Source organism: Rhipicephalus microplus, chromosome X (assembly GCF_043290135.1).
Source record: "Rhipicephalus microplus isolate Deutch F79 chromosome X, USDA_Rmic, whole genome shotgun sequence".
NCBI classification, from domain to species: domain Eukaryota; kingdom Metazoa; phylum Arthropoda; class Arachnida; order Ixodida; family Ixodidae; genus Rhipicephalus; species Rhipicephalus microplus.
Genome location: NC_134710.1, coordinates 312,033,668 through 312,177,846, shown reverse-complemented (window position 1 = coordinate 312,177,846; position 144,179 = coordinate 312,033,668). Strand labels below are relative to the sequence as shown.

Below are 144,179 nucleotides of genomic sequence, written 5' to 3'. Positions count from 1 at the left end.
ATTTTCTTGCGCAGAACATCAAATGAATGTATTGTTCACTCTCTCCACACGCCAGACTATCGTCTTTCGACGACATTTGCAGAGTACATGCAGACACGGGGACATTTTTTTCTGTCATTTTCCGAAAGTCGTATTTTTCAGGCTTTATTGCCGTCACCCTTAGTACTTGATGTAATTGAACATATCAGTGAAAAGAATAAAAAAATCAACATCAAATCTTGAAGATGTAGACTCTAAAAACTAAGTGAGTGCTGGACACTCTCTTTGGGAGAGCACTTTCTGGTCAAATATTTCACTCTCTTTTCCAGAGTGAATTACCTCTTGCTGAGGCAGAGTTAAGTGATTCTCCCAGAACGGGTCAAATCACTACCTCTCAACAGAGAAACATAAAGCTGCCCGAAGCAGAGTCGCATGACCCCACCAAAAAGGGTTGCAGTACACCTAACGCCAAAAGAAAAGCAGAACTTGGGCCGAAATTGGGCTTTTTAGTTGTTCTTGACCAATTTTCTAGTCTGCAATTCCCAAAGAATGGCATGGATAAGTATTTGAGCTCTTCAAAGAAACAACAAATAAAATATGACCGATGAGGGCTCGAACCTTTGACCTGTAGCCGCACTGCCCATTGCGAGCTCACCACGCTAGCCACAACACCACCACGGAAGAACGGTGTGATAGTGTATAATATTTCTTGTCATTAGAAAAGTTTGTGGTCTGCCTTTTTTTGTTTAGAAGTGCAGATTTCAGTGTCTCCGCGCTTAAAACCAGGTGGACTGTAGCTAACGTGTTTAACGAGTTTAATGTGTTTGCTTTGTGCTTCGTGACATCAGAACTACTATCCAAAACGTTTGTTTACAGTAGAAAAATACAATTAGCGCAACTGATTATATGAACAGCATGTGCAATGACTCGCTAAGTGGTTGGATATTTCTGCGTTAGAAACATCGCGCTTTTGAAGTGTACGCTAAATAAATTACTTTTTTTCGCCCCTTCAGACGTGTATTTGGTCGTTCTTGTTGACGTTTTTGTTCACGTTCTACGACTAAAGCCACAAGATTTCACCGTCACCGTACCGTACGTTAGGTTTTCGGCAGCCATGCCCCGTGTGCGATTGTTGTGGCGAAAACATGAAAATATATTAAGAAAATTATGTCATAGCTGTTTGTTTCAACTTTCAACCCTGACTGATTGAATAAGACAATATTCGCTTAATTCACTCCACAGGTCCGAAGCTAAAAAAGCGGATATTTCAAGTGCCTACCAGTGCGCTGAAATTCACATGCGTGCGCTGGAAGCGCTGTTCTTTTTGTTATTCGTCTCTAACACCTACACAAAATAATGCAGTGCGTTTTACTGCATATATGTGTAGTTATTAGGTAGTGCTAATCACTCCCAATGTGCCGACGCATTTAATTGTAATGAAAAGCAGGAGTATAGGCGCGTTTTACTCTCTCATGTCTGGAGAGTATATGTGCATTTTACTCTCTGAAAGGGACGACGAGTATAAAGCTGTTTCACTCTCTTTTCATACAGAGTGAAAACGAAGCTCACTCTATTTGATACTTCGCGAGAGTCGAACACTCTGAAGAGTAACTTGGGCTTTTGGCTCCTGCGATACTTCCCGCAGTTTTCAGTGTGTACATAGGTTGCAGTGCTTGACATTTCTAACAATAAAATTGCTACAATGGCCACTTCAGGTAGTCCACGGCTGCAGAGTGTACATATACTGAAATGTGTTCAAAACAGTGTGAAAAATTTCGTGTGGCTATAAAAAAGTAGTGCATCAGCGTCATTTTTAGGCTGTTTTTACAGGTTGACAGAGCACGTAAAACGAAGCAAACGACCCCTGGTCTTGGGACTATACTTGCAGTCCAAATGCACATGCATCAACGAATTCTACAGGCTGAACTGACCATGTATAGGATGATGCAGGCATCGAGTCACGCAATGGTGGTCGTGCAAGACCGCCTGAGGCTTGTTACGCCTGGAAGTCCACACAAAACGTCAATGGCTCTGCAAAGGCAATCTCTGTCAAGGCCAGCGATCAAACCAACCTGAGACGATCAACTCAACGAAGTCATCAAGCGGCGGCGCCGGTTTGTCACGCAACGCACAGCGAGCTCCCTCAGCCCCCGAGCCCGTTGAAGTAATCGGTGCCTTCCTGTCTGGCGAGTCTTACGCAATGCTTGGTAACGTCACTCGTCCTTGGGTGCAACCACGTGCAGCGGCTCCGAATTTTATGAGCATAACGCGGCCCAGCGGCGGGCCCCATCGCAGGATTCTGACATCACGGCCAGCGGCACTTCTGGTTGGACGTTTCTTACTCAATATATCCACCCGGTGCCTATAAAAAAACCTCTGTGGCGCTTCGCCAGCAGTAGGCCTATGTGTCAGAGAAGCCTCTGGTTGCTTGGAGCCATATCGCAGTCGGCGCGGCCGGTGTCCTTGGAAGCCGCGAGTTTCGCGGCGCCCTTTCTAACCTCGCCAGCGGTGCGCCTTCGTAACAGTAGAGATGACGGCAGCGGGATCGGCCGGTGTCAGCGAAATGACGCGATGAGTGCCTGATGTTTTCCCCCCAGTTCAGACTACTCAAGCACAAGTTATATAGTTTAAAAAAGGGCTGTCTGAAGCATTAGAGTGAGCTTTGATCGTTTGAAGCCAAGTCTAATTGCTTTGAAACCAAAGTTATTTTTGATGGTGTAAACACGGCAGTGTTAAAATTTGCTTTCGCGTCTTGCTTGTAGACTTATAGTGGGTACGTCAAGTATATTATAAACAGGCGCAAACAGCAAGAGGATAGTGTGAAGGCTGGAGAATCCTAAAGTGAATGAAACTCATCCAAGTTTCCAGGGAACTTGGCATTACTTTAAGCCGTACGAAAGAAAAGCAAGTGATTCTTGAGATCCTGAAGTATGAAGGAGTGTCGGCTGAGGGAGTTGATAAGGCCTGGGTGGCTATCAAAGCACGCTGCGAGGCTGAAAGGCGAGAACGTCACTAGCGTGAGGAAGCTGAAAAACTGGAGCGCCTCGAGTTGAAACGGATGTAATTGACAATCCCACAGTGTTCGCGGGTGCCTAGCCTAGCTTCTGGGACAGTTCAAGTCAGTGGTTATCACATTCGGGACAAACTGCCAACGTTCGTAGTAGGCGAGGACATGTCGAAGTATCTCGTCAAGTTTGAACACGTCTGTGAGTGAAATGCTTTATAGCGGTCTGTTTGGGTGCAGAACCTGTTAGCTCTTCTTCCCGGCGAAGTGTCCGACGTGATAACGTGCTTGTCGAGTGAACCGTTTGAGAGCTATGACGAGGTTAAGGAAGTGCTCTAGACGTTAAAAATTGCCACCCGAGGCTTTCAGGCAAAGTTTTCGGCATGCTAAAAAGGAGAATGAGTCACACGTTGACTTCGCGTTTCGTCTTAAAGCCGATTTAATTGAATGGCTCAAGGGCGAAGGTGTTTATGACGATAACGATAAAGTGGCATAATTCATTGCATTGGAGCTGCATCGAGGAGGATACCAAGCTTTGGCAGCAGGACAAACTTGGTGAAGTACAGCTAAACAAGGCGGCAGAGTTAGCTGAGGAGTAATATACTTGGCAAAAGTTTCATAGCAGGGCAGTGCGCATTGAAAAGGATGAAAAGAAAGAGGGCTTTTCGAAGAAACCTGATCAACGGCAACCCGTTCTGCGCCGTAATTTCAGGAAGGACTCTTCTTTTACGAAGGACACTGTAGGGGAAAGGCAAACGGAAGCGGAGAAATCGAGTGAGGTTCCTAAACAACCCACTGATACCACACGGGCGTTTAAATCACGGAAGCCGCTAGTCTGCTACAACTGCAAAAAAGAAGGGCACATCGCGATAAACTGTAAGCAAAAGTTTGCTTTCGCAACAATCCGAGAATCAGAAAAGAACATTCGGTTGATAAAACCATCTCTCCAAGAAATTGGTGTGAATGGGAAAACGTGTCGAGCACTTCGAGACTTAGCGGCAACCATGGACGTTGTCCATCCTTCGTTGGTGTCTCCGGAAGACTTTACAGGGGAATGTGCGTGGATCAGAGAAGTCGCCGGGGAGCGGAGTGCTTGCTTACCAATCGCTACGGTTGTTATTGAAGGCCCGTTCAGTAAGCTTCGCACCGAAGCGGCTGTGCCTGCCGCGCTTCCCGATCGTTTCCTTATATTTTTTCTAATAACTCAGAGCAGCTACTCAAAGAGCAGGGTAAATCGTCCTTCTCCAACTTGGCGTTCATGGCCCTCATGCAATCGCAAGCGCGGAAGCTTTCGCAGGCACTTGATCTTGTTCAGTGTGGTCTAACACCACCTGCAAAGCCTGCTGATCTGCGTGACCTTGGCGGCGAGTCGACGGAACCTCAGACAGGAAATTCTAGGTGTGAGTCATTTGAGCATGCACTCGAGCGGCCCGTCGCCGAAGTGACTGGCGCAATCTCTGTCTGCGGAGGAGACGACATGGCGCCATTGACTGAGAGCGAGAGGGGTGCAGCGCTCTCGCCTGTAGCGGAAATTCGGAGTGAGCTGTCGAGGGTTGATCGAGAAACGCTCATTTGAGAGCAACGTGAGGAGCTCTCAATAAAAGCGCTAATGAAAGGCGTAAACTTGGGAAAAAAGAAAAAGAATGTTTCCTTTTTTTGAGAAAGCAGGGCTCCTGTATCGGAGGTACACAAATGCGCCAGGTCGCAAGTATGAGCAGCTCTTGGTGCCACAAAAGTAACGTCACCAAGTATTCGAACTGGCGCATGAAAATGCGTGGGCAGGTCATGTCGGCATAAGACCAAGGGTAGAGGTTCCTTTGAATATTGTTGGTGAAAATGCTGGAAGGATATCGAAGACTTTGAACACTAATGCGACACTTGTCAGAGAGCGGGGAAATTCACGGACAAGTGGAAGGAACCCATGAAGCTTTCGCCAAATATCACAGAACCTTTTCGGCGCCCAGTTGTTGATATCATTGGGCCATTGCTAGCAAGGCAAGGTTGTCGATACATCGAGACGGCCCTCTGTGTAGCCACAAAATTTCTCGAAGTGATACCACTTAAGGAGCTCAATTCCCTTCATGTCGGGAATGCACTGCTATCTGTAACTGCACGCGTCAGATTTCCATCTGAAACTCAATGCGACAATGATAGTGTCTTCACCAGCTGCCTTACTTCTACCTTTTTGGATAAATGTGAAATAAGAGTAGTGAACAGCTCGATCCATCACCCGCAATATAATCAGTCTCTCAGTATCCGTTTTGAAACGAATACTGAGAGCTCTTTGCGACGAGCACAAATGCGACTGGGAAGCGGGTATTCCTCCCGCTATGCTCGCTTTGAGATCAGGTCCTCGTGAGTGCACTGGTTTTAGCCCTACATAGCTTGTGTATGGCCGGAGTTTGAGAACACAATTGCGAATACTACATGAGTCCTGGGAGGGATTAGGTGAGGACCCTAATGCAGTTGCGTATGTTCTCGACCTCCTTCAGAGGCTTGGAAAAACGAAAGATCTTGTGGAAAGCCACATGAAGGCTGCACAAGTGTTGTCGAAGGAGTACTATGACAAATCGGCGAAGAAGCCCACCTTTAAAGTAGGTAGTCAGGTAAGGCTGCAGCGGCCGTCCAAAAAGAACAAGCTTGAGGTTCATTGGGAAGGGCCCGCCAAAGTTATATTGAAGCTTTCTGACACCAATTATGAAGTGAAATTAGGAAGTTGGCCGAACGAAGTTTACCACAGTAATCTGATTAAACCATACGTTTAACGTCAAGTGGTCGTAAATCTGCCTTTGAATGCTTCAGAGGAAGAGGGAGCAAAAATTTTGACCTCTAGTGGTGTAATCGAAAGCGCGCCGGAGGTACTCTTTGATCAGTTCAACCTAGAGCCTAGGTTAAGTGAAGTCCAGAAGGAGGACCTCAGAAGGATTGTTTCCGAGTTTAAAGACGTGTTTTCAGACCGTCGCGGAAGCGATGCGGTGATTGAGCACGATATTGAGCTAACTTGTGAGGAGCCAATCCGTAGCACACCATATCGATGTTCCCCTGTGGAAAAGCAGATCATGAAAGAGGAGATCAATAAAATGCTGGAGTTGGGGTTCTTACTACCAGTCTAGAGTGTCTATACATCCCCTCTAATATTGGTTTAAGTGCTAGGAAAAGATACGAGGCCATGCATCGATTATTGGCGTCTTAACGCCATAACTTCACACCAAACTTACCCGACACGAAACCTAGAGGAGAGGGTAGAAACTGTGTTCACAGTCCAGCTATATTTCCACGTTAGACCTCGTGCGAGAGTATTGGCAAGTCCCCCTTGTCTGAATGATCAAGCTGCTATGCCTATTCGTTTTCCATTTGGAACCTATCGTCCTTTTAAGCTGAGCTTTGGTTCGAAAAATGCGCCCTTTTGTTTTTCAGGCCTGATGGACCATGCTCTCAATGGCCTCTCTGAGTTCTCTCTGTCGTATCTTGATGATGTCGCCATTTTCTCAGACAACTGAGAAGAACATGTCGAGCATTTAGGAGTCGTATGAACAGGTTGAAAGAATGTGGTCTTACTCTTGAGACCTAATAAAGTCACTTAAAAGTGTGGCAGCTTGGGCTAGTTGGTATGGCATGACGGTAGTTATAGCGTGAGAACAAACCGATGACACAAAGACAAGAAGGACACGAAAGACACGAGCACTCGTGTTTTCGTGTCCTTCTTTTCTCTGTGCTGTCGTTTTGTTCTCGCGCTATAACTATCAATATCTACTAAAGGTCACTTAGAGTGCGGCTAGGTGTCTTACCTGGGGCACGTCGTCGGGCGAGGCCGACGTAGACCTTCAGAAATTAGGGTAGCCGCCGTCGTGAACTATCCACGACCAACCACAAAATCTGAGATAAGGGCATTCTTGGGCCTAGCTGGATACTATTAGCATTACCATGATCCCTCAATACTTTTACTGGTCAGGAAACTGCCGCGTAACTCAATGGCAGAGCTTCATATACCGCCGGCACTTTCCGCGCCGCGGCGCTGGCGTAGCTACAAGGGGGCCTGATTCAGTTCAGGCTGTCAAGGTGGATGGACGTGTTTTTTCAGCGCTCCGGATCGACTGCGCAGATAAGTGTTGTTGCATGTTTTGAGCTTGTCTCTATAATTATAAGGCAGCGGTTGAAATCTTCGTAGCACTTATTTTATGGTACGGCTTTTTCGGGACCAGTCACCAGGTATTTAATAGTTAGTGCGGGTGTGTGTGTTTGAATTTTTTCGTTGTTGTTTTTTTTTCTTTTGCCACCCCGTTGGGGAGGTGCGCGTACATTGAACACGCAAATTTTTGTAGTAGAGCTTGGACTTTCTTTTTTTTCGTAGTGCAGGGCTCGAGTTTAGTAATTATCGAGTATAGGGACAATTGGTGTCAGAAAGGCATGGTTAAAAAGACTGTAAAGTTTTCAGGATGTGGAGTGGGTTTGAAAGTGGACCCAAGCGTAGAAGCGGATGGAGAAGAGGCTGAAGCGAAGTGTAGGCAATGTGAGGTCGAGGAAAAAATGGAGAAAATGATGGTTGCCCAGAGTGAACTGCTGATGAGAATCGCCAAACTCGAGACTGCGTTGGCGACAGAGCAAGAAAAAACGAGGGCAATGGGAGAAAGACTGAAGTCCGCCGAGGAAGTGCTAGCGAAGCTGAACAAAGAAGCGACCTACCGAGAGAACAGTAGGGAACCGACAACCAGAACGGTGGAGAAGGAAAAGCAAGCAAGCTTGGAAAAAACAGGTTTAGCCGGTTCAACTGTCGCAAGGCCCAGCTTCAGCGAGGTAGTGGTGGGGCAGGAAGGGAACAAAAGAGCCGGCGTCACAGGTGCAAGTAGCCCCCAGGTGCAGAACGCTCCAGCGGAAAAGTCACAGCATGTGATAATCGCCGGGGACTCAAATTTAAATCGATGCACAGAAGCCATCAAAGGGAGGGTAAGAGGTGACAAGAGGGTTGCAGTAGGGGCGTTCCCAGGACGCAAGCTGGAAGCAGTCATGAAGCAAGCGAGCGCAAAGCTCAAAACGACAGCTGATAGACGCAACCTCGTGATAATTTCAGGCGGTTTAAACGATGTCCTAAATGAAGATGCAGCAGGACTAGCAGCCACACTGGCGAAAGGCGTCGATGACATGCGCGCCACTTCTCCTAAGGTGCAGGTAGTGATATGCACGATACCGGAGGTACCGGTGCGTGATAGCAACCTGCAAAGAGCGGTGGTCAACGCAAACCAAGAGATATGGCGGATAAGTCGAGAGAAAGGCTTTGAGGTGGTGGAAATAAACAGAGAGGTGCATAGGGGGGGGGGGGTTTCAACGAGACAGAATTCACTTCGATAGGCGCCTAGGTCATGAGGTGGGTTGGCGACTTGCAGGACGCGCAGTAGCTTTTTTGGGGGGCAAGTGAGCCCTTCGAGGTACAGGATAGCTAGTAACGAGGAAAACAACCAGGGAGACTCTTCGACAGGTAGTATGGACAGATACGATTCCAAAGTGGCACCAATATCTAAGATACGTAGAGTCCGGGGCATAAATAGACGTAGCCACGAGCGCCGAGCCAATTCAGACATAGGGTATATTAACATGCAGGGTGGTAGGAACAGGCTGAAGTGGGAAGAGATAGAAGAACAGCTAAGGGAAGAGAGGCCGATGGTATACGGTTTTGTAGAAACACATCTCAGGGACATGGAACAACCTCCGAACAATCCGGACTACGCGTGGGAGTATTGTAATAGAACAGAAGGCAGCAGAAAGGGGGGTGGTATTGGGGCATTCATTCATAAAAGTACAGACTGGCAAAGGGTCAAGCAGGAGTGCAAGGAACATTTATGGCTAAAAGGGAAAGTGGCAGGTCAAATGACACTCCTTGGTTTCGTGTACTTGTGGACGGGAGCAAAGGCCAGAGAGGAAAACCAGGCAATGGTAGAGTGTATATCAAAGGACATTCAGGAGTTAGGAAGGGAGTGCGAGATAATTATACTAGGAGACATGAATGCGCACATAGAAGATATAGATGGGTATACCGACCCGACAGGCAAAATGATCATGGATATGTGTGAAAGGCTTGATTTGATCATTTGCAACAGTACCGAGAAGTGTGAAGGGCAAATAACATGGGAGGTAGGAAGGCTTCAGTCGACGATAGATTATGCACTGATGTCACATAGGATGTATGATAAGCTCAGGGAAATGCACATAGATGAAGGTGGCTACAGAAGTCTGGGTAGCGATCACAAACGTATCAAGCTAAGTTTTGGAAGAGCAGTGAAAGTGGGAAGGAGACAAGATGAGCAACTACAGGAAAATTTTTATCCAGAAAGGCAAATTGAAATAGCCACTAAACAAATTGAGAAAGTAATCACGGAGGATAATAAGACGGTGGGGACATACACGAATCTAATTAGACTCTTTGAGATAGAGCTTGCTAAGACGCGTGACAAGTCACCCCGGAAAAGAAGACACAAACCCAAAAGTTGGTGGGATGAGGAAGTTAAGAGAGCCATAGCAAAACGTCAGGAAGCCTCTAGGGAACACAGACATGCTAAGCAGCGGGGTGAACCGACAGATGATGTGGAAAGAAAATGGGCAACCTTTCTAAGCTGTAGAAGGGATGCATCCCTTCTGATCAATGAAAAGATTAGAAGGAAGGGAGCTCAGTGGCTGGCAGAAGTACATAAAAAAGATAGAAAGGCAGCTGCGAAATTTTGGAACCATCTAAACTCCTTAAGAAATGAGACGAGCCTAGAGCAGAACTTTATAACTACAGCCCAAGGTGCTAGGCTAGAAGGGGACGAAGCTATTGAATATATAAGAACAAGGGTGACAGAAAAATTTCAACAAAAAGGTACTTTATGCACCACAATAGACAAAGACGAATCAAGTGGTGCAATGGCTCCATTTTCACAACAAGAGTGGGAAAGGGCTGAGAAAAGGGTTCCTAGTAGTACATCAACAGGCCCAGATGGCATTCCAATTAGGCTGATAAAAACATTAGGTCCGAAGTCTAACCAGGCTTTGAGAGAGGCAGTGAGTACAATAATAATCGATGGTGAAGTTCCCGATGGATGGAAACTTAGCAGGATGAGCATGATCTATAAAGGAAAGGGGGACAAAGCTGACATAAACAACTACCGTCCTATAACAGTGACATCAGTGGTCTACAGGCTGGCGATGCAGATTATAAAGGAAAGACTGCAGGCGTGAATAGAGGATGAGGGGGTGCTGGGGGAACTGCAGAATGGGTTTCGGAAACACATGAGGTTGGAAGACAATCTGTTCTCACTGACGCAGTGCATCGAAATAGCAGAAAAAGAACACAGGCCCCTGTGGCTAGCATTTTTGGATATCAAGGGAGCGTACGATAGCGTGGTTCAAGAGGAATTGTGGGGAATACTGGACACACTAGGCGTGGAACATGTAGTCACTAATCTTTTAAAGGGTGTCTATAAAGGTAACAAGGTAGTTATAAAGTGGAAAAAACAGGTATCCAAGCCGGCAGAGGTAAAACGGGGGCTTAGGCAGGGGTGCCCCCTGTCACCCTTATTATTCATGATGTACCTACAAGGATTAGAGGCAAAATTAGAGGGAAGTGGACTGGGCTTCAACCTCTCTTTAGTCAAACAAGGAAAACTTATTGATCAGGCACTACCAGCATTAATGTACGCAGATGATATAGTGCTAATGGCCAACCACAAGGAAGATTTGCAGAGATTGATGGACATCTGCGGTAATGAGGGAGATAGGTTAGATTTTAGATTCAGTAGGGAAAAATCAGCAGTCATGATTTTCAACGACAACGAAGGTTGTGAGCTTAGAATACAGGAGGTCACGCTAGAGATAACAGATAAATACAAATATCTGGGCGTATGGATAAGCAATGGGGCCGAGTATCTGAGGGAACACGAAATATACGTGACGACTAAAGGTAACAGGAATGCAGCAGTCATGAAAAATAGGGCACTGTGGAATTACAATAGGTATGATGTTGTGAGAGGAATATGGAAAGGGGTCATGGTTCCTGGGCTGACGTTCAGCAATGCGGTCTTGTGCATGAGATCAGAAGTTCAAGCAAGATTAGAAATTAAGCAACGTGGAATAGGTAGGCTTGCTTTAGGAGCTCACTGGAATACACCAAATCAGGGAGTACAAAGTGATATGGGATGGACATCATTTGAGGGCAGGGAAGCTAGCAGCAAGATAAAATTTGAGAAGCGATTGAGAGAAGTGGGGGAAGAGCCTTGGGCTAGGAAGGTTTTCAGGTACTTGTACATGAAGAATGTCGATACAAAATGGAGGAAGCGAACCAGGAAGTTGACTGGTAAATACTTAGAAAACAGCAGGTGGCCAAACCAAAAAGAACTATCGGTTAAGAAAAAAGTGAAGGAAACGGAGACTGACATGTGGAGAATGGGCATGATTAAGAAGTCCGCACTAGAAATCTATCGAACTTTTAAGCAGGAAATTGCCAAGGAAAGGATCTATGATAATACTCGGGGTAGTTCTCTACTGTTTGAGGCCAGGACGGGAGTACTGTGAACCAAGACATATCGGGCCAAATACGAAGGGGTCGACACAGTATGCAGTGCGTGTGGAGAGGAAGAAGAAACTGCCGAACACTTGATAATGTTCTGTAAAGGGCTTCACCCTATAGTTCAGGATGATGGCGCAGAGATTTTCAAAGCACTGGGATTTAGGGACAGCGAGGGCAAAATAGACTTTAAGCGGGTAGACTTAACTACAAGGAGGTTATCTGATTGGTGGCTAAAGTCAAGGCACGAGTGAAAATTAAACCCTTCACTGCGAAGTACGAATCCTCAACTTCATTATTTAAAGGAAAAAAAAAGATAAATGTAATGGTTAGTTCACTAAATATTACGGCTAGGTGGCGTTAGCTGCCGCCCGATCTAAAGGGTACAGCCACATCCATCCATCCATCCATCCATCCAGGGGACGAGGAAGCCGAATGCTGCTGGCCGCCATTAGCCGACTGTGAGCACGGAGTGGTGCTGTTTGTGCTGCTTGCACCTTTTTTTTCTCTTTTTGTGGTCACCTCGTCGTGACCGCGATGCCCAACACCTGCTGTGTGCCGGGCTGTCGCTCGGGATACAAGGGCAACGTCGAAAAAGTCTCCCTGTTCTGTTTACCAGCCGACGCAGAACAACGCGACAGGTGGAAACGTGCACTCCCGCGACAGGAGACTGTCGGATTTTCGTTCGACTCGAAGTATGTTCACGTGTGCGAAAAACATTTCGATGCAAGTGACATCGTACGTGCGGACGTGTGTACAGTGAATGGGAACATCGTTTCACTGCCTCGAGATCGGCCAAGACTGGTGGAAGGCGCCGCGCCAAGAATTTTCCAAGGTTTGCCTGCTTACCTCTCCAAACCAAAACAGCGTTCGCGTGGACTAACAAAGCGCCCACCTGTAAAAAGGCCGCGAGAGCTTTCTCCAGACTGTGATGCGACAGTTGCGAATGCGGACGTCTCCACTGCAGCTGACGAAGAAATCGACGGTAAGTCTGGCACAAAGCTTGCAAGTATCCTAACCGCTCACTACGCTAACAAATTTCGCTCACTATACCCTAACAAAATTGGCTCCTTCCCTTATGAAATTTGCTCTTTGTCAGTCTTTGCAGATGTTGTAATAACTGAGAATCGCCCAGGCTTTGCTGATGCAGAGTGTCAAACAGAGGTCCCAGTTTGTTCAGCATCGGAGCTGCAGAGAGTGAACCAACAGCTTCAATCATGCCAGCGGAAACTCGCAAAAGTGGAGGCGCACGTGAATAAAAAAGGTGGAATGTACGGAGATATTCACAAGCTGTCAGACCGCGAGAAGCTCATTATAGGCCAGTGCATCATGAAGGCAAATATGAAGTCTACGAATGCAGCACGATAAGATCCCGTTTGTGAAGTGTGTTTGGAGTTTTGTGTGAAGTGCGGTTTTTGGAGTGTGCGCGTTTTCTTTCTGGATAATGATAGAAACTGAAAAGTCATGCCATTGACCAAAATGTAATATTTTGTTTTACTTTGATAGTGCTGTTTGCTTGTGCTGTCGCTTAATCGTGAACAGAAAAATCTGCATTTTATTTATTGCAGGTATAAAAAAGAATGGCTTTACGACTCTTTACTGCTGACAATCAAATCGACAGTAGTTTATAAATTTCTTCACGAGAATAATTTTCTGCCTCAACCACATCCTCGCACACTCTACTCCTATCTAAAAAATCTTAAGGCCGGCTTTGGATTTGATGAAAATTTATTTGCCATCCTCAAAGACAAAGTGGGAAATATTCCAGAGAGAGAACGCCGAGGTATCAATTTTTATTTTTTGCATTTGATTGTTCTGGACTTTAGGTAAACAGCCGAAATAATATTTCTTTTTTCTTTAGAGTCCTGATGTTTGACGAGATGAGCGTGAGAAGGAGCCTTCATGTAAGGGAATTGGATATGACACTGCTTGGAAAGGTCGACTTAGCAGAGCACACAAAGCCTACTGACCAAGTGAAAGATGGTGACCATGTGTTAGTGTTCCTTTTCCGACCATTCCTCGGTGGCTGGTCGCTGACTGTCGGAGCGTTTTGCACCTCAGGGGCTGCACCAGGCTCCGCTATTGCTAAACTGCTCCTGCATTGCATTGTACTCCTTTACAATGCCGGTGTCGTTGTGGATGCAGTCACTTGCGATAACTGTACTTCGAACCGATCAGCATTGAACTCTTTGGGTAAATATTTATAGACAGTATTTATCCTCATGGTATCTAGTACGTGATCGTAATAATAGAAATGTCTTCCTTTTAGGTATCAGCGGCGATATTGCCAGAGTATCAACGTCAATTGAGCATCCATGTGACTCCTCCGAAGTCATTCAGGTCATAATTGACCCACCTGACATCTTCAAGTGCGTCAGGAATAACCTTCTGAAGGCTGGAAAATTCCTGGTGGGTAAAACACAGTTTAAGATAAGTCATCACAGTGCTCTGGCTGTTTTGTCTCACAGGCTTTTTCTTAATGTAACAGTTGCCTGGTGACAAAGAAGTACAGCATTTCCACTTTGAAGCTCTGTTAGACTACGATGAGCAGCAAGCTGGACTTCGAGGTGTGCCAAAGCTTACGAAAGCACACATCAGGCCCAACGCTTTCCAAAAACTGAGTGTGAAACTTGCTGTCCAGGAAAGTCTGCTCTAGCATGTGTCAATAATTATTAGTAGGTATCAAAAAGTGCTGTTCCTTCATGAAAATACAGCGCTCTGCCATATAACTTCTCTAAAATCTTTCAGCTCTTCAGTGAAAGCACCGCTTCAGCAATGGACTTCTATCGCAGTAGAGAAGAATGTGTGAAACTTCGTGGCTCCAAAGCAACCTCGGATTTTCCGAGACGAACGAATATTCTATTCGACTGCTTAAATTCCAAGAGGCCACAAGATGTGCAGTATAATGAAACTGAACACATTGCTGTAAGCCCTAATATTTCAAAGCTATGGTCGCTTCCTCTGAAGTTCCAATTAAATTAGATTGTTTTTCAGACACTGAAGAAGAACATCGAGTGGATTGACAGGTGGCATACTTACAACCAGAGTTTACCAAAGCAAAAGCAACTCTTCTTTCTGAGCAAGCGAACATGCAATGCTCTGAGAATGACTTTGCACAGCACAGCGACGCTTGTCGAAAAGCTGCTGAAATGTGGCTTTCGCTATGTTTTAGTTGGAAACTTTGGACAAGACCACCTCGAGGTAAATTTAAACGTTTTCGCTAGTTGAAGACATTTTCTTTGCACTTTTCACTCTTTCAGAAGTTTTTTGGCATAGCAAGGCATGTTGCTGGAGCAGGGGGACAGCCAATGATTCTTGCTGGACATCTTGCTGGACGACCGCACTTCCTTGGCCAGTGTTGGCTGTGGAACACATTTTGTGAGCACCACGGCAGAAGTTGTGCACTTTTTTATTAAGTGCCGTCTGCACGTTTTTACGCGCGAACAAAACGAACTGTTTCGTGCTGGTGGTCGCCCATCCTGTCCGGCTAGAGGAGAGAGAAAACCAGGGGCATAACTTTTTTTTCAGTGATCTTTTTTGTGTAATTCACTCTGTCTCCCAACTTTTTATCAACAGTTTCATCCACGCAGATTTAAATAAACTCTATATACCTGTGCTCACGGCAGTTTGGAATTCTTGACAATTGCCAGTAATTGCAGCAAAAAAATATGCCGAGAATTTCACCCACATTTCCTTGCAAGGCGCAGCGTTGTTCCAAAATTCAAAATGCTACCCACTGCTAGGTAAATGGAACACAAATTTATCTTCGTTAGGCAGAAATATTTCGCACATAAAAAGCTGAAAAAATTAAAAGAGATATCTAAGTGGACAAAGAAAAGAAAGTGTTCGGTTTAAGCCCGAAAGCGACTGTACAGAAATTGAGAAATGTAAAAAATGTCACGAACACATCCATCACTTGACACATACTCTCAGTCAAAACATTGACAGCAATCAATCACTTGGAAAATTTGACCTCGCGCATCATGTACAATATTGACAATACACTGCTATGATTTGTTAGCGAGAACACGGAGAAGGAAAACATGTGAAGAAGTGAAACATGTGAAGAAGGAAACATGTGAAGAAGTGTATTTGACGGCAAACGCCTCTGCGTACGCGCACCTGCCCTACCAAGCGCGGCAGATCAATGCCCTCTTGTATTCGGTGGCACCTCTGGTGGCCACTTTTGTCCCTATATGAAACTTTCGCGGGAGTTTCATGACCAGTAAAATATATTGAGGAACCATGGCATTACGTTCAAAACTACTCTAGCATTGCCAGCCCTCTAACTAACGCACTTTGAAAGTCCGAGTTGGTTAAAGTAGTATTTGACTCAGAAAACGAGATTGCGTTTTGCCAGCTGAAACAAGCCCTAAGCAAAATGCCCGTTCACACAGCACCCAATTTCTCTAAGAGAGTTGTGATTCAATGCGACGCGAGTGATCGCGGCATGGGAGCTATATTGTGCCAGAAAGACAATGCTGGTAACGTATGGCCAGTTTTGTATTTAGGTCTAAAACTCAGCTGCAGGGAAGAGACATATAGTACCTCTGAAAAGTAATGCGCTTGCCTCGTGTGGGCCGTTCAAAAGCTAGCCTTTTATGTCTCCGGTTCAAGGTTTGTGGTCAAAACGGGCCACTGTCCTCTAACCTGTTTAAATAACATGTCGCCTAAATGTGGCCGGTCACTGAGGTTGAGCATAACACTCAAACAGCACAGCGTTGACGTTCGCTACCAAAACAGAAAGCTAAACGCTAATGTAGACGCATTGAGCCATTAGTTTTAGTAAATACCTTCTCCACATTTCGGTTTCTCGCTGGCGATTGGAGGAAACATTTTCTCCTTATCATGGCCTTAGCTGAGCGCTCTCATCAAGAATGATCTCAAGGGGCAACTTGTATTCTATTTCATTAGGTTGTTGTACGTGTAAAAATCTGAGTTCTGATTTTAAGAGTGTTGTGTCCCACATGTGCCTCTTGATGTAAAGAGAACGAAATTCTGATAGACACGTAGCTAGGTATATGTTGTACTATATTTTGTCTGGTGTTCTGCCAGGTGACTGAGGGCACTTTCTTGTGTCGTGTGTTGTCTGTTGTCGAACCGTTCTTGACAAGTTGCAGAACCATCGACAAGTGCTGAAACCAAAAATCGGCAGGAGACGAGTGAAGCTGGCCGAGAAGTTGTAGCGACAAGCCAGTGGAGCTGGGATCCGTCCTCAAGTAATGGGTGTGTTCACGGAACTGAGCCTAGAGCTACATTCTTCCCATGGCCGTGGAGGCAAACCTGGAGGGACCTGGCGAAGAGCGTGCCCGATATCCGAGCCACGTGGAAGCAGCTCGTCTTACCGGCACATTGTCAGGCGGCGGGGGTGCAGTTATGCCTTGCAGGCCACACCAAACGTCATTTTCTCTGAAATGGTAATCTGTGTCAATGCCAGCAATCGAACCCGCCTGACGCGATCAACTCAACGACGTCATCAAGCGGCAGCGCCGATCTGTCACGCAACGCTCAGCCCACGAGCCCGTTGAAGCAATCAGCGCCTTCCAGTCTGGCGAGTCTTACGCAATGCGTGGCAACGTCCCTCGTCCTTGGGTGCAACCACGCGCAGCGGCTCCGGATTTGATGAGCATGACGCGGCTAAGCGGCGGGCCCCGTTGGAGGATTCTCACATCAGGGCCAGCGGCGCTTCTGGTTCGACGTCGGTGACTCAAACGATCCACCCGGTGCCTACAAAAAAATGACCGCAGTTTTCCGAGTGGAAACACTGGTGAGCATGCGGAGCATATATGTTGAACTGCGATAAATGTGGTTTGCAATATGCGACATGCGTGTGTGTTATGAGTGAACACGAGTGAACAGGAGTGAACACGCACGCACGTATGCTGCGAAAGACGACACGGGAGTCGAAGAGCGATGAGCCGTTCTTCGATGGCGTTTCACTCGGGTAGAGGTTCTGGTCGGGGCGGGTTGCGGTAGCCGTAACTCACGCTGAGCGATGGAATTCTACAGGCAATTAATGACTGCTTGCACGTGGCACCCACGACGTAGTCGCAAATTCGTCGGCGTCGCTTGCAAACGCACCGCAAAGAACCGACAACGCCTTGGAACGATGCAGTTCATTCTGAATGTTGCCGATCAGCGTCAAGTTGTTGTCGAACCAAAGTCGATCACACACCTTGCAGCTGTGACCGAAGCTCCGGTCGAGCAAGTTGCGCTTGAAGCAAGCGGCAGGCGTGGCGTACTGCTTATTTCGCCACGCCGCTATCGCGGCGCGCTCGCACTCGCAAGCAGCATCGAGATCGGCCTCGCGGCGTCGACGCTTGCACGCGGCTTCACCATCCGGATTCTCTTGCCGATGCTTACGCCTCGCAGCAGCTTCGCGTTCTCGAAGCTGGGTATCGAAGCTGGGAAGATGGGACTTATCGCAGCTGCTTCGCGTTGAGGATCCTCCGCTCGACGCTGACGTCTCGCAGCTGCTTCCCGTTCTCGGAGCTGGTGATCTTCTGCTTGACGCCGGCGTTTGCGTTCCCCATCGCGAGCTCTTCTCAGCGCGGCCTTGTCCACGAAGAAGTGTCTTCGGAATTGCTTGCGGTTTCGCCAACACGTTGGCTGACGCTTTTGGAAGGGACGCCAGTAATTGTGTTTGCGGATTCATTAGCATACATTTTCACCATCGGACGTGGAGCGACTGCACAAACTAACCGACGAAGGGCAGCGCGCCCCAACACTTGGTTATTTATAGCGAGCGCAGGCCCCGGCCTGCGCATGCGCGCTTTAGCATACAGCTGGCTCACGTAAAAGGCCGCGCGGCGGAAGCGAGTGCAGCGCGCGCTGTGTCGAGAGGACGAATGGATGCACAGACGGCTGGAGGAGGAGGGGGGCAGGCTTCGGATGGCGACGGCGCATGACCAGCCCCTAGTATAACATGCTCCGCATGTAAAAAACCCTGTTGTGTGCCGCCAGCAGTAGACCTATGTGTTAGAGAAGCCTCTCGTTGCTTGGAGCCCTTTCGCAGTCGGCGCTACCGGTGTCCTTGAAAGCGGCGAGTTTCGTGGCGCCCTTCGTAACCTCGTCGGCGGTGCGCCTTCGTAACAGGCTACAGCTGGAGCACCTACAAGAAGACTTTCAGCTTCACCTTAGCAGAGGCTCCCAGCGCTGATCTGCCAGCTGGCAGGATATGCGCTTCAGGCAGTAGCTGCCAGAGCCAAAAAGCTATCTCAATGGAATACGGTACTCACTTGAATGCCGTCCAAGAGGACCGCGAGCAAAAGAGAAAGGGCATTTATTGAGACCAAATTTCATGCGGGTACACCACAAGCAAAACAACAGGTGACACGGTGAAAAAATGGAGCTTTGTCGCCTAAAGATAGCTCACCAGAAGGCCAAGGCAGAAATGCTCAAGCACCAAGAACACATTATGAAAAAACAGTATGAATAAAGTCAAATCTCTATGATCTGCTTTGTTATTTTGTTTGAAGGAAATACTGTGTGACTATGCGCTACCTCGTCATGAAGCCGTTTGCTGTGTCTGGCACAGGTGGCATGGCTGATCGTGGTGGGGGAGTGGGTGAGGTAGGAGTCGGCGAGCTGCTGCCATAAATATTCTTTCTTTGTAGTGGAGGTGGAACTGGCTCCATTAGGAGGTGGCCAAAGTTGTGAAGCGCGGAATAAGTTGTTATGATGATAGGAACTAGCGTTGTTTTTATCTCAAGCGCCATGTCAAGGCATGTAAACCTTCACTACCACACTCCAAACGTCTTGTCTATGCTGCAGCGAGAACGTGACAAGGGCTTGTTTTACCTAAAGAGAGCAATCATTTGTCACTTTAGGCATTTGCTCGCATACAAAAGAATATTGCTGTTACTTCACCTGTGCTTAGGGCTGTCGTTCGGCCCTCTGTCTCTTTATAGAGTCAAGAGGTAGAATATGCAAGGATATGCCTTGTCATCAAGTAGGATACCAGGCACAGTACCACTCTTATATTGTACTCTCGCTGAACTATTGTTCAATATGAGCTGAGCCCGGCCAGCTAGCCACTAAATAAAAAAATTGAAGCTGAGGCCCTGTGAGAGCCTGCAAAAATTTTTTTTCACCACAAAGCAGTCCAGAATGCTTAGCAAACTTGGTACAAATTGTGTTGCGCAAAGTAGCACTGCTAGATATGGTAACATGATAGTCAATCGAATATTTATATACCTGGACACTGATTGAGAAGTAGCACTTTCGATTCCGAAAGACCTCCACGTCTTTTCCGCCGTGACTTTTCATGGGCCCATGGGAGCAGTCTATGCAGCCACTTACACCAAGGAAGCGCGTCGTGGCCCGAAATTCCTCCATTGTCACGGCCACTTTGGTGGCGTTGGGCCACTTCACAAGCGGCGGGAACAATGCGTCAGCTACCATTCTTGATATGCGCGCGTTGATGCGTGACACGCTTGCTTGAGACATATTAACAGGGTCTTCTGTAACAACGTCAGAGGTTCCGGCACCGTAGAATCGCAGAGCGATGAGGACCTGAAGCAGTGGCGGAATGGGGTGACCCCGCTCGATGTCCTTTAGGCACAGCAGCAGCGCTTCTAGAAGTAGCATCACTACTTGCGTGGAAAAGCGGTAGCGTGCAGGACTTCCACATCGTTGTACGCCTCTATGAAATTGTGTAGATTCCTCAGAAGAGCATAACTATGACGCGTAACGATACGCTTCATCGTGTAAAATTGCCCCGCCGTTGTGGTCTGGTGGATAAGATACTCGGCTGCTGAACTTCAGGTCACGGGATCGAATCCCAGCGGTGGTGACTGCTATTTCGATGAAAGTGAAAATGCTGTAGGCCCGTGTGCTCTGATTAGGGCGCACATTAAAGAACCACGGGTGGTCAAAATTTCAGGGGTCGTCCACTACGGCGTCTCTCAAAATCATATGATGGTGTTGGGACGTTAAACCCTGCGTATTATGATCCTGTGCAATTTATCGCACCCGGCAAGCAAAGTCCTCGAAGTCTTCGAGGATGCTGCTGTAGTCGGACATTTTAACAACTGCGAAAGTAGCACCTAAGGCAGCCAATAGCTGTACTTCGCTTTCCGGTACTTAAGTGCCGACTAACCTTAGCTCAAGATTGCTTTGTGAAACGCGTTTAGTGCTGATAGGTTACTCAGGTTGTAAGCTAAGGATAATTTTTGTTTGTGAATACGGGCCCTAGTATTCTCTCTTTTTACGTACGTGGTGTCTTTTGCACGCTGTTATGAAAGACGGAACGCCAACACGGGCCCAAAAACGCCACTCCTCCGATCTCCGCCGATATGGTCACCAGCCGTTTGGTAGCGCAGGGATTTCAGCTCGCGAATACTTCTGCGCAGAGCTGATAAACGAGCGGGCGAGACGACGGTGAGTTAAAGCAAGGTTTATGCCATCGTCATCATCATCATCATCATCAGCCTGACTACGTCCACTGCAGGACAAAGGCCTCTTCCATGTTCTGCCAGTTAAACCGGTCCTGTGCTTCCTGCTGCCAATTTATACCCGCAAACTTCTTAATCTCATCTGACCACCTAACCTTCTGTCTCCCCCTAACCCGCTTGACTTCTCTGAGAATCCAGTTAGTTACCCTTAACGACCAGCGGTTATCCTGTCTAGGCGCTACATGCGTGGCCCATGTCCATTTCTTCTTCTTGATTTCAGCTATGATATCCTTAGCCCCCATTTGTTTTCTAATTCACTCTGCTCTCTTCTTGTCTCTTAAGGTTACACCTACCAATTTTCTTTCCATTTCTCGCTGCGTCGTCCTCAATTTAAGCTGAACCCTCTTGGGAAGTCTCGAGGTTTCTGCTCCATAGCTAAGTACCGGCAAGGTAAAGCTGTTATATACCTTCTTCTTGATGGATAGTGGCAATCTACCTGTGATATTTTGAGAGTGCTTGCCAAACGTCCTTCAGCCCATTCTTATTCTTCTAGTTAATTCAATCTCGTAGTTCGGCACCGTGGTTATTACCTGCCCTAAGTAGACATAATCTTTTACAACTTTAAGTGCACTATTACCTATCTCGAAGCGCTGCTCTTTTCCGAGGTTGTTGTACATTTCTTTCGTTTTCTGAAGATTCATTTTAGACCCACCTTTATGCCCTCCTTGTCTAACTCCGTAATCATAAGTTGTAACTCGTCCCCTGAGTTACTCAGCAATGCAATGTCATCGGCGAAGCGCAGGTTACTAAGGTACTCTCCATTAACTCTGATCCCTTACTGTTCTCATTCTAGGCTTCTGAAAGCCTCCTGTAATCACGCGGTAAATAGTATTGGGGAGATTGTGTCCCCCTGCCTTTCACCCTTCTTTATTGGTATTCTATTGCTTTCTTTATGAAGCACTATGGTAGCAGTTGATCCCCTGTAGATTTCTTCCAGGATGTTTATATATACTTCATCGACGCCCTGCTTCCGCAGTGTCTGCATGACGGCCGATATTTCTACTGAATCAAATGCCTTCTCGTGATCTATGAAGGCTAGGTATAGTGGTTGGTTATATTCTGAGCATTTCCCTATTACCTGATTTATAGTATGAATGTGGTCGATTGTTGAGTAGCCTGTTTGAAATCCTGCTTGTTCGTTTGGTTGATGAAATTCTAATGTTTTCTTTACTCTGTTAGCAATTATCTTTGTAAATAGCTTGTATACTACAGAGAGCAAGCTGATCGGCCTGGAATTCTTCAAGTCTTTGTGATCTCTTTTTTTATGTATTAGGGTAGTGTTAGCGTTCTTCCAAGACTCTGGTACTCTTCCCGTCAGAAGACACCTCGTAAACAGGGTGGCTAGTGTTTCTAACACAATCTGTCCTCCATCTTTCAGCATATCTGATGTTACCTGATCCTCACCAGCAGCTTTGCCTTTTTGCGTGCTCTTTAAAGCTTTTCTGACTTCATCTATCATTACTGGTGGGGAGTCGTCTGGGTTACTGCTCGTTCTTATAGTATTAAAGTCGTGGTTATCCCGGCTACTGTACAGATCTCTGTAAATCTCCTCTGCTATTTTAACTATCATATCTATATTGGTAGTTATTTTGTCTTCTTTGTCCCTTAGGGCATACATACGATTTTCGCCTATCCCAATTTTCCTCTTCACTGCTTCAACGGTTGCTCTGTTTTTGAGAGCGTGTTCAATTCTCTCCATGTTATACCTTCTTACATCGGATACCTCACGCCTAATAATCAACTTCGAAAGCTCTGCCAGTTCTATTTTGTCTGTTGTACTTGATAATTTCATGATCTGAAGATTCTTAATGGGATTCTTCGTTTCCTGCGAAAGCTTGCCAGTGTCCTGTCTAACTACCCTACCTCCAACTTCGACTGCATACTCCGTAATGATACTCGTCAGATTATCATTCATTGTATCTATGCTAAGGTTGGTTTCCTCACTAAGAGCCGAGTACCTGTTCTGAAGCGAGACTCTGAATTCCTGTACTTTCCCTCTCAGTGCTAGCTCATTGATTGGCTTCTTACGTATCAGTTTCTGTCGTTCCTTTCTCACGTCTAGGCGAATTCGAGACCGTACCATTCTATGGTCACTGCATCGTACCTTGCCAACCACTTCCACATCCAGCACAATGACTAGGTGGGCACTCATTATAAAGTCCATTTAGTTCTTTTAAATGCCCTCGGTTACCCCACAGAACACCAGACTAAGTATATTACATCATATACCTAGCTACGTGTCTATGAGAATTTCGTTCCTTCTACATCAAGAGGCACATGTGAGACACAAAACTTTTAAAATGAGAACTCACATTTTAACACGTACAACAGCGTAACGAAATAGAATATAACATAAAGTTGGCTCCTTGAGCTCACTCTGGACCAGAGCGCTCAGGTAAGGCCGTGATGTGGACAAAATTTTGCCCCGACTTGCCAGCGAGAAACCGAAAGGTGGAGAAGGTACTAACTAAATGCACGATTCAATGCGTCTGCATTAACGTTGGGCTTTCCTTTTTTGTAGCGAACGTCAAAGTTGTGCTGTTGGAGTATCATACTCCACCTCAGTAACCGGTCACTGTTAGGCAACATGTTATTTAACCAGGTAAGAGGACAGTGGTTCGTTTCGACCACAAACCTCGAACCGGAGACATAACAAGCTAGCTTTCGAACGGCCCACACGAGGCAAGCGCATTCCTTTTCAGAGGTACTGTGTGCCTCTTCCCTGCCGCTGAGCTTTTGACTTAAATTAAAAACTGGCCTAATGTTGCCAAGCACTGTCTTCCTGGCACAATATAGTTCCCATGCCACGATCACTCGCCTCACATCGAATCACCGTCGTGTTTCTGGCACTATCCGAAAACACGTCTTCAAACTCGCAAGCAATGCTTCTCAGGTCCTCCTTTGGACTTCACTTAACCCAGGCTCTAGGTTCAACTGCTCCAAGATTATCTGCGATCCCCTTTCGATTACGTCACTAGTGATCAATATTTCTGCTCCCTCTTCCTCTGAAGCATTCAAAACCAGATGTACGACCGCTTGACGTTGAACGTATGGTTTCATCAAGTTACTGTGGTGAATTCTCTTCGGCCGCCTTCCTAATTTCACTTCATATTTGGTATCAGAAAGCTTCGATACTACTTTGGCGGGCCCTTCCTAATGAACCTAAAGCTTGTTCTTTTTGGTGGTCTGCAGCAGCATTACCTGACTTCCTACTTCAAAAGCGCGCTTCTTCGCCGATTTGTCGTAGTACTCCTTCGACAACACTTGTGCAGCCTTCATGTGGCTTTCCACTAGATCTTTCCTTTTTCCAAGCCGCTGAAGGAGGTCTAGAACATACACAACTACATTAGGGTCCTCATCGAATCTCTCCCAGGACTCGCGTAGCATTCGCAATGGTGTTCTCGAAATTCTGCCATACACAAGCTCTTCAGGGCTAAAACCAGTGCTCTCATGAGCAGCTGATCTCAAAGCGACCATAGCGGGAGGAATACACGCTTCCCAGTCGCATTTGTGCTCGTAGCAAAGCGCTCTCAGTATCAGTTTCAGAACGGAATACATACGCTCTACCGGATAAGATTACGGGTGATGGATCAAGCTGTGCACTACTTATATTCCACATTTATCCATAAAGGTAGAGGTAAGGCAGCTGGTCAAGACACTACCATTGTCGCAATAGATTTCAGAAGGAAATCCGACGCGTGCAAATATAGATAGCAGGGCATTCACTACATGAGGGGAATTGAGCTCCTTAAGTGGTATCACTTCCGGAAATTTGGTGGCTACACAGAGAGCCGTCAGGATGTACCGACAACCTTGCCTTGACTCGGGCAATGACCCGACGATACCAATTACTAGGCGCCGAAAGGTTTTGTGATAATTGCCACAAGCTTCATGAGTGCCTTTCACTTGTCCGTGGATTTCTCCGCTCTCTGACAAGGGTCGCATGAGCGTATGAAATCTTCGATATTCTTCCAGCTTTTCGGCCAATAAATCGCAAGGAAAACTCTAGCCTTGGTCTTTTTTATGCCGAGATGCCCGGCCCACGCGTTTTCATGCGCCAGTGTCAATAATCGGCGACGATACTTTTGTGGCACCAAGAGCTGCTCATACTTGCGACCTTGCACATTCATGTAGCTCCGATACAAGAGCCCTGCTCTCTCAAAAAAAGAAAGATTCTTTATCTTTTTTCCCAAGTTTACGCTTTCCATTAGCGCTTTAATCGAGAGGTCCTCACGCTGCTCTCGACTGAGCATTTCTCCATCAACCCGCGACAGCTCACTGCACCTTTCCTCTACAGGCGAGAGCGTTGCACCCCTCTCGCTCTGACTCATAGCGCCATGTCGTCTCCTTCTGCTATGGAAACCACGCCAGTCGTTTCGGCGACGGGCCGTTCTAGTGACTCCTCACATGACTCGCACAGAAAATTTACTCTCTGAAGCTCCGTCGACTCGCCGCCAAGGTCACACAGACTAGCAACTTTTGCACATGGTGCATCGCGAGATTGAACAAAATCAAGCTCCTGCAAAAGCTTCCGCGCTTGCGATTGCGTGAGGGCCATGTACGCTAAGTTGGAGAAGAACGTTTTACCCTGCTATTTGAGAAACTGCACTGAGTTGTTAGAGAAAAGATAAGGAAAACGATTGGGAAGCGCGGCAGACACAGCAGCTTCAGTGCGAAGCTTACCGAACGGGCCTTCAATAACAACCGTAGCGATTGGTAAGCAAGCACTCCGCTTCTCGGCGACTTGCTTGATCCACGCGCATTCTCCTGTAAAGTCATCCGGAACATTGATGAAGGATGGACAACGTCCATGGTTGCCGCTGAGTCTCGAAGTGCTCGACACGTTTTCCCATTCAGGCTAATTTCTTGGAGATACGGCCCTATCGACCGCATGTTTTTTTTTTTTTTTTGATTCTCGGATTGTTGCAAAAGCAAACATTTGCTTACAGTTTATCGCGATGTGCCCTTCCTTTTTGCAGTTGTAGCAGATGAGCGGCTTCCGTGATTCAAATGCCCTTGTGGTATCAGTGCGTTGTTTGTGAACCTCACTCGATTTCTCCGCTTTCGTTCGCCCTTCCCCTACAGTGTCCTTCATAAGAGACGGGTCCTTCTTTAAATTGCGGTGCGGAGTGGGTTTCTGTTGATCAGGTTTCTTTGAAAGCCCTCTTTCCTTTCATCCTTTTCAACGCGCACTGCCCTGCTCTGCAACTTTTGGCGAGTATAATACTCCTCAGCTAACTCTGCTGCCTTGTTTAGCTGTACTTCACCAAGTTTGTCTTGCAGCCAAAGCTTGACATCCTCCTCTATGCAGCGGTAGAATTGCTCCAATGCATTGCATTACACCACTTTATCGCGATCGTCATAAATACCTTCGCCCCTGAGCCATTCGATTAAATCGGCTTTAAGACGAAACGCGAAGTCAACGTGTGACTCATTCCCCTATTTAGCATACCGGAACCTTTGCCTGAAAGCCTCGGGTGACAACTTATAACGTCCCAAGCGCAGTTCCTTAACATCGTCATAGCTCTCAAACGCTTCCCTCGTTAAGCACGTTATCGCGTCCGACACTTCGCCTGGAAGAAGAGCTAACAGGTTCTGCGCCGAAGGAGCCCGCTCCAAAGCATTTCGCTCACAGACTTGTTCAAACTTGACGAGATGCTTCGCCATCTCCTAGCTTACTACAAATGGTGGCAGTTGGTCCCGAATTTTATAACCGCTGACCTGAACGGTCGGAGAAGCTACGCAAGGCGCCTGCGAACACTGTAGGATTGCCAATTCTATTTGTTTCAACTCGAGGCGCTCCTGTCTCTCGGCCTCCTCACGCTCGCGAACTTCTCGCCTTTCGGCCTCCTTGCGGCGTGCTTTGATAACCACCCAGGCCTCATCGACTTCCTCAGCCGACACTCCTTCATCCTTCATGATCTGAAGGATCGCTTGCTTTCGTTTCGCATGGCCCAAAGTAATGCCGAATTCCTAACAATTTTTTATGAGTTCCTTCACTTAAGGTTCTCCATCGTTCACACTAGCCTCTTGCTGTTTGCTCCTGTTAAGGATCTACTTGCCGTACCCACTATAAGTCTACTAGCAAGACTCGCAAGCAATTTTTTACACTCCAGTGTTTACACCCTCAGATTGAATTTTGTTTCAAAGCGCTTCGACTTTGCTTGAAACGACCAAAGCTCACTCTAGTGCTTCACACAGCCCTTCTCTAAACTACTGTAACCTAAGCTAGAGTAGTCTGGTGCACTGAGGGGAAAACATCAGGCACTCACCGCATCATTTCGCTGACGCCGGCCGATTCCGTAGCTGCTAACCACTGTTACGAAAGACGGGGACGCCAACACGGTCCCAAAGGCGCCACTGCTCCGATCTCCGCCGACACGGTCACCAGCCATTTGGTACCGTAGGGTTTCCAGCTCACGACTGCTTCTGCGCAGAGCTAATAGACGAGCGGACGAGACGACGGTGAGTTAAATCAAGATTTCTGTACAGCGTAGAAAGAGAGGCGTTACGAATTCGGCACTGGGGCCGACAGTTTAGAGAATCGAAGAGCCGAGCTCTCTTTTCTGACACATAGGTCTACTGCTCGCGATGCACCGCGGGGCTGTATTTAAGGCACCGGGTGGATCCTTTGAGTAACCAACTGTCCAACCAGAAGCGCCGCTGGCCGTGAGGTGAGAATCCTCCAAAGCGGCTCGCCGCTGGGCCGCCTCATTCTCATCAAATCCGGAACCCCTGCGGGTGGTTGAAGCCAAGGAAGAGTGACGTCGCCACCCATTGCGTAAGACTCGCCAGACAGGAAGGTGCCTATTGCTGCAATAGGCTCGCTGTGCGTGCGCGACCGAAAGGCACCGCCGCGTGATGACGCCGTTGAGTTGTTCGTGTCAGGCGGGCTCGCGTGCTGGCCTTGACACAGATTGTCTTTTTTAGAGACATGGACGTTCGGTGTGGACTCGCAGGCATAACAACGCCGCCATTGCTTCACAGCCATTTGTTGTAGGAATATTTGTAGCCTTCTGCACTTTTAGTAGCCCAGTAGTGAGTAGTGCAATTTGTCCAAGTTTTGGGGCACGTATTTGTCTATGATGGTGATCGTTTTTCGTTTATCAGACAAGCAACGATTGGCGAAACAGCGTTGCTATTTAAAACATTCCGCACGAATCTAGAAATACCTAGTATAGCCGTTCCCTAAAGAACTATTTCCTAATTTTGTGCCACGTATATAGCATAAAATTGCGAGGTCGTTTCGCTCACAGTTGATACGTAGTTGACTTCTACTTCTTGCTTGGTTTTAGTTTACTCCGGGATCTGCAGGTGACGGCGGTTGAAACGAGCCGACGTTTTGTTTGAATTTTGTCTTCTATGTGATCTTCACAACCAATTTACGTGTGCCCTGATTAGCGGTGTAGAACACTCGCCTGGCGCCCGTGTTATCCAGGAACATGGGGTAGAGGAGCACGATTCACAAAATGTATACTTTGCCACTGCACGCAGAACGTGCTAGATGTACAGAGAGCACATGGTCAAAGCCTCATTTTTTCGTGCACTCTGAAGAATGTCAGCTACTACAATCGGCGCGCACGAGTAACCCGAATCCCATGAATCATGCTCCCAGTCTAACGCGATTAGATGGTTATTGCGTGAGCGTCGACTGAAAAGATCACCATGCTTCAGAATCCTTTTAATAATTTTACCTGTGGCCTCAAGTCCCCAAACCACGTTGTGATTGTAAGAGGCGTCATATATATAGTAGAGAGCTCTGAAAATTCCCATTTGGTGTTCTTCAACATGCGCTGACATCGCAATGTACACGGGCCTCTTCACATTTCGCCACCACCGAGAGGCGACCGCCGGGGCCGGGATTGAACCCGCGACCTTCTTGTAAGGGGAATCCTCTTTCAAAGACAGCGAGGTATTTGATACAGATGCTTTCTGATAATTTTTTCATAGCACAGTTGTTATGCCCGCCGTTCACTTTAAAATGTATACTACATGTAGACAGGAAATTATTATCATCATGCCAGCGCGGCCATGTCAAGCAAAGTTAAGCAAGCTCGCTCCATTAAAGCGAAGTTAATCCTAGCCAAAAGCCTTAATAAGCATGGTAATACCTAAATAGATACCTTTACTGCTACAATGTAAACATGAAGCCGCATAATGAGCCAAATGCAATTTTTGGCAGCTTTATCACAATATTATGGCTGTATTTGAGGGTCACTCGTTCAAAAAGTATATTAATCACTCTATATAAGAACCTATGAAAAGCATAATGTGAATATATTACTCGCGAAAATATTTGTGATTTTTATGAAGAACTTTGAACTGGAGGCATATTTTAATTTTTCTCTAAGAATTGAACTTCTATTTTTGGCTGATATTAAAAAGAGAACGTAAAAGAAGTGGTGAGCAGTTATGAAAGGGAAATAAACAAGCTCTATGTAAACAACCTCGGAAAGGAGCAGCGCTTCCAGATAGGTAATAGTGCACTTTAAGTTGTAAAAGACTATGTCTACTTAGGGCAGGTAATAACCGCAGAGCCGAACCACGAGATTGAAGTAACTAGAAGAATAAGAATGGGGTGGAGCACATTCGGCAAGCACTCTCAAATTATGACAGGTAGATTGCCACTATCCCTCAAGAGGAAGCTATATAACAGCTGTATCTTGCCGGTACTTAGCTACCGAGCAGAAACCTGGAGACTTACAAAGAGGGTTCAGTTTAAATTGAGGACGATGCAGCGAGCAATGGAAAGAAAAATGGTAGGTGTAACCTTAATAGACAGGAAGAGAGCAGAGTGGATTAGGGGACAAATGGGGGTTAAGGATATCATAGTTGAAATAAAGAAGAGGAAATAGACATGGGCCGGGCATGTAGCGCGTAGACAGGATAACCGCTGGTCATTAAGGGTAACTAACTGGATTCCCAGAGAAGGGAAGCGGGTTAGGGGGAGACAGAAGGTTAGGTGGGCAGATGAGATTGAGAAGTTTGCGGGTATAAATTGGCAGCAGCAAGCACAGGACCGGGTTAACTGGCGGAACATGGGAGAGGCCTTTTTCCTGCAGTGGACGTAGTCAGGCTGATGATGATGATGATGATGATGATGATGATGATGATGATGATGATGATGATGATGATGATGATGATGATGATGATGATGATGTGCAGAACAGGCACGCTTGTGGTGTCGTCACGGGTATGCAAAACTTGTGAAGCTCACTCAGTCTCAGTCTTAAATTATATTTGGAGTTTTAGACTTACTCAGACTCAGACTCACGAAAATTTTCCTGAGCTTGACTCATTTCGACTCACACTCACAAAAATTTTGTTCCACCGAATTCACTGGGACTCAAACTTGCCAAAACATTACCCGCCCGGACTCGCTCAGACTTACGGCTCATTCTCAGTCAAAGTGAGTACGAGTGAGCCCACTCATGAGTCGGTTAGCTTAGAATTAGCTTCTTCGGCCATTGGGTCAATGCTCTTTAACACCTATATCTTACGAAGTCGGTGTTCTTCTTGGCGCAGTTTGACATCGCATCTTCAAAAATGAGTTCTGCAGAGTGCTTTGAAACCTGTAGGGTCAATTTTCTTCGATGAGATCACCACTTCAGATATATTTACAAAGAAATTACCTGAAAGAGTTGGAGGGACACATCAGAGTACCCACTACGTTATTGCACCTGTTATCAATAAATATTTTTATGATGTACGAATGACAGTGCTTTAAAATAGCTGCTAGGGAATGTAAGTAAATACTCGAATCGAGTTGAGGCTAATAGTAATGCTGTAAGTGGCTTGATAGGTCCTTGGGTCACAAATGTTAGTGGAACTCACTCACTTACTTAAAAATATATATTGCGCTGTGGACTTACCAAAGGTTCAATGAATCAAACTCATTTGGACTCACACTCACGAGACTTTGCTTCAACTAGGCAAGCTCGAAATGCAAATCACAAAAAGTAATACTCACCCGGACTCTCCCCAACTCATGGCTGTATCTGAGTCAGATTGAGTCCGAGTGAGTTGATTCATGGATGAGCTCGCTGACCTATGAGTGTCATCAACTGATGCTTGCGTAATGTTGGAGAATTAGTGCTCAATGAAATAAGGTTAGTGGGGGAAAAAATAATACACAAATAATAGCACACTTTATCGGAAGATGTTTGAGTAACGGTACACAAGTGTAGGTACGTCTATGACGATATGAATACTTGCCTTGACAAAGACCAAACACAACATGAAATATTGTTTTGTTTGAAACTGCGCAGACACATGAAATCCGTGAGTGCTCGTGGCCCCATAACCAAGATTCTTCATGTGCCGAACACCGTCCTATGTTTCTATTGGCTGCGCAGTGCTGCTCTCTGTCTCAAGGAAGATACATGTTTCATCCAGGTGGGGGACGTTGTTTTAAATGTATTTATTAGTTCTTTAAAAAGTTTATTACCGTTGTTGTTAATGTCTTACAATGTTTCACTGCTGCAGATTTTATATTTTAACCTTACTTAGTTTCTTTTTACGAGCTCACTAGTTCGTTTGGTAGCTTACTGTTAGCGTGCAATAATACAAGTGAGCATTCTGTCGCTAAAAGCAAGACTCTGCGGAAAGATTCAATTCCTGCTCTGTCCATAAATGTTGCACCTTTGATCCTTGATCCGATCTTCAAGTACAGTTTTTTGAAGTTTTTATTTGTACACTATTCCTAGTTATTGCTGTAGAAAAGCCCCTACAGTTTTTACTACTGAAGTGTAAATAGGCATAATCAAAATACACATCTATAGTAATCTTTTTATTTTCGATTTACGTGTTTGGAATGTTCAAACACTTGAAGCATTGTTATGCATTAGAGTTTGCGCATCTTCGCACTTCTCCCTTTACGTAAACAGCCATTCTTCACACGTTCTTTCTTGACGCATGCATGCTTTCTATCAACATCTCACGCGTGTACACAATGAAATGTATCTTAGAGCCTCCATATGGTGAAGAGACGCATAAAAGCCCATGGCTCATCCCTCTGTCACAGAAATCGGAATAACATGAAGCTGAAACATGTCCTTACAGAGGTGGTTGAGCCTTCATTGCGCATTGTTTCAGAATAAGGACGCCCTGCCGTGGTTGTCTAGTGGCTGTATTACTCGGCTGCTGACCCGCAGGTCGCGGCATCGAATCCCGGCAGTGGTAGCTGCATTTTTGGTGTAGGCGAAAACGCTATAGGCCCGTGTCCTCAGATTTGGGTGCACGTTAAAAAAGCCCAGGTGGTCAAAATATCTGGAGCCCTCCACAACTGTGTCTCTCATAATCATGAGATCATTTTGGGACCTTAAACCTCACATATCAATCATTTAATCAATCATCATAAGATCGAAGAAAATAATTCCAACGACAACAAAATGTAACGTCACGCGATTAACTGCAAGCCGCTCGAAACTTGCAACACGTTCCTCAAGCAGAAAGTACTCATGGAATGAACATACACAGGATGAGCGTGAACTAACAATTCTCCCAGCCTCACATTTAAACTTTCTTCTCAAACACGAAGAAGAACGCACGCAACTTAAGCGCAAGTATAAACATGAGCGCGAACGAACAATTATCGCAACTGTTACTCGTGTGTGAGCAGCACCCCCCGATCTTAAATGTGGTTGTTGAAGCAAGAGAAGTGACCTTCGTGCTCTCTGCAACTTCAACGCACGCATGCGATGAAAACCCGTGTCCTACACAGCACCCTGATCACGAGATGAGCGGAGGCGCACGAGCGACCACACCCTGTTGAGGCGCGCGTGCATCAAAGCACGCCGTGGGGCAACCTTCGAAACACGTCCTCCATACCCTTCGCGTCATCTAACCGGTGATAACAAAAACACGCTGACACTACCGATCTCAGATTGCCACAGGAGTCAAATGGGGCATATAAATAGATCGCTGTGAGCAAGCTGTACAGCCTACAAGAGCGTGTACGTGCCCTAGTCTTCAAATTGCGGGCTATGCAGCGAGCCCGAAAAAATTGAGCATTGTTTTACTCCTTGACGCGAGGCATGTCATTTCTCGGACACTTTTAGAAGAATCATTAAAAAAATTTTTTCATTACAGCTCATATTGTTACGTCCCATTCGAAAGAAAGCATCAAAAATAATTACGTTATTGGGTGTTTATTCACTATGAAGGAGCAGCTTGAATGACAGACAGCCTCAATCACATCGTTCGACAAGGTCTGTTTTTTCGAGATGCAGCGACTAATGTGCTTAGTGTTGTTGATACTCTCGACACTATTCTGGAGCGACTTGGACGTCTGGACGCTTGTGCTTAAGGGAATAACTAATATTCGTCCGACTGTGTGAAATAGTGTTTCGCACATGCGAGCATAATTCTGAATTGATGAATTGTATCGTAATATATGACAATATTTGAAGGCAATACATCTATGCATTAAAAAGTACATACTTTTTAGCCGAGTAGGTTTGCGCCACATGCTGCGCGGAAAGAGACTTTGAGTCTATCTATCTATCTATCTATCTCTCTATCTATCTATATATATATATATATATAAATATATATATCTTTATCAGCCTACAACTTTTAGCTCTCCTGGCCGTTTCAATTATGGTATCGATACCGAAATTGCTGTGGCATAAAGTGACTGTATGACGAGCATAAGTGCTTATCCATAAAATGACAATCATGATATCTATGTCATGAATCTCATGATTTACATTTCATAGTCTTGCTGCTCTTGTGGTGATTTCGTTCACATTGAATTTTGCAGGTTGTTGAGTTGAGTTGAGTTGAGTTGAGTTGAGTTTATTTACCACGTACAGTTGTACAGTAAGTGGCTGGGACAGAAGAAAAAAGCTGTATAAAACAGCCTGACAAAGCCCCATATCCCCATGGCAACTGTGGCAACAAAAACGGCAAAATCAAATTAAACACAGGACAGTTTAAACCAACAATGCATACGCTTCGCATCAGATCAAAAAATTTAAACAAACTATACTAACCAAAAACGCACATGCTATACATCAAAAGAAGTAATCAAACAAAAGATAATACTACACAAACATTAATGAAGCATATTTAGGATAAAAATATCAGAGAGCATACGAATATTTTCATATTTATTTTCTAATTTATTTAGTATATTCGGCAAGCAATAACTCAATGTCTGAAAGCCATAATTTGTGCGTGGTTTCGGCACATGCCAATATTCAGAGTGTCGGTTTAGGCGCGTTGAAGGGTTTATTTGCAAGTTAGCTAAACTACGTATATAGCCGGGACCTTTTATGGTATCAGATCTAAAAGATACGGCTAAAGAATATTCGTAGAGCAGGTTTAATTTGATTATTTTGTATTTAGCAAATAATTGTGAAGTATGGGCATTAAAAGGAAGGATAGCAACAGATCGTAGCGCCTTTTTTGTAAGATATTAAGATTACTAATAGATTGCTATGTTCCATTACCCCAAATTAGGTCAGTAACTCATATGTGATGTAAAGAGTAAATAAATGTCAGAAGTTTTTGAGTAACTGGCAATAAATGCTGACATTTTCTCAAGACACCCAAGACTTTGGAAAGCTTATTGTATAAAAATTCCGTATGATAATCCCATTTCATATGTTCATAGAAAACAACACCCCAAGGCATCGCAGTGGAAGAAAATTCGATTATGCTTCTATTTACATGACATTGTAGGGTTCAGTGGTTTCATTGAGGGGAGATTTGGCATGAAAAAGAACAGCTTTTGTTTTGATACAATTTATAAGTAAATAATTTTCAAGGGTCCAGCTGTATATCTTTTGTAATGTTGAGTTAGCAGTACTTACTAGATGACTAACATTCGTACCTGAAAAAAATAAGCTTGTATCGTCTGCGTAAATTACGTATTGGGCTGAAAGGTCAACATGTACAATATTGTTTATAAATATAATGAACAAAAGGGGACCCAATATGATGCCTTGGGGACACGGACGTAATTTCCCTGTTTATACATACACACTGTAGTGTGTGTGTGTGTGTAAGGTAGCTTTTGATCATATTGAAGGCTACACCACGAATTCCATAACACCGCAGTTTTCCTAATAATGTCTTGTGGTTTATTTTGTCGAATGCTTTCGACATATCTAAAAATATGCCAAGCGTGAACTTTTTGGCCTCAATATTTTTGAGAATCAATTCCTTTTGAAACAATAGGGCTCTTTCGGTTGAGTAGCTTGATCTAAAACCAAATAGTGATTGAGTTATAATGTATTGTTTATCAAAAAATTTCAACAGTCTAGTATGAATAATTTTTTCAAGTCCTCTGGAAAAAGAGAGAGAATTGAAATCGGCCTGTAATTTGTTAAATGTTTTTGTCTCCACCTTTGTGGATCACCGTCACCTTAGCATCTTTCATATTCTGTAACATAAACCTGATCTTCATCTGTCGGACAAAAATTATTTTTCCGACAGATGAAGGTCAGGTATGGTATGACATGACAGCATGGCGACCATACGTGACAGATCCTAACGTGGAAATCATGCCCCGCCGTGGTGGTCTAGTGGCTAAGGTACTCGGCTGCTGACCCGTAGGTCGCGGGTTCGGATTCCGGCTTCGGCGGCTGTATCTCCGATGGAGGCGGAAATGTTGTAGGCCCGTGTGCTCAGATTTGGGTGCACGTTAAAAAAACCCAGGTGGTCGAAATTTTCGAAGCCCTCCACTACGGCGTCTCTCATAATCATATGGTGGTTTCGGGACGTTAAACCCCCCATATCAATCACTCAATCAATCAAGCAATCAAGCAATCAACGTGGAAATCATGACATGCATATCTTGTAAATAATGACTACACGCCACGCTCGTGGTGCGCTCGCAGTAATTTCACAAGCTTCACATATACCAAATTTGGTATCACTCGAGGTGAATAGGCGATGATGGTAAATTCCATGTGCAAACATAATAATCACGACATGGAAATCATGTACGGCATAACTTATATCTGTCTCGAAACGTTGCGCTGATTTTAAAGTGACTTATCAACCTTCTTCATTAGTTCTTCGCAGATCAACGATTCCCGCTGTACGAAGGATCTGCCATTTTTTCCTTTGCTGTATCTTATACAGGTGTCACATGGGCACTTCGAATTGCCATCACGGTTATCCGGGTCTGTGTACTTGATCGCCATGACCTTTATTGCCGCTGCCATACGCGGCTCAAGCTAATCCGGTTCAAACTTGGGTCAGATGAAATGCACCATGTGGCCCCTGTGTACCGTGAAACATGTCATGGACAAACCTTAGCGTATAATATTTCATTAGAGCCATTTACCAGCAGTATGTTATTCGTGCAAAACTGCTCGAACATCGAAAACTTTGCATACCACTAAAAAATTTACTGAATAACGGATTTCATAAATCCGTTATTCAGTAAAGTTTTATTTGCATTTACCTGTATTGCTGTGCGAGAATTTTAATCTTCACTTTTATGCTTGATGCCATCTGATCGTAGCCGTCCAGTCGCAGCGAATCAGCAGTCTCGTTGCCAGAGTTTCACTTTTGGCGCCTCAAGTCTCCCAGTTGCTCCTGTCAAAGGTCAGTTACTGTAAAGGACTCTTCATTCCACCACAAAGTGCACATACGCTGCGACGAAGTGGAAAAGCTGGCCACACTCACACTTAATTTTCTTTGGGGCACTCCAACTGCTCCGACAATGTGAGAGTTGAGCTTATCATCTGCTTATCGGGTGCTTCTCCATAACAACATGTGGTCAATACTAATCCTAAAATATGCTATGTTACAAATGCCTTCTGAATTGAAACAGCTAACAATTTTTAGAATATATATTTAGCTTTTAAATCTATTTTCACAGACCTACGCTCACTTTTATTCTTCTGCTTTCAACAAGCTCGGCCAGGGGTGCAGATGACGTGAACTCGCGATGTCTCAGCCAGATCACGATGGGCGGATCGCGATCGTATTGATATCGATCGGAATTCTTCCCAATTAAAAGTTACCATGTAGCCGCACCTAATACGGATCGTGGTTGATTCAGATCGCTACTGATCGCGATTAAAAATGCGCGTGTGACACCGCTATTGTCTATATTTTACGGCATCATCTTCTTAAGAAAATACGTCAGTGGAGCCGTGGTACACCCCGGAATGAAGCACTTTCGTGTTAAAGAAGTGCTTATTGGTGCCATATACCTTGCAGAACCATGAACTCCACTTCACGTCGGTAGCATTCAACTACGACACATTTCTGCGTCGTTTGTATGACGAGTCACATCTTGTGTCAATACTTATGCTTTACACTGTGGTGTCTTTTCTGTTGCATGCGAAGTTACTCTGTGCCACAGGACGCTATCCAAGGGGTACACGCAGATCACAAGTAGCCGCTTTGTCACCTATTACACACCAAACATTTGGGTTGAGTGCTTTTATTGAGGTAAAAGTCGTGAAATGTTTTTATTTGTTTCATTTTCATTCACTTATTTTGACAAATGTCTATCAGCTTCGTTTTAACAGACGACCACACCGTAATAGATCTCGCGCATACGCAAGATACTTCTAGTATCAATCGGAAGAGCTTTGATTAGTTTACGTTACGCAAAAATAACTCCACGGGGAAAAACGTTTAAAGGGGTGCATGGTGCCATCAAATTTCGAGGCTGAAGCAAGCCGCTTGCTATGACACACCACAGAAATAGTTGGACACAGCAAATGTTTAAACGATATTTAAATTCACCTTCAAAGTGTACCTAAATGCTCCTTCTCCCGACAGAAGCCTATCGCAAGAGCATCCCCAACTGTCGTAGCTCTCTAGCAAGGCCAACGAAAGTTGCAGTAAACTGATACCATGCCTGTAATGAGCGTAGGTGGGAGCAGGTTTTTCCTACAGGGTGACAAAGGTTCGTCGAAGCGCACCCCCTTTCTACTTAGGCCAATGTATAGTGCTGACTTTGCCCCCCTCCAAGTCGCAGCGCCTCCTCCCTATTATTTCAATGCGCGGGACTGTGTTTGTACTCTCCCCCCTTGTAGGTGACCACAGGAGTGGCCACCCCCATACCCCTCTCCTGTGTGTATGCCTATTGTAGTGAAGTGAGGGACCTCTGGACACCTCTGCTACGTACGTACCGTCATAGCATCACGGCTGCTGTACGTTTGTTTTGCAGGCGATTGTGTGGCACGTCTGTGCGAAAGCGTGACGTGCGTCATGTTCTTTTGTGATCACATGACAAAGACACCGACACCAACACTGTCACATCACAGCCGATTTTGGCGCCGAGAAACCGAAACCAAAAAGTGTCTAGAAAAATAAAAGACAATATTGACCCGTTAACCAAACAATAATCTTGGCACTTCTATAAAGCTCCCTGGAGCTATAAGAAACGCTTGCAGCAAAGGACGCGTAAGCCACAAATGTGACGGCACCACGCCTTTAAATGAAGCCCTCACTATATACTGGGTGTTTCAGCTAAAGAAACAAGCAATAAAAAATTAAAAATGAGTGCTATGCGTCTCCAGCTAGCGCAGTATAATTCTTAGCTGCATGTAGCACGTCGGAATATTTTTATTCGTCAAACACGGTAATTAGTTATGATTGTCTAATTAACTTTCTAAATACTGGCTCTAGAGAAAACAATTCAATACATGACTTTGATATGTGGGGTTTAACGTCCCAAAACCACCATATGATTATGAGAGACGTCATAGTGGAGGGCTCCGGAACTTTCGACCACCTGGGGTTCTTTAACGTGCACATAAATTTGAGCACACGGGCCTACAACAGTTCCGCCTCCATCAAAAATACAGCGGCCGCAGCCAGGATTTGAACCCGCGACCTGCGAGTCAACAGCCAAGTACCTTAGCCGCTAGACCACCATGGTGGACCCAATGCAAGACTTGTAGCTCTTATCAAGAACCAACAAAATTTTCAAATTAGGGTAAGATGACAACGGCAGTCAATTTTTTCCAGGGTTTGTTTAAAGTGAGGAAATTCAAATTATACCACGTGATTGCCGCCTAATGCGCAGCGCTTTGCGTTCCCTCAAATATAATTTGAACGAATTAGCGAAGGCTTCACATGCACGAAATTTACTTAAACAGTCTATCGGTGACTACGACGGACATTAAGTGATGGTTGGATGGCACTATTAAAAAAAGGAGGGAGGGGCAGAAGAAAAAAATGAAGAAAATAAATTTCGACAAAAAGCGGCTGCCACGTGTATTTTGATACGAAACCGGAGACCGCAATTGGCGCTGCGCAGGCTTTTTTCTTCATTCCTTTTCTTTTCGGGCCAACGATAAACATGATGGTACGGAAGAGAGTGACATGAAGAGGGTGCCTTGGAAGCTGACGGTGAAGTACCTAGGGCTCACCAATGACCACGTCTCACCTGGATCTCTGCTGCCAAGGTCACCTGCACACAGGTCTGACGTGTCCAGGGAGCCATCTGCAGGCCGCAGCAGCGTGGACAGGGATGCTCGATCTAGCTGGCTCCACGACTCAACCAGGCTATAGCGTCCTCAGTCCTGCATTACGGCTTCTCACTGGTGGCCTTGACGCCTGCCAGCAGACTGGACCAGGAGGGACATCCCAGGAGAACAGTGAGGGCCACACTGGGTCAACACAGGTACTCTCCCGCGGCAGCGACCCTGTCCGAGGCTGGAGAGTGGCCCCTGTCTCTGCGCATGCTCCAACGTGCGGTAGGGCACGTCGAGAACTTTCACCATGCCACCGATGGCAGCACCCTCTTGGAGCAACTTCACAGCGAGCCGAGATCACGGATGGGTGGTCTCTGTGCACTCAACCATCAGATGGTCCCGGATCCGCCAGTTCCTGTGGCTCCTCCACCGCCCCACCACCATCCACATGAGATCTACCAGTCACTGGACGGGGCAACCAAGCGCCGAACACCTGCTGCAGCACTGCAACAGGTCGTCATCTCCAAGCTCCAGCAGCAACTGGCGGGATAGCTCTATGTCTCCATTGACGGATCCGTCATGCCAGACGGTACAGCGACGGCTGCCTGCGTCATCCCATCCCAGGCTGCGAGCAGGCAGTGCTGACTACCCTTCCGGGCAAGCTCGACGGCTGCAGAGCTGGCAGGAGTGCACCTGGTGGCAGACCTGCTGGCCAAGGACGTCCCGGCTGAACCGGTTGCAGTCCTGTGCGACAGCGAGGCAGCCCTGCAGATGCTGGCCAACTATCCCCGTGCCGGGCTCACGGGAAGTCTCCTGGCATCCAAGTACTGGGCTCTTGCGGCGACCGGGACGTCCGTCTCCTTCCGCTGGCTACCCTCTCACGTAAGCATACCTGGCATGGCAATGAGGAGGCAGACACGCTGGCCAAGGCAGCATACAAGCTGGGCACCCCCATCACCCAGGCCATGGCGGCCAGGTACTACACGCAGGTTCGTATAAAAAAGCTCCTCACCTCAGTCCACCCAGACCAAAGGGTGGCCAACGGGCGCGGTCCCACGCGTCTTTCCGAGGCAGGCTTTACCAGGAGGGAACGAGCTGACCTGCTATAGCTGCGGACCGTATTCGTGTAGACCGCGGCCCACCGCAACCTTAAGGGACGCTGCGCCTCTTCAGCCTGCAGCCGCTGCAGCAACCCCGAGAACCTCGAGCACCTCCGATGCGCCTGGCCTGCCTTGGCACAGGAACGCTCGAGGGTCACCTCGGCCTACCGGAGATATTGCTAAATGCATGCATTCTGAGATTCTACGGGGTGACGTGCGTGTGTGCCTGACGAAGAAGACGAAGGGTGGTCTCCGCTTGCTCGCTGATGAACTGGTCCCGCCATTGCCGCTGGTTTAAAATACATCTATTCCACAGCCTCGGCGATACGGCGTCTGTTCTTTTCCGTAACATATTTGTTGGAGGTGGAACGTTCCCCGTCCTCACCACAAAGCTCCGCAGTGACCGCACCGTTCTCTCTCCGGAGATGGCTACCAATAACAACAACCCATCAGCGTCTCTATCTGTAGTTCCAGCCACCACATACCTGACGATGCCCCACTCCCGTGATCCCGGTACATTCTTCACACAACCTGGGCTTGACCTTGACTGCTTGCTCCGTATGTACGAGCGTGTTAGCCAGACACACCGATGGGACGCTAAAAAGATGTTCGCCAATGTAATCTTTTACCTAAACGGTAGCACACGTGATTGGTTCGACGCGCATGAGACCGAGTTCACCAGCCAGGATATCTTCAAGGAGCGACTACGCGACCTCTTTGGGGACCCGTCCGGTCGCCAAATAGAAGCACGAAAAGAACTTGCCACTCGTGCGCAGTCCTCAACTGAGTCGTATGTCTCGTATGTACAGGACGTGCTCGCATTGCGCCGGAAAGTCGACGAGCAAATGACAGAGAGTGACAAGGTGGGCAACATTCTCAAGGGCATCGCGGATGACGCCTTCAACTTGCTCGTGTATACCAACGTCACGACAGTAGATATGATTACTAAGGAATGCCGCCGCTTCGAAAGGGCTAAAAGACGCCATGTTCTGCCTATGTTTACGCGGCTACCAAACACGGCTGTTACGTCAACCTGCACCGATCTCGGTTCTGCACCACCCATGCAGGACAGTGTGACACGTATAGTTCGACGGGAGCTTGAGGCGCAAAGTCCGGCACCATTTCCTCCGCATCCGCTCGACCATGGCGCCACACAAACACCTCCGGTGGTCCCCGTTATCCAAGCCGTCGTGAGGCAGGAAATCGCAAAGATCGGTATTCCTGTGGCCTGTTCTGCCTCCCGACCCACCTCCAGACCAATGGCATCAAATGCACCACGCCATGACTTACACTTTATTCCACGCTCCCGTAATCCAACGGAATGGAGAACTGCAAACGACAGACTGATCTGCTTCCGCTGCCATGGCACCGAGTTGGCCATATCTCTCGCTACTGCCACAGCACTTGGACGCCCTCAAACTAGAGCCCATTTTCCTCTACTCGACCATACGAGGACTCCCGTCGGTATTGGTCAGCCATGTGTACCCTTCTTCCGACGTCCCTAACAGCCGCTCCACCGCTCGTTCGCCGTCACCTCAACGCCGCCGTTCTCCATCGCCCTAACCACGCCGCTATCCGTCACCGCTCAACTATGGATCCTCTCGAACGGAAAACTAGATCATGCAGCTCCGGGAGATAGTGCTGCATCAATTGCGAGTGATCCAAATCCTCCGCTGACGCTCCCCACTGATACGAACTTAATTGAGGTGTATGTGGATGGTATTTCCTTGACGGCGTTAGTCGATACCGGAGCTCAAGTTTCTATAATGAGTGCTCATCTGTGTCGCCTGCTCAGAAAAGTCCTCACGCCTGCAGCAACTAAAGCCCTCCGTGTCGCTGATGGTGGAACTGTGGCCATCACTGGAATGTCTACCGCTCGCGTTAGTATTGCCGGCCGCCATGTCCCCGTTTTATTTACGGTGCTTGAAAATTGCCCTCACGATTTAATCTTCGACATAGACTTCTTATCGACGCATTCTGCCCTCATCGATTGTGCCGCCGATACTCTCTGCCTAGAACTTCCTCTTCTCCCGGATTCTCAACCTGAACTCCCGAACAGCTTGTGCACCATTTACTTCTTCCGAATACCACCTAAGTTTCTCACATTCGTTGAATTAGCAACAGCCTCTCCCGTGCTTGACAGTGATTATATCGTGACACCAACTCCTGATGATCTGCTGGCGCGCGACATTACTGTCCCACACTCCATTGCAACCATGGCCTCTAACCGAACATATTTACCTGTCATCAATTTTGGTTTCATGAAACAAGTGCTGCCTCAAGGAATATCGGTCACCCCGCTAAGACCCTTAATTGCCGAGCACGTCAACTGCTTTGTGGCAGACGTATGTCCCGATTACCCGCGTCACTCGCAGGATACCACGTGCTCGATGAAACCTTACGCTCCATGATCACCCCGGACCTCGAGCCTGAGAAGTGAGCCGCGCTCTGCCACCTCCTGGCTTCATACCGCGACATATCGACATAGACAGCCCTCCACTTGGCCAGACTTCACTCGTCAAGCACCACATTAACACAGGTGATTCTCATCCCATTAACCGGTGACCATACCGGGCGTCTGTGACCGAGCGTAAAGTAATTCAACAAGAAGTCAGCAAGATGCTAGACAAAGGAATTATTGAAGCCTCTTCGAGCCCTTGGGCGTCCCCCGTTGTGCTCGTTAAAAAGAAAGATGGCACGTGGCGCTTCTGCGTGGACTACCGCCATCTGAATAGAATCACGCGAACGAACGTTTACCCTTTACCCCGCATCGATGACGCTCTCGATTGTCTCCACGGCGCCCGATACTTTTCTTCCATAGACCTACGTTCCGGCTACTGGCCGATTGCTGTTAAGGAAAAGTACCAAGAGAAGACTGCGTTTGTAACTCCAGACAGCCTATATCAGTTCAAGGTTATACCGTTTGGGCTCTGCAACGCCCCAGCCACGTTCGAGTGTATGATGGACTCTCTGCTACAAGTATTCAAATGGTCAGCATGTCTTTGTTATCTTGATGATGTCATTGTATATACCCCAACATTTGAGACCCACCTTCAGCGTTTGTCAGCTATTCTCGACATATCCCGCACTGCAGGCCTCCAATTAAACTCGTCGAAGTGCCACCTCGGACGCCGGCAAATTACGGTGTTGTGCCCCCTTGTCGACGCGTCCGGTGTGCAGCCGGACCCGGAGAAAATTCGTGCAGTCACCAGTTTTCCTGTACCCCGGTTAGTCAAAGACGTCCGGAGTTTTGTAGGACTTTGTTCCTACTTTAGAAGGTTTGTGAAAGGTTTCGCAACCATCGCTCGACCTCTCCCTGAGCTTCTGAAGAAAGACGTCACGTTTACGTGGCGTACCGACAAAGCTGCTGGTTTTTCTCATCTAATCACGCTTCTCACGACTCCACCTATATTGGCTCACTTTGACCCATTCGCTCCGACGGAAATCTGAACCGATGCTTGTGGTCACGGGATCGGAGTTGTCCTAGTCCAACGCCAACGGGGACACGACCAAGTTGTCGCCTACGCTAGCCGCCTCCTCACAGCTGCTGAGCGCAACTATTTCATTACAGAGCGTAAGTGCCTTGCTCTTGTTTGGGCAGTCTCAAAGTACCGCCCATATTTATATGGCACAAATTTCTCTGTAATAACTGACCATCATGCACTATGTTGGCTTACGTCACTGAAGGATCCTACTGGCCGGCTCGGGCGCTGGGCTCTGCGACTGCAAGAGTATACCTACACGGTGACGTACAAGTCCGGACGCCTACATCAGGACGCAGACTGCCTGTCCCTCCACCCGGTTGCTGAGTCAAGCACTATGCCTGACAACGACACCTAGCCTAGCGTCTTTTCCCTATCGCAAATGACATCCATCGGTGACGAGCAGTGCCATGGTGCGTCCTCGCGTGCTATTATTGAGCGCCTCGAATCCCCATCTTCTAATCAGTCCCATCGCTTATTTATGCTCCACGATGGTGTATTATACCGCCAAAGTTTTGAGCCGGATGGACTGGCCCTGCTGCTTGTCTTTCCGAAACACCTTCGCTCGGAAGTTCTAAATGAACTTCATGACCTTCCGACTACCGGTGACCTTGGTGTGTCACGCACTTACGACCGAATACGCCGACGCTTCTTCTGGCCATGGCTTGCACGCTCAGTAAGAAGATACGTAGCGGCTTGCGAGAAATGTCAGTGCCGCAAAACGCCATCGACACTTCTCGCCGGACGCCTTCAACCACTTGACATTCCGTCAGAACCGTTCTTCCGCGTTGGCTTGGACCTACTTGGCCCTTTCCCCTAGTCTTCCTCGAGTAACAAGTGTATAGCTGTGGCCACCGACTACGCCACGCGTTATGCCATCACACGAGCTCTTCCAACAAGCTGCGCCACAGACATCACCAACTTCCTCCTCAAGGACGTCATTTTGCAACACGGAGCCCCACGGCAGGTGCTTACTTACCATGGCCACACCTCTTTGTCGAAGGTCATAGCCGACATCTTTCAGCCCTGCCGAACGAGACACAAGCTGACCACGTCATACCATCCACAAACCAACGGACTCACGGAGCGTCTAAATCAAACTTTTACAGACAAGCTCGCTAAGTGTGTTTCTACCAACCACACCGACTGGGATCTTGCGTTGCCATACGTCACATTTGCCTAAAATTCTTCGCACCATGACACTGCCGGTTATACTCTCCATTTTTTCTGCTGTTTGGCTGAGAAACAACATTGCCTCTAGACACCGTCATACCGTCCACTGCCGTACCGACAAGTGAATATGCCATGGACGCTATCACTAGGACCGCTCACGCACGCGAAATCACCCGTACTTGCCTTCTGACCTCTCAAGAGAAGCAACGGTGTTTGTATCCCCAACGACTCTGCAACGTACACTTTCCGCCCGGTTTTTTGGTCCTGCTCTGGTCTCCGACCCATCGAGTTGGCTTGTCAGAAAAACTGCTTACTCTCTACACAGGTCCATACCGAGTACTTCGTATCGTTAATCCTGTGACATATCAAATAGGTCCTGTCGCCCCGTCGCCTTCATGTGCCCAACAGGCTACCGATATTTTACATGTTGCGCGCTTGAAGCCCTACCACTCTCCTAGTGACGTTGACCCTTATATGCGCCGAGACGCGTTTCTGCCGCCGGGAATTATGCTACATGCATGCATACTGAGATTCTATGGAGCGACGCGCGTGTGTGCTTGACGACGAAGACGAAGGGTGGTCTCCGCTCGCTTGCTGGTGAACTGGTCACGCCATTACCGCTGGTTTAAAATACATCTATTCCACAGCCTCGTTCATATGGCGTATCTTCTTTTTCGTAACAATATGACCTTCCTGCCACCACCCTGGATCACCTGCGCTTCTCATCTCGTCCCCATCTACTAGCACTCTGGAGCCTGGTGGAATTCCTGGACGAGACGGGAATCGCGGCCTACCGCTGAGAACGGTACCCTTGCCACCCCCATACTTGCTGCCGGACTGCTGTTCGTGCTGAAGACGACGGCGTCACTGCTTTCTTAATCTTTTTCTGCTCTATCCACTTTTCTCCCATTTCCCTTCCCCGCAGACTGCGCCGTGCTCCCTACCGGGCTGCAGAAATTAGGTGCCTTTCCTCTTCTAACCACTACCACCACCTTCTCGCCCCTCTCTTAGCTATATTAGGAGTTTGATCACGCTCACTTCTCTCACTTGGTTGGTGTGCTAACTACGGGAAAGATAAAGCCTTCAAGTTGTGGTGGGCAGAGAACGGATGCTGCAGTAAGCTGCACCGAACAAGTCAACCATGCATCTGCTTCGGGCAACAGGTGTTTTCCGCGGCTCTGCGTTGTACTAACCTGAAGATTTATAGTTCCGCAAAGGTTTCTCAGCGTTTCCTAAAAACAACGGGTGAGCACAAGAATTCAGACCCATTATTCGAGCAAGTATCGATTTTGCATGAGTACATATGAGTAAACCCAGTTATCTGCAAGCCTGACTCGACTGACAGAAGTGCATTGTCGCTTGACTAATAAATAAAGAAGGTAGTCAAGCCGTTGTCCGGAAAATGCGTTTATTAAAAAGCTTGAATTCAAGTGGCGTCGGCTACAAAGTGTTAGTTTCTTTTACTTTCGGTGTGTATTTCAAATGATGTCCAGTAAATATAGGCTGCTTCCTACTCATATAAATCTTGTAGCCCCTCATTGATAATTTGCGAGTCTTTACTTCTAGTACTGTCACTCAAATACACGTGATGGACTAATGGCTTCTAATATTATTACAGAGAATGTCAGTGGAGCCAACGTGTTTAAAGGGTTACTTTTCTTCGTCAAGGCAACGCTGTTGCCCTGACGAAGACAAATCAACTTGCCGAAACACTGTTTCCAGTGACCTTCTTTCTCGAAAAGCTTCTGATCACTTCAAGCCTCTCCATGCCTCTGATCTTCAATCTCGTGTGGTACTGAAGTTCTCTAAAGGCTGGTTTAGATTAGCAGCAAGCATGCCTGACCGTTTGACGTTTGACGTTCTTCGCGCTCGTCTGCCGTTTTTTGCCTTTCGTAAAACGGGCCCGAGATAAATGTTTTTTCCGCGCCATTTGCCGCAGAGTGATGTAGCCAATAAGCAATAGAGAAGCGACATGGCTGAGCCACGTCGTCTGCTTTCACCTCTCCGTATAGTCTGCATCTGCCGCGGGACACTTTGAGCTGCTTGCTTCTTGCTCCGCGGTTTTCAAGCCATGTCATACGTGTTCTTCCCAAACTACGTTGCAGCAATGAATAGAACATTTTAGCATGTCCAGTATTGAAAAAAAACGCACACCAATTCAAAATGATGTCTGCGAAACAGGCGTTAGGACAAGTAACGCCAGCTATGAAGAATCAGCAGTAGCTAACAAACGTGAAATATATGCCCTCCAAATTTGGTAAGGCTAGCTCAGGCATTCAACATCCAATATTTGAGCATGGCTCTCAAAACTGTGCCGAATTAATTCGAGCACTGTGTTGTCGAAGCTAAAGGACATAAGTCTAAAGCGAATGGAAGCATTATTTCTGAGCTTACGAGATACAGAGCGCACGGCAGCAGCTTTAGAGATTCTAGGCGGTCGACAACTCCATTCGGAAGGGCAGCCATGTTTGTCGGAGGCTGAAATGCTTCGCCGGCGAAGCCTGCCGTGCACTTTGAACAGCTCTCCCACGGATGGCGGCTGCCGACGGTGTACGGAACTGCGCCGTTACGGCAGACTTGCCGCTAGCGTGAACCCGCCTTAAGAAAACTTAGCGCGCCGTCACAACAAACATGGTTGAGTCAAATACGACGCGTCCTACTCGCGATTGTTGATAATTTTGCATTGGTTCGGATATACTGGGTTCAACGTCTGCCCATCATGTCCGTACGTCAGTTGTAAGTTAGAGCTGCTTTTATAGATTGACACATTCACCTATTTCGTACCTATTTCAATCCCGTTTAATTGCAGCCCTCGTAGGTGGCCGGCAATCCAACCCGCACCCTCGAGCTTATCGTCACAACACCTTGCATTTTAAGCGAATGCGGTGGCTGGGGGCGAGATCAAAGTCATCATTATCATCATCGTCACCATCAGCCTGACTACGTCCACAGCAGGACAAAGGCCTCTCCCATGTTCCGCCAGTTAACCCGGTCCTGTGCTTGCTGCTGCCAATTTATACCCGCAAACTTCTTAATCTCATCGGCCCACCTAACTTTCTGTCTCCCCCTAACCCGTGTCCCTTCTCTGGGAATCCAGTTTGTTACCCTTAATGACCAGCGGTTATCCTGTCTACGCGCTACATGCCTGGCCCATGTCCATTTCCTCTTCTTTATTTCAACTATGATATCCTTAACCCTCGTTTGTACCCTTATCCACTCTGCTCTCTTCTTGTCTCTTAAGGTTACACCTACCATTTTTCTTTCCATTGCTCGCTGCGTCATCCTCAATTTAAGCTGAACCCTCTTTGTAAGTCTCATGGTTTCCGATCCTTAGCTAAGTACCGGCAAGATACAGCTGTTATATACTTTCCTCTTGAGAGATAGTGGCAATCTACCTGTCATAATTTGAGAGTGCTTGCCGAATGTGCCCCACCCCATTATTATTATTCTAGTTACTTCAATCTCGTGGTTCGGCTCTGCGGTTATTACCTGCCCTATGTGGACATAGTCTTTTACAACTTGAAGTGCACTATTACCTATCTCGAAGCGCTGCTCTTTTCCGAGGTTGTTGTACATTACTTTCGTTTTCGGCAGATGAATTTTGAGACCCACCTTCCTGCTCTCCTTGTCTAACTTGGTAATCATGAGTTGCAATTCGTCCCCTGAGTTACTCAGCAATGCAATGTCATCGGCGAAGCGCAGTGTATTAAGGTACTCTCCATTAACTCTTATCCCTAATTGTTCCAATTCTAGGCTTCTGAAAACCTCCTGTAAGCACGCGGTAAATAGAATTGGGGAGATTGTGTACCCCTGCCTTACCCCCTTCTTGATTGGTATCCTGTTGTTTTCTTTATGAAGCACTATGGTGGTAGTTAATCCCCCGTAGATTTCTTCGAGAATGTTTATCTACAGGGGATCTAGTTCAGGAGATGCAAGTACACATTTCTATACTTATACTTGAATTTAGGCCTACACTAAAGAAATCCCGGAGACATGAGACTAATAAGTTGCCTCACCTGCGTGCTCCATAATGATATTGCCCTTCCGGCGCAAGAAACTGTAAAAATAAATAATACTATTTTTTACTCTGAAACTGGCAAAGTGCTAAAACCTTCCGCATATCGTCAATACAGGTACAAGAGTAAGACAATGAAAATATGAGACGTAAAAGCTTGCGGATAAATGATGGTTTCGGAACATTCAGAGGGGTGCTGAACCACTTTTCCAAGTAATTAACAAAGTACCGTGGCAGAGTTCATTTTCTCACGAATCAAACAATTGTTCAATATTGGGCGAGTTGGCTCTTCTTACTGGATGAACTGCCATAGCTAATTACGGTAAAGAAAAAAACGGCCGAGCAAACCAACACAAGAGCACAGAGCGCTAACTTCTTAGTGAGTTTTATTGGCAAATTTCATCAAATATTTGACTTGCGCAAGAATAAAACGAACACCATCGCAACGTCACAGACAAAATATTCACAGGCGGTTCACCTTATTATGGTTCGCCGGATGGTGGTGTATAATAATGAAAATATATTCGGGGGTTTTTTGTAAGCTTGCACAAGTATACATATTTTTGATACAGTTAGCAAAAAAAGCTCCATTGGAAGTTAGCGGTTTTGTATCGGTCTGCTTGGCCGTTTCCTCTTTACCGTTCTGAGTTACACCAGTTTCAGCTCACGAATAATTTTGCTGGGAAAATTTCTTGAATCTAAGAGCCATGATCGAACGGTCACAAAGACTTGTATTATTTAATTGTTTTCTTTTTTTCTTGTTCCGGCAAGTGCAGCGGGCAGGCAGGCAAGCAAAGAACTTTATTTTGATCCGGAGACGATGCTCACATTCCCCTTTGGAAGATGAAGTGCGAACGATGACAAGGGGAAAGAAGCTATACCAGCGCGCGTCATGGCATCGAGCGCGCGAACGAAACGCAATCACCCTCTCCCAGTGTGCATGCAATCACCCTCTCCCAGACTCCTGTGTGCATGCATGCGCTAGTGGGGCGACTATGTAACGGACTATAAAGCGTGGCCCGACATGTGGTAGCACCTCATGTCAAGAAGCGAATTTCATCCAAACCTTGCTTTTCATTTATGTCGGCTATTGGCTAATTGCAAGATATCTGCTGTGGTACGTCAAAGAACGCGTGCTGGCAGCCCCGCAGGTAGAGAGCACAGGCCTCTGTATGAGAAAAGCGCGTCTGGGAAATGGCAACTTCACGCTCCACTTGTGAATTCTTCTTGACACTCATGACTGCTATATTTGGCTGATATGTTCATTGCAATGTCCGCTTTCCGCCGGCTGTGTTTTTTCAGGAAGCCAAAGGGCTTATTTGTGGCTCCTTTAATGTAACCGTATGTAATAAGACACACAGGGAGTACGCTGCACCAACAAAAGTGTATGGCCGGGGAAAAAATAGACTAATAGTGCTCGAAGCGAGCACTGCAATGTGACGCGTCTGCTGCATTTACGCCAAAACCGACTGCGTGTTTGCACGTGAAAGTATGGCTTCGCCATAAGTTCACTGCGAAAAAAGTTGGCTCACCTGCTTACGGTAAGAGGCAATTTCTAAAATAATACAATGGAAAATCAATAAAGCTTTTTGATTTCAGGTGTTTACGGGTAGCGCATAAATGTTTCCGCCTATTATGTCCAAATGCCTCCTTTTCCTCAAAGGACCCTTGTTAGGAAATAGTGAAACCCGACCGTGCTGAACTCAATTAAATCAAATGATTCCTTGCGGAGAACTATTTTCGATCACGACAATTTTTCAGCGTCAATGCACAGCAAATTTTACGGCTACATTGACCAACAAAAGAGAGAAAAATGAAGAGCCGGAACACTTAATATATCAAACACCGGGCAGTTCGAAACTCCCCAAGAAGTTGGCTTTGCATTCAAGGAAATTGTTCTTTTCTCACAAAAGAAGATTTTCCCCCAGGCATTTGGGAGACTGAGTGGCATGATCGGGAAGGCACCGAGCAAACTAAGTAGTAAGCTCAAACTATCATCTGTTATCATGTGCTTTTCCCAAAAATCTCATCGTCACTGACGTCTTGCGGGGTCGCGGTGTGTTTCCAAGCTTCCATTGGTTACGCAAAAAATGCCGCGAAAAGATAGAATCTTATTTTTCTCCGCAAAGCTGGCGATAGTCAATACAGTCCACTGTAGAAATTTTTTTTTTGAATTAGCTGATACCTACATCATCCCAAGAAGCACACCGAAGGTCTTACTCAAAAGGAACCGGGTTATTAGGGTCAAGGCAGTCCAGAGGCTTCGGTGCATGAGCAGCACGCATGAAGATGTTTTTGAGTCACTGGTTACCCTGGCACTTTACTTTGTTGTCTATACATATTGTGAGAAGAGAAGAGCCTGCACCACTACTGTATCGCAGGTTGTTGTCTATACAATCCACCTTAGCATATGACCCGCATCTTCTACAGCAAACCGTAGAAAAAAATAAATAAAAAGGTATCTAACTGTTGCCGTAAGCCGCCATTCTTGCCTTATCGCGAAGAAGTTTTGTGGAGCCGACGTGTACACTGAAGTTCACACTAAAATATGACAATTCTTTCAAACTTTTACGTAAACATACAATATATTAAATCAATTCCTGTTATTGAGCCAGATTTATCTGCACCCTCGACTGTACTCACTCTTCGACTGTGATCTCGGGTAATAAGAGGCTTCGAAAAAAACAGGTGCACTGTAGGACCTTACATAAGCAGAATCAGACAGTGGTTTCAAGAAGACAATCCTTAACATTAAGGATCCTTAACAGGCCCAGTTAACATGCTCACTTAAGTTAAATACTCTTCTAATGTCTAGAGACGTTCAAGTGATAAAAGCGGAGAAAAGCGCTTCATTCCAAATGTGCAACCCAGCAAATTAGAAACGACCTCGCAAAATAACCATAAGAACATTTTACTTAAGCGCCTAGTGGTGAGATGACAGGGTTTCTAATTTCAAATCTTAAAAGCAATCACATGGACTGAACAGAGAGACAGAAAAGGACGCAGGCAAAGCCGGCGGCGCGACATTCGCAAGCGTCTCCGCTCGTTAGAGCGTGGAAGCGAAGCGTGTATGCAAACAACTTCGTGACGAGCGATAATGACTTCCACTTGCGGCCGTGGCTTCGAGCGAAACACCCCTAGCACTACCGTTTTCTAGCTTGGCGTAAGGACGTCTTTCTGAGGCGGAACGAGCCCGTCACTTGTCGCGACAATTAGTAGGCTCACCGCACGGCTTTTGGGACAAGCCAACTTTTTAAAATCAGCGAAAAGGTGACAGACACACGTGTTCTCACACTCACGCAAGGTCACCTTCTAAACTTTTATGTCGTGCGCAAAGAGTGTTAAATCAGGAACCTCGCTGCCCGGTACATGCTTGCGGTGCCGCTATATATATATAGTATGCAAAGCTCAACCACATGCATAAGAGCCTCTCTAATGTTAATAAATTTTGATTGTTTTGAGATGGTATGAATAGAAGTACTCGGTACTTGGCTCGTCGGCACTTGTCGTCTTTATTTTTAATAATAATAATAATTTCTGTGGTCTTACGTGCCAAAACGACATCATGATTATGAGTTTTGCGATCGTTAAAGGCTCTGGATAATTTGTATCATCCTGATTATTTGACCTGCGGATGGTTTGGCCCGATCTGGAAAGGTCCATCGGGCGTTCCTTAACGTGCATTCACATCGCTCAGAACATGGGCGTCCAGCATTTCGCCTCCATCGAAATACGTTCGCCACGGCTGCGATCGAACCCACGACATTCGAGTTAGCAGCCGAGTACCATACTTCACGCCGAGGTGAACTAACTTTTAGTTTTAACACACAAGCAGCGGTCCACCGAAAACTTACGCTTTTATAATATTAGGTGTTATTCCGTGAGCAGCCGCAAACAAGCCATACGCCAGTAATTCTCTGGCTCTTCTACGAATCGGTACGCCAAAAAAATGGCGAAAAAATGGCTGCAGAATTTTATAGAAGTCTATCCCAGATACCATGACCAATTGTTTCAATGAACAGATCCTTTACTTCAGGTTCTCAGAGTAGCCTATTAATGCCCTCGATAGAGCACCCAAAGCACTTCTAAAGCGATATCCTATGTATGATATATCCATCTATGTAGTCTACAATAAAGAAAAAAGCTAGTGGTGGTTACTCCGTACAATCATGACTTTAGCGCATTGCTTGAAAAAAAATTGATCAGCCCGGAAGAATTAGTTTTACCTTTTCTTATAGATGCGAAGCATTTCTTGCTCGGGTCTATGTCCCGTGGCATCGGCGGTGTCCGCACTCCCACTAGGAATGCGCAACAATCCTTCATCCATGGAGGACAGAAAACGCTTGGGAGAGGCCCTGACGTCACTTGTGAAGCCGTGGTGAAGCCGGAAGCCTGCTATATTGACTGGGCGATCTCCTCTCTTGTTTACATCCGAATGTAAAGCAGAAGGCACGACTCTCACTGTCTCGGAAAGCACGCGGGCTGCGCAGCGCGCGTGTCGTGATGATCCGGAACTAATGGAACGGGGCTCAACACAATGTGCCAGGGCGACACCTTCGGCAAAATCATTTCGTCCGAGTATTAACAGCGAGTAACAACTCAGCGACAACGAAGCAAGTAGAAGAGAACGCGCGCTAGATGCACTGACAACAGCGAGTGTTTTCACTTTAATAATTAAGAAACTGTAAAGACATCACAATAGGTCGTGCGCTTTCTTCTACGGTTGCATCCCGACACGAGACCCACGCAGCGCCCGGCCACTGTGCCCGTGTTCCGCGTGAAAATCACCGGCGTCAGAATTCTGCGACCTTTGGTGACTTTGAGCACGGTGTAAATTACACTTGAACGCGGTTGCTCTAACGTTCAGATTACATGGCTGGGGGCAAGTATGCAAGCGGAACAGAAAAGGTGTTTTAATACGCACATGCAAGTTGTTACTGTACACATACTAGGGCCCAAGGACTCCTAGCTGCCATCTAAGGGAGGGGAGTCAACTCCTCTAACACTTGCCGTTTCAATAAAAGTTGTTTCTCTCTCTCTCTGTACACATACTGAGCACGAAACTACGTATGTGCACATGGTCCTCATTGCGTCTTGCTGGGCACAACAGTTTCTTCCGTTGCCACAAGCACGAGCACTGCCCAGCCGTCACTGACCTGCAAGGCATTCGTCATCGTTCCGCTTCGTCATCGTGCCCAACACAATTTCGCAGAACACTTCAAATGCTTCATCCGCGTTATCCGCCGCACAACACATAGATAAGCACTCGTTCTACGCACTGTTCAGGCCCGTGGTGGACGAAGGGTTTTGTAAACATTGCTAAGAGTACAGTAAATGCCAGGAGAACACTGCGTAACCAATAACACGGCGCAGCGCACGGATATTGTCTGCCACGACTCAGCACGAGACTTGCAGCGGCACACATGCCGCCGCCAGCTACGGCCGCTCACGGCTAGACCAGCTACACTGCTCAACACGTAACCATAAAAACGCCGCCGTTGTAGTCCATATGACCACCATTATGTCATTTTCTCCACAAATTTCACGTAGTGCGCCGGTCCTTCTTCTTTGACTTCATCCTTCTCTGCATTCGCTCTGGTGGTAGATGATGGTATAGGTGGTAGATGGTGGTAGAAGGTGGTAGGAAAGACGTATACTTCGCTCCAACGACCATTTTGCGTTCGCTCCCCCTTTCTTCTCTAGGCATCCCTCTCAGCGGCGTGAATACCACCGAGCGCATGCGCGTTTACTAGTCTAGTTGCTAAGCAAAATTTCAAATCTTGGTTAACAACTAGAGTTTCCAAGATGTCAAAGAAGCACTTCTGGCATGTCTCTTAGAATCGGTTCGTTATTAGAGGAGTTAAAACAAACTCAAATGTTTTGTTTTTATGCCGCCAACAAGGAAGATCCATATTGTCAAAATGCTCTCCCATTTTGCCTTGGCAAGCGTCTGCAAGCCGAGTTTCTTACCTGAGTTCGCTCGGCTGTCTGAGCCAAAGGACTGTGCATCTTATTTGTGATAAGCCTCACCCACTTTCTGTCAATTTTTATTATTTTATTTTTATTTTATATACAGATACTGTCGGTCCTCATTAGGACCAAAAGCATAAATGTTCTTTTTTCTTTCTGCTTCTGCTCTTGCTATTCTACTTGAAGAAACGTTTCTAATGGTGAGATTGAACCTTCTTCCACAATAGACGATGAACCAAGATCAAGTACCGTGGTAGATGATGTGGCGATAGTGGTTGTGGAGAAGGGGCGCTTACTTTGGGGCCCTTGAGGTAGCCTGGAGCAGCGCCACAAGTTGCGTTCCGTGGAGAATTCGTGCCGACGACCTGTGTTCTAAAATCTGCTTTAAATTTCAGCAGTTCAACGCTTCACACACATATCCAGCCTAGCCAGCAAGTGATACACCCCTAACGCTTGTTTACAATGCCCGAAGCTCGAGGAGGCGGTAGGGGGGGCGGAGGAAAGCAGGCTTTAGGGTAAACTGCGTACGTCTGTCCACGGTGAACTGTTATGAATGAACACTCAATAAACCCAGTCTCTTTTTTTTCAGGCCACATACAAGAAAACAAGAAGGTCTTTAATCAGAAAAGGACTGCCAAACCTACAAAAAAACATGCGAATGAATTTGACCCGACACTTGAAAGAAGTAACCCTGAAGCTGTTGTATCAGGCTTTATTACATCATTAGAACACAAAGTGATAGCATGGTTTGTGGTACATTGCTGTGCACTTGCGACGCTTTTTTTTTTCTTCTTTTTGCTGGCCTCTTAAGCAGATGATGATTTCGAGAGAACAAAAAAGGTACGCACACAGCAGTAATATATATATATATATATATATATATATATATATATATATATATATATATATAATTATATATATATATATATATATATATATATATATATATATATATATATATATATATATATATATATATATATATATATATATATATATATCTGTTCACCTGTTAAAGTTGGGGGGGGGGCAGCAAAAATAGTACCAGCATTTTTTCTCGTAGCTCTGTTCTCTCTAAGCAGTGCTTTTCTTTACAACATCCTGCAAAAAAATAGCAATAGCAACTGCAGAGAAGAAAGAAAGCTTAAATTTAAAAAAAACGACGGCAAAATCTTTCCGAGACAATAATTCGTTCCGCCATTGCGTGATACTTCTCCTTTTCTCGTCACGTACGACATCGTGCAGTCGAAGCTGTCAAAGCACATTCAACAAGCGTTTCTTTATTGTTTATATTTAGGCGAACACCTACTGATGGCATTTACAAACAGTAAAATTTGCAGTGCACAGAAAAACATCATTATGCCGAAGCTAGTGTGACCACTGAGATAATAACTGCTGACATTTCGTCCTTGACATTGGCATTTCAAAGAATAGCTCCGCCAAAAAATAATGTAAACGCATTTTCACAAAAATTAACGAAGCGACGATACTTTAACTCGCACATTCCGTTCTCTGAATGATGCTGGCTGGCTCCACTTTGATGTCGAGAGTCTACGCGCTGCTTGCGGCTCTTACTCCGATATAATCGCTTTGGGGCACGCACACTAAAAATGCCAGCCTCAGAAAATATATTTCCCACCGCGTTCTTTGCAAGCCCAACGCTCATTCCCGATGCTCTGCAGACGCGAACAATCCCGCTTTTACAGGAGTAACGTGGTGGCTCTGCGGATAAATACGTGTTTGGGCACATTATCAAACCACAGAGGCGCGGAATCTTATTTTCAGCCACACGCGCCGTCCTCCGTGAAATGTCTCGGCTTAGTCTTGCGTTTCATGTTCCGGGAAGCATGCCAAATGCGGAGGGCTGGTGCAACCAGCCAAAATACTAGAGCGGCTGGCTAGACCGTACCCTGAATTCGTATTCGTGAGTAGCTATATGGCTGTGACAACAGCGGTCATGTAGAAATATTCATGCTCGCTTATTTTGGCGCGCGAATAAAAAGATCGCTGGCATAGATATAATATACACCCATCAAGTAATGCCGTCGGTAGTTTGCGATCATAACTATGCCATCGATCACTTTTTCTTGTTTTTTTTTTCATGCGGGGGAGGCAAGGGGTTGTATTAGAACTTCCTAACCTGGTTACGGCTCTGGCAGCCGGTGTTCTTCCCTCGTGCACAGAAAAATAGAAGGATGATCATTGATGGTTGGAAGCACGCGGAAGACATTGTCAGACTTTCCTTTACGTTTTGCTTCAGCCTCAAGAAAGAGGAGACGAGCAAGCAGCATTTTACATGAGACCAGCAATAATGTGCGACAACAAAACAGTGCGACATCAAAACAAAGAACAGTGCGACAACAAGACAAAGAACATTTTTAATGTAAGTTTGGTCCTGATGGGGGGTCACCTACGCGCTTTTATATCTTAGGCGCAGACAGCACGTTATGTAGGCCACTTTGGGACGGAATAAAGCTTTGCTTTTTTTGTACTTCCTGAAGTTTCTTCCTTGTTTTTAAATGCCAACAGTTTCGTCATGTGAGCGCGCTTGAATGTCCAAGGGTGGGGCATACCTGCCGCCCTCTCTAAAGTCACGGATTCAAATAACAATTAAGCATAAGCTCAGAAACCCATCGTCTCCATAGCACTGTGGTTTTTCTGGCGTGGTGAGAGATGACGGGACTAAACTCTGAGCGCATCTAAAATATTCGTGTGCGGGAAGGAGCACGTGCTATCGCTTCTTTTCCTTTCTCTTTCTTTTTATGTTTCTGACCAGCTGCACATCAGTGAGGTGTTTTTGACCGAATGTTTCATGTATTAAATAAGTCCGCGCTCTGTGGAAGCAGCGAATATCTACCATCAACCGACAAGCTAATCTATACTGTGGTAACGTCATATGATCAGCCACAGCTCGTTTACATAATATCATGTCCACGGTAAAAACATGAATAAAAGGAAGAGAAATAGTCTAGTTAAAAGTTATCCTGAGTGATTTAGATATATTTCAACAAGATTAATCGAGGGCTACGCAAGCCCAGGAAGTCTTGAAAAATGGAACACATTGTCGAGATTCCCTGCCATTAATGCTCGGTTCTACAATGCGTTGTGCGGCGTAGTGGCGGTGAAGCCTGCGCAAATATATCTGGCAGCTGATCACAAGTCCACAATGTCATTATCACTATCTTGCACTTGCCTTCAGTCTCGTGCTTAAAGCGAAAAGGGGAAAAAAGAAGCAAAAGCTCTGCGTGCCAATACTCGAAGTAAGTGTTCTATACCGGCTCACACTATATATTACGCTACCATTTTACTCAATGCGGTGAAACAACAGCGCTACGTTGAAGCACGATGTCTGCAACAGGGGCCGACTGCATCCCTGCTACACTAGCACAAATCATTAGGCGTCTTTCATCACGCGACACCTACAAACCTACACTGTGCGATTCTTCCTTGTATGTTGTTTAGTGAAGCGGTCGACGAAAAGCGCTGTGTGGCGCAGAATATTGCTAGGTGCTTGCATTTTTCTTGCTGACGGCTACAGACGCCTATAGCATACCTTGCTTGTGTATAAGCAGGCGAATATAGCACGGCAGTGATTAAGTAGGATTAATATTTGCGTCTCTCTCGCTTTACACGTAAACACAGGCGTCTTTGTAGTTCTTATTTCATTTTTTGTCTTTTATCACCTCGCTTGAGCTGAACGACATTCGAGTCGAGTCGTTCGCACCCCGACTCTCGAACCAACAATTCCCTTTTCGTTAGTACAGACTGCAACTGCACTCACAAGGTGCGCTGCGCGCATTCAGGCTGTTCGTATTATTCGAGCACGAACACTTTCTTCAAAATCCAAGCCTATACACGTCTCGGGGAACAGTATTACCACAGTGTTGCGCAGTGGTGCATGACAAGTTTGAAAAAACGACGGCACGTGTACGTATTCCAGTAAAGTGTTCTAAGGTGGTACGTCGAAAGCAATACATGTATCAGAAGCTCTGTATTACCTTACTTTAGCGCCTATTCCGTGCAGAAAGTGTTCCGCAGGTCGTTGCTTCGGTATACGAGGCGCACAAGTTCAAACCAGATATATGTCTGACCTGTATTGTTTGCGCGTTATTCACTCTTATTGTCTTCTTTTCGCCCATTACGTGAATCCATTCGCCGCCTATCGGGGAGAAGCAGATATGGACGATTGGTTATTTACCGGGGTAACTATTGCACAGTTTGTCCCACGCCTTTTTATTCGATTCATCAGTCACTCGCAGAGCACGCAGAACTGACTGGATGAAAAGAGAGCATACATCTTGTCCAAGATGAAATGTCGTGGTTATAGAAAAGGACGCCCTCCGGGCTTGTTCGGTGGGAGAATAAACGAAAGATTAGTATAATCACTGACACCACTTTCTGGGATTCTTTGCATGATTTACTGTCATTTGTGCCTGTATTTCGATAGTAAAAGTGTGCACTAAATCAGTTTAACACTGTCTTTTTAGGTTTCTCAACTTTCCGCGGAGAAAAAACATTCGTTGAACTCGTAACAGATCAGTGACCTGATCACTCGACCCACCTGCAAACAGCTAAAGCAAGCACGGTTTCTCGATAGCCTACGTGCAGTATGCGACTTTCTCAGTACTTCAGTTCCTAGTTTACAAACTTACGAACTTTCAACCGTATCTCTATTGCTGATAGATACGTGTCTCTCTATGTGTACAACTTTTTTTCCTTTAAAAGGAAAACAAATATTTGAAAGGTCATGTCAGACTCTAACATTTTGCAAGTGATCTCAAAGCTGACATTGTTTTGCAAGTGCCATATGGTGGTCTTTTCCCACAGAATTTCATTATACGTAGGCGCAGTGTTTCTTTCAATGATACTTGATGCGTTCAGTAGTATCAAGTGCGTGCTGTTTTAGGTAAAGTTCAAGCCAAATTTTAGTTTGCCGTACAACACGAACTTCGCTCTTTCTCGGATAGGATCCAAGCACGCGTGTGAAAGTTTAGGTAACGTAGAAGATGATCGTGCTTGGTTTATACGCAAGACAAATTTGTACACACCGTACGAGCGTCGAAGAACATAGCCCCGTGAAGCGATGAGCACAATATACCGATTCAGTGGCACGTCCGCCACTGCCGTACAGATGCAGCCTCCCATTGCGAATGGGAGGCTGCATCTGGCAGGCTGCGCCCATAGGACTGCTGCTGACACGCAACTAAATCTGTCTAATTTTGGAGTAACAGCATGGGGAATATTCTTTTTAGCAACCATCCAAGCACAATTTTGAAAATGCCACGTAGAGAGAAATAAAATCCTTCATTCATTTGCTATGGCCCAGAAGTCCAACAAGATTTCTTTTCAGAGAAACAGAATAATCTGTCTAGCGCATTTTGTTCTCATGTTCATAAATCAACGTGACCTCATTTCCATCCAATGAAGCATCCTCTAGAGTTATTCTTTTCTCTCTTGCACGCCGGCAAACGTTAAGACAAACGAAGCACAGAAGGGAACTGGCACAAATGAACACTTTCAGTAAACACAGATACGTCATGACTGTAGTGTTTTCAGCACGCAGCACACTTGCATCCATCCGATGCCTCGGTAGTGAAGGTATGTAACAAAGAAGTTTTTGTTTTGCTTTCTCAATGAGATTGAACAAGAACTGAAATATATTCACATGACACACGCACATTTGCCTCCACAGAACTGAAGAGCAACTAGGCACGAAGAGAGATAGAGAACACACGAAAGACTTATACGCTACAAGATACACCCGCACACCAAGGGTTCACGGCCTCTATGTAGTTTGCAGGCCACAATAGGCATCATCCACGCTACGCGTCGTACATCATTGTGCTTTGCAGAAACATGATTGAAGCCGCATTAGTGCGATGTGAGCATAATTGAAAGCTGGTGCGGACATGTGTAGTCCACTCCTCTTCGAAACAAATGGAGCTAAAACAACGGTCAAACACGGCTCGCTTGCATTCTCTGCGTCTTCATCTACAATAAGCTGCATTACCACACAAGAACGTGCTGCGTTCTATGAACACTGAGAAAAGCAGGATAGCCACGAACTATGCACACTATGTACAAGCGGAGTAGTGACGACGGCGTGGATTACTATCGATGGGCTGCGATTGCGTCGTGGAGAGCGATAAATGTGGAGGTGCCAGGCCTATCTTCGCGATGTAGAGCCTTTTGTCTACTGAACAAGCTGCAAGTTGCCTTATTCGCATATTTTCTTTCCTGTCACTTCCCCGATGTCACACAGTCTATACAAAAATAAGACTGAAAGGAAGCGAGTAGATCATTTCGTTTGTACACGTTCCCTGAACTGATGCACATATGACTGCTGAAGCCGCCAGGCGTATAAAGATTCATGTAATATCCTCAGCGGTAAGTGACAGTATATGGGGCCGAGGATCTCGAAAGCCCCGAATGGCGCCTTTGAGATCGACATCTTCCATATCCATGAAAAGTGGAAATAAATGCGTGAATGAACGAATAAGTTAACTATAGCTTGAGTGAATCAATCTCTATTGAGTTCAATGCTATATTGAGGCTTTCGTGAAAAATCGCGAATGACAGGTAGGCGCTATAGACAGCTTCAACCATTCCAGCGTGCGCCTTTGTGACATTGGGGCATTCAGGTCATTTGCTTTAAAATTGGAGACTTGTTGACCATGATTCTTCGCAGCCACCTGAAACCTTTAAAAGGCTGGCATCTCTCATACCTTCGCTTCCACTTGCTCGCGGAGTAAAACTTTTTGATAAATGCGACTCCACTACACAAAGCGCACGTCGATGTTAATCACTACGTTCGAACGACAAATAAGTGTTTGTCTAAACTCGCGACGCACGGTGAGCTTTGGTGCTACAGGTGAAGTATTCCGAAATGTCGTCCTTGAGCGCTACGTGAGAGTGCGCGAGTGTCAGAGGCTACCCCTTTTGGCGACGCTGCCTCGACATGAGATCGTGCCGGGCTCAAGAAGAGCCGGCGTGCAGCGCCGAAACCTTTGCGATCAACCAGACTTGTCGGGGGAGACACAGCACACTACCTATGCATAGATGAACTCATCTGAAAGAGCAACTCAGTTAGACGTCGCTTGCCACAATGATGACCCAACTAATGTCGAGTTACGTATTACACACGCTGTCATCTCGCAGGCAGATAAAACCCAGCTGGGACAACCTAAACGATGAAGAATACTCATTTGGCTGCATGCCGTGGCAATGGGTTTCGTCTAGTTCAACCTTTACTATTTTTTCGTACTGGGATCTGTTATTTGAACCTAGGAAATAGGGGAGGATGACAGTAATGTCAATACGGTCATACCGCAAGAACTTGTTTCTAGTGTCCGTAGAAGTTGTCGTCTGACATGGAAGCACCAGAAAATAATTAGAATAAATAGCAGCAGTTTTCAGGCAAGATTGTTCCCTCCGCGCGGATAATCTCAGGTGCAATGCTCACCGAATAGGCCTGAAGGCCCTGGTGAAACGCAGATATGAACTTAACAACATGCGCAGAAAATAAAAAAAGAACAATAATTCACCCAGGCAAACTTTTAGTTTTACGGGAGTCTTAACCTTTACTTTTTTTTTCGGTAGCGTCACTTGGTGAAGGAGAAGAAGATCCCTTGACCATCGGAAAGTGCTGTTCAAACGTTCAACAAATGCACTGCTGCACTCTTGTGAACATTCCTTCAGCCCAGGCGCTCTGCCGTAATGCTCTTTTTTTATGATTTGACGCGAGCGTGGGAGAGACGTGGCAGTTTATCGCAGTCACTTTATATATACGCCCAACTCAGATTACCTGCGTACATAGCTCCAGCTGAGCGACTAATCAGCCTTGAAGATTTTGCGGCTATGCCCGTTCTTTCCTTCGCGCATTGCAACGACTCACTGCAAGGTGCTTTCTATTGGGCTGCTCACAACGCTTCAAAGCAGTGCATCAGCATGCACAACTTAGCATCGCAGTGCAGCGTTCTTTGTAAGTTACGCGATACTTTCTTGGCTAGCTTGTTGTTTGCATTGCTCCCATTTGTCTCTTATTTGCTTCGAGCTGTCACAAGTGAATGACAGCACCAATACAAGAATTAAACCCGAACAAACCACCGAGAGACACCCAAAAGTGAAACAGCGGCGCTCAAGGTGCCAAGCCACGTTATGTGTATACAGTCTTCCGCAGCTATACATGAGCGCCTTGCCCGTTCGCTGGCAGAAGGGTCGACGCCCTGGAGCTTCGTGGCGTTTTACCTCCCTGAAATGCACAACCTCCAGCATCACGACAAATTTACACCCGGCAACAGAAACACACTACAGACCACCGGCCTCATATGACCACGCGTGGACCAGCCAAGTCGAAAGGGCCTCCGCGAAGCCACCTGACACATATTCGGCGTAGTATTTCGCGTCCAGAGGCAGGTCACACAGTCCGTGTGGCGTTGCACGCCTTCGAGACCGCGGAGTAGTCCTCCTGTAGATGCCGCCGCATGCTGCCCGGGCCAAGTCACACCGTGGGGCATGCAGCCGACCTGTCGATCACCACACCACGCCGTGACGCACCAGGCCACGATGACATGCCATGGCAACGTCGTGCCACGTGTTGCTTTGGCACGCCATGAAGCGGTGGTCGCTGTTCGCGGCGATGCGCGCGCCCTCCCGCAACGGGGGACGTCGTGGTGCGAGGCCGTCGTGCTCTACTTGAAAAGGCGCAGCAGAAGCAACGGCGGTGCCACCATAAGCAACGAGGACACGGCCGTAGGCCGGCGGGCGCCGTTGCAGCCGTCCTTGTCGCAGCTGCAGTACTTCATGAGCACGCTGAAGGTGCCGGCTCGGCGCATGCACTCCGTGCCTTCCTTGTCGCTTTTGAGCCATCCGCAGTCACGCACAGTGCGAAAGTCGCTGTACACTGCGAGACAAGAAGCAAGGCGTCACCACATGGGAAGCGCTCAAAACGTGGAAGAAAGTTAAAATGAGCGAAACAGAAATGAATAAAAAAATTGAGTATAGTACTTAGCACAAATATATTAAAGGCTTCAAGGATAGAAAGCAACAGAATACAACCGGAACTGATCGTTGCGGTTGTTAGTACGTTCTACCATTTCTACCGCTATTTCACGAGCGAATAAGGAAAATTATATTTCTCCAAAAACCCGTTAGGCTAACCTTGAGGGCAAGGTCTTTGTCCGTTTCATATTCTTTAGTAATTCAACCCCGTTCATCTAGGTAGTGCATCGTTTCACTTTGCAAGATCATACCTACCAGCCTCGGCGGAAACACTTCTAAGTGAGTTAATAAACTTTCGGGGCATAAAAGACATAATCATAAATGTTACGCAGAGGACAGGAAAGTAAACCGCAAGGTAGACAGCCGATTTGCTACAATGCACTGGGAAATTGGTAAGTAGAAACACAAAGGAAAGTATGACAATAATGAGAAGGATTACTGATATATAGAAGCACGCACACATGCACGAAGGTAGAATAGTCTGGCTTGTAAATTGAGGCGGATTGTTCATAGAAACCTAAGACGCGCCTTAGTCGCGTTCTGATGGGAACTTCGAACGGCGACAGAACAAAAGTGTTTTTGAAGCGGACCAGTCCCAGTTTTCTGCTTTAACAGGATGACACGCCGCAGAAATAGCATGTCAGAAAGTTGATTGTCTGCGTAGCATTTATAAGCATCTCTCGTCACGTGTACACGCAGAAAAAGTAGCATAAACTCCCAATGGCACTTTCACGAAGTACAGTCGTACTGTTCCCCACCTTTCTGCACAATCTTTCGGCACACTTGCGCCCGGGTACCCGGAGGAAGGTGTTCCTTGACGCGCATGTCACAGTTCACGAGATCCGAGGTGATGTTGTTGAACGGGTCGGCGCAGTTGGGGTCGTAGGCCGAGTTGCAGCGCCAGCAATAGATGGCCCAGCCTGGACGTACAGGGTAAGAGAGAACTCGATTGAGTGTCGGGAAACGATACCTGTTATATCGCTTCTCTGCAGCAGGCAAATGCCAAATGACCAGTGCAGCCCCTTTATTTTAGTGAAGATATTCCAGTAACTATTGCTTTTTTAAGCCATTAAAAGTGAGTTAGGGAACACCAGTAGAACTAACAAAGCTCACAATAAGCATGTCATATGACAAGATTGATTTCAATAGTCCATTTTGCGTCAAGATCACGAACACACATACAAAGCAAACACGTGGACGTTTGCTTGGCGACTCAAATATTACCTGTTGAATTCTGCATGTCGGTGACATTTCCGAAAAACGCACTTGAAACTAGCGGCAGGGCTAGTGTGATATGACGCATGACTTCTTGATGAATTAAAACAAAACTTCGTTTCTTTTGTGAACTCACAGATGTGGTGTGAACCGCTTGTAGACCTTTCGAAAGGCAATGAACACATGTTGAATCTCCTCTCCCGCCATTCTCTTAGCCAATAAGTAGAGCTATGCGCACAGAGGTGTGCAATGGAAATGAAAATTCATCATAATGGTCCCAGAGTCGGTGAAATTTTCTTGTACAGTTTATCACAGTATACAATCTGTTACTGAGCAACATTAGAAGAATCACTGGTGCTTAGAAGCTTCAGTGGCGTAGCCAAGGAAGGAGGGAGGCTTCAACCCCCCCACTCAAATTTTTCATCCAACACCCCCCGCCCCGCAACTTACTCAATTAATTTTTTTGTCGCTTCGCGCTGACATGGTTTAGAAACCAAGCGTCGCTACTATCACAATATCATTGCTGAGTGCTTTTAGAATGAATAATGTCTGCATACGAAAAAACGTGTCACTGTGTTTCTGAAGCCTTAGCATTCTGTGAGATTTTTGGCAGGAATCTCGGCCGCGAGTGTTTTAAGTTGGCTCGGTGACGGGATTAATGCTCAAGCGGTGGTCATACTTGTACCTGCCGAAACATATCGTGCCGGAGTTGATCCTTAGGATAATTTTCAATGGGCAGAAGTTCGTTTTGATGGAAATAGCCGGACACAGTTGCAAGGTGTCATAGGCCACGTTCAAGCATTTTACAGTGTGACTCTTCGTACGTCTGCTAAGATGCACTCAAGCCGGAGAATAACATTTCTATTGAACCTTCGCATGTTCTGCTAACATCTAAACACACACGCGCACGCGCATGACAGAATATTCGGTTTATACATCTAACTCGGCTTGTATGCGAGTGTACAATATATTTACACATATTTTCATTATGCCCTAGCGTCTAAGGCACTCCGAAGTGTTTTCTAGTGACGAAGGTGCAACACAGGCAAACGTGCAGGATAAACACAGCCTTAGAAAAGCCTACTGAAATATTCATCATGTACCTTAGGCACATGAATAAAAAGATGGTGGTCATAACCCTAAAGCAGCATAATGAGAAATGCAGTGTGGGCCGCTGTATACGTAGCAAGAACGAGCTTTATTGTTCAGCACTGTAGCAAACAGCGCTAGAATGAGGAGCATAAAGCTGAAAAAATATATGACAAATTATATATATATTGGTTTGTTTCATCTCTTCGTTTTTTTTATATGGACATGACTAGAAGGGCACACTGAACCATTTCTACAACTAGAGACATGACTCACGCCAAAAATGCACAGAATGGAGAAACATGGGTGGGCGTGTTATTGTGTAAAATTACGAGCAATGTAAATTGTAACTCTAATTTTTTAAAAGAAATGAAAGAAACTCTGTGCAAGCAATCTCTCACGCCGTAAAACAGATATAGCGGAATATTGTTGATTATCATTTTCAATTGCAACAAAGACTATCCTGCGCGTTACATGTCACATTATATGCCCCATATGTTACCCAAAATTTGCGAAAATTTCCACAGGCAAATTTGGGTTGTTGCATTGTCGTTCACACCTTTCGTATCCGCTAACCACTTCTGCAAGTGAAAGGTGCCACTGAAAAGCAAGGAGTAGGCGACGGGAGAGAAAGGAACCACTCTTTCATGCTGCCAAATTGAGTTTCAGCAATATGTCTCATACAGTTGAACTTGTTTCCTTACAGCTGGACGGAAAGTAGCGCATATGATTTTACCAAAGCCATCTTTTTTACTACCCGCCAGGGTGGTCCAGTGGTTATGGTGCTCTATTGCTGACCCGCTGGTAGTGGGATCGAATCCCTGTCGCACTTTTGACGTAGGCAAAAATACTTGAGGCCCATGCGCTTTGATTTAGGTGCATAGTAATGAACCAAGGTGGTAAAATTTCAGGAGCACCCCACTACGGTGTCTCTCGCAGTCATATTGTGATCTTAGAATTTTAAACCCCATCAATCGATCATTAACGACTATGTTTTTACTTTTGTTCAGAACATCTTAATCGAAGGATCACTTCAGTTAACTTTCATCTACGATTGAGCTTGCGCTTATGGTTTATATAACTGAGAGTTTCGGCTGAAGCCATCTACGTTCCCAATAAATAACAGAGAAAATGTCTTCCGGGTGGACATTTATTTCATAGTGGATGTTCAGAAGCGATACCATACAATCAGTCATTTGTTGCTGTAGCTCCCAGGTACAATTTAAGGCGTCCCAGCGATGAAAACAAAAGCGTCCTGCAGAAGAGAAGAAATAATCTTCAAGGTGTGTCGATGCCTTTTAAAGCACTCAATGAAGTGGTCTATTAAATAGTCCAGAAAAGGCTAAAATATTGAAAGCCTAAAGTGCTCTTCCACACCCGCCACTGGCACGTTACTTCGATGAACCTGCCTGCCTGTGACAAGTGGCATTCTCATTTTCGCCAGTTATCAAGGGCGCACTGGGATCAGCGTCGCTTTTCGGGAAATAACGTTCAAGCGTTATACCGTACGGTGTTTCAGCATGACCATCGAGTCTCATGAAAGTGCGCCGATCGACCCAGGACACGAGCTACCAAGCAATTCGTGTAGGCAGCGCATTTCAAGGGGGCGGTTTCGCATCGCTGGGAAGCAGGGAGCTCAGCAATGTTCGGGCAGTTACCCTGAATGCGAGAAACGAGAACTTTAGCGACGATACGTGCCGGCTGGTAAAGTTCCGCTTAAACACTAGTGCTAGTTTCTCACCTGGCGTGAAGATTCACAGCTATACATTTCCTCCGCTTCCCTTCAGGTGCCGGTAAGGTCGCCCTCGCCCAGTATCTTACTCTGCGCGCGAGACGTCTCACGTTTGTGATTGCGCTCATACAGAAGGCTGGTAGTTTCTGTGGCGTTATAATAAAATACCACAAACGTGAATGAACGTAAAGGAGGTGATGACAGTAAAGAAATTTCATTGACTCGCATCGGAATGCCCGAAATAGACAACCAACAGGCATGGACGGTGCACACTAGAGCGTAAGTAAACTCGGGCTGCATGCGCTGGCAGTTCTCGCCGGAGTTCACGCGTTCTGAGAAATGGATTATGATGTACTCGCTCTGGCCAACTCCGGAGTTTATTCCTTCATCACTGGTGAACCGATCACTGAAGATTTTGTGTGGTTCTAGGCTGCTCCTGTTCACCTTGGTGTAAGTGCTGGAAACCTAAATACACGTATGCTGCACGCGGAAATAATATGTACAGTTCTGAATCTGTTCAGGTAAAAGAAAAAATCGGTGGCACGCTTGCAAACAACGGAAGACACCTTGCTGCAACGCTATCGTTTGAGGGAGCCGAGTGAAGAAAGCTACGAAAAAAAACCAGAACATACCGCGTTTTTCGCGTATTTAGGCGTTTGAGCGCATATACGCAGTGACCAAGCTAAGTTTACGTGAGTAGTAATAGTCCGATCACACGTGCACTTTTGATTAAGACGTCTAGAGAGATGGGACTAGTGGTCCACACATATCACTTTTACCGTTGCCAAGGCATCAAAATCATCAGGTTTTCTGCGCTGTATCCTATACAGTCTTCCCTCTGAGGTATGTATACTGGCTTATTTTGCTCTAATCCATCCTCAACATAAGCTCGCATCCTTCATTTGGTCACCATATCAACAATACCTCATAGATAAGTTAGAATGTACGCGGAACAGAGCTAGTCGATTCATAGGTCGTAATCACAGCCACCCGTCAAGCGTAACACAGATTAAACATATAGTCTTGCGCTCGAGCCACTGAAAATTCGCCGCGACTTTTCACCTTTATTATTCCTTAAACTCAACCACACCAGCATGGTGCCATCTGTTCCCCTTAATCTCGCACATCGAACTTCGAACAGACTACATAAAAGCTTCAGCTAATCACGCATGTACGGCAAATAATAACGCTTTTTATCAGTCGGCTCTTCCACGAAGTATTCGTAAGTGGAATGACGTGTCAAAGGATCTTGCGTCAGAGCAAGACCACACAAAGTTTAGTCTTACTCTAAAAAGTACTTATGCACCGAAAACTGCTACATCGCATCTTAATAATCATCTGTGCCTATGGGACTGTTGCTGATGTTTTTTTTATCCTCCTTTCTCCTGATTGTTTTGCATTCTGTAAATTTATTTACAGCGAACTCTTTTGTCAGTGTTCTTTTTTTTTTGGACGATTTCTAGTTTGTAGTTACTGTCAAAAAATTTTTTGTATTTCCCCTTCACCCCTTCACATATTCTAAGTTGCTTTCCTAGTATCTATAAGTCGTACATCTTCATAAAATGAAATCCATTCTCTATAATAATGATTATTTGCATATATATATATATATATATATATATATATATATATATATATATATATATATATATATATATATATATATATATATATATATATATATATATATATATATATATATATATATATATATATATATATAAATATATATATATATATATATATATATATATTTATTTATTTATTTATTTATTTATTTATTTATATATATATATAAACCTATTATCTGCACTGCCCCGCGGCGGTGGTCTAGTGGCTACGGTACCCGGCTGCTGACCCGTAGGTCGCACGATCAAATACCGGCTGCGGCGGCTGCATTTCCGATGGAGGCGGAAACGTTGTAGGTCCGTGTGCTCAGATTTGGGTGCACGTTAAAGAACCCCAGGTGGTCTAAATTTCCGGAGCCCTCCACTACGGTGTCTCTCATAATCATATGGTGGTTTTGGGACGTTAAACCCCACATATCAATGAAATCTATTATCTGCACCACCACCCTTACACAATGCCCCTTGACGACTCTGTAGGGTACTGTAAATAAATGAGAATAAATAAATGAATATTTCTCATCAATTATTACCTTGCCCTCGCAGATTGAACGATAAAACCTATACGATTGGAGTACTTCATTGCTTTCAATAGTCACAGTTCAACTGAAAGTCTGCGCTGAATATAACGTGTGGAAAACGGCGTTGGCAGCGTGCAGCATATCTTACAAAAAATTTCCTTATCGCGTATAGCAAGCATGCTTGGATGCACGCAGTAAAGCTGAAAAAAATGTTGACTAAAAGCTACCACTGCATGAGGGTGGCTTCGCATATACAGATTAACATAAAAAATAGTTTCCGTATGCATGAAGTCACAGACATCGACAGTATGGAATTCACTTAGCAAAGTGAGTAAAACCAAAATGTAATTATGAATGTACAAATACAGGCGGCGTTTACCTCTGATCCCTTGTTGTAAGCAGAACTGCCCTTGACCTGTTAAACGATTTTCGACCCGATGAGGACTACGCCATCTACGCTTAGCAAAGATTAACGAATAACGATGTGTTTTTCGATCGGCTGGGTAATCACAATATTGAGTTTTCGAAGATTAGTCCATTCAATGGTGCGGGGAGAGGCCGTTGCTCCAAACAGTCGCTTTACTTGTCGTTTAGTGTTTTGAGAGTACTTCTGACAGTACTGCCCCGCCGCCGTGGTCTAGTGGGTAAGGTACTCGGCTGCTAACACGCAGGTCGCGGGATCAAATCCTGGCTGATGCAGCCGCATTTTTGATGGATGTGAAAATTCTGTAGACCCGTGTGCTCATTTTTGGGTGCACGTTAAAGAACCCCACGTGATGTATATTTCTGGAGCCCACCACTAGGGCGTCTATTATAATCATATGGTGGTTTTGGACGTTAAACCCCCCATATCAATCAATCATTGTTACAGTACTTTTACTTACTCTCTTCACAACCATACGCGTGAGGAGAGGGGGAATTTCAAGACTTGATATGCATGCGCACCATCTGTTTAAACTACCGCCGATATTGACGTCACAGAGAAAAGGGGATGCCCCCCTGTCAGGTCAGTGTGACCCCCCCCCCCCCGAAAGGGTTTCATTATACAATGACAAATCTACCATCAAATCAAACTGCAAAAGTGTGACCGGCCCCTCTCTCATGTTTTCGTACGTTAATCATCGCACGCACTGATAAACTAAGAATGGTAATGAACACTACTTCTGCTTTAAAGTGAGCATAAAATAATAACATGAAATCATTGTATCTCACCGACTTTGAAGGAGAAACTTTCATTGTTTGCAAAAATTAATGTTGCTAGTCGGTATATCGCAACTCGGGCCATTCCCGTGACAGCAAAAAGATAAGAAGACCCAAACAAACACCCTGCGACGCAAAAATGGACTGAAAGCTTTCAAACTTGTTTCCCCGTAAGATCGCCTGCTTTGTTTCCCTGAAATAATTGGCTCATATCATTGGAGCCTGCTTCATTTAGATGAGTAAACTGAAGCTCAACAAGTCCACCATGGTGGAACAGTGGCTACGGTACTCTGCTTCTGACCCGTAGGTCGTGGGTTTGATTCCGGCCATAGCAGTCGTATTAAGTGAAAGCGGAATTGTTGAGCTTGCCTTCACCCCCCCCCCCCCTCCTCCGTGTGCTGTGCGATGCAGTGCAAGTTAAAGAACACCAGATCGTCAAAATTTCCGGAGCTCTCTACTACGGCGTCTCTCATAATCATATCGTGGTTTTAGGACGTAAACCAGAGATATTATTGATATTATTAATTAGAAATCAACAACAAAGAGAGTGAGTATTCGGAGTGGCCAACCAACGACTGTAAAGATTACTTCCGAATTACCTACACAATTTCAGTGCGTAACTCAAATGCTCGTGACCTGAAAAAAAAGGCAGTAAGCATTTCATCCTTTCTTAAATTAAATATGTCGATTACAAATAGCACCGCTGCATACGCAGGATAATATGTATTGCCAACAACAACACGCGCTAAGGTAAACTCTCTAAGACTTTACTATTTATTACTTCTTACATGAGCCATACACAATAGAAATTGAACTGGGACATGTACGGTCTTTTAAATTCTGCAGCAATGATGCACGGGTGGCTTCATTTACACAACGCCGATAGAAACTCATGCATCAGTTTTGCTTTAAAAAACCTAAATGTATACAGTCGCGCAAATGTGCAGCCCTCACGGATTCAAACGCGACACCAACTTTTTTTTTTAGCATAGTGACTGGTTTGCACAATTACTTGAGATAATCACGTCATATTACGACAAATATTTTCTCTAAAGGCAATGTTGTCTCTCATCTATGCGTTCGACTTGGAACAACGTCGATGTTACACGATTTTAAAAAGGAATGTAGATATCTGCGTTACTTAGCCCTCAATTTTTCTGTTGCAGTCTGTTGGTATTGAGCTAAAAATTTGTGTTGTGAGTAAACTCATACAAATCAGTCGGAACATGACCGTATATCGTGATAAGCAGGTATGAATGTGTTTGGAAACAGCCACTGTATCACGCTTCCATCTGACAGTTGTTCCCTTAATGCTATTGATGTGCAAAGTTTATCGACTCTGTCACAGTCGATGACAGAAAATGTCGCATCCAGTTACACCAGCGGCCAAGGCCAAACAACACTGCGCTCTCAAAAGCATATCATAACATGCACAACCCTAGTGGCTTTTGCCTAAGGAAACAACATCGCTTACAGTATAACAGAATGGAAAAAGAAAAAATAAATCACGCTGATTTACTGACATGCATTTGCATCTCTAGTGAATTACTTCATTACTTTTTGTGCTTAGAGCCTAGAAAAAAATGTGAGACAAAATACTGCCAAGAGGATGTTAGCGAAAACATGTAACGCCGTCTGCTTACCATGTAAAAATGTGTTCGGTTCATAATGATGAATACCGGTCTGTCCATTCTCGCGTTACTACACACTTGGTGCTCGCCTAAACATGCGCCGCATGTGATGCTAAATTAGGACATACTCTGCGTTCAAACGAAATTTTACAAAAGTAAAATTAAACTAATAAAAAACGCTGAAACCCGTAAGTCTCAATTCAAGAGAACGAGTGCGGCCATTTGATCCATCGCCTTAGTACGAGCTTAAACGTGCGTCGTTCCGCATGACTGAAGACTGTTCGCCGTCTTTCTTCGTCTGCTTTGAGGCCTGTAAACGTAAGAATGGGTAATGTGGACAGTCCGTGCAGTGCCACTTTCACTCACCAAGAAAAATAAAAAGAAATGAACGTTTTCCCGCAGTTCTAGTCACTATCCTTACTCCCCTTTCTTTCGCTTTATATTGGCTTCGTCTCCGCAACCCTCCGCCGCCACATCCGCGTTCTGACTCATCATCTGCTTGCTAACGGGATTTCGGGCTCCTCTTTATTGGCTTCTCTCGCGGCACTCTCGCATAAGGCCCGCTGGGTGCGTCTTCATGGTGCCCTACGCTCCGCCACTCTCGTTGTCCACGCACTCGGGCCCCGCCGCGGTGGTCTAGTGGCTAAGGTACTCGGCTGCTGACCCGCAGGGCGCGGGTTCGAATCCCGGCTGCGGCGGCTGCATTTCCGATGGAGGCGGAAATGTTGTAGGCCCGTGTGCTCAGATTTGGGTGCACGTTAAAGAACCCCAGGTGGTCTAAATTTCCGGAGCCCTCCACTACGGCGTCTCTCATAATCATATAGTGGTTTTGGGACGTTAAACCCCACATATCAATCAAATCCACGCACTCGGCTGCAGCCTCCTCCTCTTCTAACTCCTATACACTACACGTCGCGCCTCATAATAATGCGGGAGGCACTTTTTGCCAAACCAGAGTTAATTAGGAAGTGCGCAGGCAACCAACATGCCAAGAATGAGCTGCTCGCTATCCGCGAGAACGGCTGTGCACGAAAGATTCGCACCCACATCATCTCTAACTCCGCGTAACTCTCTCCACTCGACAATTCCCCCAACAGAGAAGGGTCTTATAAAAGCAATTGGCCTAGCCAGTATACGGTGGCGTGAGTCAGTCGTGTTGGTCGGTTCTTCGAGAATAGCCATTCAATGAAAAAGTAAATATATTTTTCCCTGGATGACTCCAGAGCTCCAATACCTAAGATGTTCTCATATCATCATCATCAACATCATCTTCATCATCATTATCAGCCTGACTACGTCCACTGCAGGACAAAGGCCTCTCCCATTTTCGGCCAGTTAACCCGGTCCTGTGCTTGCTGCTGCCAATTTAAACCCACAAACTTCTTAATCTCATCTGCCCACCTAACCTTCTGTCTCCCCCTAACCCGCTTGCCTTCTTGGGAATCTAGTTAGTTACCCTTAATGACAAACGGTTATCCTGTCTACGCGCTACATGCCCAGCCCATGTCCATTTCTTCTTCTTGATTTCAGCTATGATATCCTTGACCCCCGTTTGTTCCCTAATCCACTCTGCTCTCTTCTTGTCTCTTAAGGTTACACCTACCATTTTTCTTTCCATTGCTCGTTGCGTCATCCTCAATTTAAGCTGAACTTTCTTTGTAAGTCTCCAGATTTCTGCTCCGTAGCTAAGTACCGGCAAGATACAGCTGTTATATACCTTCCTCTTGAGGGATAGTGGCAATCTACCTGTCATAATTTGAGAGTGCTTGCCAAACGTCCTTCAGCCCATTCTTATTCTTATAGTTACTTCAATCTCGTGGTTCGGCTCCGCGGTTATTTCCTGCCCTAAGTAGACATAGTATTTTACAACTTGAAGTGCACTGTTACCTATCTCGAAGCGCTGCTCTTTTCTGAGGTTGTTGTACGTTACTTTCGTTTTCTGCAGATTAACTTTAAGACCTACCTTTCTGCTTTCCTGGTCTAACTCGGTAATCACGAGTTGCGATTCGCCCCCTGAGTTACTCAGATATGCAATGTCATCGGCAAAGCGCAGGTTACTAAGGTACTCTCCATCAACTCTTATCCCTAACTGTTCCCATTCTAGGCTTCTGAAAACCTCCTGTAAACACGCGGTAAATATCATTGGGGAGATTGTGTCCCTCTGCCTTACGCCCTTCTTGATTGGTATTCTGTTGCTTTCTTTATGAAGCACTATGGTAGCAGTTGATCCCCTGTAGATTTCTTCCAGGATGTTTATGTTTACTTCATCGACGCCCATGATTCCGCAGTGTCTGCATGACGGCTGATATTTCCACTGAATCAAACACCTTCTTGTAATTCATTAAGGCTATGTGTAGTGGTTGGTTATATTATGAGCATTTCTCTATTACCTGATTGATAGTATGAATGTGGTTGATTGTTGAGTAGCCTGTTTGAAATCCTGCTTGTTCATTTGGTTGATTGAATTCTAATGTTTTCTTTACTCTGTTAGCAGTTGCCTTTGTAAATAGCTTGTATACTACAGAGAGCAAGCTGATTGGCCTGTAATTCTTCAAGTCCTTGTCATCTCCTTTTTTATGTATTAAGATGATGTTAGCGTTCTTCCAAGACTCTGGCACTCTTCCCGTCTGGAGACATCTCGTAAACAGGAAGGCTAGTTTTTCTAACACAATCTGTCCTCCATCGTGCAACAGATCTGATGTTACCTGTTCCTCACCAGCAGCTATGAATCTTTGCATGCTCTCCAAAGCTTTTCTGACTTCTATTATTACTGGTGAGGTGTCATCTGGGTTACTGCTAGTTCTTATAGTAATAAAGTCGTGGTTGTCCCGGCTACTGTATAGATCTCTGTGAAACTGCTCCGCTATTTTAACTATCCTATCCATATTGGTAGTTATTTTGCCTTCTTTGTCCCTTTGTGCATACATCCGATTTTTGATTATCTCAAGTTTCCTCTTCACTGCTTTGACGCTTCCTTCGTTTATCAGAGCGTGTTCAATTCTCTCCAGTTATACCTTGTTACATCGGATACCTTACGCCTATTAACGAACTTCGAAAGCTCTGCGAGTTCTATTTTGTCTGTTGTACTTGAAACTTTCATAATTTGACGCTTCTTAATGAGATTCTTCGTTTCGTGAGAAAGCTTGCCAGTGTCCTGTCTAACTACCATGCCTCCAACTTCCACTGCACACTCTGTAATGACACTCGACAGATTATCATTCATTTTATCTACGTTAAGGTTGGTTTCCTCACTAAAAGCCGAGTACCTGTTCTGAAGCGAGACTCTGAATTCCTGTACTTTCCCTCTCAGTGCTAGCTCATTGATTGGCTTCTTTCGTATCAGTTTCTGTCGTTCCTTTCTCAAGTCTAGGCGAATTCGAGATCGTACCTTTCTATGGTCACTGCATCGTACCTTGCCAACCACTTCCACATCCTGCACGATGCCTGGGTGTGCACTCAATATAAGGTCTTTTTCGTTCTTATTTTCGCCATTAGGGCTCCTCCATGTCCACTTGCGGTTTCCTCGTTTTCGGTAGAAGAAATTCAAAATCCGTAAATTATTGCGTCCTGCGAATTCTACTAGTAGCTCTTCTCTGGCGTTTCTGATACCGATGCCATTACCTGGTGTCCAGCCTGCTTCTTCCCTATCTTTGCATTAAAGTCTCCAATCAGTACACTATATTGTGTTTTTACCTTACTCATTGCCGATTCCACGTCTTCATAGAAGCTTTCAACTGAAGCGTCATCATGGCTGGATGTGGGCGCGTAAGCCTGTACCACCTTCATCTTGTATCTTTTATTCAGTTTAATTACGATACCTACAACCCTTTCATTATTGCTATAGTATTTCTCTATGTGTCCAGCTATGTTTCTGTGAAGTAGGAACCCCACTCCAAGTTCTTTTCTGTCAGCCAAGCGCCTATAGCAAAGGACGTGCCCATTCTGTAGCACCGTATAGGCCTCATCTGTCCTCCTAACCTTACTGAGCCCTATCATATTCCATTTAACACCCTCTAGCTCCTCGAATAGTACAGCTAGACATCCCTCACTAGATAAGGTTCTAGCGTTAAACGTTGCCAAGTTCAGGTTCCAATGGCGGCCTGTCCGGATCCAGAGATTCTTAGCACCCTCTGCTGCGTTGCAGATCTGACCGCCGCCGTGGTCCGTTGCTTCGCAGCTGCTGGGGACTGAGGGCCGTGAAGTATTTGACGTATGCATGTCGGAGGTAGTGGACAGGTACTGCACCAGGGCGGCCAATACTTCTCTGGTAAGGGAGTGCGTTTCCGGTGGTGGTTACCGGTGAGGCCAAATCCCTGGCCTCTGAATGCAGTTCCATCACCACGCGGATTTTATTTTTTTATCTGGTTAGGAACTGCGCAGCACCGGGATTTGAACCGCGGACTTTTTGCATGTGAGGCGGATGCTCTAACCACTACGCCATCGCTGCTGTCCTCATATATATGTTCTCATATAAGCCCATTCAAATGAAAAAAAAGCGTTTTTTTAAGGGCGAAGGTCTTTAAAGTCTAGGGCATGTCATTCCTCCGGCGTTGCCAGTACGGCATATCCACAGACAGACAGACAGACAGACAGACAGACAGACAGACAGACAGACAGACAGACAGACAGACAGACAGACAGACGGACGGACGGACGGACGGACGGACGGACGGACGGATGGACAGACAGACATACGGACATGACAGATGGACAGACACATAGACGGACGGACGGACAGATAGACAGACAGAGAGAATACGGACGGACGCTTCACCCCATTTAACATCATTCACTCCGCGCATATGCTGAGATTTTTTTCTTTGCATACAATTTAAAGCCATTTTAGCAGACGCGCGAAGTTCTTTTCCTTACTGCGATGCTAGAAGCCTCAAACACAGTATCAATATTAAACTACTATTGCTATTGCTCTCTCGGCGACTTTCAAACTAACCGAGTCGAAGATACAAATCAGTAGCGGATTAGAGTGGGCGGTGCTGTTGCTCAAGCAGAAATGACAGTTTCTCAAAGCTCATTGATATTCTGCTTAGCATCATGATTTTGAATGATCGATCGATCAATGAATTGATTGATGGATGAATGGATTGATTGATCACAGATAGAGAAAGATAGTTTATTTACAGAAAGGCAGAGAGGTCCGCCTCAACGATAATTCACTCTAGCCAGCTGACTGATCACATAATCTTTTGTGTATGAATGCCTGCATAATGGCTTTTTTATGGTTTCTTATCATCATTTTCGAAATGATCTCACTCATAGATATTCTTCTGAGAAGCCAAGTTGTGCATGTTTGTTTACGTTTAATCCTTAACGCCGGTCTAGCGGTTTTGGTGCTTGGTATTTAATCTGAAGCTCGGGGGTTCGATCTCGACCGTACCAGTCGCTTTCCAATGGAGGCGAAACGATAGAGGATCATGCACTGTCCCACATAATCGTATGAGGTTTCGAGATGTAAGCCTGAAATAATAGTATTGTTATTGTAATTATTATTGCTGTGCGTGGTTCAAAGATTCGGTGAAAAAAGAAATAACAATAACGTTTGCGTAGTAGCGAAATCCGGCCAATTATGCGACGATGCAAAAAATCAAGAAGCCGAGGCACTAGCTCAAGGAGCAGAAATGATGACAGAAGTGAGCAACATCAAAAAAAATGAAACAGACATTCGGAGGTTACGTGATGATTATCTTTCCCGCATTTGGGATTCTCTGATTTTTTGATAATGTTAAAAGGATCCCGGATAGCTGAGACATGTTCAATCCACCCGAGTATGCTTCAGCATTCCTGGACTCATTTCAAAGCAAAATCTTTCAGTAAATAAAATCGCTACGCAAACGAGCGGTATGTTTCTATTCACAGGAATTAAAGGCGGGCGCACGAGCATTACCGCATAATCCCCGAGTGGTACCAGTGATGATGACATGACACTTAAGCAACTGATGCGAGTACGAAGAGGAAACAGATGAGAAAGCTGGACAGTGCTGCAGAAAGACCATAACTTTGTGCGCATATATTTTACAGGCAGGCTGACTGCCACTCAGCCGGCCATAATAAATACGTGAAAATGTTTCTTATCGAACAAGGTGCCTTGCAAGTACACTAGCCTGACTGCAAAGGGGGTGTCGCTTTGGGCATTTCTCTTAATGTCTCACTAACGGCATTCGCTTTGGTGGAAGTGCGCCTTCAGGCATTGTTGCAGCAAGTATGACGCCGGCATAGAAATGGAGAAAGATCACCAAAGCAGTGACGTAAGTGCATGTTCGTGACGTAAGTGCGGTAAGTGAAGTAAGTGCATACACACACACACACACATACACTGGATGAACGTTCAATATCAAGAAGCACAACCGGTGTGAGAGAGCCGCAGCATGACAAAAACAGACCTTCCTGACGCGAACAAAATTCAAAACTGGGCAAAGTTTTCTATATAATTCTAAATCGCGGCGGTGGTCTTGTGGCTATGGTACTCGGCTGCTGCGCCGCAGGTAACGGGATTGAATTCCGGCTGCGGCGGCTGCGTTTTCGATGTAAGCGAAAATGCTGCAGGCCAGTGTGCTCAGATTTGGATGCGCGTTAAAGAACCCCAGGTTGTGGAAAATATCGAAGCCCTACACTACGGCGTCTCTCATAATCATATTGCGATTTCGGGACGCTAAACCCCACATATCAATCAACACGCACACAGACACCAACACACAAAGACATTTTGCAGGGAACAACAAAATAAATAAAAGCAGTGATCACTTTATGCTTGGAGCCGCATCGCGCTTGAAGGTTGGTGATTTTAATGTCCCTTTACAAGTAGTCTCTTTTGCCTTGTAACGGCTCTTACTTCACGGCGCTTCATTGCGCGCGGTGGTACTCTGTTTCCAGTTTTTTTCTTCATTAATTTTTGCGCCAATTCTATTTACGGGAAAAAATGTGTATTATGGTAATCTTTTCTTTATCATTTCAGTGACCGTAATGGTCGTTTCAATATAAGAATAACTTTACTCAAATATTTAATAATTCAGCGCTTTATTATCTCTGAAATATCTTATTTGCACGCTTGGACAACGTTTTTAGATGTTATTTATTTGAGTGGCGCAAAAACTAATGAATAAATATGTGGCACGTCAGTGGTGATATTGGTAGCATGAAGAAAAGCTAGGACCACCGCATAAAATACCATCGGCGCTCCTTTGTCAGTCAAGGGGAAACAATTCGCCCGGTACATCTCAACGTGACACGTAGATTCGAAATTTCTTGCCGACAAGATTACTCAAAGGACGACCTGCCAACTTAAATAGTGCGTCAATGATCTCAGAACATTTTAATCATCTCACAAATATATAATCAAACGTACCTCACCATGCAGTTTACCGTGTACTAAACACTACCAATTCCTAAATTTGTGTGGTAAATATGAGATCATGTTTACTTACCCTGCCATTTTTTAGGTTTTTTGTGTGAAAAAATAAAACACTGTTTAAAACGAATACATGCAAGTAGCACTCAACTTGGCGATGTAGAAATATGACACACGTGCTATATCAAAGATTAACCACTGTATAGCTACCAGTTTGTGCTCTATATAGCTACCACTTTGTACCAGTTTGTGCCCTATATACTGGATTGGGTACTGTCAATTCGTTAAAAAGAAAGAAAAGGAATCCTCATCATACTGCGGAGTCCTCATAATATACCGGAGTTCTGATGAACCACTTTGAAGTGAGTGAATAAAGAAGTTGTAAAAGTCTGTGTACACTTAAAAACATGGAAATATACTATGTGTAACCATATCATTCTTTATTATGGTTTGGTCCTGAGAACAACCTAATGAATCAATTTATTATTCGTTTAAATCAAGTTCATAAAGTATATTTGGTTTCCCTTTGTCTGCCTTATTTGAGCGCTTCGTTTTAATTCCACAGGAAGTAGTGATGCTGCTGTTTTTTTTTTTCTACGGCTTCCTTACTCTTCTTTGTCCATTACCCCATTGTGGGTACGGGCCATATTTGCGGCTCTTCTTCGTCACCAGCACGAGACTGCACGCGTCACGCCCAGATTTCTCAGGCCTGAGATTCGACGCCCAACTCCCGATTCTTGTGTCGTGCTGCAGATGGCCGAAGCTGTCACTCAGGACGCAGCCGTGATGTGGTAGTTGGGGATCGGCAGGCCACATCATGGAGCGGGACCTCGAAGCCTGGGTCAATCTTCCAGTGGTGCGAATCAACCGCGGCGGCCTGTACGTGATCGTCGCTGCTCTTGGAATGCTCATCGTAGCGAGCCTCAGCATGACGGGGTATTCCTTGCACAATTATGCCATGTTGAAGCGCCACGCGGAAGATCTGCGACACTACATTGCATCTCGAACGAACATGACTGGGCTCTCTGGAAACGACACGCCTGCTGCTGGCCAAGCTGTTGACCATCTCCGCCGTACTCTCAAGTCGCTGGGGCCAATAGCCGTGATGCCTGGATTGAAACCGGCAACACCTGTGAAAAACAAGCGCACCTTCGTGGTGCAAAGCATTAACGGCACCCTCGTCATGATAGCCAGGCAGCAGGAGAGACCAACCATCCAGAACCCAAGTGCGAGTCGTGGTGCTGGCGGTGAATACACCTGCAGCGGGAGTAGTGGCATCCAAGCTTCTGTCAGAGGCCTACGACATCCTGGAGGCCAGAGTGAGATGGAACGAAACTCATTCCAAGTGAAGTGGCAATGATGTGGCACCTAGAGGCCGACACTGCGACCAACAGCACTTCTTGGGTCCTCGAGCAGCCGGTGATTTACCTTCAGAATTGATTCATGTAACTGGAAAGAACTTAGATTAGCAGTACCTGACTGTATGATTGTGATGGCAGAACTTCTGGCATGAACGTTATTAGTACCAGGCACTTCTATAGGCGGATGTGAGAGTTCGCGATGACACGTGCGAAGGTGGTGTGAAGGAACATAAAACCCGAAAGCGTGTCTGTGTGAGAGAGAGAAGAGGCTCACACTGTTCCACTGAACCCCCGGTGCAAGGAAACTCTTGTGTGGCCGTGGTGTCTACCATTGCTGAAATCTTTGTACTGCTTTAGTCTAAGCTGATGTGTTAGTGTTCTGAAGGTTACATGTGTCTTTTCTCTGGTTGTCATGCGGCTAGGCAAATATATGACAGCGATGCAGCAGCTTTCCTCTGAAAAAGTTATTTTTCTGGAGAACCTATGCATATCAAGTTTATTTCAATACCGTGCAGTAAAATCTCAAGAATACTATGACGCATAAACACTTGGTTGTTTTGACAAGTACTTCTCGCTTATGATGGGGTCCTGAGTTGAGATAGAAGCATCAAGCAAAAGGGTGTGCGCATACTTTATTTCTCAGACACTGCCAGAGAGCGAGCGACGTTTTATATTACCAACAGAAATACTTGGCATTCAGGATTTCTTTATGCTTGCGCTGCCATGAAGCACCTCTGCAAGCGAGAAAATCTTGGCAACGGAACTGCAGAATTCGTAACCCTGTCCAGGTTGGGGAACAAAAGCGAACACTTGGAGTGGCAGTTCACAGATTATCTCTGTATACCGTGTTTTCTCGAGTCATTGGTCATGTTAACCTTCCTACCTCCCCAAATACTGCTCCAAGCTCTGTCACTAATATTTATCCATTAACGTCTTGCTGTCCTCGCAAAGAAACTAGGTTTATTCAAGGAACGCGAGTGTTGCACGCGAACTTGCCATTTTTGTTAGCCATGCCTCACAGCGTATATGCTAAGTTTCTAAGCTGTACAAGGCAAAATTGTTGCCTTCGCAGTAGCTTAAGTGATGATATTGTGTCCCGTTACTGCATCTCAAGTGCATACGAACTAAATAGCCGAATCGCACGATTTCTATGAATACGAACATCATTACTAACTACGTCAGGCCTGCGCGTGAAGTGAAATATAGTAAAAGCGAAAGCTGGAAAAGCAGCATTTCTAGAACCCATTGTGAGCTCACTTGGGGCTACGAATACAAGGACGCTTTCAACCACCACTAAATTACAATTTTGTCAAACTTTAAGCACTCACTACGCCATTATTCATAATTCTTCAGAGAAGCGAGATACCCGCTACGCATTTCCGAGAGATTATGTGCAGTTTGTTGATGCGGTGGCTGATGACGATGAAAGAATTTCGCTGAAGTCATCGTAACAGGTTCGATGCATTCAAACACTCACCATTCACGCAATGCCTGGTTGCAGGACTCGCATTGTGTGGCACCTGATTGTTATTTTACGCTTCTAGGACAATATATATTACGTATTTTATAACATGGTTTCTGTCCGACAGACGCCTGTACAGGGCCTTGCACAGTGAAATCTGTTATGAAATCACAACAAGAGCCACTCCTGGCGCCGTAGTTGTCTGCCGCCACCACCGGTATTCGTAACCAGTGTCGCACGAAGTAGCGAAAAATCGAAATAAATAAAGAGCATTGAGGAACAAGTGAGAATGGAACCCAGGTCTTCTGCGTGGCAGCCCAGTACTCTAGTACTAACCTACGCCTGCGCTTGAGACTCTGTTGCAAACCTATTTTATGTACTCTTCATGTCTAGTGAAGAATCAGGTTAACATGTATAATAAAACGTTTTAGAACAGGTAACAAACAGGCATCGCACAATTCGAATTACGTAATGACATGGTCATTCAAAGCTTCGACCCATTACAAAGGTCTTAGGCAAAATTCCTCCTCGTCGTCCACCATAGCGTGAAGAGAATGCACATAATGCATTAGGTGTGTATGGGTACCGTGTTTTCTGAAGATTGAAGAATAATGGTATATTAGGCGCTTCCCCACAGCAGTAAACTATGAGAATTTATGTTGTTATAGGGGCCATACAAGTGTACCTATAATAGCTGGCTCGTGAGTGTTTAAAAAATCACAGAATATCCATGGAATGAATGATGATGAGTGGGGCGAACGAAGCGTCCGTCGATCTGTCCAGCTGTCTGCCTTTCCTTGGATCTGCTGGGCTGGCTACGCCACCATTTAGACGTGCGATTGCCCTATAGACCATTAGGAGCTGGTGAGGACCCAGGTTTTAACCCCGTTCTATTTCGGATGATTCCTTCTCATTTTGATTGTTTTTATTCTTATCTAGAGCTATAATGTTTACGGACATTACCGGCGGCAGAAAAAAACGGCATCAAAAACAGCCCTTGTTTTGATCTACTAACAGTTTTGTCCGTAAAAGAGCAGCCACATTTGCACAGGGCACAGTGATCCTCTCCATGACAACGTATTTCAAATGTGCATGGCGTCATTTTTTGTCCGCAGTGGTATATGTCAGCAGTACCTCCGATAATATTAGATGAAGTTTATTATTCCAAACACAAGTTACGTTTATGAGAGACGTCGTAGATTAGAGCTCCAGAAACTTTGGAGACTTCGGATTATTTAACGTGGACATAAATCCAAGTACATGAGCCTCAGCATATCTGCCTGCATCGAGAAAGCGGCCGCCGCAGCCAGGATTCAATCCCGCCACCTGCGGGTCAGCAGTCGACCACTAGAACACCATAAACAACAGTAGCGGGTCACAGGAGCTTTTGAAGTGTAATTTCAGTCTTATCAGCTTAAAGAGACTGCAGTTGTCTGACACATTTGTGAACCGAACTTTGCGAGTAAGCTCAGTAAGCTGCATACACATACAGCGACAAATTGTATATTGCCTTTGTGGCGTCTCACTTCGGTAAGGGCACTTATCATCGTGCGTGATTTTCAAAGACGACAGTCTTTCTTGGGTACCTTCGACAGAAAAATTTTGGTCTGTATGTTGGTCTGTACACTTGTCTGTTTGTCCGCCCAAACGATACATCAAACGGCACCAAACGGCCAACCCCATCTGCAGTGCCCACCAATCTTGTTAGGTTTTAGCGTTCATAGTTGTGCAATTGTCAATTAAAAAGCAATTATTGCGCATATCTGAGGCGGCACAACAACGTTTCGATGTTTTCTATGTCGGCCTTTATACTAAAAGAGGCACACACAAGTAACTCTAAGGAATGTAGCATTTAATTGCGCTGCGCTGACAGTGCAACGCGATGCTCAAAAAGGCGTTTCCAACGCTTTGCTACGACGCCACGGAGGTGGCACCTGCCCGTCGCTTTGCGTTCTACACTTTATTACCTTCGAGACTGGCGCGCATCTTTCTCCGAGGGGTGCACGTTTTCGTTTTCGAAGATAACTGCCAGATGTCACTTGTGTCTAACATGCCTAGATGCGCTCGTTCGCCTCCGCCACACGCTCAAGGATCTTTAACGCAGCGCCTGCAAAATACCATTAACCAATTTTCTTGCGCAGAACATCAAATAAACGTTTTGTTCACTCTCTCCAGATCGTCTTTCGACGACATTTACAGTGTAACATGCAGATTCGGGCTAATTTTTTAAATACTGTTTCGCAAGGCTGAAATTATAATGGGACGGTTATGAGTGATGACACAATGGAAAACAAGAGCGAAGACAAGATGAAGCTTATAACTTCATCTTGAGTAGGTATTTTTAATGAGAAAAATAGAAAATACATTAGGGTACGCATGGAAAGACCTGGCTCTAGTGGCAGTGAGGTCGCATTCGCACTTGTAAATTGGGCATCTGTAGCGAACGTGATTCTCCTGCTACCGAAATTGTGCATCTTTCCCACTGCACGCCCACTACGCTACCAAAGCGAGATACACAGTCCTAAGCAATACGCTACACTTAGTACGATATGTTGTGTACGCAGACCCTTACAAGCAAACACCCATTTGCAAAATACGTCGGGACGTGTGAGCGACGACCGCAATAGATGTCAGATTCTGGTATTTTGTGGACACGCAGCGCCGCCTGTCGACGCAGTTTTGAGTAGTGCAAAACCCGGCTCTCTTGCATAGTTTGCCTCGCAACCAGGTGCAACTACAGGGTACGAAACAACGGTTGAGCTAAATATTAGATGTATTTGCGCATTTAACACTCAAAAAAGAGCTACGAATTTATTTCCGCCAGTCGGACGCGTCATCGAACCGCCGTGAAGTGCTTCCTGGTTCACTCGCCTGAACGACGGCGAAAAGAAGAGCAATTGCCATGGACGTACACGACTTCAGGTTTACTGATTTCCGCAGCTTTCGCAAAGCAGAATGGAGAGCGCGCTAAATATACGCTGTTGCGAACGTGTTGGGTTTTGTGGCGTGAGAGATTGCTTGCACAGAGTGTCTTTCATTTCTTGTGAAAAATTATGGTAACAATTTATATTGCTCGTAATTTTACGTGATAACATGTTCACCCATGTTTCTCCATTCTGTGCATTTTTGGCGTGTGTCATGTCGCTAGTTGTAGAAATTGTTCAGTGTGCTTTCTATTCATGGCAATGTAAAAAACGAACAGATGGAACGAATCAATGGATATAATTTGTCATATAATCATATGTCGTATATATATATATATATATATATATATATATATATATATATATATATATATATATATGTATATAAATATGAAAGTAGATGCGCTTTCACAACATAACAACACAATAAACAGTTGTTATGTGAAAGCGCATCTACTTTCATATTTATAACCTTGCGGCAACCAAAGTGATTCTTTTATATATATATATATATATATATATATATATATATGCGGGCTTGACGTTGAAGCCTGAAAAGTGCCACTTTTGCTCTGAAGAGCTGCAATTTCTTGGTCATGTTGTCAGTCACGCAGGCGTTCGTCCTGATCCTGAAAAGATCGCAGCTGTTGCACAGTTCCCGGTGCCGACTGATAAGAAGGCTGTCCGACGATTCCTCGGACTATGTGCGTATTATAGGCGATCTTGCTGTTCGGCTGCTGAGAGTCGCTGTGTCAACGTTTATCTGCCTTTGGTTCGCGCTGTACCGCGACAACATATAAATATATATATATATATATATATATATATATATATATATATATATATATATATATATATATATATATATATATATATATATATATATATATATATATATATATATTGCAAATTCGCACACAAGTCGAGATCGATGTATAAACCGAATATTTTGTCGTGCGCGTGCGCGTATGTGCATGTGTGTTTAGATGTTAGCAGAACGTGCGAAGGTTCAATAGAAATGTTATTCTCTGGCTTGAGTACATCTTAGCAGACGTACGAAGAGTCACACTGTAATATCCTTGAACGTGGCCTATGAGACCTTGGAAATATGTCTGGCTATTTCGATTAACACGAACCTCTGCCTATTGAAAACTATCGTAGTGATTGACTCCGGCAAGATATGTTTCGGCGGGTTCAAGTATGACCACCGCTTCAGCATTAATCCCGTCACCAAGCCAACTTAAAACCCTCGCGGCCCCGATTCCTGCCCAAAATCTCACAGAAAGCTAAGGCTTGAGAAACACCGCAACACTTTTTTTCGTATGCAGACATTATTCATTCTAAAAGCGTCCAGCAATGATATTGTGATAATAGCAGCGCTTGGTTTGTAAATCATGTCAGCGCGAAGTGACCAAAAAAAAAAATAAGTTGAGTAAGTGCTCAACGTTTGGTCGAGTTAAATGTAACAAGTACGCGCATTAATACAGTCAAAACAACGGACATAACTTGTAATAGTATAATCTGTGACTGTGTTACTAGTTTTATACACGCCGTGTCAAAACTTGTTCCCCAAGTATCCGGCGTAGCAAAGGAAACGTTATAGAAAACAGCAACAAAGCTTGAAATATTCACGCTGCATATATGATAGGCACTCGTCAGCTGTCACTTGTAACTCTTTTTCTCACTCCCAATAAAAGAATCACCTGGCAAAAGATCGCATTGAACAGAAAACACCTTCCATTCATTTCTATTATGGTTCATGCCCTGACTGTCTCGCAGCATTCAATCATCTTGCGGGATTCGCGACGAATCAGAGAGCCTACAAAGCAGCAGGCGCCGCTTACACTTTTAAACAAGCGCGGCGTGAGCCGAAACATGGCGGACGCTCGCAAGGAGGCGGGGTCGACTCTTTCAAAAAATGACTGCACTCTGAACGGGGGCGCGCGCATAGAGGTGTTCTATAGTTTTGCCAGGCAGACGCTGGTGGTGGCGCTGCGAAAAACGCCGCCATCAGCGACCTCAACGCCGCACCGGCCATAATTTGGTAGTGCACAAAGAGCGAACGTGCATAGGCCCTCCTCCTTCACCGGTGTTGAGGCGCGGTTTCCTGAAAATCAAGGACCGGGCAAGCTTCATCTTTCAATCCACACTCTCTTCATAAAAGTAGGAAGCTCATCAAAACGAAATGCGGGCAGAATTCAAAATATGTTTAATTTATTTCGGCGTGCTGCACCTGACAATTCAAGTTCAAGCAAGTATTCCATGACATCGAGTTCGAGGCAAGCATTAAACTAAGTGCATACACGAAGAATCTAGGCGATCAGTGGTACGAAGCTCGCTTTATCTGGCACGAATGATCCTGGTGATTTTCGCTTTGCAGTTGCACTCTTGTTTGCAGTTGCTTGCGGTCGCCTGCTGTGCAATAAAGTGTTTTTATTAGGCATGTTGGAATGCTCTTTAGACAGTTGTCGTTCGTGTGTATATAGTGCGAATAGGGATACATGCGTGTCCACTTTCTCAGAGTACAAAAAAAGGCAAACCCGATGCCTCCGAGATAGCTCCAATAAGGCCGGTGACCAACGGCAAAAAAAACTGTTTGTAGTCGCGATCATTTCGTGATTTACCTGTATGACGCACGTGTTCGCATTTCCTAGTTAAAGGTGGCACTTACGGCTTTCAAAGCCCTAGTGTGCGTAATGCTGTGTGTTGGCAATAACTTCAGATTGTTGGTGGTCACAGCGTGTGGGATGTTTATCGCGGCCGGGCGTCACCTGCTTACTGTTGCACATTGCGCGCCACAGACAGAGGGTCTGTTAAGCTTCATTATCAAAGTTACCATGGTTCTCCGTGAATACTACTGAAAACAATAACAGGCGACCTACATTATCACGCTTACTCAAGCGAAAGGCTGTGGAGGACGCGAGTATTTGCGTACCCAACACGTTCGCAACAGCCTATATTTAATGCTCTCTCCATTCTGCTTTGCGAAAGCTGCGGAAATCAGTAAAACTGAAGTCATGTACGTCCGTGGCGATTTCCAACGCAACAGTAACACAGACTGGGGTCTTTTTTTTTTTGTATAACGTGGAGCTTGCTCTTGTTTTCACCGTCGTTCAGGCGAGTGAACCAGCAAGCACTTCACGGCGGTTCGGTGACGCGTTCGACTAGCGTAGATAAACTCATAGCTCTTTTTCTGAGTTTTAAGTGCGCAAATACATCTAATATTTAGCCCAATCATTGCTTCGTAAAATGTAGTTGCACCTGCTTGCGCAGCAATGTATGCAAGGGAATCGGGTTTTGCACTACTCAAAACTGCGTCTACTGGCGGCGCTGCGTGTCCACAAAACACCAGAGTCTGACGTCTATTGCGGTAGGCGTTCACATGTCCCGACGTATTTTGCAAAAGGGTGTTTGCTTGTAAGGGTCTGCGTACACAACTTATCGTGCTAAGTGTAGCGTATTGCTTAGGGCTGTGTATCTCGCTTTGGTGGCGTAGTGGGCGTGCAGTGGGAAGGATGCACAATTTCGGTACCAGGAGAATCACGTTCACTACAGATGCCCAATTTACAAGTGCGAATGCGACCTCACTGCCACTAGAGCCAGGTCTTTCCATGGGTACCTTTATGTAGTTTCTATTTTTCTCATTAAAAAACACCTACTCAAGATGAAGTTATAAGCTCAATCCTGTCTTCGCTCATATTTTCCATTGTGTCATCACTCATAACCGTCCCATTTTAATTTCAGCCTTGCGAAACAGTATTTAAAAATTAGCCCGAATCTGCATGTTACACTGTAAATGTCGTCGAAAGACGATCTGGACAGAGTGAACAAAACGTTTATTTGATGTTCTGCGCAAGAAAATCAGTTAATGGTATTCCGCAGGCGCTGCGTTAAAGTGCCTCGAACGTGTGGCGGAGGCGAACGAGCGCATCTAGGCACGTTAGACACAAGTGCCATCTGGCAGTTATCTTCGAAAACGAAGACGTGCAGCCCGCGAAGAAAGATGCGCGCCAGTCTCGGAGGTGATAAGGTGTAGAACGCAAAGCGACGGGCAGGTGCCACCACCGTGGTGTTGTAGCAAAGCGTTGGAAACGCCTTTCTTAGCATCGTGTTGAATTGTCAGCGCAGCGCGATTAAACGCTACATTCCTTACAGTTACTTGTGTGTGCCTCTTCTAGTATAAAGGTAGACATAGAAAACATCGAAGCGATGTTGTGGCGCCCCAGATATGCGCAGTAATTGTTTTTTAATTGACAATTGCACAACTATGAACGCTAAACCTTCAACAAAATTGGTGGGCACTGCGGTAGGGGTTGGCCGTTTGGTGCCATTTGAGGTATTGTTCGGGCGGACAAACAGACAAATGTCCAGACCGACAGACAGACCAAAATTTTTTCGTCGAAGGTCCCCGAGAAAGGCTATCGTCTTTGAAAATCCCGCACGACGATAAGCGCCCTTACCGAAGTGAGACGCCACAAAGGCAATATACAATTTGTCGCTGTATGTGTATGCAGCTTACTGAGCTTACTCGCAAAGTTCGGTTCACAAATGTGTCAGACAACTGCAGTCTCTTTAAGTTGATAAGTCTCAAAATAAACTTCAAAAGCTCCTGCGACCCGCTACTGTTGCTTATGGTGTTCTAGTGGTCGACTGCTGACCCGCAGGTGGCAGGACTGAATCCTGGCTGCGGCAGCCGCTTTCTCGATGCAGGCAGATATGCTGAGGCTCATGTACTTGGATTTATGTGCACGTTAAACAATTCAAACTGGCCAAAACTTCTGGAGCGCTAAGCTACGACGTCTTTCATAATCGTATCTTGTGTGTGGAATAATACATTCTATCTAATATTATCGGAGGTACTGCAGACCTATACCGCTACGTACAAAAGATGACGCCGTGCACATTTGAAATACGTTGTCCTGGAGAGGATCACTGTGCCCAGTGCGAATGTGGCTGCTCTTTTACGGCGAAAACTGTTATTAGATGAAAACAAGGGCTGCTTTTGATGCCGTTGTTTTCCGCCGCTAGTAGTGTCCGTAACCATTATAGCTCTATATAGGAATAAAAACAAACAAAATGAGTAGGAAATATCCGAAATATTTCGGGTGGTTTGAACGTGGTTCCTCACCAGCTCCTAAAGGTCTATAGGGCAATTCCACGTCTATCCGGTGGCGTAGCCAGCCAAGCACATACACAGAAAGACAGACAGCTGGACAGATCGACGGACGCTTTGCCCCACTCATCATCATTCATTCTGTGGATATGCTGTGATTTTTTGAACACTCACGATCAGCTAGCATAGGTACAGTTGTATGGCACACATAACAACATAAATTCTCATAACTTTTGTGCAGTGGAGAAGCGCCCACTTTACCATTATTCTTCATTCTTCAGAAAACACGGTACCCATACACACCTAATGCATTATGTGCATACTCTTCACGCAGTGGTTGACGACGAGGAAAAATTCTGCCTAAGACCTTCGTAATGGGTCGAAGCTTTCAACGACCATCTCAATACGTAATTCGCATTGTGTGACGCCAGGTTGTTACCTGTTCTAAAACGTTTTATAATACATGTTAACGTGATTTTTCCCTGGACATGAAGACTACATAAAATAGTTTTGCAACAGAGTCTCAAGCGCAGGCGTAGCTCAGTACAAGACTACTGGGCTGCCACGCAGAAGACCTGGGTTCCATTCTCACTCGTTCCTCAATGCTCTTTATTTATTTCGATTTTTCGCTACTTCGTGCGACACTGGTTACGAATACCGGTGGTGGCGGCAGACAACTACGGCGCCAGGAGTGGCTCTTGTTGTGATTTCATAACAGATTTCACTGTGGAAGACCATGTACAGGCTTCTGGCAGACAGGAATCATGTTATAAAATACGTAATATATATCGTCCTAGAAGCGTAAAATAACAATCAGGTGCCACACAATGCGAGTCGTGCAATCAGGCATTACGTAAAGGGTGGTGGTTGAATGCATCCCACCCGTTACGATGACCTCAGCGAAATTCATTCATCGTCATCAGCCACCGCATCAACAAACTGCACACAATCTCTTGGAAATGCGTAGTGGGTATCTCGCTTCTCTGCAGAATTACGAATAATGGCGTAGTGAGTGCTTCAAAATTTGACAAAATTGTAACTTTGTAGTGGGTACCTTGCAAGCGTCCTTGTATTAGTAGCCCCAAGTGAGCTCACAATGGGTTCTAGAAATTGCTCTTTTCCAGCTTTCGCTTTTACTGTGCTGCACTTTACGCGCAGGCCTGACGTAGTTAGTAATGATGTTCGCATTCATAGAAATATGAGATTTGGCTATTTAGTTCGTATGCACTTGAGATGCAGTAACGGAACACCATATCTTCATTTGAGCTACTGTGAAGGGAGCAATTTTGGAAACTGCTTAGAAATTTGTTTACGATGCCCCAGTGAACTAGGTGTTGATGCTTTGCAAATGCTTATGCGAACTTCGCCTAGTGCAGCGTAGAACCTTAGCATATACGCTGTGAGTCATGGCTCACAAAAACGGCAAGTTCGCGTGTAACACTCGCGTTCCTTGAATAAACATAGTTTGTTTGCGAGGACAGCAAGACGTTAACGCGTAAATATTAGTGACAGAGCCGGGAGCAGTATTAGGGGAGGTAGGAAGGTTAACATGACCAATGACTGGAGAAAACGCGGTATACAGAGATAATCTGTGAACTGCCACTGCGAGTGCGCGCTTTTTCCTCAACCTGGACATGGGTTATGAATTCTGCAGTAACGTTGCCAAGATTTGTGCACTTGCAGAGGTGCTTCACAGCAGCGCAAGCATAAAGAAATCCTGAATACCAAGTATTTCTGTTGGTAATATAAAACGTCGCTCGCTTTCTGGCACTGTCCGAGAAAACAAGCATGCGCACACCCTTTTGCTTGATGCTTTTATGCCAACTTAGGACCCTGTCATAAGCGAGAAGTACTTGTCAAAGCGACCAAGTGTTTATGCGTCATACTATTCTGGAGATTCTACTACAAGGTATTGAAATAAACTTAGTATACACAGCGTCTCTAGAAAAATAGCTTTCTCAGAGGAAAGCTGCTGCATCGCTGTCATATATTTGCCCAGCCGAATGACAACCAAGAGAAAAGACACATGCAACCTTCAGAACACTAACACATCCCCTTAGACTAAAGCAGTACAAAGACTTCAGCAATGGTAGATACCACGGCCACACAAGAGTGTCCTTGCACAGGCTGCTCAATGGAACCCTGCTAGCTTCTTCTCTCTCTCAGAGACACGCTTTCGGGTTTTATGTTCTTTCACACCGCCTTTGCACGTGTTATCGCAAACTCTCACATCTGCCTGAAGACGTGCCGGGTACTAATAACTTTCATGCCAGAAGTTCTTCAATCACACACATACAATCAAGTACTGGTTTATTTAAGTTCTGTTCAGTTACATGAATTTATTCTGCAGGCAAATCACGTGCTGCTCGAGCACCCAAGAAGCGCTGCTGGTCGCAGTGTTGGCCTCTAGGTGCCACACCATCGCCACTTCACTTGGAATGAGTTTCGTTCCAACTCACACTGGCCTCCAGGATGTCGTAGGCCTCTGGCGGAAGCTTGGATGCCACTACTCCCGCTGCAGGTGTTGATTCACCGCCAGCGCCACGACGCGCACTTGGGTTCTGGTTGGTTTGTCTCTCCTGCTGCCTGGCTATCATGATGAAGGTGCCGTTAATGCTTTGCACCACGAAGGTGCGCTTGTTTTTCACTGGCGTTGCCAGTTTCAGTCCTGGCATCACGGCTGTTGGCCCCAGTGACTTGAGAGGACGGCGGAGATGGTCAACAGCGTCACCAGAAGCAGGCGTGTCGTTTTCAGAGAGCCCAGACATATTCGTTCGAGACGCTATGTAGTGTCTCAGATCTTCCGCGTGGCGCTTCAACTTGGCATAATTGTGCAAGGAATACCCAGCCATGCTGAGGCTCGCTACGATGACAATCCCAAGCGCCGCGACGATCCCGTACAGGCCGCCGCGGTTGACTCGCACCACTGGAAGATGAACCCTGGCTTCATGGTCTCGCTCCATGATGTGGCCTGCTAATCCCCAACTACCACATCACGGCTGCATCCTGAGTGACAGCTTCGGCCATCTGTAGCATGACACAAGAATCGGGAGTCGGGCGTCGAATCTCAGGCCTGAGAATGCTGGGCGTGACGCGTGCAGTCTCGTGCTGGTGACGAAGACGAGTCGCAATCATGGCACGTACCCACGATAGGGTAATGGACAAAGGGTCAGGAAGCCGTAGGAAAAAAACAGCAGCATCACTACTGCCTGCGGAAAAAGGGAAACAAAGGGAAACAAAATATACTTTATGAACTTGATTTAAACGAATAATAAGTTGATTCATTAGGTTTTTCTCAGGACCAAACAATAATAAAGAATGATATGGTTACACAGAGTCAACTTCCACGTTTTCAAGTGTAGACAGACTTTTCCAACTTCTTTATTCACTCACTTCAAAGTGCTTCATCAGAACTCCGGTATATTATAAGGACTCCGCAGTATGATGAGGATTCCTTTTCTTTCTTTTTAACGATTTGACAGTACCCACTCCGGTTAATAGGGCACAAACGATGTGGCATTGAAGAAGTGACAACGCTTAGAAGACTAAATTTTAGCCATTTTTTCCTCCTCTTACGTGCTCTGCTTCTTTGCTACCGTCAAAATATTTGTCACGTATTTACAGTATAAACTTTTATTAGTTGTTTAAACTTTCATTGCGCACAGCGTGAGCAATGATATTCATAATAACTACGTGCCGTGACATTAATAAGTGGAAACAAGTACAAGTTTGCAGGTATATTGGCCAAGAAAATCAATGTGATGGCTCACACGTTTATGGGGCCGTTCTCATAGGAATACCTAGCATCCACACAGTTTCCAAATTAATTTACAGCAAGTGTTCGACGCACGAGTGAAAGGAAAAGGACGTATCACTGGAAAGAAGAGAAGAAAGCTTAGCGATTCAGGCGCTGAAAAATGCGCCTTTACTTGATTACTCGACAAGACTCGGTCAAGCCGGCATGAAGGAAAGCCTGTCATGAACACGTCTCACAGCGCTCGCTCATTGCGTTTCCTCTTGCAGCTACATGAGAGCCATTACTTGAGTTTTGCAGCCAATCAATCATCAATGAAATTGATGACTTCGCAGTCATCCGACAAGACAAAAGGCGCACTCGTAGTCAGACGTTTGTGTAGAGGAGCCGCCATAGTAGCGAAATTACGCACAAAGCGGTGGAAGTACGACGCCAAGCCAAAAAAGCTGTGGAGGTCTTTGGGTGTGGTTGCCGTGGGAAAGTGCAGTACCGTGGCAACCTTGGCGGGTTCGGACTCAACGCCACGACTGACGACGTGACCCAATACTTTGATTCTGTGAGTAGCAAACCAACGCTTCTGATTGTTGAGCCAGAGACCAGCCTTAGCTAAACAAGTGAGGATTTAGTCTAGCCATTCCAGGTGCTGTGAGAGGCTGGACGAAAAGATGACAATTTAGTCAAGGCAGCCAAAGCAGATCTTTCATTTCAATTCACGCAATACCGTGTCTGTCATTCGTTCGAATGTGGCTGGGGCGTTGCATAGGCCAAAAAGCGTCACATTGAACTTAAAGAGCACATCTGATCTAGCAAACGCAGTCTTTATTGGACTCGTGCATCGGAATCTGCCAATAACCAGAGCGCAAGTCAAGGCTGATTGATTGATATGTGGGGTTTAACGTCCCAAAACCACCCTATGATTATGAGAGACGCCGTAGTGGAGGGCTCCGCAAATTTCGACCACCTGGGGTTCTTTAACGTGCACCCAAATCTGAGCACATGGGCCTACAACATTTCCGCCTCCATCAGAAATCCAGCCGCCGCAGCACGCAAGTCAAGGCATGAAATGTACTCGGTACCTTGTAAATTCTCCAGAGCGTCGTCAATGCGAAGCATTGGCTAGACGTCCTTACGAGTAATTTTGTTGAGTGTTCTGTAATCAATGCAAAACCATACCAAGCATCTTTTTTTTTCTTTTTAACTAGCACGGCAGGAGAAGATCATGCGCTTGTTAAAGACCTGACGACTTCGCGCACGAGCATGTCGTTGACTTGTTCTTCTGTGAGCTTGCGTTCAGATGCTGACACATGGTAAGGCTGGTGGCGAATGACACGAGATCCGTCGGTGTCGATACGATGAGCGGCGACTGTTGTTTGACACAGGCCTTCAGAACAAGCGCCAAAGCTAGTTTTGTGCTTCATTAATAGCGTTAGCAAGGCATCAGTTTGTTTTGCGTTGAGATGTTTACGAAAGTGGCCTTGAGAGCAGAAGATGAGCCTTCCATTGGCGTACACTTTAAGAATGACGAAGCAGATGAACCAGGGACGACACACACTGGTGCTTCATCAGTAATGCTGGCAACAGTGGTCCCCTCTGGCAGCAGTAGTGGTTCTGGCATCGTGTTGCAGGTGGTAAAGTTTGCAAAAACACGTGAGGACCGCACAAAACAATATGCGATGGTGATCTGTCGAAAAACGCAGCGTTGGCAAGAATCAACCACAGCGTCGTCATTAGAATATTTCGTGATTTGATCGTAAGAACACGTGCTTGTCCAAAAAAATGTTCAGTTGTGACAAGGTTGGGCGACAGAATGTCGGCAGCAGAAGAAAGTTCAGTGTCCGTAATACGAATGAGGGGCCGAGCACCCAAAATTACAACAGACGCAGCTGACCAGAAGTCTCAGCCTTAGATTATCTGATGAGCGCACGAAGGCTGTACAGCCAACTGTATGTGATGACGGATTCCATCGATGAGAACGCGAGCAGTACACTGTCCGGTCGGGCAAATCGGACTGTCATTAGCGCCCCATAACATAGGACCAACATAAGGAGTTTACACTTTACGCAGGCTAAAACACAATTCACGATCGATTACCGAAATGTGCCTATAAGAGCGTCACCAAAAACACATTCCACAAAAAAAGGAGTAAATTAGCTAGACAAGACGGAGGAGTTGTAACTATTTGGGAACGAGTAGTTTCCCTTGCGAAAACTGCACCTTCTTGTTTTTCGTATGACTGTCCAGAGAGATTGGCGTGGGACGCAGGAGTGATGACGTACGCCGAAACGGTGACGGAGAAAGGCGGCGAGATGAACGAGAAGGATGAGGTCCGCCTTGGAACCGTGAAGGGCGACCAATAGGAGTTGGATGGTGGCACTGCCATGATGATCTCTAATCTGCTTCTGTTCATCATGCAGATTATGAAGTCCTTCGTCATGAGATTGTTGAACAATATTTTACTTCGTGAAGGCGTTCGGTAAGTACCACATCAACAATTGCTACTCAAACTATAGTCGGCAAACTCACATTTCGACATCTTACAACGAATCGAAGTATTATTTAATAATCGTTCTAGTTTGTCTTCAATACCAAGAGCACCTCTCATTCCCTGCGAGTAACTTGCGGAGTTTCTAAAGGATCTGTTCTCGGGCCTCTCCTCTTTCAAATATATTTTAACGATCTACCCGTTCATTTAACCTTTGATATTCGCATTTTTGCAGATTATTGCGTAATTTACAAAACCATTATCGATACATCTCACCAAATTTCTCTTCATGAAAATACCAACCATATGCAACAATTGTCCTACTGTTGGCTAATGACACTCAACCCTGCTAAATGCAAAGTTGTGACATTTCCCCGCGGACTTAACCCTTTCCTCTATTCATATTCAATCAATAACATATCATTCGAAGCTTCGTCCTTATATAACTACCTCGGTCTTACCCTATACCTAATGATTTAGCTTGGAACGCACATATTACTATAACGTCACCTCATCTTCTAATAAGGCACTTGGTTTCTGTAAACGCAACCTAACATAAGCCCCAAAGTATGTCAGATTACTAGCCTATCAAACCATAATGCGCCCTAAACTCGAATACGCAAGCGTAGTATGGAGTCCTCACTAAACATACTTAAGCAACGCTCTCGAAACCGTGCTGAGAGGCTCATAAACTCTCAATATTCTTATCATGTCAGCGTGTCGTCATCGAGAAAAGATTTAGGTCTACCAGCCCTTGTTTCTTGTTGTCATGTATCATCTTTATCTCTTCTTCATAAGTTTTTTATCATTGTTCACTTAATCAACTGCCATACATTATTCCCACAGAACGCCATATCGCACTGGACACATCAACGTAGTGGGCCGTCCCCGCACTCATATTACTACCTTTTCAAGTTTTTTTTCTTTGTCGCCCCGCCGCGGTGGTCTAGTGGCTAAGGTACTCGGCTGCTCCCCGCTGCGGCGGCTGCATTTCCGATGGAGGCGGAAATGTTGAAGGCCCGTGTGCTCAGATTGGGGTGCACGTTAAAGAACACCAGGGGGTCGAAATTTCCGGAGCCCTCCACTACAGCGTCTCTCATAATCATACCGTGGTTTTGGGATGTTAAACCACACAAATCAATCAAATCGTTTTTTTTTTTTTTTGCACAGACACAGACTGGAACAGCCTGCCTCACCAAATTACTACCCTAACCAGCGCACCCACGCTTACACAAGAAATAACTCATCATCTTCCCGAACAAAAATCACTGGATGTCATTTTAATCATCCCAATTGCTTGTGTATATCACAGAATCACATACGCATACATTAATTTTATGTTAAACAATGCTTATTCAAATTTTATTTCTAACAATGTATAATAAACATATATGTAAAGCCACCACTTATGCAATGCCCCGATGGACTTTTAAGGTAAAGAAATGAAATTAAATATTATTGAAATCACGGATACGGTGCGGGATCGTAGGCATCGAGTCTGAATAAGCTGAATAACCACGTCGTTCAATCTGCTGACGGCGGTGGCAGAAACGGGATATATACCCAGCACACGCACGAGCAAAAGCGGCCCAGCCCGCGTGACAGACAATGATGATCACGCTATATATAGAATGGTTTGGTCATAAATATGAAGTACATAGTCAGCACTCTCTCTCTCACCCACACAATATATATATATATATATATATATATATATATATATATATATATATATATATATATATATATATATATATATATATATATATATACAGACTTACTTTATATAGAAGGGATAGGTTTGCAGTCTCAAGTCTTTGGTTGCGCCCCTCAAGCTCTCCTGCGAATGTATAGCGTATCTATACTTCATTTGGTTGGCACATGTCTCAGCTATAGTTTCAGTCTGCTACCAATTTGTGTCAACTTATTCACCACCGCTAGCCGTTTATTTGCATATGAGGGAAAACGAGGAGTTTGTGTAACGAGCGGGCCGTACGAAGACATCCCAGTCTCTAAAACATAGGCGATGTTCAATGATGTAGACGCAAATATTATAATTAGAACAGGATGCATGCAGCGATAGAGTTAAAGGTGCCACACATAGTTCCAAATTGTATGAATAAGTACTAAACCTACAAATTGGCACTACTGCTTTCAAGGTATACCAAGCCATGCGAACTGAATTCTGGAATATCAATCCCAAAGGCTTCCGCACGCACTGTTTTGCACATTGAAGCTTCCTTGGCTCGCATATATATACCCGGCTCATACAGCTTGGTCTACTTGTTATTTTCTTTTGCAGCGACAGCTCTAATGAGATCAAAACTCGAGTCACGAACGCCGACGCGTTTATAGTTGTCCACCGTCGCCGTAAGTAACCACAATCGCGAAATAAGAAAAAAAACCTAGCACCAAGGACAATGAGGATCGAACTGCAGGGTCCGCTGCGTGCCAGCCAAGTGTTCTACCACTCAGCCACGCCGGTGCTTGGGACTTGTTCTCGAACTTGCCTTAGGCAGGTTTGATGTCGGGGAATGAATAGCAATAATATGCGTAATAAAGCGTTTTAGAACAGCAAAAAAAAACAACAAGGCACCACACAATGCGAATAGCGTAACGAGTGGGTCGTCAAATGCTCCACCCCATTATAAAAGCTTGTTTTTCATCACCTATCAACTGTGGCACATAACCACTTGAGGCAAAATTCTTTATCGTCGTCAGCCACTGCATGAAGAATTGGCACAAATTTCCTTGCAAGTGTTTAGAGGATACAACGCTTCTCAGAAGAATGAGAAAAAATAACATTGCGAATGCTGGTCTGCTACCCAAACATTATTATATTATTGCCATAGTGGACACCCATCAAATGTAATTGCAGCGTTTACCCACTGAGTGTTTAGACGAGGCTCTGAAAGTTGTAGCTTTCGCTGTGACTATGCTGCGCCTTCTGCGCAGGCCTGATGCTTTTTGCATATTCCATTTTTCTTATACTGTGCCCTGCACAGAACATCACCACTGAAGTAAGATGTTATGGAATAATCAAGCCCTCTTTTCGCTCAATCGTAAAAGTGATGGCAAATAAAAAATAAATCTGGCTATCATGAACCACGCCTGGGCCCCGCGTCGCCTGGATCTTTTGACGCGTCATAAGTGTGCATTACAATGAACTTATTCGGCGTTGTCATCGTCAGAGGCTTAGGAGCTTCAGGTACCATTACACCTGACGGTACACTACTAGACGGTAACATTATACTAGACGGTAACACTTATCAATAACGCCTGTGAGATTGTGTCGCTGTGGCAGTTTCGCTTCGACCAAATCATGTGCATACAATATCGGTGCTGTGTCGACGTCACATCTAATTGCATGAATCATGCTCACGTACGTTTTGGACATAAAGAAAAGAAGGAATGAAGAGAAAGAGGAAGGCGGGCAGTCACGGGAGACGCATCGTGGCGAGCATCCGCAATGAGTAATGGAGGAAGGGCGTGCCTCCACGGGAGTAATGCAAAGTGCCGAGGAGAAAATTATGCAAGCCCTTAAGCACCACTCTGCATGGTATGGCTACCCGTGAAGCGACGAAACACCACGCAATACATTCTAAGCATACTCGCATTTCAGGGAAGTTTTTTTTTCTTTCTCCCCTAGTTTCTGTAATTATTGCTTAGATGACTGTGGTAGAAATCACCAGGTCGCTTCTGCAAGAGATGGATAGGAATTTCAAAATACTAACAGTATTCGTGTATAGACCTCCAATGAACGGGGCCCAGTCACTCGTCCATTTCTTGGGAAATATACCTCCCGTCTCCCTACAGTAGGCGCAGAACCACAATATAAGAAGCCTTCAACCTTCAGCTTGATGTATTTAACGAGCATGCAATAAAAAAAGCACTATCTCTCCATTACCAAAACAATATTATAACGACATTATAAAAAGCCGTGACTGCACATCACCAAATGTTAGAGAGAGAAATCGAGCAATCATCATCAGCCTGACTACGCCAACTGAAGGGAAAAGGCCTATCCCTTGATACACCAATCAACCTGGTCTTGTGCTTTCCGTTGCCACGTTATACCACCAAACTTTTTAATCTCATCGGCCCATCTAACTTTCTGTCTCCCCTTCGTGCGTTGTCCTTCTCTGGGAATTCAGTCAGTTACACTTAATAATCACCGGTTATTCTGCCTAGGTGCTACGTGTCCGGCCCATGTCCATTTCTTTTTCATGATTTCAACTATTATATCTTTAACCCCGGTTTGTTCCATCACCCACTCTGCTCTCTTTTTGTCTCTTAAGGTCACACCTATCATTTTCCCTTCCATCGCTCGCTGCGTCGCCCGCAATTTAAGCTGAACCCTTTTTGTAAGCCTCCTGGTTTCTTCTCCCTAGGTAAGCACTGGCAAGATGCAGTTGTTATATACCTTCTTCTTAAGGGATAGTGGCAATCTACCAGTCATGATTTGAGAGTGCTTGCCAATGTGCTCTACCCCATTTTTATTCCGCTAGTTATTTCAATCTCATGGTTTCGCTCCGCGGTTATTAGCTGTCCTACGTAGACATATTCCTTTACAACTTCCAGCATCTCTCCACGTATCACAAAGAGCTGTTTTCTGCCGAGATTGTTGCACAATACTTTAGTTTGGTGCATATTATTTTGAGACCTACTTTTCTGGTTTCGTGTCCAGTTCAGTAGTCGTGAACTGTAATTCGTTCCCTGAATTACTCGTCAAGGCATGGTCATCAGCCAATCGCAGGTTACTAAAGTAATCTCCATTAACTCTTATCCCTAACTCTTCCCAGCCTAGGGTCCTCAATATCTCCTGTACACACGCAGTGAATAGCATTGGAGAGAAGGTGTCTCTCTGCCTTACACCCTTCTTTATTGGGATTATTTCGCTTTCTTTATGGAGAACTATGGTCCCTGTGGATCCTGTGTAGACTTTTTTCCAGTATGTCAATGTAGGGTTCTTTGATTCTCTGATTCCGTAGTGCCCACATTACTGCTGATGTCTCAACTGAGTCAAATGCCTTCTCGAAATCTATGAAAGCTACGTATAGGGGTTGGTTGTATTCAGCGCACTTCTCTATTACCTGATTGATAGTATGAATATCGTCTATTGTGGAGTATACGGTACGAAATTCCGCTTGGTTCTTTGGCTGATTGAACTCTAATATCGCATTTATTCTATTAGCTATTATTTTTGTAAATAGTTTGAAGAGAAAGAAGAGTAAGCTTGTAATTTTTCAACACCTTGACGTCTCCTTTCTTATGGATAAAGATGATGTTGGAGTTCTTCCCAAATTCTGGTACCCCTCCCGTCAAGAGACACCTTTTATATAAGGTGGCTAATTTTTCTAATACAATTTCTCTGCCATCTTTCGGAGGTCCGTTGTTACTTTATCTTCACCAGCGGCTTTACCTCTTTCCCTTCCTTCTAGGGCTTTCCTTACTTCCCCTGTCATTACTGGTAGGATGTCAAATTCTTTCGGACTATTATAGTTTCTCATAATATTATCCTGGTTCTTTTGACTTCTGTACAGCTATCTGTACAACTCCTTCGCCATCTCGACTCTCCTATCCATATTTGTTATGGCATTGCCTTCCTTGTTTCTCAATGCATACATCCTATTTTTGCCTATGCACAAGTGTGCCTTCGCAGCTTTTACGCTTCTGCCGCTTTTTATATCCTGCTCAATTCTTTTCATGTTATACCTCCTGATGTCGGCTACTTTACGCCTATTGACTAACTTCGAAAGCTCCACTAGCTCGATTTTGTCGGTTGCATTTGAGGCTTTCACGTTTGTCGTCTCTGAATAAGATATTTCGTGTCCTGAGATAGTTTGCCAGTTTCCCGCCTAGTGACTGAAACTGCAACTTCATTTGCACACTTTTTGATGATACTAGTGATGATACTAGTAGTTCATTGTGTCAACGCTAACGCAGGTTATTTCATTTAGTGCCTCGAATTGATTCTGAAGCAAAACTCTGAATTCCTGTATTTTTCCTCTCACCGCCAGTTCTTAATTAGCCTCTTTTGTCTTTGCTTTTTTAAATCTAGGTGAATACGAGCTCTTACCCTTCTGTGGTCACTGCATATATTCTTGCCAACTACGTCTACATCCTGTACAATGTCTGAGTGTGCACTCATAATGAAGTCTATTTCATTTTTAGTTTCGCCATTAGGACTTCTTCGCCACGTCCACTTACGGTTAACTCATTTTCTGAAGAAGGTATTCATAGTCCCTAAATTATTACGTTGTGCGAGCTCTACTAATAACTACCCTATGGCATTTCTAGAGCCGATGCCATATTACCCCACTGCATGGTTTCTGGCCAGTTTCTTACCTACTTTAGCGTTAAATTCGCCCATAAGAATAATATACCGTGTCTTTAATTGCGTTATTATTGACTGACTCTACGTCTTCATAAAATCTTTCAACCAAATGATCATCATGGCTCGATGTAGGCGCGTAGGCCTGTACCACCTTTATATTGTACCTTTTGTTAAACTTAATTATGTTACTTGCTACCCTCTCACTAATGCTATAGTATCTTTCTATATTGCCAGCGGTACTTTTGAGTATGAGAAACCCCCGTCCTAGATTTTTGTGTGAACTAATTCATGGTAGCATAGAAAGTGTCCATTCTTCAGCACTGTATCAGCCTCACGTGTCCTCCTAACTTCACTGAGCGCTATTAAATCCCATTTAACACCCTCTCATTTCTTGAATAGCACAGCTAGACAAGCCTCACTTGATATCGTTCTAATTTTGAGGGTAGCCATGTTCAGATTCCGATGACAGCCTGTCCGTACCCAGGGATTCTTAGCACCCTCCGCTGCGTCACAGGTCTGACCGTTGCCTTGGACAGTTGTTTCACAGCTGCTGGGAACTGAAGGACAAGGGTTAAATGCTGCGTTCATGGGAGGTTGGGGCCAGGTACTGCACCAGGGTTGTCAATACTGCTCTGGTGAGGGAGTGTATTACCAGCAGATGGTCTCCAGTAAGGCCACACCCCAACCCTCTTTTTTTCTTTTTTCTTTAACGGTTCCTTCCTCACGCATTTTAAGTAGATATACAATTAAGGATGGTTCGACATCTCTATTCGAACCGAATTTTGTTACGGCATGCTTGGCTGCTGCGCTATCTCTAAGTAGATGGTCTGTTGCACTTTATAAGAAATATAAAAGCTACCTGACCGCCTATAAGCTCCCAGCTTTACCTTGCTCGTAGCTCACCTCCCCTGTTTCCCTAAATGTCTGAAAGTCAAATTTTCCAATTTAAAAAAATGCACCCTGTGTTGTTTCGAGCTTCTGATCTTGCGAGCTTATGCCGTATAAGTGCCTTGAATTACCTTCTTTCTCACGCGTTTGATTTATCCTAACTTTTTCGTGTCCTCGCTCGATATTTTGATATTGATATTGTTGGTCTCAAAAAGTCCAAAATGTCGGAGTTTTGCTGATTTCGATTGGTCGCACCCCTAATTTGACGTTTCCTGTAAACTGACGAGTTGTGCTCATCTGTTTTCCAACTAATCGGCTACTTCTATGTGATTCTTACACTGAGCGTATACGTAGCGGGCGATGGAGTGCATGAAAATTAAACGCTGAAAGTGTCAAGCTGCTAAAGAATAGACAGGTGCTGCCTATAAGGCTGTAACCTATTTGACTGACGTTTTGGGGTAGTAAACAAAAAAAACTTTGATAAATAGGCATAGAACACGACAGTGGCTCTCAGACGGGAGTAGACTATACGTATTAGTAATTACAATCAACGGTTAGCCTCATAACGTAAAATAAAGGAGGAAATGTAGGGAGTGAATGATTACTAGTTCTAAAAAGCGGCGAAAGGGAAAAAAAGCTCGTACAAAAGCTATGTCGCGTTCGCATCACTCACCACCTTGAATTCCTCGACTCCAACGACTCTTGGCACCCACTCTCGCACACAACGATAAGTCCACGAGACTTATCAGTCGCGCTGTGGCGTTGATGCCGAAGTCGCTCCATCACTCGAGCAATAACTGAAGACAAATGTCATCGGTTTGCTACAAAAGGCATCAGCGGGATCGAATATTTCTCTTTCGAAGTTCGCGCAGCTAGTGGGCCTGTCATCTTAGGACATCAGGGCAATTTGGCGACATCGCGTAGCTGCGACACATTGAATTTGTATTAAGCCTGTCTATCCCTCCACCTGACGGCTCTCCCGATTGTTTCTTTTTTCTTTAGTCTACCACTACTCTTTTCCGACCATCGAGTGCAGGCTAGCTAACCAGAGGCTTTTATGATTAACCACTGTACCCTTTGCCTTTTTATTTTGTGCCTTTTTTAGTCTATAATAAGAACGTAAGCTCCCCATTATACGGTGGTAAATTGGTTCTCATAAGGTGGACTCTGAACAAATTAGCATGAATAGGGTTCTCAGTGCAAAGCCGCGCCATTAAATTCCACGAGACATGCAACTCATCCTTTGGGAAAATTTTCCCGGGGTAAAAAAAAAATAAGTATGTCAAGTTCAAATTCGTCGTTTTTCTGTATATTTGTGACAGTGTGATGCAACGCAATTTCGGCAAAGTGCGAAAAATGAAAACAAGTAGCGTCGTTTAATACTCTTTATTTTTATTTCGCGGTCCTTGCTAGCCCCTTGTGGTTACAGCAAGCGCCAAGCTCACTTTGTACATATGAGCGTTCCGCTTTCCCAGCGGGGCGGATTTCCGCGAGGTTATGCCAGTTGTGCGGGCGTATTCACTTTGTATACGGGGCATTAAAACTGCCGTAGAGGTAAAAGAATGAGTCACCGTTCGGGGAGGAGAGGCTGCGCTGCGTTGCACCCCTAATAGATGGTTCTTATTTAGCCCACTCAAGCGAAAAGTTACACAAAGGACAATCTTTTTTTTTCAACCTCATTTCTTTCATTATTGTGATTACAGTTATATCTAACCATCAAGGGACGCAGCAGCGTGTGTTCGCACAAAGCCATGTGTTACGTACGCTGGCGATCGTACGCGCTGGTGGGTGCAAAAGTACCGACAGTCACACAGTGACTGCGCTTCGCGGTCACTGTCACCTCTCTCTCTCTCTCTCTCTCTCTCTCTCTCTCTCTGCTGTCTGCGCATGACAGTGTCAAACAAGCCAAGGTTGCCGGAAAGGAGAGGGTGCTGTTGGGGTGGTACACGGCAACCCACCATTCTTTCTCTACAAACCCCGTGTTCCGTTTGCCTTTTTCCCTCACGAGGAGCTTATATAAATAGGCTTGAATGCGAAAACCGGATTGACACGTGCCAGCGACGGATACATGTGTCGCGGCACCACGAACGATAACCGAGCCAAGTGAGCGCGCGTGTGCGTAGCTTTTTTTTTTTTTTCTTTCTCTCGAACTGTGTGATGCGCGTTATTCCGCCGTGGAGCCCGCGTGCGTGTTTCGTGGCGCGTGCAAAAGGGTGACCGGCTTCGCGTACGCAGCGGCCGGTGGGCCTTCGTTAATTGGCCTACCAGCCACGCGTGCAACGGGGAATGGAAGAGCGGCTGACGCGTTATCATTTGGGTGCCGCGGTCGGAACTGAAAATGTCAGACTTGGAACGCAGTTTAGAAATAATATTAATTATTATTATTATTATTATTATTATTATTATTATTATTATTATTATTATTATTTTCTGTAACGTCCTCTGATATCACACGGAACACGGGCCGCCAGCATTTCGTCTCCACCGAAATGCGACCGCCACGGCCGCGTCAGCAGCTTATAGCACCATAACCACTGCTCCTCCGCAGCAGACATTGCTTAGACTTCAATTCATTTTATACTTCCTGTTAGCACAAAAACTGAAGATGGCAAAAAAAGAAAACAAGTGTGGTAGCATCGCTGCCCTTTAGTCCGTGTACGAGGCAGTGCGTACACAAACGTAACTAAATCGATACATTTTTCAGGGAAACACGTAATGCATACATTACTGTGGCAGTAAGACAGGTTTCACATGAAGTGTAAAAACAAAACTAGCGACTCATGATGGATCGTACTCTGTGTTTTGCGTACAGCTTCTAGCGTTTGCGTAGTGTATAAAGGGAGGCCTCTCTTGTCTGTTTAAGAGCCTCCATCTGTATGTTTGTACGATCACTATTTGGCATATTATCATTAGCCATGAACTGAAGAACTGATAGCAGTGCTGTGCACTTTCAACATGTGATATAATTATTCATAACTCACGAAGAAGAACATGGATTATGAACGAAGATGCAGTCATTAATTTCCGACAAGCGCAGATAGAATGAAAACTGTTACCCGGATCAACATGGTTTTGCAGACATAACAAAATTTGTAGTTGCACAATTTTCACCTTATTGGTGATATCAAAAAAACAAAAACGCCAGGCCTGCGCGGAAGGCACAGCAGAGTCACAGCGAAAGCTATAGAAGAGCGGCTAAGCCTTTTGAAAACATTCATAGAATAACTACTGCAAGCAAACTTGCTTGATACCAACTAAGGCATTAGTAAGATATTTTTGGGTAGTAGGCCGGTATTCGCTATGCTATCTTCGTCATTCTTCTGAGAAGCATAGTATCCCCTAAACACTTGCAAAAAGTTTTTGTGCCAATTTTTTATGGACTGGTTGACGATGATGACGAATTATGGCTGAAGGGGGTATGCGCCACAGTTAATAGGGGAACAACAACAAGCTTTTCTAATGGGTTGGAGCATTTGATGGCCCACTCGCTACGCTATTCACCTTGTGCAACAACTGGCTGTTTTTCCGCTGTTTAAAACGCTTTATAAGTCGTATTAACGCGATTGCTTTCCCGACATCAAGCCTGCCTAAGACAAGTTTGCCAGCGTAGCTCAGGGGTAGAATACTGGTGGGCTGGCACCCAGCGGACCCGGCTTCGAGCCCCACTGTGTCATTAGTGCTAGGTTTTTTTCCTAATTCCGCGCAATGTGGTTACGGACACCGGCGGCGGGGGACCTGAAAAAGAGCACTTACAGATTTTGCATATCAGCCAATAGCGATGTTGTGCAGAACCAAACTGGACAAAATGAGAAAGTCTAGTGCACGCAGGTGCAGCTAGTCAAAACGAGAATGTTCAGTGTGCTGTTTTTACTAATGTCGACGGTCCCAGCGACAAGGGCGAAGAGTTCATTAATTTGGACAGGATGCTGAAGACGCTGCATAGTATAATCAAAAGGCTATGTGCGCGAATGAAGCCATGAAAATAAACAAAATGAAAGCGATAGGAGAAAAAATAAGAAAAAACATTGAGCCAGTCTAAAAGTGTGATTGTGCATCTTTAAGGCATAAATAAAATTAACCGCGCGCTAGCACTTAAACCTAAACAGAAGAAGAAAGACCTTACAAAATAAAAAAATATCATCAATCGATTGAGTCAACACCTGCAAAGCATTCCAGCGATACCTTTACTGTCATGTCAGTGGTTATCGCTTATGTATGTGTTCAGAAACGTTAAACCGCGATGGCGCCTGTACTCGCATGCTACATGTTTTCATGACTTGGCTGGTTTGCGTTTCAAAGTTTGCTCGCATAGTATTTCTTTTTATGTTTTTATAGCTTTTTGGTTTTACTAGGCAGACAGTTTCAGGGGTAACCATTTCGTTCTACTTAACGTGAAGCAAGGTTGCAACCAACTATATTTTTTTTAGTCGCATGTCATGCGGATTCTGTGAAAATCATTTCGTCACCGACCGAAAACCGGGCGCACGAATGCAGGATCTTCAGTACTGTGCATGTCGTTTCATTAATTGATTGATATGCGGAGTTTAACGTCCCAAAACCGCCATACGATTACGAGAGACGCCGTAGTGGAGGGCTCCGGAAATTTCGACCACCTGGGGTTCTTTAACGTGCACCCAAATCTGAGCACAAGGGCCTACAACATTTCCGCCTCCATCGGAAGTGCAACCGCCGCAGCCGGAGTGTACTAACTGACTAAGGCTAAACTACCATTACACTGAGCTGTTTTGTTTTCATTGGTAAAGTTTCAAATAAGAGGCAAATTTCTCGGGCGCAATTAGCAAGGCCATGATCAATACAGAGACACTAAACGTAATCTTGATTATGCAAATTGTCATTAAATAGAAAAGACCAATTAGCATAGTTTTACTTAGTGTACTCATGATTAACTTCACGTTAATTATCATGGTTTAGCTAGCTCGTCATTTAGGATGCTTTAGTTTGCCCGGTCCTAGCTTTCTATGGCTTCATTAGCATGGTCTTTTTGTGATGTGGCGTAATTATATCGGCCGAGGAGCGTAGTCAGAAGTTTGTTTAGGCGGGGTGGGGGGCACCTCCTTGATTACCTTGATTAAGATAGGGGCACCCCCTTGAAATGGTCATTCTTCCCTCTCTATGCCATGGCGAAAAGAAATTCTGGGGGAGGGGGAGGGCGCGGGCCCGGTATTCCATCTTCTGGCTACGCTCCTGCCTCGGCTTTACCATGACTTGGCGTCATTAGCTTGATCATGGCATGTCTTGGCCTAAATGGCTAAGTATACCACCCAGCCAAATAGGTAATTAGCCAGCCACACGGGCTCGGGTGCTAGTGGACGATGACAACAAAGAAGACACGCACTGGCCGCGCAGCACGCTAGAATGTACAGGCTGACCATGATGATTAACATGTGGCCTCAGGTTTAGCTGCGGTCGCGACGTTGTGAGACGCTCGGCCAGTACTAATCTCATAGTCCACCATGTTCATTATTCGAAAACAGACTTGATGCCGTCCTTAAAAGCTTCAAAATAAATTTGAACAGCGCGAATCTCTAAAATTATCATCTCGAAACGTTTCCGACACTTTTAATGCATGGGTGCACTTCAGCACTCAGTAGAACGACAAACAGACGAAAACAGGGGCCTCTGGTTTGAAAACATTGGCACACTTAGTCTACCGCCCATGACGCAGTGACTGGTTCCATCGTAACCAATAAACGCAGCCCATTGAGGGGTGTATTTGTCTTTTTGGTATACTCTGGGCTCATTCAAAAGGGGGTGTCACCAGAGCTCGGAGAGATCCCAAGTTTCACGAAACTCCGGGGAAAGTCGGCCAATCTTGCGTAGAACTCCTCCTCTTGGGAGGGAGGTCCCTCTTCAACATCAGTTAATGGAGGCAGGAGGTTTGGCTCGATGTACAGCAGAAGGGTGGATGATGCCATTGCATTCACCTTCCCAAATTAGTTCTTTTCTTACTCTTACGACGACACAAAAAAACGTATTTGAATAACACTAACAACTCTCCACCAGCTCCTTGCCTCGTTTTATTAGACGACATTCCCACTGACACTATCAGTACGCATATCACGGATGAGTTTTGCGATGAATAGTCGTGGCAAACAGTGCCAGCAACGAAGTTGTGACAGCATTAGCGACAGAATGAGAGAGAGACCTGAGGACATCCCGAACTGAGCCACTATTGTATTGCAGGTGAGCATTAGTGACAGTCACGGGGCACGTCAAAGCAGGTGTCCCTTTAACAAACAAGTTAGTCCAGGCAAGATTTTATGCAGCGGCCGAAATTCCTTGTAACTATGGGTTTTACAGGTCATCGAATGAAATTTACTGTATCAGCATTCTGATATTTCAATTGTACATATATGTAATTGCGTTTTAAAAACACGCGGCTCATATGAATTGCATGCTTGTCAAAAGCCATTTCCCCTTTTTACGTTCTTCGGTAACGTGGTACTCTTCCATGGTTACCGAACGTGTCGTTCGGAAATACTTAATCGCTGCTTTGTTCGCTGGTGCTTGCTAGCTACATAAAAAGCGAAGAGGACATATTCTACTTGCTCGTCGCACAAAACTTTCACGACCTATCGATCGCCATAGCAATATTTCCCATTTCTCCACTTACGAAAAAGCTGATGTGCACCATTCGTGCATCTATTGATCACGGCAGTCATTATAGACTGGGGCTATACTACTAACAGGAAACTTCACCTATTTTTACGCTCCTAATGCCCCGTGATGTAAAACAACTGTTGGCGAGACCAGCTACGTCCGCTTGCAACTCGCACACCCACTTCATTGAAAACTCTGGGAGTCTCGCGTTTCACGTACAACAATGAAACAAGCCATGGACGACTTGCCGAACAACGGTCACTTAATAGAACACAACGAGATGATTTCTATTTCCCCTCTCGCTCACTCGTACACACAACCAGCGTGCATGTGCTCCCTCGCACTGCGCCGTCAATATCCGATCGGTTGTTTTCTTCCGTATTTATCGCCGCGGTTCTTTGGTCATCTTCCTCCCACGCCTGCAGAGAGAGAATACACGTGCCATGGCGGACTCATCGTTGCGCCATACGGGAAGGATCCTCGCGCTCGTTGCCCTCGCGTTTCCCGTTGCTTTCCGGATCCCATCCGCCGCAGCGTTTTTCTCCGCATCCGGGCTGATTTTCTTCCTGCCCGCTGCATTCACGAGACAGAGCTGCACCCTCTGCCATTCTTCCATGCGCCCAGTTTCTAGGCCAGCGACGAGACACCCAACTGGCATTTCGCACGAGTGGGAGTGGTAGAAGGAAGTTTTTCGGAATTCTTATACGCTCGTGTTTGCCAAACTACTTCCTTCGTCGCGCCTTGTCGTCACATATCTGCGGGTCCCGTATTGTACGGAGAACGTTCTTTCTTACGTATTTAACCGCGCAGTTCTTTAAACATCTTCCTTCCAAGCGTGCACAAAGAGAATGTTCACGCTAAGCAATAAGCAGCTATTTGACGGCGACTGAATCAAATAAAGAGTAGCCACGGAAATGAATCATAAGTGAGGGAGTGAGAAAGAACACACACACACGCACACGCAAGCACACACACACACACACACACACACACACACACACAATGAAAACAGAAGGAAAGTGAAATGTGAGGCAGTGCGTGTCACTAATTGCAGCCGAACGCGTTCGCCGCGAATGGTAGCATCCCTATGGTCTTTCTGTCTCTACAATTTTTTTTTATTTCGAAGTGCTCCCTCATCAATAACTGAAATCCAACATGCACGGCCAAAAAGAACCTGACGCTTTCCACGTTTCTCTTCCATGCACGAGAAATTCCGGGATCAAAATGAGAGAGGTTCGGCTCGAGTGTCCGCGCACGCGGCTTTTCTTCTCCCGCGTTCCTTCCTCTTCTTTACCCTCACCCAAAAGACTCTCCACGCGCAGTAGTAATTTATCGAAGCCGATTACTCACTGCAGCACAACCGAGCTGTTGTCTCGTGAGTCACACTATGAGTCGTGCGACAGACAGAAAGGGGGAGGACCTTCCGCTTTGTTTGGGGGAGAAAGCGGGTTTGGCTGCACGGAACAGGACGCAATGAAGGAAGGGAGGAGGTTGCGGCAGCGGGTTCGTGTCCGCGCCCCTCATCCCACTTCCTGCCCTAGCGGCACGCGCTCTGCGGGAGACGCGTGCCGCAAACCCCGCCGCACGGTTCCGCTGTCGATATGGCGTCATACGCTGCGGCCCATGCAGGGCTTTAGCGTCCGCAGGAAAAGTGGGTTGCACATCAGCGCGGACCGGAGCGTCGGCTCAGCTGCTCCGGATTCGCTGCGGTCCACACGCCGCTGTTTGCTAACGGGCTCTGAGTGGGCGTATCGCGGAGGGCAGCCGCACCTCGGCCGTTCAGGCGCCGGGATAAATTCCAACAGTGAGCGCGAGAATGTCACGCACGGCTACTCCGACACGGGTCCAGCCAACGGAGATGCGCTGGTGCATTAGGCAAACTAAAAGGCTACACATGCGCACTGCGCGCCACCTGCGAATGATATTTCGGTGTAGTAGGCGCGCTGACTTCAACATCTATTGCTCCAAATTCTCTAGTCAGGCCGAATAAATTGTTGGAGGCAGACCTTTTACGTTTACGCCACCAAGATGAATTTGTAAGAGACACGCTTAATTACGAAGCATAATCCCACAGTCTATGCGAGTGCCTCCACTCGCTGTGCTTTTACTATAAAGTAAGGAGGTTGGATGATTTGTGCCAGTGAGCCATATTCCTGCTGAAATATTTCGAATCTATGTCATCCTTTAGTTTATATGTGGAGCCTCGCCACTTCAACTTCACGCCGCAATAATAAATCTGATGAGCTTTCTCAGACTTGAGTGATCTATATAAAGGTATTAGACATAAGAAGGTTTAAATTCACCGTAAAATAAGTATGAGGTTGTTCGTGACATCGTTCTTGGAGAAGTTTCTGGTATTAGGTGAACGTGTTTTTTTTTTTTTTTGGGGGGGGGGGGGGGGGCGGGCGAAGCTTTTTAAGGCGTGGGTCTGTCCATCCCTTGCATGTATGCATGTAGTAGTACGTAGCCACCGGTAGCACATACCCCTTCTAGATCGGGTATGTGCCAGACGGGATGTGAGATGGGAGATGGCGGTACTTGGAGTGTTCACTAGATTCAGACAGACAGACTAGCAGACGGACGGACGGATTGATAGACGCACAGACGTATGGATGGATGGACGCACGAACAGACAGACAGACAGATGGATGGACGGACTGATTGACAGATGGACGGACGCAGAGATGGACGCACACGTGGTCGCGTGGACGGACGAAATCATGAACGGGCTGACGGACGCTTCGCCCCACTCATCATCGTTCACTCCGTGGATATGCTGTGATTTTTTTTTGTTTTAACTGAGGCCAGGTATATATGTTAATTTTATATGGAAGTTTGTTGCGAGCATATTAAGCTTACTTGCCTTGTTCACTTGTCTTATTAAAAAAAAAACGTACGTTTTAACCTTGACACGTAGCGCCACGAAAACGCCTCCTTTGCCTCAGTGGAGTGCCCGTACAGGCAACAAAACAGCATGGGCTTACGCTGACTGAATAGGTAAAAATAGGTGAACTTCACTGAAAGTTAGCTACGTTCGGACTATTCAATTTCCCTTCGGAATGCAAAGATAAACGCAACATGTGGCAGCGCGCGACGAACGCAGGAAATGAGTAGATTTACTCTCCGAAACTATACGCTCAATATCTCACCTTCCTGTGTAATCACCAGACTCGTTTACATGTGCGAGCTTACGGTGTTTTAAGGGACATTGTTACGTTGTTTACTTTTTTTAGTTAATCATACATTTCTCCTTACTTGCTCATTTTAGTTTTAAATGCGAAGCATTTCTTAGCGAACTTGGGCGACTTTAAGCGTATCTATCTATCTATCTATCTATCTATCTATCTATCTATCTATCTATCTATCTATCTATCTATTTATCTATCTATCTATCCGCCGACGACTTTTAGCTGTCCTGGTCGATAATCGTATCAATACCAAAATTGGAAAATCGGTGTGGCATAACATGACTGTATGATGAGCATAAGTGCTTTTGAAGCGCCACATCAAGCTTTTCAAGAAAACTTTCGCTTTAAATCGGAGCTACTAAAGAGCCTATGCATATTCCTGATCTCTGGACGTAAAGACTCGTTGACATCTTTACCACATGCAACGCTCATAGAGTGCTCGCGGCCGTTTCGCTAGCTCCGAATATACCAAATTTGGTATTATGTGAAGTGTACGGACGACGAAGGCAAATGACTCGTCCAAACCTGACAATCATGACATGCGTGTCATGTAAAACATGATCACATGCTACATTCATAGCGCGCTCGCGGCCGTTTCGTTAGCTCCACATATACCAAATTTGGTATCACGTGACGCGAACGGACGACGAAGGTAAATGACACTGATAGCGAGAGTTGGGCTAGTTGGTGGTTTACACTTGAGAAGTAAAAACAGCGCACAAGTATAGACAAGGATCAGCGCGGTTTCATCTCTTTCTCTGTCCTTGTCTACATCTGTGCGCTGTTTTTACTTCCCAAGTAAATGACACGTCCAAACGTGACAATCTTAACATGCGTGTTATGTAACACATGACTACATGCCACGCTCATAGCCCACTCGAGGCCGTTTTGCAAGCTCCAAATATACCGAAATTGGTACCACGTGATGTGAATAGACGACGAAAGTTATTTACACGTTCAAACATAATAGTCACGACCTGGAAGCCTTTTACGGCATAATTTACGTTCAATCAACTCGTAACATTGTGCTGATTTTAAAGTGACATATCAACGTTCCTCATTTCCGCTTCGCATATTATCGCTTCTCATTGTCCATGGAATCTCCCTTTTTTTCTTTTTTCTTTTTTTTTTGCTGTGACCCCATTTTTTTCTTGTGCTGCAGAAATCATATAGGAATAGTATAGCTTAGTTGATATAAACTGCAACTTCTTCATAGCAGGCCAGTTTAGAACAGAAGATAAATGTGTTTGAAACATAAAAAAAGTATATATATACATGAATTGTTTGTAGACGGGTCTTGTGCAACCGGGTTGGGGAGTTTATGGCACCTGTGAGAACGAACGAGGTTTGAGGCCATTAGAAATAGCTTACGGTACTTACCCGAATGGGGCGTGCAAAAGGACAGCGTATAGAACAGTCCAAGGTTTTTAGTCTTCACTAAATATGACCATGCTGGTATTACTGCTTCGTGAAGCCGGCAGAAATATATTGACTTCTACCAACAGCCGCGTCCATGATTGATAAACGTCAACCGTTTGTCTTTTTCTCGATCGTGTACTTGATTTATCCGGACTGCTTGGCACACGTAACACATATATGGTGTAAAAAAGTGAAGCAGCTTATCTTAAAAGACTATCTACAGTTGCTGCGGCTTGCAATGGGTAGAATGAATTGCACAGCGTGACAGGGGTAATATTTTTTTCATCAACACAGCGCAGTGCTCTGTGTATACATCTACAACGCGAAGTAATAATTCAGGATGGCAGTAGCGTTATTTACAATGTGCATTAACATATGATTCATAGGTTCCTTTATTTGCATCAACAGGTGACAGTTTTCTTTTTTGTGGTGCTTTCGTAAGAGCTTAATTCTTAGTCTACAAGAAGATGTAACTACTCGAGTAAAATGATACACTGAATCACTGTTTTGCAATTATGCTAGTCTACAAGAAGATGTAACCACTCGAGTAAAATGATACACTGAATCACTGTTTTGCAATTATGCCAATCTATGGCTTCTATTTTTTTTTTTTTTTTGCTTCAAGAGAACCAACTTCTCATATAGGTATTTTGCAACAAACGTTTACTACGAACCTTTGCTATTAGTATTAAAGGGCTGTGCTTATTTTAGGTTGTGAATACTAAAAATATTCCGGTACGCAGGAGTGACACACTCGTGTAATAAATTGCGTTCTTGTGCAACAACATTCTATCGCTCAATCGAAGCGGAAATGTTTTAATGCGCACCTACCAAAACTCTGCTAGTATTTATCTACCTCCAAATCCATGCCTACTCGTGCAACACGCCAATCCTCAATCGTGTGCCTCACTCGGTAGATTTTGTGCTGAACGGTTGTGTCGTCCGCGATCTATAGGTCCCCGCGCAGGTCTCACGGATCGGCCAGCCATCCGCGATTTCCTGACGCCGTGTAGCTCTTTCCGAACGATGCCTCATTCTCGGACTTCTGGACCGTGTCCCCATCTTTTAGGGTCGAAGCTCCTGAAGCCGTGAGTCACGCGTCCTCGGCGTATGCAGTTGCAGTTAGCCACCTGTCGTTTATATCTTGGAATGTCCGTTAGATCGCCGTACTTGTATATGATGAATACACGATGAAAAGATGCGAGATGGTGGTACTTGGATTGTTCACTAGATGTACAGACGGACGGACGGACGAACGGACGGACGGACGGACGGACGGACGGACAGACAGACAGACAGACAGACAGACAGACAGACAGACAGACAGACAGACAGACAGACAGACAGACGCGGCCAGTGGACGGACGAACGGATGGACGGGTGATTCACGGTTTACTGATTAAACCCTCCGAAGCTTCGCCTCACTAATCATTATTCACTCTTTGAATATGCAACGATTTTTTTTCGTTTCTCTCAAAGTTTCCTTATGTCTCTATCTGTTTTAATCCCTCCTTTTCCCTTTTCGTGTGAGCTACTGCTGGGGTATCGAACTTAGCTGCAGAAAGTTGCGGGGCTTACTTTTAATTTTTTCTGCTTAAAAAGCAATCCCCCCTCAACAAATCTTCAGGCGCCTTTTTGTGCGTCAGACGCAGCAAACAAAATGCGCTCAACCATTTTTTTTCAGACAATATTATCTAGGGTTTCCACAAAACGCGCGCTTCCAAAGCTCTTGCCTCCTGCTTCTCCAATGCAAGGCCGTACCTCGACGTTCACTCAAAAAGTTGCTGCGGCGCCGAACAAAACAAATCACAAAGCAAAAAAAAAGTGGGCGTGAAAACGGGAAGCCGGTGAAAGGGAATTCGCATTATCTTCGATAATTTCAGTACCTCAACAGTGGCGTAACTTATTGAACACATATCCGGGAGCAAAGTTCGTATAGAGCCGTTATTGTGAAACGGCCATGTTCGATAAATTTGCTGAGTTTGCAGTGAACCTTGCCACACCGAGGCAAGAAGCCAAACAAAAAGCACTGATGTTGCTAGAATCTCACCCATTGTTCTTGAAACATATTTAGAGGATCGCAACCATTGTTCGAGAGCTCCCGAAAAGTTCGGTAAAAAAAAAGAACTGACTTTATTCTCAGAAGCACGTTTTTAGTATGTGTTTTGGCAGCATATCCCTTTTTGTTATTGCTTCTTGAAAAATTTCCAGGAGGCTCAAATATTTTTCGAGCATCCCTCCCTTTCCCCCAATTTCGTTTAAAAGAAGAATAATTTATTTGAAATCGTAGTAACACGGTATACGACAACCTGAAGCAAAGACACATACAACAGTAAATTGCCTATCTGATTGGCGCTTTGTTCATGCGTTGATAGCAGCTTCAATTTCACCGGGCGCTTTTCAAGCTGAGCGGGTCCTTTTTGTCGACGGAAGTAAGAGTAGCCAATTTCATATTTCATTCCGGAATCCTCTTTCATTCCGGGATCGTCGGTTTGTCCGTGTATTGTGTGCGTTCTTTTACGCTAGAGACATGCAGACAGAAATAAAGAACTAGGTTACAGCGATATGCCATGAAGTTACGTGGTCCACGTTCACAAACCGGAGCCCTTCGAGTCAATTTCGATTGCCGTCTTCCCGTCGACGCGAGCTACGAAACAGCAGCGCATGTTCTTATTGATTCTTATAGACGGATATTGAAGTCAAGCCGACGCGTGTTGTAGTTTCGTCAACATGAACGAGAACTTCCTCGCCGGTAAACAGAAAGTATTAGAAGAGCGAAAAATATCAGCGCAGTAAAGTCAAGTCAAAGAATCCGATACATAACTTGCCTGCATTTATAAAGCATTTAAACACGCGCATGTTATGGATCGATTCTTAGGCGCAGCTGCTGAACCAATATTAGATAGACAATTAAGAGATGCGATGACAAGATACCAATATGAAGACTGAGAACAAATGCAGGGATCGTACATAAAGGCCGAGCAAGCTAGCAGTGAGTAGAAGGCAGAGCTACATGTGACATAAAGTGTTGGATATAACGAAAGAAACTTTTTAAGACTGCAATCTGTACTTTTGTTTTTTCTTGAGTTCTTCCCATCCTTAAACACGACAAACAACTTTTATTAAGCTAGTGAATTAGTTGAACGTTCAAACGAACTTCGAACAGTGCTCATAAAATGTTAATAAATTTTACAACAGTGAGCAGAAATGAACCAGCGATTGCCGACTTCAAGCAAAGCTACTGAGACACTAATTGATTGATATGTGGGGTTTGACGTCCCAAAAACACCATATGATTATGAGAGACGCCGTAGTGGAGGGCTCCGGAAATGTCGACCACCTGGGGTTCTTTAACGTGCACCCAAGCTACTGAGACACTAATATACGTTCGTCATCAAAGGCCGTCGATTTAAGTCTGAAAATTCCCTCAGCTAGTGAAAGGTAAATGAGCGTGAAAACATCGAGGTGAAAGACCGGAAGATGGCAACAGGGGACTGCCATTCGAAGTACGTGTGGCGTATGCTATCAACAACCTTTAGAGAAGCGCTTCTTGCAATGTGTGTCACCGTTGTTAGCTGTTCCAGGCTGAAATGCGCACGGTTCTGAAAATCAAGCGAAAGTTTCAACTGTATACTGAAGAGTTAAGTGATATACTGTTCTTAAAACTATTCGCCATAGTAGATTAAGCATCACACTGCTAAGATCGAGGACGCGGGTTCGATACATGACAACGGCCGCCACATTACGATGTGGTCTAAATTAAAAAAAAAACACCTGTGCATTTCAATGTAAGTGTATGGTGAGGAACGCCAAATGATAAAAATAACCTGATGTCGCAGCATTAACCTGTAGCATTGGGGTAGCGGCCTTCACTGAAGACCTCCGGATGATTCGGCAGACAGCGCCACACCCTTCGTGTCTGAACAAGCAACACTGGTCGATCCAGCTGACCAAGGAAGCTTTCGGGAGACACGGTCTCTCCATTAGCTCCTTAGTAGGAGCCTAGTCCAGCAATTTGCTGTATATTGATAAATTTTCCCGCTCTCTCCCCCCGCTACGGTGGGCTTCATATTCTTATCGCGGTCTCGGTATGAAAAAAAAAAAAACCTGAAATCATTATTGCTTACCAAGTGTCTTTTGTCTTTTCTTTTTTTTTTATTTACTCGCTTTTCCGACGTGTTTTTGACCACTGTGCGGAGTATGCGATTAACTAAGCAAGTAAACACGAAAGTACGTGCTTACTGAGCCATTATAAATCCCACGGTAAAGCTAATATTAACCTTACTGTCCCCCCACCCCCACCTTTCAACTGGAGTGCCAGTTTTCTGTCTGGACGTTACCAAACGTGCGTTATAATGCTATATGATTCCCACATAGTTCAATGTTTCATTCGGCATGCCGCGTATGGTATACGGTTCTTGGCCGTCTCCTTTTTTTTTTTACTTTACAGTGGCGATTTACCATGAACTACAACTACCAACATGCGTCTATACGCCGATGATTGCATTCTATCCCAAAATACTAATTACGCTGATGATCATATTCTTTTTAATCACCTATCATTCTTCCACTGCGGCTCATGGTGCGAGACCTGGCAGATTATAATATTAACTTGAAGTGTGTATTTCCTTCAGTTCTTACGCGTGCACTACTTCAATATATATTCTCTGTTAAACATTACCCGTATATATGCACCAAGGACTCGTATTGACTCACATTTTTTCTTAGAGCAACAACATTGAAGCAATTGCTACTTAATGAATAAAAAAAACTTATTTTTAACGTACCCCTACTGCAGCCTTTCAAGACACCTATAAGCACCAACATACAAAGGACTAATACACTAAAATCATCGATTATACATCTATACCCAGAAAACATTTCATAAATATGATATTAATAGGATTGAGTCCATAAAAATGAATAATATTCCCTTTATCTTCCATCAATACTACAGGTATTTGTAGCCCTCTTTTAACCTCCTTAATCACAATGACCGTATGGCACCATGTTACCACAACGAAAGCTTAAAGTTTAAACACGCCCTAATTAACTCTCCACGCTCTACCTGCCTATATGTTGAACCTTACTGTAGCCGCGGCTTGCAAAGCCGGAACCTTCTACCATAGCAATCTATAACTGATCTGTCTGCAATTTGCATGACATTTTATTGCCACTACCACTATACTCTAGGTCGGGTCAAACTGTGAAAAAATAAACTCAAATGCTCTAGTTGGCAGTCTGGACGAGTGAATCTCGTCGTACACAGTACATTGGTTACACCTGGTACACATGAGCTCTAATTTCCACTGCACGATCTGTCAACAAAGGATGCCAGTTCCAACTCATCCCCTCTTCCTCGCACAAGTGAACTTTAACAATACTTGTTTCAGGGCGAGGTGAATCATAGTTATGTGTGCTGTAACAACGCAACTAAATAGCCACAGAATGTGTAGTTTTTTCTTCCGTGTCCATTTATTTACACTGTGAAATTACAGTTTACATAAATTTTACTCAAGTACGTAGCACCTTATAATATAGGCAGGGGGCCGGCCAATCCACTGTGACTGGTGTTCCAGTAGGTGCTCCCGCAGGAAGCATCTTATAGTGCATATAGATGTACTCAGATATGAACATCGAGTGTTAAGAGTTATGCGCGCCGTACGCACCGTTTTGTTTGTGAGCGAGTTAAATCCCGTGTCACAGTGGAATCATTTTGTTTCGGGAAAACAAGGGAACCATGCCCGCTATAAGAAATTTTTTCGGGCACTTATACAAAAGTTATGACGTCAACCCCCCCCCCCCTCACACACACACACACACACACACACACAAAAGCGAAAATAAAGAAGACTGACGGAGCGGAGTCCATGGTCGTCAAATACTGAAAAGACTGCTTCGATTCAATTACAGCTTTTCAACAAACTGCGCCATTCTTCGAAGGCGTTGGTTGCTTTGGTATTCGAGCTAATTTGACTAACAGTAGTGTTAATTGATGTTCTTCGATGCAACCTTAATGTTATATACAAAATGTTTACCCCGTGGAACAGCGATAATGCAATATATCGGAACTTCACGTTCAGACCTTTTAATCAACAGTTCCCTTATACCTGTGCCACTCTGCCAACGTTATCACATCTTGTAATTGAACACGTAGCCAGTGTGGTGCTTGCTCTTTCTGGCTTCTATGACACCGCGTTCTGCCTCCGAATTCTAAGTCATTCCATGGGCATATAAAAACTGCTTGAGCCGCGTCAGCTGTCATGAAATGCAGGTATGCGAATCTCCCTCCCTCCCCTCTCTCTCTATCCATCTCTCTCTATATATATCCCTCCCTCCTTCTCCTTCTCTCTCTCTCTCTCTCTCTCTCTCTATATATATATATATATATATATATATTTATATGTATATATATATATATATATATATATATATATATATATATATATATATATATATATATATATATATATATATATATATATATATATATATATATATATATATATATATATATATATATTTGAAAGTACAGTTTGTTGGTGCTCCTTTTAGATGTCCGAGCATTCTCCAATTTCATAAGGTATTTTAAGGTGTTTCCCATGCATAAGCTACTCAGCACTCTCGAAAGTAATAAAAAGTGTCTTGCCTCTAAGACACCCACTTGCATAATTTTAAAGGAAACAAGGGCGTGATGTAGTTGTTTCTATAAGGAACTCACCACGATGGTGCTACTTTCCCTAGCGTGCGGGCAATGAGGGCACCTCTCGTTCTGACAGTAAAACGTTTTAAGACAGCGTGAAAATACGCTAAAACCCTAATAGCTAACTACATATATAACATGGTTTCATGGGAATTCAATCATTTTGATAGCTTCTGGAAAAGCTGCACGTGTCCCTACGGGTCAATATGGATATACACTATTAAATCGAAGTCAAGTAAATCGAATTATCTTCTATATCGAACTATTTTTGAAACCCGAAATCTTTTAAAGTTTTTGTATGGGAAGATCTACGGCTACATCGAACAAACATAGCCACGACACTTGATATATCGAACTTGGTCAGGGTAACATGCCCCACGAAATTGAGTTTTCCTTATAATCAGTTGGTTTTCTTCTCACAGAAAGGTACTTTTCTGCATACTATTGGGAGAGTGAGTGGCGTGGGTAGGACTGCGCCGGCCAGACGGAAGAGAAGGAGGAGGAGGCGGAGGAGGAGGAGGAGGAGGAGGAGGAGGAGGAGGAAGGGAAGAAATGAAAGGCAGGGAGGTCAACCAGACGCACGTCTGGTTTGCTACCCTGCACTGGGGGAAGGGGTGAGGGGATTAAAGGAGAAGAGAGAGAGAAGTGAAGGGCAACGTGTATGTTGGTGGGACCTTGTTCATTGCACGCTTATAAGCGGTCGCGTAGTCCGGTCGTCTTCAGAAAACTTAGCAGTGCCCGCGTCGCTTTGCTGGCCAGCGACGCGAAGAGCCATGAGCCAAGTATCTTCTCTTCGGAAAAAGGTCTACTGTCTAGTGTCTCCAACGTTTCGCGTAGCAAATTGCGTTCGCTCGCAAAACGTTCACATGAACACAGTAGATGTTCTATTGTCTCGTCAGTGTCGCACGATTCACATTGGGAGCTATCCGCCATTCCTATGCGAAAAGAGTACGCCTTTGTAAAAGCTACTCGGAAGAGAAACTATCGCTAGTCACCATGGACGAAGGAATAAGTTAAGAAGAGGCCGTTACGCCACACTTTGTGAAGCCGGAGGTACTAAAAAGTAGAAGAGTACTCCTCGCAGTGGTGGACACGCTACGGCGGCTCTGCTGATTATGAGCGAGCGTGCTACCATAATTGCTTTTGGAGTGCCTGTGTGCCATTCTCAGCCTCAATGCGGCTTATATAAAAAATCTATAATAAGCTTGCAGCTTTGCGCTTCGTGTTTAATCCGCTGAATACAAGAAAAGAACGGTGCAAATGTGCCGGATAATTACCACGACGGGCTGTTTTCTACTGCAGATACGGCAAGCTTGGGGTACGGAACGTAATGTAAGAGTGAAATGCTGTTTAATTTGTATTGCTATTCAGCCAGGTGCAGTACCTCCAGATCAATCTTTGCCATGTGTGTCACGATACGTGCGCACGAGTATCGTTCGCCGCAGTGTGCGGGTCGGCCGACTGAGACCATATCGAAAAAGAAAAACATGGCCAAGTTTCCGTGAGAAAAACTTTAACAGAAAGTGGTAATTCAAACAATAAACCACCTTCTGCGTCAGGCACGTCTCATTTTTGACTCGACAAGCTTCAGTGAAAACAACGGGCCACGTACTACTTTCCGATAGCTGAGACCGTCGTACACGAGAACAGCTCACTGCCGCCTCTCGCATTAAGAGCCGCAGACGCTGCCGTTCTCGTCTTCGAATGAAAGGCTTCCTCTGATGAGGCACGCAGCAGCACTGTGCCGAAGGAAAACATCCTAGCTGCGGTGCGAATTATTTTTGGAGAAGTGCTCTCAAGCTTCGAGAACGATTACTACCGACCTCAAGCAATATAAAATAAACTCTCAACTGTGAACCATATGCATTAAAACAGAGACAACTTCCTCGACGCACTCGCACTTTCATGTGATTTTTCATACAACCAGCAATCATTCAATCGCGCGAAAAAAAGGACAGTCAGTTTTAAGCAGCATGCACTGGGACAACACATGTACGTTTGTCATGCATGTAGTAACATTACACGCGACGCTTTTTATGCAACATGGTTACCTCACAACTTTCAGAATGAATGCAAATAAGTTTTTGGCGGCCTCCTCAACAGTAAATATTTTATCATTAAATGAAATCTAGAAATGACTAAAGACAGCTCACAAAGAAATCAGTTTTTAAATATGAAGCAATCCTTGGGGAACCAAAGGTATATTGAGCATCATTATCTACTTAGCTTCCCACTGAGCTCGAGTACACTGCTTTAGTCGTCACCGCTTTGCAAGCATGCCACCGTCACTTCGAGTTCCCAGAAGCAAGGCTGATCAGATTTAACAGAGATTAAAGTGAAAACCTTTCTTGGCGCTTTCAGTACGGCAAAACTAAAATATTTAGAAAGATTAGTCGCAAGCGTGTGCTCACAGCAGCTTCGCCAGAGCAGCGGTGGTGGTATTTGTTTTCGATGAAAGAAAATGATGTTCGTGAAGCAGCAAATGCTTTGACCGGTCCATAAAAAGATTTTTCGTTCCCATTTAAAACTGCATTGGCCAGTCGCAGCATAATAAAAAACACGAACAAGTGATGTAATATAACAGGACCCCTATTCAGCGCTAGCCTGCTCTGCAGTGCTGCAGCACAGGGCGGAAAGCGTCGCAAAGAGCCTTCAAGGAAATAGTCTGCGGAAATGTAGGAAAATTATCACTATATTGTAACATTTCTTAGTAATATTTTCTTTTTCTCGTAACAATATAATTGGGTAATTTAGTGATTACAGTGTTGAAGGAAAATTTCGCCTTAGATGTTGTTTCCCCTGCATGCAGCCGACCATGATCATTGTGGAAAGTGGGGGGGGGGGCTAAGCCCCCAACTTTTTTGAGTGGGGGGGGAGGGCTAGCGCCTCCCTTGCCCCGCCGGCTGATACGCCTATGTGAAGACCAACTCTGACGGTAGGCATCTGACACATTGCATCTTCTTTGAAGTGTGACAGCTGCACAACAATGCACATTCATAACTCCAGCCGGCTATCAACAACGCGGTCATGTGAGTGGTGATGCACACGACACGATACGCCGGCGTGCCCTCCTAGTCCCACAATCCCTTGCAAAAGCACGTGACTTCCGCCACCGCTATCGCTCTGCAGCTCGCATTGCGAGGGCCACTTTTCCGAAGAATTTCCTAAAATTAACTAGAGGGGACTCTGGCACTGCGATCGTTCAGCGACCATGGGGATGATGAATAGTGCATGGATTTGTCTAGCCTTCGTACTTGCGGGTGGCGAATCATACTTGAGGCTTCAATTATTGCTGGTTTCGCTTTCGTTTTGAAAGAAAGAATGAACCCTTTTGAAGTGTGTGACCCGATTCGAAATGGTAAGCCTAAAAGAATGAGGTGGTGAATCGCAACAGCTGAGCATTTCCTCATTTTTGTTTCGTGAGAAAACAGCTCTAAGCCACACGAACACACACGGAGCCAGAAGCAGGCCAGAAGTACGGAGATTAGACAAATACGTGTACTACCCATCATTCCCATGTTCGCCGAAGAGCCCTGCGTTGCAGCTCCCATAGACTCTAGCGCCAGAGTTCCCTCTAGTGTATATTAGGAAACTCTATGCTCTCCTCAGCTTTCCCTCCTTCGTGGTTGCCATCATGTGCTTTCTCCCATGATTCCTCGTTGCGGCCGTCTTGCGGTGTGGCCTTTATCATCTCATATATCGCTTAGTCAACGGAATGGCTGTCGCATAACGGAAGAACTGGGCTGTTCTCCGCAAAGCTGGCAATAATGAACGCAGTTGAACGTAGATCACAATAGCCTGACGTCACCGCTACGTGCAGCATCTATGAGATATATGATCCTGAAAAACAACGCCAACATTAGGGCCAAGGCAGACTAGAAGCTTCCGGTGCCCAACGGGCACGCACAGCTGCGTGTTGAGCTGCTGAGTCGTTGTTTACATGAATACCGCGCTTTATCACCTACAACCGGCCCCTTGCGTTGAAGTCTCATACCTAAATAAAAGCGTGAAAAAGTAAAAACTAGAGAAACAAACACACACACAAAATTTCACTTATTGCCGTAAGCCGCCTTTCGTGCACTGTCATCAGATTTTTACACTACGTAGCCCAAAAAGTTATTATTACAGTAGCAAATTGCAGCCTTGAACACAGACCTGAGCAATAACAGAAATGTAATCGACTCTTTTTGCACTGATTTCCTCCAAAGTTTTATTGCCCCGACTCAATATTACAAATTTACTCAAACTACAAACTACAACAAACTAAGTTGCTTTGCATGATGGAAGAAGGCTGGAGGTTTGCGTGAAGATGTAGAGGCTTGCTGTGGCTTCAACAATAAAGCGTTACACGTTGTTAACAAGTTTCAACAGGAGTTATGCTTCAATTTTGTCTTCACTAGCTGATTCTTGCACGAGGTCATATGCTACAATGAACACCCTCTTAACGCACGCGCTGGAGGGAAAGATGGATATTATAACGTAGGGAAACCTTGCACCCCATGTCGTAATGGCGAAAGGCTTTGATACTAGTGTAAGGCGTTGCAGGTTAGCCCAAGAAAAAAGGGGAAGAAATCGGCTTCGTAGGGACCCTTCGTCTGACAGAACGGGTGGACCCTACAGAGTGGATGAATATATATCGAGACAAAAACTGCCGTGGAGGATGATTACAATTTGATTTTGGGAAAAAAGATGTAGTAGATTACCGGTAAACAAAGGCAAGAAAATTTGATTGAATTGAACAGAACGTTACAGTTTCTAAAAGATGATTATATTACAAAACTATAAGATAATGAAATTTAATATAAGTAAGCGATGGCCCATAATGCATTACGTGCAACTAAAATTATCATCGAAAAGTACATCAAGTAAATTTTCGCACTGAAATTTGCACAGAAAATACTGTTAATTCTTTAAAGCTTGATATCAATTATACAATTTATTGAATTAATTACCATTTTTGGTGAGTTTGATACATGCGAACTCGACAGAACTCGACTATATAAAGGTAAGACCCTTCGTTTGCACCGATGACCAAGTTGGTTAGGGCCATTCCGCACATGCGTGAGTGATTCCTCAATAGCCGAACATTCCCTCATTCATTCAAGTGTATGCAAGAGAATATACTTATATTACCGTGTCGAGCAGTCTATTATACACAGTAAGCTCAGACAGACACACTTTAGCGGTGTAGCAAAAATAGAAAAAAGAAAAGAAGACATTGAGGAGAGTTCACCCTCTTCTGTCTCTTTCTTTTTTTTTTTTTGTAAGCTGATTGTTAACCGCGCAAACTACCATAATCAATCGTAACCGACACGGGCAGCCTTCCACGCTTAGACGTGGGCAGGCCATTTCTTTTTTTTTCCTATCTCCTTCTTTCTCTCTACATAAAAAGTAAAGAGTCGTCTTCTAGTATCCCTCGAAGGTGCAAGCCTATTTTTCAACCCCTTTTAACTTCCCTTCCGGACCGTTCCTATTTGTCGAGGGCGAATCGCCTCGGAGAGAACTTGCTTTCCTGGCACGCGACATGCCCGGCATCGCACATCGTCTACTGTATAGACTACCAGTCCTCGTCGCCTTCACGTTCTCCTTTACTTTACTGCCTCCCCCTTCTCCCCTCTCTATTTAACTGCGGTCCCCGAGCTCACTGGCGTGCGCAATGGCCAAAAGCCCTGCGCGCGGTCCTCGGATTCCGCGCGCTCATCCTTCCCCGTTCAGCTCTCGCCTTTACTCCTTGAAAATTGAATTGCGTGCCGTCCGCAGATATGCGGTGGCCGCGGGTCTGTTGCAGCAAGAGCCCTTGCGAGCGCGACGTAGAATGGCACGCGGTGAGTGTTCGAGAGAAAGGAAAGAAGGACTAGAAAAGAATAGGAGAGAGTAATAATAGGGCACCGCGAGAGACATGCACCATTACTACAGGAAACTCGCTTTCCATCGGCTTCATTAGCTTCAATGGCTGCCCCGCCGCGGTGGTCTAGTGGCTAAGGTACTCGGCTGCTGACCCGCAGGTCGCGGGTTCGATTCCCGGCTGCGGCGGCTGCATTTCCGATGGAGGCGGAAATGTTGTAGGCCCGTGTACTCAGATTTGGGTGCACGTTAAAGAACCCCAGGTGGTCAAAATTTCCGGAGCCCTCCACTACGGCGTCTCTCATAATCAAATGGTGGTTTTGGGACGTTAAACCCCACAAATCAATCAAGCTTCAATGGCTAACTCTGGGTATAGTATCTGAAAGAATGGGGAACGTGGCAGAATTTGTTTCACTACGTACTCGCGCGTGTCTGTTTTCTCCCTGTAGCTCTCTGTTAAATAGTTTCCACATAGAAGAATGCTAAAAAAGATTCACCGTTCAGCAGGCTCTTTTGGAACAGTCGCTCGAGTCTACTGTGCGAAAATAAGCGAAGAACCGCTTTACGGCCTCGTGCGTCCTGCCAGTAGTATTCATCTTATCTATCCGCAGATTTGCCGACATGGATTTCAAAGCCACTTAATCTACTCTAATAGAGCTAACCGAAAACCGCACTGTATGACCCGTCGTGGAGGCTGCAGGACTGGCAGAGGTGTTGTGGGCTAGCGGGCTTAATTCTGTGCAATCGTGGACGCATTAAGATAGGAGCAGAACGAAAAAAAAGACTGAAAAAAAGAAAATATAAACGAACGTCTCCACGACTGCATATAATATAAAGCGCCCCGCATGTGCTCAAAATCGATTCGCCTCTTTCCATTACGTAACCATTTGTCTCTATCTTTTTTTTTAATCACGACGCATTTCCAAATATGCACAGAAAACATATTTCTAAGACGTACTTTGGTTTGTCAGAATGGCGTTACCACAAAGTGGATATGTTACACTTTCCGATAACTCTGCCGGCACTCGACGCCACTTATATAGATATCGTATCTCGTGGACTTCAGTTGGGGTGATTGCCGCACATTTTCTGTCCTCACCTTTGCCACACCGTCGTGTACCGGCCTTGACACGCCGGGGTTCGTATACTCAGAAGTACGAGGTTCCCGTTAAACTCAGCGCTTAAGCAAAACACCAAATGACCCATTTCTCCCTTTCTTTTTGGTAGATATACTACAAGAAGCTCTTATATTGCTTAATAAGTGGAACACTGATGAACTTGCGTGTGATACTGCGGACTAATTTAACACACCCTCGTCAGAGCCCGTAACTAGAAAAAGGGTGGGGGGTGGGAGAAGTTTTACACTAACAATTTCTGCAAGAGATCATTCTAGTCTATCACGATACGGTGCAATACATTAGCCAAGCCATTTGACCAATGAAAAAAATGTACCAACAAAATAGTTTTGCGTATTTGGCCACAGATTACTCTAAATGGTTAAGCCCTTTTCTTGAAAATAAGAGTAACAAATTCACGTTTTCATTTTACATAAAGCGACAAAATTTTGAACTTTCATTCAAAAAATTTTCTGTCTGTAGATTTCCCGTTAAGCTTTCGGGTCAAACATTCTCAGCCCATGCTCAGCGAGAAACTTCCATACGCAATCCTGACCAAGCTATTCCACACATTATAAAATGTTCACCTTTTCAGCAACGTATATCATCAGCCATATACATTCCGTGTTACTCTTCCTTTCTCTCTCTCAATGGTCCTCTTTTTGTCTGCTCCAGTGCAGTTTGCATACTTAAGAGACGCATCATATAGGCCAGTCTTGTCAGAATTACTATTGCTGCACTGTCACCTCGCTAAATTTCCCGAGATACCATAACAATACGTGGGGTTTTACGTCTCAAAACCATTAGTTCATTATGAAAGACTCCGCAGCGGAGGGCTCCGGAACTTCTGACTATCCGGTGTTCTTCAATGTGCACTGAAATCGCACAGTACGCGGACCTATACCATTTCGCCTCTATCTAAATGCGACCGCCGCAGCCGTGATCGAACCCGCGACCTTCGGGGTCAGCGGCCGAGCACCCTAGCCAATGATCCACCGAGAGCCCGACCACCTGGCTGCGAAGCGCCGCACTAACACTGACCGCCACTTCCCATTGAAATCCGCTCCTTCGCCCAGGCATTGAAAAAAACAAGAGGAGGCCCTTCCCCGACCTGCCAATTAAATTCATGTGAGCACGAGCTTCAGTTGAAGGAGAACCCCGTTTACTGTGTATCTTGTATCGTTGGCACGGATATATGATTTATACCTTCCCATACGGGGTTATGGTACTCTTATCTGTCAGAAAAACTACCGCGTTCTATCCATCATCAGCCAATGTTATACCGCGGTGCTCTTCAAAAAAAAACAGTCGGGCATGGCCTGTTTGCGTTCACGATAAATCAGCGCACGGGCTAAGCAAATACGAGAAAGAACGAACAAACTGACGAAACGTGGCAAAGCTTTCCGCTACTGTTGCTCAATATATACGTGATCTCTCAGAGCATTGCTCAGTCTTGTTCGTATACACCGCGAACCTACGTCATGTCTGAAACACGGTATATTCGTATGCCACCATGAAGAGTAGCAGGACTGATAGGCGTGCTCGTTGTATATATATATGGAAACTTTTTGTGCTGCACGAACAAGCGCAGCACAAAAAGAAGCGCAGACTGAAATTTCACTTTGTTCGCAGAGGAAATACATACCAGAGATTGCTGAATCCTTTTTTCACGAAAAACGACACTGTTAGTTGTCTCAGCTCACCTTCCTTATCACTTTTACATAGTGAGATTTTGTTTTTGCACGAGATCCGATTTATGTTGACTCTAAATGCCTCTTGTATTTTCCTGTCCCCCAGTGTTCTTTTCCTGCTATGTATTTCGTCTATGAATGAATTAGAGTTTCAGTCGGCACTTCTTTGTGTGCCGCTGTTTTTATGTCCATGCAGTTGATCTGCGCTGCCAAGTTTCCGTAATGAGCCGTGACGAGTGTTCAATTTTCTTGGTCACAGAACAAAGGTAAAGAGCTTCCATAATCACGTTCCATCATACAAGCTTGAGCTCGTTTTGCACACCGGGTTCACTTCTAATGTGCAAAGTTTTTTACGCAGACATGCTTTTAAGATTGCGGACTGTTGAATTTGTTTAAAAAAAGCAGAAATGAAGTTAGGGGTAATTGCCGTTACGAGGCTTCGAAGTCAGTTAGCGCAACGACAGCAGTCTTTCAAAAAGCTAAACACCATTTTTTTTTATTCTCGCACCGCATGACATGGTAGTCTCCTCTAAAACAACGTGCTCTTAACGATGTAAAAAACATCTAAATCTACTACAGTAATAATGCATGCTGTGCCTTCTTAAAGTACACGTGCAGGCGCCATTGTTATACCCGCAGAGTTGGCGTGCTGCACAATGGCACTGAACGAAATGCGAAACGTAAATTTTTCGCGGTATTTCTAAGTAGTTGCATCGTTTGGCTCCCTACAACACGTCTCTGCTGGTTTAGGAGCTGTAAGATGGAAGTGTCATGACAAGAGTACGAATGTTTTTTTAGTTTCACACTTTGAAATACAGCTACGAAAGAAAATGTTAGGAACAGTACTCCAAGGACAAAATTTGGCTTGCTACCTCACAATGACGAACGGAGATAGAAAGGTCAGAATCAGCACGCAATACGTACGCCGGACCATGCGCAGAAGCACAGGGAACACTAATAAATGAAGGACTGACTGTCACAGATCCGCCCATCAAAAACTTCCTAGCTTGCACTTCAAATATAGTCCTTAGTTAGGAATGGAAGCCAACAAAAGCTACATTTGCAGTTCACACAATAACGGTGAAAAAAATGGGGGTCAACATCTATGACTGTGGACCGCTTAGGAATAGTGAAAATATGAATCACTCTCATACGTTGTGCTCTTCGTTTCTCCTTGAATGCGGCACAAAACACACCAGTGTTTCGTTTCGCAGCTTTGTAATATCACTTCGTAAGTTCCTAATAATTTCTATTTGTTCCACTCAATTAGCTGTCAATATACTGCGGGATCTATTGTCGACAATAGCTGTAGTATTAGGATTCCTGCGGCCCCGTCGCGGTGGTCTAGTGGCTAAAGTACTTGGCTAGTGACCCGAAGGTCGCCGGATCGAATCCCGGCTGCGGCGGCTGCATTTTATGATGGAGGCGGAAATGTTATAGGTCCGTGTGCTCAGATTTGGGCGTATGTTAAAGAACCCCAGGTGGTCGAAATTTCCGGAGGCCTCCACTACGGCGTCTCTCATAATCATATAGTGGTTTAGGAACGTTAAACCCCACATATCAGTCAATCATTAGGATTCCTGCTGTAGATTAGAATCTATGACTCTCGTACCTTAGAGCAAAAGTAATGTGAAACACAGCTATCGCCTGTCAGAGTGCTCATAATAGAGGCTATTGATGAAGATATACTTCACTGCTGATGGCGAGCGACAAGCATGCGATAAGGACAGGACGGACGCTGCATTGCGGTCGTTCATTGCATCGTGGACGACCTGCAGCCCCCTGGCGAAATTGGCTGACCTCTAGTAAAAATAAATAGTCTGGTCTATAAGCAGGCGTGACCTAACATACTGACCGACCTCAGTTTCGTAACTGCAGCATTCTTGAAAACGAACAACTGAAGTTTGCTTTTTTATCCTATTAATTAGCTGTCTAAGCACTTCAATTTCTCATGGACATAGCTTCTGCTTTTTTTTAGCTCAGGCTATGTAAGGCGTAACAGCAAAGTCACAGGCAAAATTTTTTTACACCTATTGTCTGCTCATAGTAAAAAAACAAAAATATTTAAAAAAATCAAGTAAAGGGTACATATAAACGCGAACAAACGCTTTCATCGTATTTTCACTTTCCTTTCAATGTCGAAATCACACTTTAAACTCTACGAGTAGGACGGCAGTTTTCTGTTGCCAAAGATAACACCGTTCAGCGCGGAGGAACTCGTCGACCCCAAACTGCCCTTGGAGCGAGACGACGCGGCGCAACGGTTTCGAAACTCTCGACGGCGTCATCGATCACGGTCTATTTTCTGCGTATTATCTGTGTGCCTTTCCAAGATGAAGGTTACCGCTTAGAATACTCGAAATATTGTGACAAGAAAGGAAGAAAAAGAACAATGTCTTAGTGGAATTGTAGAGATAAGCCGCCTATCTATTTGCGTCATGCAACATCTAATTGACGCTGTTCTCCTCGACTCACTTCTTTTTTTTGTGATATGCTGCCAGCGCTACCGTCCTGTTCCGGCTCACTTACAGAGCTCAGTGGTGACACTGACGCCTACTGTGCTTCTCCATTCTCAGTAGGCCTTCGCGTCTTGCGAGTCTCTCACTCCCTGACACAATACCGGCCGTGCCTTAAACCTACGGTTTAGCGAGTACAAAACGTTTGGTGCTCTAGATGCGCTATTCTTCGTACTTTTCTCTATGTTCATGAATAATTCAGCCTGTTCACGCAGTTTTCGATCGAAAGATAAGCTTCTTTGTTTATTTTTTGCAGCATCGACCACGGAAACGTACACGCGTTGCGCGCATACATACCACCGCGCTTCGGTATATACAGAGTTCGGTAAGTAAGCACCGCTAAACTGACGTGTACGTCTATGCGTGCATGTATGTGTGTGTGTTTCAAAGGGGCGTTGGTCCTGGGAATCCCGTGTGCCTGGTGTCACGATATAGTACGCTCTCTAACATGGCATAAATGCATGTTGAGATAACTGTACGATGGTCGTGGTTTCTTTCTGCGCGGACTGCATAGTGTACAGTTACTTGTAGCGGCAGCTGCAGTTTGCCGTTTTTTTTTTTCTGAACAAGCTGTATTATATAGTTAATTGTTGCGGCCACTGTAATGACCTACTTTTTTTTCACTCCAACTGTTTTGTTAGCCTCTACCTCATGAAAACACACACACACACACACTGCATACTTCGACAAATAAGGGGTCTTAAACCATAATATCTTAAACCGCAAATGTTATCTTAATCCTTATCTTAAATCTTATATTAAACCTTAAAATAAACCTTATTCCTAAGCTTATCTTAAACCCTAAACCTTAAATCTTAAACCTTAATAGATTGCCCGTATAGCGAAACAAGATTCCTATGAACGAAACCACAAGCGAAGTGAACCATAAATCCCGACCAATAATGGCATCATTTGTTGCGCGCATCCAAACCACTAAGCCCCACCGCAGCCAGCCTACTGCAACGGTCCTCTCACGGCCGTGCGGCACCGTAATGTCGAGCGAGCACGGAAGCTGCAGGTGCGTGTCCCAGAACCGTGCCCACAGAAGCCTGATCTGCATGCAGCAAGCGCGCTCGTAATCGAGGGCTTCCAGGCAGAGCGTATGCGCTGACAGTGTACGGGCGACGCCACGCTATACATAAACGCGAAGCACAGGCGCGGTCGTGCACACACGACACACTACACGCGCACTACAGGCCCACAAGGATAGGGCACTAAATCTGTGCAGCACTGCCGAATATCTATAAAAAAACAGATGCAACAACTCAGAATAGTGCCGGACCATGAAGGAGATGTCAACTATAACTCGCCAGAAGCATACTATTGGGCTTGCACTGGTCATTTATGACTGACAACGACACGGCTGCATACAACAACGCCGCTTGTTTCGATCGGATATTACTGAACGTCCGGGCAGTTTGTAACACTTAAGTGCATCAGAATCGTATGCACATGTGAATGATCACGTCCGTCGTTTCGAAAGTTATCTTACAAGTAAAAAAAACACGTCTTCTTTTATGTACAGTAAGTATATATACTTGGTTGGAGGTACGGCGTCACGCTGGTATACACCTGTGTTATATACTTGCCAAGAAAGGTGCGATGATGGCTCAAACACAATTATCGGTACTACTCGGGTGTTGCAGTTTCCCTATTGACTACTTTGGTGTTGTCAGTCCCCATGCGTGACGTCATTGCGTGGAGCACTAACGATTCGTGCTTAAGGGAAGCCGACACGAAATTTCGGAGGCACCTTCTAAGTCCTTATAGCTTGTAATATTTTATTTTGATTATTAAAATTTCGACGAGTGCTATGTCGTCCTTCAATTTCACTTCTAAGTCCGTTCTCTCTCCTTCTTTTCATTGTAGTACAGATGCAAACAAGCCACCAATGAATAAAATCGGTTCTTTTACGGGGCGAAGGCGATTTTTTAACTTGGAATCATGATTAGTGAGTATCACGAGCTACGCAGCCTCCACACTGCTGCACCGTATTGCTAAAGAAGGACATAAATCACGTCGGCAACACCAGTTTCTGCGGAACGCATGGCCAGAGAACGATTAGAGAAAGAAACAAAAGTGCGGCTCGCGCGCAGAAACGCGAGGTGTGCTTACGCGCTACAACGTGCGTCCTATCGTTATACCTTAGGCCTGCACTTGACGGCACCTGCAAGTTCGAAACGCTAGCGACGATGTAGTAATAAATGCATTCTAGTTTCCACGTCACTTCACGAAAAAAAAACGATCTAAATGTCTTGCTCATTTCTCTGTATCCCCGACGCATTATCCTACGTACACGTATGAAAGGGCTTGCTATAAAAAGGACCGGAACCGAGCGTCGTTAGCGAAATTTCCAATGTGGACGGTACCTAATGCAACATCTGTTGCTTTGCTCTCCAGTGTATAACTCCAGAATTCACAGAAACATAAGCCTCGCGTCAGGAGGCACTTTAAAATTACTGGCTCATTTGGAAAGCTACATGGCCTGCACACCTATAATCACCCTGTGGAGCTCATGGGTACTGCAATACTGCCAGACCCACTCGCAGAAAACACAGCATATCAGCCGAGTGAGGGCGATATCTTCACGAGTAATGCTTACACAGCAAAAGTTTCGGCAAGTGAAATTTTTCGGCATCCTACAAGTTTGGGTAGCCGTGGTCCCTCTCGCTCTCCGTCTCCCCCCCCCCTCTCTCTCTCTCTCTCGATAGATAGATAGATAGATAGATAGATAGATAGATAGATAGATAGATAGATAGATAGATAGATAGATAGATAGATAGATAGATAGATAGATAGATAGATAGATAGATAGATAGATAGATAGATAGATAGATGACCTCAATGTGTGCAAGGTCACTCGTAATTTAGGAACGATACGAGAAAACATGTAACACTGGTGTCTTCGCTTCCCAGCCGTTTCTCAAAAGCCTCACGCCAGCCACCGTATAGAATATTCTACAAATCGCTCCAATCGCGAGAGTGCAAGAACGAGTGAATTGCGACAGAATAAGACGCCCGTCCAATATATATACCGCAGCGTCGGGCCTGGAGCCGTCTCACGTGAGCCTATACCAATGCACCGCAGGGCGGACGTGCAGCCAGCCCGACGCCAAAAGGGGCGTGGCCGCTGCTGCTGACTCACCCTTTGCGAAGAACGCGATGCCAGTTCACGATGAACACCAAAGCCCATGGCACACGGTGCTGTTCTCGTAACATCGCCCCGACGACCAGTAGTGACCTAATGGCTGCACATGCTTTCCTTTTTCTATCTCTCCAACTTACAATTCACGGCAGCACCAAGCAAAAGAGTCAGGGTCAAAGACGCAAACGGGCGCTGTGAGTGGTCAACGGTCTCTCAAACTCTCGCATTTAAAAAAATGATAAAGTTAAGAAAAAAAACCTGACTCAGTGAAGTATGCGCATGAAGCCTCACGGCAAAGTTGCGCCCAGAAAGAAGAGATTGGCATACGTTTATTATGGAAGAAGTTATGAGCGCGTAACTGTGTGCATCAGCATGGGTTAAGTTGTCAAGCGTCAAAGTTTACTATACGTATATAAGCGTAACCATTTTGTTATGCTGGACAATTGATATATCACGGTGTTTCGAAAATGTGTCCGAAATTCTCTATAATAGGGAAATTCGATATTTGTTCGACGACTTTCCAGTTCATGCTTCTGTAGCTGCAAGGTTCTTAAAATGGCTCATGGCATTATTTGGGAGTGTAATTAAGAAAGTTAAATTATTTGGGTGTATGTGAGTTGCATTTCATTGCGCGACAATAGGTACTAAAGCCCGCTTCTTCAATACCCCAACGTTGTGAGAATTTTTCGCATGAAGAACATAATTATTCTATTTGAGTTAACCAGATATTTCTATTATTCAAAAAGTCAATTAATTGAATTTTTCTACTTACTATCTCCGACAGTGTCTTCAGTCATCTTAAGATGGGTGGTGGTTAGAGCGAAAACAATGTTGAAGGCAGCAAACAAACATAGTATTTCCCCGATTTGTGTCAATTTGGGGCACAATTCTTGAAACACGCGGTATATCTATTCAACATCAATTCAACATCCCGAAGCTGCAAGGTGCATAACGAAGGGGCTAGGGCTTCTCTTTGATTCTTACCATCTAGCATTCTTTAACGCGCCTTTAAAGCACATCATCGTTGCCTTGCGCATCTCCGTCCTAATAACTATCATGATCACCATGTCCACTGGAGGGCAAATGCCTCTTCGATGTTCATCCAGTTAACACGACCCTGTGCTTGCCGGTGTCATGTTATCATCGTAAACTTCTTTATATAATTTTACTGCCCCTATTATTTTCCCTCCCTGGCGTGCTTGCCTTCTTTTGAAATCCACTCATCACTTTTATAGAGCAGCGGCCACTTTGGCTTCTCAATAGATGACCTGCCCATGCGTATTTCTTCGTCTTTGCTCCAAGATTTCCTTAACACGCGTTGGTTTTCTGACACAATTTGCTGCTTTCTTGTCCCTTGAAGTTAAACTTGTTTTCCTTTTCATTGCTCGCTCCGTCGTCCTCAATTGAAATTGAGCCCGATTCTCGTAAGCATTCTGATTCCTGCCTCGCCGGTAAGTTCTAATGAGACGTAGCTGATATATATATTTCTATATGGGATACAGGTAAACTGTATTATTTCAGAATGCTTCTCAGTTTCACTCCACCCCATATTTATTCTAGCTGTTTCAGTCTCATGATCCCGATTGGCGCTCCTTAATTGCCCTTAGTAGACGTATTTTCTTGCCACATCCACCTCTTTGCTACCTGTCCCACCCCACTGCTAACTTCGTGGCGGTAAAACCTTACTTCACTGCAGGATGAAAAAAATTGAAATTGTAGCTGAAAATAGCAACACAAGTTCAATACGAACAAGGACCACAGCAAGAACACATAGAGTCATGTTTGTTTTGTATGCCATGAGTGAGAGAGAGAGAGAGAGAGAGAGAGAGAAACAACGCAAGTTAGCAGTTAGCATCATTTACGAAGAGTTTCTACCTCCCTCTCTCTCTTTTTTGCATGCCTTGGTGAAGTCAGATCCGCCGGTCAAAAATGTTGGTTACTAAAAATAATCCCCAAGACTGATTGATTTGTGAGGTTTAACGTCCTAAAACCACGATATCATTATGAGAGACGCCGTAGTGGAGGGCTACGGAAATTTTGACCACCTGGGGTGCTTTAACGTGCACCCAAATCTAAGCACACGGGCCTACAACATTTCTGCCTCGATCGGAAATGCAGCCGCCAAAGCCGGGATTCGATCCCGCGACCTGCGGGTCAGCAGCCGAGTGGCTTAGCCACTAGACCACCGCGGCGGGGCCAATCCCCAATATTTGTTGGGACACGGATCCTTACCATCTTGCTTAATTCAGAAGCATTACCCTCTTCCTTTTTTGCTTATTTAACTATTTGTCGCGAACTCATCCTCTCTCATTCATTTCTTTCTTACCTTTCGCCCCCCCACTTCCTCGAAGCGGGTTAACAAGCTGGATATTGATTTTCCGGTGAAACTCCCTGGCTTCCGAATGACCTTCATCTTTACTGTGTATAAGAACAAACGCGTTCCTAATTATTTTAAGGCAGTTAGCGCGTTTACCACAGAAAAAGACGCGTTAAATGAGGCAGGTTATACAAAGACAGCGTACAGAGACCACAGTATAAACACTGGCACTTCCGGCACTTCCCACAATGAGGCCCACTCCAGCCTCCACACAATGGCTGTTCTTGGAAGGTCACCTTGCGAAGATTGGTGTGCAATAACGGTACGAGACAGTGCAGCAATAAGTGTTTCTCTGTCACACCGAGCATTAAACCTTTAAATTATGAATTTGGGTGCACGTTAAAGAACCCCAGGTGGTCTAAATTTCCGGAGCCCTCCACTACGGCGTCTCTCATAATCATATAGTGGTTTTGGGACGTTAAACCCCACATATCAATCAATTATATTCTACTTTTTTTGTAACAATTGGTCTCGCTTCTCTATGCTATGGTTTTTTTTTTTCAACGACTCAAGGCACAAGCAACCAAAGTGCTCGAGATGTAGGAAGCTAAGTTTGTCGGAGAACATCGGGATACATTTTACTGCTAGAAAACAGTCAATAGCGCACACGTCTGCCTTTGAGCAAGAAATGACATGAAAATGGCTGGTTAAGCGGCTGAGTTCGTCACGTATGTGCGGAACATCTCTCAACATAATCAGTTCAATAGTATTACACGTCGTATACAGTTATACACTCTACGCAGCAAGTAAAATTGCTTTCTATTGTTTTTTTCACGTTTTTATATGTAGACACATGAGAAAATTGCCGTCTGTTTCATTAGTATAACTGTGTCTTACAGAAAGTGCAACATTATTGTGCAGTAGTTTCGGCGTCGCAAGTGTCCCTGGCGTGGATTAGACGGGTGTTCGAAGCGATGCTAATCCTAAACTAGTGCAGTATATGGGTGTATGGCCGCTGCCATAGCAACTGAGCTGACACAGACGCTTGCAGCGTCGTTGCCATGACAGCGTCCTCCGGTTTCCGCTGTGGTTCCTTTTCATGGGTACGCGTTACCGCAGCGTCATAGCAGGAATTATTGGGTGGAACATAGACGAAAATTCCAATTATGATACGTTCTACATATACAGTTGCACAACTCTCGTTATTTTTTTCTAGATTATTCTTTTGTCCAGAATTACGCCGGTTATACGTATAAATCAGTATAACAAAGTTATCTTTAGGAGCTGCAACATACCTCTGGTAGTTTTCTTTCACAAAGCGCTTATTTTATAGAAACACTACTTCGGTACTGTATGCCGTGGATTCACGAGGAACGTTATTCGAGGTGTGTTCAAAACAGTTGTAGAGCTTGAGCGTGGCGTTCTGTGTGCTTGCGCAAGGACAACTTACCTGCTTAGCATGATTTTCGGTCTTCAAGCTACAGTTCCAGTTGAGGTATTCTACACTTTTTTTCTCTATTACCTGTCTGTTGAATATACTTTACGTTTATAAGTAGTATTGACGACACGTGAAATACAAATCTGCGCATGGTGAGAAAGCTTAATACGCAGCAGGTCATCCTTTTCTCCACTGCCTTTTATATAGTATCTCAACGGCGTACATACCAAACCTTAAAAGGGTGTCAAAAAAAAAACAAATTCGTGGACGAGCAGCGATTACTTTTTCTTTTCTCTTATTATAATATTATAACCAATGTACCATATCTTCAGATAGTACAGAGCGTTTAGTGTTATATAGGATAATTCATAGTTTAGTGTAATATAGGGCAACTAAGAATTAAAAGTCACATGCTTTTATTTTCCGTGTGCCCAGCATTTAAGGCTTCTTTGGTTAGATCAGCCCAAGGAAACCTCCAAGGCTGGAGAGTTTTCTGTGGAATTGTCCCGCCCCTTATGAGGTAAAGTTCCATTTTAGAATTGCAGCTAATGTATTACATACTGGCTCTTGCTCTATAGACCGACGAGTAGCGTGTCAGAGAATCACATGGAAATTTAAAAAAGAAATTGAATGTGCAGCGAAAATAAACGCACTAACGGCGACACAAATTTATGGTATGAGGTGCATCATTTTCCTAACTTCTTTTTTTATCAGGCCATCCAGAAGCTCGCGCAGGCATTGCCTCTTCTTTCAGAGCGAACGAGTTCTACACTTAAGCGACCAAACAGTTCCTCACAGCCAAGGGGCAAATAAGAAGACGGGATAACAAACAACTTCAGCACACTTACTGAGCCGCCTGATGAGTCGATTCACCAGGATCCTGCCTATTTAAGACCGTAAACCGTCAACGAGGGATATTATGCGACGGTCTTAAAGCCCTTTAATACCGACAAGCGCGAATAAAAACAAAATCAATAGAGGTAATCCTTAAAAAAGAAGGAGAAAAAAAGAAACAAGTAGCCCACTTTGAGGAATCCGGAAGAATCCTGACGCGTCGTATGTATAGACCTTTGCAATGTATATGAGCGACGTATGTAAGCTGATCGAAGCGGCTTATTGAGGCCAGGGACTTAAAGGTCACATCTAGGCCTAACGAAGGAACCATTCGTGGGCACTTGCTGTGCACAGTTTGTTACTCTTATTCTTTTCTTGTGTGTGACTTTTATGTGTGGGCGAAGCACAATATGGTAGTTTACATTCCGGCGACTATTAGCGCCATCGAGTTGCACATGCAACCACCGTCCTAAGGTCAGAAAAACGGCGCAAGACTTTCCGGCATCGCTGAACCGGAAAGCTTCCCTCAATGAAAACAAGCGCGATTGTTTGCTAAGTTTATATTTTTTTCTCCGCCGGAGTCCGAGCTCGCTTGTCTCGATAAGTTACGCGCGCCTTCCGTGAGTGGAACGCTATAGCCGTAGCGATCACGGTCACTACTAAACATGAATTACATGCTCCAGTCTCGTCGTATGCGGCTATGGCCCTGCAAATCTAACGCGTCCTTTCTTTTCCCCTCTCCGCCTCAACTTCTGACCTATATCCCCGGCGACCGACATATAGGCGGTGACCTTTTCCCAAAGTTGCAACACCGCTCCGCGCAGTGGGAGTGTCCCGCCGGTCGAAGAATGCATCATGCAAGGGAAGGAATGAGAGTGTGTCAAATAGGGGTGCATTTAAAGGGGTCCTTACCTTTGTGCACAAACACCAGCGTGAAGAGAACAACTCCTACGAGGGATACTTGCGTACTGCTGGCGACGGCCATCGCAGCAGAATCACAGGTGGGGGTGGGCCAAGGAATAAAAAATGTTTTTTTTTCCAGTCCAGTAGACGACAAAAGCAGTCACAGGTCAGTCTCTCGAGTGCAGCCTTCAGCGAAGCGCAGGCACTCACTCCAGGCGTGCACAGTGCGGCTTGGATTGTATGTGCACTGCAAGAAGCGTCTTCCTTGCGAGCAGCCCGAAAGTACGAGCGGTGCCGATCTAGGGAAGCCGGGATGCGTGAGCCTTACAGTGCGACTTGGAGCGTCAAAGGGGGCCGAGGTGTTCCGACGGTGAGCTCCGTACCTCTCGCACACCGGCAGATGCAGACGCACTTAGCTCTTTCGGGTTGCGCGGGCGCGCGTTTTAACCGCAAGAGCGCTCGCCGAGATCGGACATGGCACAGTGGCGGCAGCGTCGGCTGGCTCTCCCTCCCGGTCCAAGTCGGCGGCTGCTCGTCCTTCGTGACCGCGTGAACTAACGAAACCTGGGACGCTCGCGCTGGGGTCGATACGTGGTCCGAGCGGCGTCCGTGGTGCGCACGCGCGAGCAGGGGCGGGCCTTCCCGCGCGAGCCCGGATGCTGATCGATTGATCAACCGGCAACGTGGACGACTCTGTGGCGGCAGCTCGAGAGCAGATAGCGTTCACAGCGCGCAGCGGCGGGACACGCACGCGGCGCTCTGTGCGAGATCCTGGCAGAGTAAGTGCGAGCGCGGCAGTAAAGCCCACCACGGGCGATCGATGTGCATCGTTCTCGACGCAAGCGCTGCTCAAACGACTGGTGATGGCGTCTGGAAACGACCCGACTCTTCTGTTTACGCCGGTTGGCTGCAGTGCCTTCCGGCATTGCCTGACAAACGATTCCTATATTAGGCCCAGGAGTGTTGTGTTTTGCAAAATCTGTAGCCAGTCTGCTGGACTTTTCTCGTTTTGCACCGCTGCATGCAGACTAAAGCCGTCGTGAAATCAATTAAGTGAAGGGAAATTTTAGTGTGATGCAACTGTAAGCGTTGTGAACGCTGTCAACATTAATAGCGTTCAAAACGCTACCGAAGAATTTGCATGTAGGTTACCAATTACGTGACGTGGTAAACTTTCATATTATAGTACCAAGTTTAAGCTTCTACGTGGCATAATTATCTCATGAAACAACAGGAGTCCATTTAAAGGCAGCATGTAATGAAACCAACAGTGAATACTGACGGGACAGCATGAGTGCACAGCATGGGAGCATGATTTCGTCCTTCTATTGGAGCTGTCCTTTCAGTAGCGCCATTTTTTCTCTCGGTAGTTTTTTTTTTTTAATGGTAGAAACCACGTGTGTGCCTATGTTCCATTTATTCTCTGCAAACCGTCCCCGAAACAATTCCCTACCGTATTTTAATTGAAAACGAAGTGCATACCTACTGCTGTAGGTAAATTCTTACGCTAGTCTTTAAAACAATAATGTAGGGTCATTTAAATTACGTGCTTTTGCTTACACGAAGAACAGTAATACGCTACTCTTTTGTCACCCATGAACGTATGTTTTTGCGTAAAAGGGTTACGCTAAATATCAAATCG

At 45.2% G+C, this 144,179-nt stretch overlaps 1 protein-coding gene across 1 annotated transcript; it reads right to left on the bottom strand.

Annotated features, from left to right (window-relative positions):
- Positions 1-63,387: 63,387 nt before the first annotated feature.
- On the bottom strand, positions 63,388-143,066 carry LOC119187894 (UPAR/Ly6 domain-containing protein crok). The gene is made up of 3 exons (XM_075879506.1): positions 142,547-143,066; positions 64,865-65,026; positions 63,388-64,008 (listed from the first exon to the last, which is right to left on the bottom strand). Exons 1-3 carry the CDS (start codon positions 142,617-142,619, stop codon positions 63,797-63,799), a joined length of 447 nt encoding a protein of 148 aa, XP_075735621.1. The 5' UTR covers positions 142,620-143,066; the 3' UTR covers positions 63,388-63,796.
- Positions 143,067-144,179: the final 1,113 nt, after the last annotated feature.

What these genes read in the sequence shown, in the direction of transcription:
- LOC119187894 (XM_075879506.1), bottom strand. Translation starts at nt 142,619, where the DNA reads ATGGCCGTCGCCAGCAGTACGCAAGTATCCCTCGTAGGAGTTGTTCTC. An exon ending in GCTGGTGTTTGTGCACAAAG is followed by an intron (nt 65,027 to 142,546) that starts GTAAGGACCCCT and finishes CTGTACGTCCAG; the next exon opens with GCTGGGCCATCTATTGCTGG. An exon ending in CCGAAAGATTGTGCAGAAAG is followed by an intron (nt 64,009 to 64,864) that starts GTGGGGAACAGT and finishes CTTGTCTCGCAG; the next exon opens with TGTACAGCGACTTTCGCACT.